The sequence below is a fragment of the Xenopus laevis genome, chromosome 7S, assembly GCF_017654675.1.
Source record: "Xenopus laevis strain J_2021 chromosome 7S, Xenopus_laevis_v10.1, whole genome shotgun sequence".
In the NCBI taxonomy this organism is placed as follows: domain Eukaryota; kingdom Metazoa; phylum Chordata; class Amphibia; order Anura; family Pipidae; genus Xenopus; species Xenopus laevis.
The window spans coordinates 7312863-7457041 of record NC_054384.1 but is presented as its reverse complement, the minus strand read 5'-3'; positions in this window follow the sequence as shown (position 1 = coordinate 7457041).

Below are 144179 nucleotides of genomic sequence, written 5' to 3'. Positions count from 1 at the left end.
CCAGGTGTTAGTCGGCCCTCTTGCTTCTAGACATTTGACCAATTTCATGTTCAATCGCTATTTCTTTATGGGAAAAAATGGAAGAATAGCGTAAGTAGATATAAAAGACTAGGACAATAAAGAGTTGAGTGAGGAGAGGAGCAGTAAAAGTTTGGAAAGTGGACCCACGGTCTAAGGTTTTCTGGTGGGCCCCTGGCATCCCAGTACAACACTGGTCTAGCCTTAATTTGGAATTATGATAGGCTTGCTAATATCAGTTTTGTTTTACTCCCTCTTTTCTTTATTGCACCTCTTTCTGTTCTAGATATGGATCAGAGCCCAGTGCCATCTTCCAGTGGCAGTGAAAATTCCCTATTAGGCTAGTGACACGCTAAGATTCGGGGAGATTTAGTCGCCCAACAACAAATCGCCTCTTCTTCTGGCGACTAATCTCCCCGAAAAGCCTTCCAACTGTCTAGTCGCCCGAAGTTTCCTCTTGAGGCAACTTTGGAAAAACGAAGAGTTTCGAGTGCCATCCCGCCGACGATTTCGATTCTAGCCGGCGGGAAGACTTTTCGGTTAGATTAGTCGCCTGAAGAAGACGCAATTTGTTGCCTGGCGACTAAATCTCCCCGAATCAATAGCCTAAAAGGAGGGAGATACATTTATAGATCACAAGCAAAATTTCTAATCCTTTATGACATGACAGCCAACTCCTTTAATAAGCTCTCAGCGAGTTTGAAATAAATCCGAGAGTGTTAATCTCCACTAAGGCTCAATTTAGCAAATAATTAATTCGGTGTGAATTATAATACGCCGTTCCATTTGATTATTGCAGTAAAAGTGCTGGATTTTAAACGGTTGTACTTTTTGTCCTTTGTGTTACTCGAAAACGATTATTACACAAGCGAAGGGAAAGAAAAGAGTCACTGACAAAGAACTAATACGTTAAATGAAATGGAATGAAACAAAACGAATCTGCTGACATTACAACGAGTAAAAGCGACTTTTCAAAGCTCTGAATAAGCAAGAGACTTGCGATAAAAGGGCTAATATAATATTTCTAGTCACTGGATATGTTATAACAGTATTTATGTTATATTACTCCAAAAAAAGGATTCCGTGGTTAAAATAAGAAGAATCAAAAAAAAAAACGATTTTATTCTTGAGGACTTAATTGAGAATTAAAGATAAAAACTCCCCTAGTTTTAAAAGAGTGCAGCAAAGGTTAATGATAATAATGACATCCACCAAATTGTAAATTAAAAATATTTGATGAGTTATAATATCATGGCTAATAATTAGGGAACCACCCTTTTAAAGAGACAGATAGTCAGTGACATTTTCCTTAAAACCCACAAGAGAAAAACACAGGGAGGACAGTTTGTTCATTTTCAAAGAAACTTCCTTCTAAACTTGATCTCAAAAAAAATAAAAAAAAAAGATTTATTTTTTTCCTTAGTAACTAGCATATTTCTGGATCAGCTTTCTAGAAACCTGTTATCCAGAAAGTTCTGGATTATGTTAAGGCCATCTCCCCTAGACTCCATTTTAATGAAATTTACATTTTTAAAAATGTTTTTTTTTAAATGATGTTTAAATGATTTTTTAGTAGACTTAAGGTATGGAGATCCAAATTACAGGAAGATCCCTTATTCAGAAAACCCCAGGCCCACAGGATTCTGCATAGTAATGTTGAAAATAACTTCACCCAAGTCATCACCTCAATTCGTCAGGAGAACAATTGAACAAGAGAGAAATATGGTGAGTTTTCTCCTGGTGTAAATTCTCTGTAAAAATGTGTTCTTTCCTAGCAGATGAATTAGAGCTCACTCAAATAACTGATTCCAGTATAAACAAAATCTAACAAAATGACTGCCTTTTGCACAAATCCTGCACGTAGAGAGACATGGGGGCCCATTCACTAAGTTCGAGTGAAGGAATAGAAGAAAAAAAACTTCGAGTTTCAAAGTGCTTTTTTGGCTACTTCGACCATCGAATGGGCTACTTCGACCTTCGACTACGACTTCGAATCGAACGATTCGAACTAAAAATCGTTTGACTATTCGACCATTCGATAGTCGAAGTACTGTCTCTTTAAGAAAAAACTTCGACCCCCTAGTTCGCCACCTAAAAGCTACCGAAGTCCATGGTAGCCTATGGGGAAGGTCCCCATAGGCTTTCCAAGTTTTTTCTGATCGAAGGATAATCCTTCGATCGATGGATTAAAATCCTTCGAATCGTTCGATTCAAAGGATTTAATCGTTTTATCGAACGATTATTCCTTCGATCATTCCATCGAACGAATTGCGCAATTTTAATTCGGCGGTCGAATATCGAGGGTTACTTAACCCTCGATATTCGACCCTTAATACATCTGCCCCATGATGTCTGGTGAGTTTAATAGAGTGAGCTCTAATACATCTTCTAGGCAAAAGGAGCCCCCCTATAAGATATATTGGATCTAACTGTCAATGAATATCTGACACCCAACTCTGCAAGAAAAGAGAATGAAGAGAAACAGATGCTGAGAGAGGAATAGTGAAGATAAACTTGATATTTCAGAAAATGTTTAATTGGTTGCATTTAGAAAGTTTCTTATTTCAGTATTAAATTTTTTAATTTTAGCTATAGTTCCCCTTTAACTTTTCAGCATTGGAGGGGATAAAACATTGCTAACGTCAATCGAGCTCTCTGCACTTTAAGAGCTGAAATTCTGATTTAAAAGTCATTATTTTGGCTCTTAACGTTACCATGAGCGGCTTTTTACTGCCCCTAGAAATAATAATATTGTGCATAACTTTTCACATTTAACAATTTGTTAAAAAAAAAAAAAATTGAATTAAAAAGTTTGCAAAAACATGGCAAATGTGATCAGTCAAGGGGTTAAAATGCAGCTATAGTAAGAGATTATATCACTGGTATGATTTAATCCACCATATGATATACTTTTCTTATTGGCCGGACATCAAAAACTGCATTAATGAGCTTTGAAGACCACAATGATCTCTCCATTAAATCAGCGGCAATGACAAGGTAAATGAATGCGCTACATATGCCTAATGGTTAGAGGTGTACTCCCGCTCTTCAGCTGAAATAATTTATAGCACAAATGGAAACTGGTGAACTTTGATAAACAGAGTATTTCATTAACATAAAGTCTATTTATGAAGAATTAAGAAGACATAATGGCCCTAGGAAATGGCATTTGTGCAACAATTAGATGAATCTGGACGCTTTCGACGCGTAAATCATTCCAAGAAATATTGTCATGTCCTGTAGGAACAAAAATGATACTTTATTCCATCTATCTGTATCTAATATCAGACTTTGAGGACTTTGCAGGATCTCTACGGGTCATAACCCCCTTTACTTCTTATGGGGCTCTCCTGGGCTGCTGTAGGGTTGGACACCATTGGCCAGTATTCTAGAGCAGGAATCCACTTGTGGAACCCATCAAAATTCTGCCATGATCATTATACCTGTAAGGCGTCCTGGCCGTCCTCCGCGCGTCCAAGATGGCGGCGCCCAGAAGAGGCCAATGCGGCCGTCAGATGCCAGCGTGGCGCATTAACGATGGCGTCCAAAACGTGCCGACACTGACGCACATTCTGGCGCACCTCCTGTGACGTCACCTAGCACGTTTTGGCGCGAAAACCCACCTATTTAAGGACGCCAGAAGGTTCTCTCAGCGCCCGAGTATAGGTTCTTCTATCTAGAGTTCCTGGGTGTCTTCTAAATATTGATTCTTGATTCCCGACCTTGATACTTCGCTGCTTGGACCGACCTTTGCCTGAAACCTCGACCACGATATTTTGCTGCCTGGACCGATCTTTGCCTGAACTGACGATTCTTCTGCCTAATCCATTGTACCACGAACTGTGTTTGCCTAATTGCTTCCTCCTTGGTCCGCACTCCAAATTGTGCTTTTGGGCCCTGACAACACCCCAATGTCAGGGCAGATGATGGTCATATTGTCTAAGTCTAAGTCTAAAATGCTAATTTCCTGGAGTTGTGAAAAAACATGTAAAAAGCTGTCAAAAATATCCTCAGTTCTAGTCATCAATATTAACCAATTAGCAATTAGAATTTAATAGTATACTCTTTAAAAGCAAATATTCGGTTGCTATGGGTTACTAGATCTGGTGCAAGCATGGATTAATTAATACATCGGCCTACTGGGATAATAGTAGAAGGTGATAGGCAGGGGCGTAACTACAGAGCGAGCACCTTCGTCTGTTGCAAGGGGACCCAGGAGTGTAGAGGGTCCAGGAAGGCCCAAATTTATGAGATATATCAATATATCTTGGGAGAATAGGTCAACCTACCAATGTTTTGGAGCCCTAAATTGAATTTTCTAGTGGGGCCCACAGCAAGTTGGTGGAGACTCACTAATCTACAAGCTTGTTCTCCCTGGGTGTACTACACATTAGGGGTCATCCCAGACATCACCCCAAGCAAGTGCACGACTACTAGTACTTATTTCAAAAACACTTGCGACCAGGATCTTGCTGTGAATTAAATGTGCAAGTTAGGGAATAGGTAGGGAGTGGAGGTGGGGATATCAGCCTTACCCTGTCTGTCCTCATGAATACAAAACTGCTCAATGCATGCAGCTCAGTATTCATGGTGCTCAGGTCTCTTCACCCTACTTTTTGGAGCAGAGAGGCCTGCAGGCAAAATGTAAGAAACCATCGTGGATTGTGCACAAAGGTATAACTAGAATGTGCCGGTCCCTCTGCAAAAAAAATCTTCAGAGGGGCCCGCCGCACTCCAATCCCCATCCTCCCGCCCTCTTCCCGTCCCACCGACTTGCTTCCCCCTTCCTCTCTGGTAAGAGAGAGTGGGGAGGAGGGGTTTTCTTATGAGCTATAGAGGGGGTTACCCCGAAACATTGCATGCTGCAAATTATTTAATAAATCAGCAAGGGTTTACCCTGCTAGCAGTACCTGTGTGCCAGTGAATTTCTTCTGATCTATAGAGGAAGCAGACTCCACAGTCTGGACCTCCCTATTCTCTGGGCCCCCCTGCGACTGCAGTGTCTGCTTCTTTTATAGTTACGCCACTGATTGCACAATTTTTTTGCACTTTGCACCCTGCCTTGCATGTAGTAAATGACCCCTATTGTTTTAACAAATAAATAAGCCCTTTGTTTCTGATTAGCGATGTTCAGGTCAACAAAAAAAAACCTGCATCAGACCCTAACCTGAGCCCTCCCAACCGGAACCCTACCTGACCTGTCACGGCAGCTCTATTTATGGCCCCAAGCCTGACCAACCCATCTCTGACATTATGAAGGTGGGCAGGCGTACGTATGTAAATAGAGACTGTTGGATGCATAAGCCAGCAGTGTAAGGTCATGGTGGGGAGAGAATGGAAGGAAGAACTCAACCTAAGCCCAATGGAGACCCGGAAATCTTTTGTGGAAGTCAGCTCCAACATGCCCAACCCATGCCCAAACATCGCAATTTCTGAGGACATTATAGCTTTGAGTTTTGGGTAACAAATGTCTTTCTGGTGAATTTGTGGTGTACGGAAATAATAAAAGCAAATTATCCTACAATACATCAGTATAAGTGATTCAAGGGTCGCAACAGCCAATAATAACATTCACCGAGAGATTAGGTTCTGTATATTAGTAGAAAGGCGATGCCCATGATTAGAGACAAGGCTCCAGCTCTTTGTAGGTAATTCCTGCATGTTGCCTTCAGAATCAAAAGACTTTACATTGCCAGAATTATTCTGAGGGTGCCCAGCTAGGACTTTGGAAATACAATTTCCAGTTAATTAGAACCAGGGGGAACAGTGTGGCTGCTGGAGAGCTTTTGGAGTACCTCATATTTTACCTTGGAAGCTGGCAGGACTGCAGGGAAATTTGCACTTGTTCAGGTCTGCTGCAATTTGATGGAAAAGGTTAATACCTTGTAAGAAAAATGTGTTTTGCTTCTCACAATGAATCAGTGGCTGGCTTCTGCACTTTTTCTATAGGAAATAATGTTCCTAAGAATGATAAGATAATATACAGTATATTATATATATATATATATATATATATATATATATATAGTGTTCCTGGGTGATTATAGGAACGTTCTGCTTTGCTTTTATGGCAGTAGATGTTAATGTTTTCGATGCCCCACAGGCTGCACAAAATAACAAACTGCTTCAATAATTGTGTTTTGCAATGACTAACTTGACAATGAACCAGACCTTTTAAAGGCAAGTTCTAAGGGATTTTTTTTATTTTTTTTTGGCTCTCCGCTAAGTGATTGTGATCGGCTTTATTATCATAAAATTCTGCCGGGCTGAAGATATGAATTCCAGAAAAGCAATAACAAGGGAGGACTGTTTGTTCCTTAAATGAATGATGCTGTGCTCGTTTCATATCAGAAAAAAAATAATAATCCTGGAACAAAGGTTTAAACTGGGATTGGAAAGGTCAGGCGTTGAGAGACGCTTTGCAGAGCAGAGTTTTGCAGTCCTTCCAATAAATTGGAAAATAAACAGGCAAAGGTGACGGCATTATAGAATACCTGAGCTGCTGTTAATGTTCATGTGTGTGTTTATGTAAAATGTATTCAGTGCTTAAATGTGTCATACTTTGCTACAGAAATACTTTTCCGTATACTATCATCTATCTATCTATCTATCTATCTATCTATCTATCTATCTATCTATCTATCTATCTATCTATCTATCATCTATCTATCTATCTATCTATCTATCTATCTGTCCATCATCTATCTATCTATCTATCTATCTATCTATCTATCTATCTATCTATCATCTCTCTCTCTCTCTCTCTCTCTCTCTCTCTATCTATCTATCTATCTATCTATCTATCTATCTATCTATCTATCTATCTATCTATCTATCATCTCTCTCTCTCTCTCTCTCTCTCTCTATCTATCTATCTATCTATCTATCTATCTATTATCTATCTATCTATCTATCTATCTATCTATCTATCTATCTATCTATCTATCTATCTATTGATCATCTATCTATCTATCTATCTATCTATCTATCTATCTATCTATCTATCTATCTATCTATCTATCTATCTATCTATCTATCTATCTATCTATCTATCTATCTATCTATCTATCTATCTGTCTGTCTGTCTGTCTGTCTGTCTATCTATCTATCTATCTATCTATCTATCTATCTATCTATCTATCATCTCTATCTATCTATCTATCTATCTATCTATCTATCTATCTATCTATCTATCTATCTATCTATCATCTCTATCTATCTATCTATCTATCTATCTATCTATCTATCTATCTATCTATCTATCTATCTATCTATCTATCTATCTATCTATCTATCTATCTATCTATCTATCTATCTATCTATCTATCTATCTATCTATCTATCTATCTATCTATCTATCTATCTATCTCTCTCTCTCTGTCTCTCTCTCTCTCTGTCTCTCTCTCTCTCTCTCTCTCTCTATCTATCTATCGAGGGGGGCACCCTTAATGCTAGCCATCTTCTAATATGTTCACTATCCAACTGGAGGCCCTTCATGGTATGGCTTTGGTCCCCCATCTTCCTATGGATTCCATGACTTTTATGTACCTGTCAATAGTGTATGTTTTTTTTGGCACAAGTTTGTTTTGCCTTATTGACTCAGATCGCTGTGGCAGGGTTTTCTTTTCCATAGGGGAACTTTGGGCAGTGGGTGGTGATGTCAGGGGGAAGAGTTTTAGCGAGAGCATGCTATTAGCTTTAATTTCCGACTTCCTACTTTGGAAATCAGGATTGGCAGTTTTCACCCACACAGTCCTTCCAAAAACAGGGCTATCCCAGTGAAAACCGGACAGGTGGAAACCCTACACTGTGGGAATCCTGCAATTATGAATCTGCCCTAGAATTTTGATATGATTTTTTCCGAATGGGAAAAAACTAATTTTTCCGATGGATTTGTGGCAAGAAAAACAAAAAAACAAAAGAGAAAACACTAATTGAAGACAAAATATCAGTTGATGCTAATGCAAAAATGGCCAAGAATGGGCAAGAATGCTCGGGACCTGGGGGTTTCCACATAATGGATGTTTCTGTAATTTGGATCTTCATACCTTAAATCTACTAGAAAAACCATGTAAACATTAAATAAACCCAATAGGCTGGTTTTGCCTCCAATAAGGATTAATTATATCTTTGTTGGGATCAAGTACAAGCGACTGTTTTATTACTAGAGAAAAAGGAAATCATTTTAAAAAAATTTTGATTATTTGGATAAAATGGAGTCTCTGTATTTTTGGATAATGGATTTCCAGATAACAGATCCCATACCTGTATTAGGAGTTAGAAAAAAATGGTTCGAAACACCAGCTCCAAAGCATTTAATAAAATTTTGCCAAAATGTTATTTTGCCAAATTTTCTGCCAAAGTAACATTTTTCAGGGAAGCAAAATGGGGGCAGTTTCACTCATCGCTATTTTTACATTTTCTTCTCTGTTACAATTTGAAGATAAGAAAATGAAGGCTAGAAAATAAATTCACCCTCCCCCTCCGGGAAAATATGCACAAATTTAACAAATTAAAGGGATACTGTCATGGGAAAAAACATTTTTTTTCAAAATGAATCAGTTAATCGTGCTGCTCCAGCAGAATTCTGCACTGAAATCCATTTCTCAAAAGAGCAAACAGATTTTTTTATATTCAATTTTGAAATCTGACATGGGGCTAGACATTTTGTCAATTTCCCAGCTGCCCCTGGTCATGTGACTTGTGCTCTGATAAACTTCAATCACTCTTTACTGCTGTACTGCAAGTTGGAGTGATATCACCCCCTCCCTTCCCCCCCCCCCAGCAGCCAAACAAAAGAACAATGGGAAGGTAAGCAGATAACAGCTCTCTAACACAAGATAACAGCTGCCTGGTAGGTCTAAGTACAACACTCAATAGTAAAAACACATGTCTCACTGAGACACATTCAGTTACATTGAGAAGGAAAAACAGCAGCCTGCCAGAAAGCATTTCTCTCCTAAAGTGCAATATAGAACACGAACAGCACCTTCTTGATATAATAAAAAGGCCTTTATTCAAACATGGCACAGACCAATCGTAGCAACGTTTCGAGCCGTCTCTGGCTCTTTATCAAGCTAACACACCTGGTCACAAAGACTTCCTTTTAAACAAGTAAAAACAGCGCCATCTATAGACAAAATAGCAACAAAGTAACAGCAATTTGTGTACAATATAAAGCATACTTGTATCCATTTCTAAATGTAGCCACTTGGCAAGGAGCTATTCTGCTTTTCTTCAATAGTATGTGCTGGAGTCAATTACCTGTAAAAACACAACAATAAAAAAACTATAAAAACAACTGAATATCATATTTATAAAATGGTATGTAACTCATACTCTCTATTAAGGCCATTAGGTGTGAGGGTTTCCAGGCGACGAATCCAAAAGGCCTCCTTCTTGAGTAGCCTTTTCGCTCTGTCACCCCCACGACGTAATGGGGGGACATGGTCCACCACTTGGAATCTAAGCTGGTGTATCCCATGTCCCATCTCTACAAAATGGCCCGCAACAGCTTGATCAACTTTTTTTGTTTTTATAGCAGATTTGTGCTCTCTAATTCTATCTTTGACCTGGCGAGTGGTCTGTCCTACATATAATAAACCGCATGGGCATTTTATTACATATACAGCAAACACAGTGAGGCAGGTATAATATCCATTGATATTAATAGGTGTACCTTTACGAGGGTGGTATACATGTGGGCCTTTCAGGCAATTTGTGCAACAGTTGCAACCCAAACAAGGAAAAGTTCCATGTCTTTTAGAATGTAGTAGCAACTGGGTGTCTTTTTTACCACCAATATCGGATTGCACCAAGGATGACCCAATAGTACGACCCTTTTTATATGACATCATCGGGGGAGAATGGAAGCTCGGGATATTTGGAAACCCGTCTCTTAATACCCGCCAGTGTTTACGTAAAATGTTAGTTATCTGTGGGCTAATACTGTTATATGTAGTGACAAACGGTATGCGATCCATTGGTTTACGTGGGCGTCCCTGTAACAAATTCTCTCGGCTAGAGAGTTCAACTTCAGAGCGCTGTTGGACCAATAAAGGGGCAGGATAACCTCTATCAGAAAATTTAGATTGCATCTCATCCAATCTGCGTAGGCAAACCCCCTGATCACTTACAATTCGTTTCACACGTGAAAAGTGTGTCTCCTAAAGTGCAGGCACAAGTCACATGACCAGGGGCAGCTGGGAAATTGACAAAATGTCTAGCCCCATGTCAGATTTCAAAATTGAATATAAAAAAATCAGTTTGCTCTTTTGAGAAATGGATTTCAGTGCAGAATTCTGCTGGAGTAGCACTATTAACTGATTCATGTTATCTAGAAAGCTGTTTAGATTCATATTAAACCTTCTGCCATGTACAGATATCAGTATATATTTCTGCATGAAGGCATTTCATTTTAAAACATAATTACAATACTGAGTTTTTCCTTTTTCCTATTATTTTTCAGAAATGTTCCCATCCACAGGATGTCACCGTTGTACAATATCCTTGAAAAAACAAATACATCCTCAGCCGTCTCTTGGTGTCAAGGATAATACGTCGATGTTAATTCCAATGTTTTATTCCTTACATTTTGAAGATAATAATTATTCTGGCTTTATATGAATTCTCTTGGGGTGCTCAAAATATTTAAAGTTTAAATACAGTTAATGAACCGTTCTCTGGGTTGGCCTCATTTGACTTCACCGAGATTATTCATTTTCCCAAAGATAAGAGACTTCACTGATTTATGTTTATGAAACACAACAGTAATTGTGGCAAAACTTTTCCAAACCATTAATATTCGAGACATGAAAGGTGAAGGTCAGGTTCATTTGGGCTGATTTTTGGATGTTTGCTGGGGGTGTTGTAAAGTAAACACTGCTAATCTGTTCATAGACGTTGATACAATCAAGAGAGGTTTAAATGAATGATAAGTAGAGCGCATTTCTTGATTGGGGGATTGCATAATTAATCTAAATTTCTCTACTATTTGTTTAAGAAACATGTTTATTGAGAAGGTTTTTTTTCTCGTAGTTCTGTAATTAATAAGCTGTTTTCAGTAAATCAGCACTTCAAACTGTTTATGAAACTTTTCAAAGAATTTACCTAAACTATTCATTTCTGTCAACATTTTGTTGATTCTAGCTTTCTGTTTTCCTAAAGTTAACTCCAAAAACTTACTGCAGTTGCTAATAGTTTCTAACAGTGGTTATTGGAGTAACCTGTTCATGTGAGGGAGACATGAAGGAACCAAGATCCTTGAGCCTACCACCCAACTGGAAAGAATTTAGCCTTCTAAAAAAATTGCCACAAAATAAAAAGCTTCCTATGGTTATATAGAAACATGTGTCAGGCTCGGCTTTGAGCCAGGGACCTTTGGGTTTCTGGCTCTGTGCCTTAACCATTGGGCCAGGTGAAAAGGCTGCAGGGATGCTCACTATCTATTACCTGGCCTCCATGCCTGAGCATTTGCCTACCTTAGTACTGTCACATTAGCCCTATGTAGGTTTCCTGCTCTAGCCCCTTTTCCTTGAACCCTGCCTTGTTCTGCCTTGACATTGCCTTGCTTTAACCTTGCCTTGGTTTAAACTTGCCTTGTCCTGCTTTAACCTTGTCTTGACCATGCCCTCCTTGTCTGACCTTGTTCCTGCTATCCAGTCCTCCTGCTCCAGTCCTGTCCTGTCCTGTCTTGTCTTGAGCTATGCCTACTCCGTCCTGTCCTGTCTTGATCTACTCCCGCTCTGCCCTGTCCTGTCTTGATCTACGCCCATTCCATTCTGTCCTGTCTTGATCAATGCCTGCTCTGTCCTCTCTGCAGGTTCAGACTGGGCCGGCGGGTCAACGGAGAAAAACCTGGTGGGCCCCTAGCTCTTGTGGGCCCCATCAGCAAAGATCTGCACCCCGCACGTCTATAGCTTTTCCTGCCGTGCGCGCGATTAAGCATATACTGTAAGCAATACGCCCTGGAGTTTCAACTCGCCTCAGATGGCAGCGCCTGGTACCTTAAAGAGCCGAATTTCTGTATATTTAAACCGGAAATTTGGCTTTACTAGTGCGAGAGAGCGCAATTGTGCTCTCCGCACTAGTTATCCTGCCTTCCCCTCCAGACAGGTAACCGGCGAGGAGGGCGGCATAACACTCCTTCAGAATCAACATTGCATACGCACGGGCGGCGCATCGGCGTGAGGCGGGCCTGCAGGCCAGAGTGGCCCCCAGTCCTATCCTGCCTGTCTTGATCTACGCCCGCTCCATCCTGTCCCAGTCCCACTTTCTTCATACGCACGGACCATTCCAGTCTGACTCATCACCCTCTTCGCCTTGTTCCTGTCCTGCCTTTCAGTTCCTTGAGTGCACTGCCAGTCCCTGCCTGAAGGACTCACCTTTCCACCTCTGCCTCCACAGCTCCCCCTAACGCATTCTTGCACATCTATTTCTACCTGGCCCCTACCTGGTCAAAAATGACCTTCACATGACCTACTTGTATTATTTAACCTGATACAATCCTACAGGGAGCACTAGAGATGGTTATTGTAACAGGATGGGTGAACACCTGGATGCAGTTTATGTTCGTCCCAAGTTTCTGTCAGTATGGTTCGGGGTAGAATCCTGTGTGGAACCAATTTTTGAGACCCGGACCTGACCTGAACCCACAGCCTACATATTTACCCCGATTGGATCTCCTACCTGACCCGTTCCGCAATGTCCTTGTCTTCAACCGGATCCACAACCTGCCATTAAACAGGAAGTGCTGTTGCTGCTTATCAGATGTGACATCATCAGAAGTGGGCGGAGACAGAATACATACATAGTTACATAGTTACATAGTTAAATTGGGTTGAAAAAAGACAAAGTCCATCAAGTTCAACCCCTCCAAATGAAAACCCAGCATCCATACACACACCCCTCCCTACTTTTAATTAAATTCTATATACCCATATCTATACTAACTATAGAGTTTAGTATCACAATAGCCTTTGATATTATGTCTGTCCAAAAAATCATCCAAGTCCCTCTTATAGTCATTAACTGAATCAGCATCACAACATCACCCGGCAGTGCATTCCACAACCTCACTGTCCTGACTGTGATGAACCCCCTACGTTGCTTCAAATGAAAGTTCTTTTCTTCTAGTCTAGTCTTCTAGTCTATACGTTTTATAATATTTTAAAAGAAGTAACATATGGACAATATAACATAAAAATATAGATGAGACCCGCAACCCGACCTGCAACCGGCAGATCCTCAACCCTCAGACTGGAATCTATACACGCACCAGAAAATCCTACCCTCATCCTGCAAGGTGCTTGCTTTTTTTGCGGGCAACCCGCTGGCACCCGACCCGCTGCAGGACTCTACTTCTGGGCCATGTAGCTGGCCCAGGTTTTCTTGCAAGTGGGCTAACTAAAACAGCTTTTCCCAATGTGTGATGCGGAATGTGAGAACTGGGAAGGAGACTGTGTGTATTTTCCAAGCTGAGCTGCAGTTTGATGAAATCATAGCAAGTGACTGGTAAGGGGAACAGGAAAAAATCCTTCCTAACAGACTGTGTGCTGAAGGTCTAACAGAGACTTCTGGGACTTTATACTTCTACTGCTGTAGGTGCTGGATATGTTTTGTTTGTGTTCACCATTGTGGGTGTCAAAGTGGGTCGGCTATTCCTATGTTGAAGCAAGTGCGCTGAATAGTGATGAGCGAATTTATTCGCCAGCCATGGATTCGCAGCAAACTTCCGTTCTTCATCACCTGTGAATTTCTTCATAAAAACTGCTACAAAAACTCAGAGCTGAAAAATTCACCGCGGCATTTGCTTGTAAAAAATGTTTTTGCCGTCCATTGACATTCATGCATTTGGACAAAAAAACTGTGAAGACAAAAAAGTTAGCAAGACAAAATTGTCGCTGAGAAAATATTTTTGATACCCATTGACTAAGTGAGAAAAAATTTTTGCTCGTAAATTTTTTTTTTAATGCCATCGACTTTTCGCAAATTTTTCACAGTCTAGCAAATTTTTTCGGAGTTCTGCAAATTTTATAATTAAAAGCCAGCCGAGTTGCATAAAACAGTTTAAGGTGGACTCCGATTCATGTTTGTGTGCCGTGCTTATGATCCCTGCTAACCCGAATTTCACATTACTTTTTAGCTGTCTTCCTTGGCTGGGGTACTTTCAGTACATTGCTTTATTCGCTGTCTGCTTTTTGCTATCATAAGGGGGCCGATTCATCAAGAGTCGAATATCGAGGGTTAATTAATTAATTTAGGAACTAAAATCCTTCGACTTCGAATATCGAAGTCGAAGGATTTAGCGCAGATAGTACGATCGTACGATCAAAGGATTATTCCTTTGATCGAACGATTAAATCCTTCTAATCGAACGATTCGAAGGATTTAAATCCAACGATCGAAGGAATATCCTTCCATCAAAAAAACTTAGGCAAGCCTATGGGGACCTTCCCCATAGGCTAACATTGACTTCGGTAGCTTTTAGCTGCCGAACTAGGGGGTCGAAGTTTTTTTTAAAGAGACAGTACTTCGACTATCGAATGGTCGAATAGTCGAACGATTTTTACTTCAAATCCTTCGATAGTCGTAGTCGAAGGTCGAAGTAGCCCATTCGATGGTCAAAGTAGCCCAAAAAAACTTCGAAATTCGAAGCTTTTTACCTTCGAATCCTTCACTCGAAGTTAATGAATCGGCCCCTAGATGTCACACTGTCCTTAGTCCAAACTTGCTCGAGATCGAACAATGTCTTTTTTTTCCTTCACTGCCCATTTTGCCCAACCTTGCCCTGGATCTAACCCTGTAATGGGTAATGGTCTCCTATGATCCCAAATCAGGAAGTTATAAACATTCTTGTTTTCAATAAAGTTTAATGCATCCAGTTAATACAATGGATCTTTTGTGTTTTGCGAATTCTTCGTGGGAAATTTGCGAATTTTTCGGCGAAGGGAAATGGCCCAAATTCGCCCATCACTACTTGCGAAGCATAAGCTGTAAATTACTCCAGTTTGCCTAGTGTGCCATTCATTGGGTGCAAGGCAGTTGTGTGTAGGTGCACAAAAAAGGCTGACAGTAATCTTCCAGGCAGTTGTTAAAGGGATACTGTCATGGGAAAACAATTTTTTTTTACAAAATGCATCTGTTAATAATGCTGCTCCAGCAGACTTCTGCAATGAATCCATTTTTCAAAAATATTTTGTATTTAATTTTGAAATCTGACATGGGGCTAGACATATTGTCAGTTTCCCAGGATCACCCAGCCATGTGACTTGTGCTCTGATAAACTTCCGTCACTCTTTACTGCTGTACTGCAAGTTGGAGTGATATCCAGGCCTGGATTTGTGTGGCGACAAAATTATAGGGGCGACATGGCACGCCGCCGCATCCTAAACCTACATTGGGAACTCCAAGTTCCCCTGTGCTATGGTGCATGCATGCAATTACGGTGGGAGGGGGGGGGTGTGTGGGCGCTAAGACTCTGAGGCCATGGGGCACCGAGCAGGGAAATCTGGCCCTGGTGATACCATACCACTCCCTCCTCCCCCAGCAGCCCATCAGCAGAACAATGGGAAGTTAACCAGATACCAGCTCCCTGGTAGATATAAGAACAGCAGTCAATAGTAAAATCCATGTCCCACTGTGACTCCGTCAGTTACATTGAGTAGGAGAAACAAAATATGTCAGAAAGCAGTTCCATGGTGCACTGGCTGCTGGTTGGGTTAGGAATGAGATTTTACATGGTAGAGGGACTTATTTGTAGTGAAACCAGTGTAATTTAGAAATAAAAAAAACTACATGACCGAATCTGTTTAATTCTAATGCTTCCTTGCATCTGTCTGCCTTGCACTTTACACTTTGTACCTATTATAGCAAAGTTGATACAATGTTCCATTTAAGTGCAAGGAACATAAATTGCTGCAAGTAACTTTGATTTGTTCTTTGGACCTTGTTCACCACAGCTCTCACCAAACTCATCCCAAATGTCACCCTAATTGTCTTTCAGCCGTTACCTCCTTAGGCCAGCCCCAATTTTTGGAAAACGTCTGGGATAAAGGAAAGAGGGATGTCAAACAGATGTGATAGTTCTATAGCTTTGAAAAAATACTCAACTCTTCAGATGATATACTGGAACGATTATCCTTTCACTCTTTATTTTATTTCTCGACTGGTATTGTAAAAAAAAAAAAAGTTGTAACCCTGGGTTTACAGTCCACCAACAAAGGTCTTGTTGCAGAAATGTACTGAAATATTTGCTTGTCTTTGCTGTGCTTAGAAATGATGTACTGTCATAAGGATGAACACAGCCGAAGCAATTGATATATTAACAGAGATAAAAACACCCGAGAGGATGTCTAGTTTTATCCAACAGTGGGGCAAATTCACTAAGATGCGAAGTTGCGCCAGGCGCAACTTCGCCGCACTTCACCGCACTTCGCCAGGCGTAGTTTCGCCAGCGCTCCGCAAATTCACTAAAATCAGGGGTAGCGTAAGGTTGCGAAGTTGCGCTAGCGTTGATTCGCTATGTAAAGCGAAGTTACGCTAGCGAATTTCGGCGCGAAATTCAAATTTCAATGGAGGAATACGTATCAGCACTACAAATGCCAAGAAAACCTTCAAATCATCAAATAAAATTTTTATTTTGCCCTACACATGTGCCCACTGTCTAGGTAAGTTGCCATGAGTTAGGAAATGTAGGGGGGAAGGAGGGGAGCCCCAAAAAAATTTTCGATCTTTTTCAGCCTATCACCCATAATGTAGAAAACACGCCAGCGTTTTTTGGGACTTAGAAAAAATTTTGACTTTTTTTGAAACAATCCCTATCTACTCTATTGCGTTTCTCCAGGCCTGAGGTGGCGAAGGAAGTCTAGCGTAAAAGGTAGCGTTCAGTACACTGCGCAAGTTAGTGAATTTGCGTAGTTACGTCGCTAGCGAAAATTCGCCTGGCGTAAGGATGCGAAGTAACACTAGCGAAACTACACCAGCGTTTGTTAGTGAATTTGCGCAGTAACGAAAGTGCCAAACGCTAGCAAATTAACGCTAGCGTTCGGCGCTTCGTGAAATGCCCCAGTGTGTTTTGAGCATCACGTAAAAGAGAAGAAGAGGAATAATAGAAAAAAAAACCACATCCACTACTTTTCACATTTCAGTTTTATGTTTGCTACTAGACTAAGCCAACGACCACATAATTAGACTTTGTAGGTTTAATTTAAACTCACTAAGCGTATCATTGCTGTTAAGCTCTCAATTCCGAAGTCCCAGAGCAGTGTCAATTTAATAACGTTCACAGTGGATACCCTCGCATTAGCACAGACAATGACTTGATGTTTTAGAACCTGCTTCGAGTTTTCTAACTTTTTCCATAAGCAGCGATTTCGTGTAGTCGCGCTTCGTGCTGGTAATAAAATTGTGTACAGAACAGCTGGCCGGTCATGCAGGGATTATTTCTTTTACTGTGTTTGTAACAGCAGGTGTAAAATTATAAGTTAAATAAAGCTCTTGATTTTATTTGTATTGAGCTAGAATGGCTCGCAAAGTTACAAAAGAGCAGCGAGGATCAAATATGACTTTCGTTTTTCGCCATATTGAAATAAAATATACACTCCGGACAAGCAAGGTTTCATTTGTGTAAATAGAAAGAAAAGGGCTATGATAAGAGTGCGCTGAAATGATATCTACATAGTGACATTTATACATGAAAGTTGGAGCAGAATATTCTATAAAGAATTTTTAAAGTTAGATTGAAAGGGCATCTCCCATTAACTTAATAATTGATTTGAACTGGGTCTTGCTCTCTAATGTTGATTTTTTTTTCATTTAAAATGTCTTTGAAGAGCAAGACCCAGTTCAAATCAATTATTAAGTTAATGGGAGATGCCCTTTCAATCTAACTTTAAAAATTCTTTATAGAATATAAATGTCCCACTGATATCCTGATTTGTGCTTGGTTTCGTTCAATTATCCAAAGATTTCGTGGTTTCGAGCATCAAATCTAAAAAAGTTGCAGTTTTCAGCGACAAAACCTTGAAAAACGTTTTCACGATTTTATCGATTCTCTCCCCCCCCCCAAAAGAAATGTTCAGGAAAATGTATTGATAAATAGGGAGTAGGGAATAGTTTTAAGAAAATAGTGAGAACTTTTCAGATTTTGATAAATAACCCCCTTAGGGGCAGATTTATCAAAGGTCGAGGGGAATTTTTGAATGAAAAAAATTCTGATTCAAGCTATTTTTTGTGTACTTCGACTAGGGAATAGTCCAAATTCAATTTGAATTTGAAAACAATTTGAAAACAATTTGAAAATTTGAATATTGAAATTTATCATGAACTGTCTCTTTAAAAATCCAACTTTGACCATTTGCCATCTTAAACCTGCCGAATTGCTGTTTTAGCCTATGGGGGGACCTCCTAGAACCCATTTGGAGTCAATTGCTGGACTTTTTGGGAAAAACTTTGAATAGAATTCGATCAAATGTGCTATTACTTTGATTTGAACTATTCGAATTCGGCCAAACACGGACCTATTCAACCAAAAAAAAACTTTGACTTCATTTCGGTTGGTCTTTTTGAATTCCAATTTTGAAGTTTTTTCAATTCAATATTCGTCCCTTGATAAATATGCTCTGTAGTGTCTCATGCACTAATGGAGAACACATTTATTATTTTATTTATTTGACGGGTCCATTTACTGGAGGAGTCATATCCTAGTAATGGGATGCAAATTTTGGTTATGGACAAGTGCTGCAAAACACACTGGTGTTCTGTTTCCTTATGTCTAAATGAATCTGCCCCTGACTCTGTCTCCTTTAGTTATACTTAATAACTCTCACATTGGAAGCTAGGGGTAACCATCCTATTACTCAGAGGGTTCAACAAAGCCAGTGCTTTCGGTTGTAGATTCAGTTTTGGATAATTTGATTTCAGAAGAATCCCTAGGATTCCCAAGCCACTGGGAGTTCAAAGACAAAGATCCAAGCTCAAGAACAGGCCCGTGTCAGAGATCCAATGAATGAGAGTACCGTGATCCAATGGGAGACAAGAACCATATTGAGTTTAAAAGCTAGAAAATCCTAACATAATTTTTTCCCCCAATTCCAAAGCCAATTGTTCGGAAAAGCCAAAGGGTTGAAGATCCAAAAAAAAACCTATGTGGACCATGTCAAAAGCAGTCTTAATTCATACAGTGTAGGATAAAATTGAGGTTGTTTCTGAACATTGGAGACAACATCTATAATGTTTTCCTCTTATAGGAACAAAAATCATCTGTTACTATTGCAACGTGTAATATATGTAGAGAAGAATTATTTTTAAGAATTACTAGTCCCCTAATATTGTAGACTTGTATTCTCTGGCCTCAGTCAACAGAACAATTCTTTAGGTGCCTTTTCAATATCTTGAATCGTAAACCTTTTATTATTGGTTATTTATCGTATCTTCATCTGTATGAAATTGTTGGTCACCAGAACATGCCAAGGTTAATATAAAACAGTCTAATGTGGAGCCTTCCTGAATAAGTTAGACCTCATAACCATAAAAAGCTGGGAAATAATAATCTGCTCTTTGGCTATTTATTTATGTTCGTCTAAGGAAGGGACCAGGACCTGCTGAGGACCTTTAATCATCACCTGCTGTTTGACATCAATTGGCATCAGTGTTAGCCAGGGACAGGACCATACTTAGATCCTTTTATCCTGATATACCGCTGAGCTTCAATAAATTAGGAGATCATGATCTATTGCTCACAGTCTGTAGAAAGGTTTGCACTAGGCAGAAGAAACGTTTAAGGTCTTTCAAACCTCACATATGGTTGGCACCTCATGCTCTTAAAGCTGAACACATACTGAACGAGTACAGCTTAAAGGGATACTGTCATGGGAAAAAACATTTTTTCCAAAATGAATCAGTTAATAGCGCTGCTCCAGCAGAATTCTGCACTGAAATCCATTTCTCAAAAGAGCAAACAGATTTTTTTATATTCAATTTTGAAATCTGACATGGGGCTAGACATTTTGTCAATTTCCCAGCTGCCCCTGGTCATGTGACTTGTGCCTGCACTTTAGGAGAGAAATGCTTTCTGGCAGGCTGCTGTTTTTCCTTCTCAATGTAACTGAATGTGTCTCAGTGAGACATGGGTTTTTACTATTGAGTGTTGTTCTTAGATCTGCCAGGCAGCTGTTATCTTGTATTAGGGAGCTGATATCTGGTTACCTTCCCATTGTTCTGTTGTTTGGCTGCTGGGGGGGGGGGGGAAAGGGAGGGGGTGATATCACTCCAACTTGCAGTACAGCAGTAAAGAGTGTTTGAAGTTTATCAGAGCACAAGTCACATGACTTGGGGCAGCTGGGAAATTGACAATATGTCTAGCCCCATGTCAGATTTCAAAATTGAATATAAAAAAATCTGTTTGCTCTTTTGAGAAATGGATTTCAGTGCAGAATTCTGCTGGAGCAGCACTATTAACTGATGCGTTTTGAAAAAAAAATTTTCCCATGACAGTATCCCTTTAACTGCCTGTAATTGCTATGCCTCACGCATCTAAACTTAATATATTTCACAAGTGTTTGCTCTTAAAGACGAGTTGGCAAACCTAACTGGCCCTCAGCAAAAGGTTTGAGCGTGTAGATTGTTTTATAGGAAGAAAACATTGTTTAGAAAATGAATGTGAACTTAAACTTGCTCTGAAAAATGTTTCTAATACTCACATTTTGCCAACTGCCTGTCGGCTTGTTCTTTTGTTCCCGAACAAAGCTTTAGTAGCGTTGCTCTACTTTATAAATAAACCTGCTTTGTTTAATGTGTTGGTGCAGTTACTTTGCCTGCAGTCTGCGTATGATGTTTTCAGCAACTGATCACTTTCTCAAACTCTATATCAGCACAATTTTTAATATTGTTATAGACCCCCGGAGCTATACTAGTAATGAATCCCGCTAGATGTAACTATATTTTTGAGCTATCCGCTACATATCTTCCCAAAGGGTGCCTAATCATTTATATCAGATAAAGCAGATGGGGCAAAAGGTAGAGCAAACTTAATTATTTCAGATTTTTAGACCTTTTTTAGATATTAGATTTTTAGATTTAGATTTTAGATTTTTAGTTACCTGTTTCATGTTGACCTTCATGTTGGCCTTCATGTTGGCTTCCTTCTTTAATGGCCAAAGCTCTCCTACTCTATAGAAGGTCTGCCATATCAGGACTGATACTTTAGGCGCTCTTGCCAGAATATTCTGACCCTCTGTTGGGTGATTGGGATCAACAATGTAGTGCCTAATACTTGTAGTAGCAAAACTGTAATAAATGCATTACCCTGCCATTCTACAAGATTGAGCAAACTGCAATATCATTTGATGTTTCATATTCACTCTTTATGGGCGAATAAATTCGCCAGGCGAGAATTCGCGGCAAATTTCCAATTTTACGAATAAATTTGCAAAAATTTGCCTGAGACAAATCTGCCATGTCGAAAATTTTTTGCCACATGTCAGAATAGTAGCGCGTCTAAAAATTGTAGCGCGTGAAAATTATTTGGACACCCATTGACTTTAATGCATTTGGACAAAATAGGCGTGCGTATTAAATTTGTTGCAGGCGTCGAAATTGATGCCAGCCAAAATAATTCTGACACCCATTGACTTCAAAGCGTCTCACGAATTTCACCGGAAAGTAGCGAATTTTTCAGTGAAGCGTAAAATTTGCCCATCACTAATATTGTACAAATGCAGTGTTTTCCATAAAAAATTCATTGCTATGTTTCCACTTTCTGCTTCTGTTGCTGAATGACTTTTAATACCCCTTTTTTAAAACAATTTCTAGATCTGGGGAATATTTATATATATTTATATTTATATTAAAGGTTAAATTTTAGTGGTTTTTGAAACTACAATTAAACGCTATTCCTCTAAAACCATAAATACCATGAAAGTTATTAAAAGATCTAAATATAATGCTGAACGTTGTGCTAAGAAATATGAAAACTTCTTTAAACTTCAAGTTTTTAAGATAATGACTAGTGAAAAAAATCTGAAAACCTCTAACGGTCCCAACTGATTAAAAATGGTCCAATAGGATTTGTGCACCTACCATTGACTTCTATGGGACCTCGACAGCTTTTACTTGGTGCAGGTTTGTATTAGAGATTTTCATGGGTTTGTACACTTAATAAGTTTCAAATTGTTCAAATTTTAGACGAATAAAAAACACAAATTGTTAGAGGAAAGATACATGAAAAAAAAATTGGCCCCTGAGTTTCACACAAAAATAAAACTTGATCAAGTTTTTTTGGCAATTGTGTTATTCAAAATCAAACACAGTTTATTTATGAAAATTTTAGATCAGAAAAACTTGATTACGTTAATTATCAAAAAAAAAATTCTCTTTGAAAATCACATGGTTCCATTTATTTTAACAATTTACAGAGCTTCTGTTTGTTTTACATGTGGTTAGTGACCAAAAACTAAATGAAAGGTTGCTTAGAACTGGCCATTCTATAACATACTAAATGTTTTTTTTTTTATTTTAGCTTTTTTATTGAATTTTTTTCACATGAATTTACAAAATTACAATACAAAAAAAAACCATACTAAATGTTAACGTAGAATAGAAATGTCACAATATAAGGCTGATTAGTAATTAATACAGATAATTACTACATGGCAGCACAGAAACCAGTGCAATTAGCATCAGAATTGAATAATCAGCAAACCTGTAGCATCAGCTTATATTACAGCCAGGGAAGCTCATTTTCTGCTGGATAATTAGTGACGAGCCCTAAGCTTAGCTTCTCAACAGCCAATCAGAGCCCACTGAGCATGTGAGTGTCACAGACACTTTCCAAGATGGTGACCCCCTGTGACAAGTTTGAAGTCCTGGATCATTGCTGCTATTGACAAGCTCAAACTTTAGCCTCGTGCAATAAGTTCACTATATAAAACATGACATTTTTAACCAAATATTTTTTTTAGTTTTTAGTGCTCCTTTAAGTGTAATGATGTTGGGTGCACCATTTATTGTAGATAATATTCCAAATTCAGGGTTGTTTTTATTGAATAAGCCAATAGGACATTCTCAGGCCCTACAATAATATGTGGTCAATGGTTATCCCGCCAGGAATTGTTATGGAACCCATAAAATGTGTGTGTGATGACAAACAAAACATTTATAAAGTAACAATAATGGAAATACAGATTTCTTGGTACTAATTGTGTTTGTGGGTTGTTTTCATTTAGAACGGCTAAAGGCAGCAGAAGACTCGCTGATTGAACGATTTTCTGATTAAAATACTAAAGAACTTTTTGAAAACGTAGCATGAAAGTCAATGTTCCCATAATCCTCCCCTGCGGGGTCATTCTACAGGTAATTTAGAAATTTTCAGCCTGTCAGGCGATGGGCTCCTTTTGCTGATTTGTGTACTTTACGTTGCCTTTTTTGTATATTACATAATTTATGGGCTGTGAAAACTCGGGAGTCTGTTGACTACAGTGATACATAGCGTTATTAAAGGTCACCTTGCAGAGAGACATTAAAAGAATAACTACTAAATAGTGTTGATAGATGCTCACTGTGCATTATTTTGTCAGATCCTGGACTTATATGTTCCTATTAAAGTGTAAGGATTTATGTGATCAACTATCATGAAGGACACTTAAGGAAACAGCATAAATTAAGCCAAATGTATACATCAACAAGGCTCGGAGTTTACTGGCCATGGAACCCAATTCAACTTAGTCACCGAAACCCATTTCTCAATCGTTATTTTCGTCAGAGAAGTCTCGGGTCACTTATGAGCTCAGGTTGCTTATAGTGAAGACGTGCAGAAGATTGGAATGTTTAATATCGAACGATCGAATGAAAATCCTTCGAATCTAATGATCCGAACGATTTTAAGCGATCGATCGAAGGATTTGTATTCAATCAAAAAAAAGTTAGAAAAGTGCGGGGGAAGGTCCCCATAGGCTAACATTACAGCTCGGTAGGTTTAAAGTGGCGAAGTATGAAAGTATGAACTATTCGATTCGATCGAATTTGACCAGTTTGATGGTCGAAGTACCCAAAAAAATACTTTGAAATTTGAATTTTTTTTTCATTTGAAATTCTTCACTCGAGCTTAGTAAATCTGCCCCTCACTGTGTACTGGCGCAAACTATAAAATTCGCAAACCTTCTTCCCCTGTCGGAAGTGGTCGCTAAATAGTTTCCGGGTTCGCAAAGACTATATTGAATTTGCGAAACTCTATATTTTTTCTGTTACCGACTTTTATATTACATTGGTTCGGGGTGTCAGGTATGTGAATACAATTACATGGGGGTGCCACACATTTGGCACCCCCAAGTGGGATACGATTTTCCTTCTCGTTTATGCCTTGCTGCACATTTTGGGTCTAATATCGCACATAACTCTTGTGCCAAAATGTCAAACTTCTGTCAAGTTTGGAAACTTTTAAAAGATGGATTTTTCAAAATGCATTTTTATATTGGATCAACGTGCCTTTCCACTTTAATCCCTTCAAGGAAATACGTGTTGTCGTTCTGGACCTTCGTCCAAAAACTTCAGAGTGTTATTGAAAAATAATGGTTGCTCTGCGGTGCGCTGCGCTGAAAGTTAGGAGATCAGCACATTTATATATATATATAAAAAAGCAGGGATACGCTAAGTAAAGCTTTTATTTAAAACTATGCCTGATTCTTTCATTGCCACAAGTGTATTTTTCAGCTGCATCAATTTTTAATGCTTTGACTGGTAACAGATGCGCCTGGGAAAGTGAGGAAAATGTGATATCAAAACCCAATATGCATCTACAATAATGTTTGAGATTTAGGTATGAATAAAATATTATTGCGGGGAAAAAGAATTCTTTTCTGCTGTGATCTTTGATCGTAATTTGCCTTAAAACATTCAAACGCATCCAGAAACCCAGAGCTGCATATTCAGGGAGTTTATATGTTTATGTGGCTCAGGGCTATAACTAAACAGGGGCCGGTGCTCCCAAAGGTCTGAGATGTCTCATGGCAAGTTCTCCGCCTGCTTTGATGATACGGTTTGTAACACTCTCTTGGCAGTAACCAGCTGCTCTCCAGGGAGAATGCAATTACATTTGTGATCATCTCTTTCAACTATGTCCTTGCAGGGTAGAGGAGCAAATGCTGAGGGAGCTGAGCTGTAACTTTGAAGGCTTTTGTTTTTACTTAAAGGGATACTGTCATGGGAAAACATTTTTTTCCCAAAATGAATCAGTTAATAGTGCTACTCCAGCAGAATTCTGCACTGAAATCCATTTCTCAAAAGAGCAAACAGATTTTTTTATATTCAATTTTGAAATCTGACATGGGGCTAGACATATTGTCAATTTCCCAGCTGCCCCAAGTCATGTGACTTGTGCTCTGATAAACTTCAATCACTCTTTACTGCTGTACTGCAAGTTGGAGTAATATCACCCCTCCCCGTTCCCCCCCAGCAGCCAAACAAAAGAACAATGGGAATGTAACCAGATAACAGCTCCCTAACACAAGATAACAGCTGCCTGGTAGATCTAAGAACAACACTCAATAGTAAAAACCCATGTCTCACTGAGACACATTCAGTTACATTGAGAAGGAAAAACAGCAGCCTGCCAGAAAGCATTTCTCTCCTAAAGTGCAGGCACAAGTCACATGACCAGGGGCAGCTGGGAAACTGACAATATGTCTAGCCCCATGAGAAATGGATTTCAGTGCAGAATTCTGCTGGAGCAGCACTATTAACTGATTCATTTTGAAAAAAAAATGTTTTCCCATGACAGTATCCCTTTAAGTAAAAACAAAAGCCTTCAAAGTTACAGCTCAGCTGCCTCAGCAAATGGATTTCAGTACAGAAGTCTGCTGGAGTAGCACTATTAACTGATGTGTTTTGAAAAAAAACATGCTTTCTGATGACAGGATCCCTTTAAAGGACCAGCAACATCATTTTTTAAAAAAAAAAAAAACCCATTAGTATACCACAAAAAAACCCCACCAAGACTAATTAAACTTTAAAATCGCATAGCCTTTATTAAGAAATAAATTACCAAAACTCAGCTTGCGCTCCTCTTCAGAAAAGACGTTCCGGCAATCTATCATGCGGTGCTCAATTTCTCCTCCCTGCCTTCCTTATAGTAGGAGATGGCCAGGGAGGAGAAATCGAGCGCCGCACGATGGATCGTCGCTGTGTCGCCTTTTCTGAAGAGGAGCGCAATGAGAGTTTCGGTAAGTTATTTCTAAGAGTGGCTTGGATGATTTCTTGGACAAGCAGAATATTCAAGGCTATTGTGATACTAAACTCTATAGTTAGTGTATGAGTATACTGTATATAGTTGATGTGAGTGTATGGAGGAGTCAGTGTGTGTGTATGGATGCTGGGTTTCATTTGGTTGAACTTGATGGACTTTGGTCTTTTTTCAACCCGAAACCAACCAGTAACGTAACCCCCCCACCCCTCTCCGGAAGCAACTCGTAGGGGGTCGGAGGGGGGACCTGGACAGTAGTCCCGGTGGGCCCCGGGCCCTCCAGTCTGACCCTGCACAGAACTGAGGATTTTTAGTCATACTATATTTACACCAGCACCCTAACAACCAATCCAACATTTGCTTTTCCAATAAATGATACTTTGCATCTGCCACATGACCCCTTAAAATGTACCCAGAGCAGGGTCATTAAAGTGGACCTGTCACCCAGACAGAAAAATCTGTATAATAAAAGTCCTTTTCAAATTAAACATGAAATCCAATTTCTGTTTTTTATTAAAGCATTCACAGCTGTTGTAAGCTCATTTAAAAATCTCAGCTGTCAATCAAATATTGTCTGCCCCTCCTCTATCCCCGTGGCATAGAGGCGGGGCAGACAATTACTTTCACTTTCCATTCAGCACTTCCTAGATGTCACTGCTCTCCCCACATTCCCCCGTTCTCTTCACCATTTAATTGTGTAGCCAGGACATGGGAATGGACATCAGGTCCCCCATTCTGGTGCACAAACAAGATTCTGAGATGATACAAGACTTGTCTTAATAACAGTGTCCACAAAATGGCTCCTGCCTGCTTGTTATGATTTTGAAATCCCAGACTGAAGGAAACAAGATTCAAATAATTTATATAGTGTAATTAAAGTTCATTTTCCTTGACTAATGTGATAAAATAGGAATTTGAATAATTTTTTTGGGTGACGGGTCCCCTTTAAAACACATATACACACTTGTATTTTTTCTAAGACAATATCCATCCATGTCAGGCGCTGTCAGGATTCCGACCATTTTTACTTTATCCCAAATAAATACATTGTCACAGTGGCACAGCAGGACACCAATACTGTATTTAAAATAAACTGTCCCTCCCAGATTGCCAATTATTCTATCTGCAGCTCTCAGGGAGAAATCGCTCTCGCAAACACAGCGTATTCTCTCTGGCTAACTGAATGCGGCTGCTTCGCACTTCTGATAAAAGTCTTTTGTCTGCACAAAACATCCACCAAACCTGGAGTGAATAATAACACCATGTCTATAGTCATAGCCGAGTCATTAGACTGATCTGTATCATGCTGCAATATGATAGCAAACTCCGGGCTTACTTCCTATTGCTTTGTAGTATATTAATGCTAATAACATGTATTCTGGTGGATACATTTTCCGTGATTCGTTTATTTTATTAATGAAAGAACAGCAGTTCTTATATAACCATAGTAAAGTAGCACGTACACAAATAGAGTTAGAGAAAATCACAGAGCTACAGTGGATGCAGCCCTTCCACAAACTTGCACATGCAATTATGCCATACTGTACCTGAAGAGCTGACACTTATCCTTTCTTGCAGCCTTTTTATAAACTAATGTGACTTAGGTGCAATGCAGTGTATAGTTTCCCTTTTAATATGGCACTGCTTGCACTCTTTTTGTGCAGGGACCTGTAAACACCCATGTCTGACCCAGGCCTGGATTTGTGGAAAGGCCACCTAGGCACGGGCAAGGATTATAGGGGGGCGGCACGCTACCCAACCACACCCACATTGATTCAAAAACATTGGGAATGTGCTGGAGATACAATCATTTTTTAAATTTCCTATGCACCAATCCCCATTGATGATGGAAATTTGCACCAATAAAGGGGAGGGGACAGGGGCGACGAAAGGCAGTGGGCCTAGGGGCGCCCGCTATGTAAATCCGGCCCTGGTCTCACCCTTGTGATACCCTTAATGAAGTGGGCAGTTCAAAGGCATGTAAACCCTGATGCCCAATGTCTTATGAATATATACAAATAAGTACAACTTTAGATCCAGCATTCTGCAATAGTGAAAACTGCAACATTGCGAGAAAAACATTCCTCTGATTGTACATGTACTAAACGACACAGAGAAAGCTTAAAGAGATACTGTCAAAACACATCAGTTAATATAGTTAATTTTTTTTATAATTCATTTTGAAATCTGACATGGGGCTAGACATATTGTCAGTTTCCCAGGTGCCCCCAGTCATGTGACTTATGCTCTGATAAACTTCAGTCACTCTTTACTGCTGTACTGCAAGTTGGAGTGATATCACCGCCCTCCTTTTCTCTCTGATTAAAAACTGTAACCACCATCTTTTCCTTGATATGAAAGGCTCGGTTCATAAGGAAACGGGGGATTTCATGCCTTTCTTGCCCTGTCTCCTCCTTACAGATCATGTTCTATATTGTGCACTCAACGCTGTTACACTAAACACAACTTTGCCAACAAGCTCTGAGGATGAGTAAATGGCAATTGTGCCTGCAGCCTTGGCACTGATGGAGTCAGTTGTGTTTTTTGATTTTTTCTTTCTTGGAAACACAGGAAAAACATAATAGACCCTTCCCCCCACCCCTGTAAATTAGCAATTAGATATGCCAATACATTCACAACATACTGCTTTAACAATCAAAGTAACAAATCTTTGCTTTATTTAATGCGAGCTAGCCTCCCAATTAGCCTATGATCTTATCCTTGCACGTAAGCATACAACTCTACCAGCCTTCCGTGTCTCCCATTTATTTTCCCAACAGCAGTAGTATTTGCCCATTCAAGAACATTGCAATAATTTAAAGAATCAAGTTGCTTAACATAGAACAAAGGGAAGTCAGATTAAGCCATCGAGATTGCACATTTTATTGCATTGTGGGCAGAGACAATTTTTTTAGTGCTAAATCCTGCCTCTAGATGGTGCTAGAGTACAGTACATTGCTTCTGATGGACTAAGGCCATTGCACTTTAGCACCATCTAGAGGCAGGATTTAGCACTTAAAAATCAATAAGTTTTCCCAGTTTTCATAGGTAAAATTAGGTACCTCGGCTTATACTCGGGTCGGCTTATACTTGAGTATATACGGTAATCAACAAGCATCTTGCTGGCTAATACTGGCTATATCAGTTCCTTTGTATTTTACAATTAACTACAGATAGTTTGGGTTTGATCATAGTTGTACAATGAGACCAGTCAAAGTCTTGGTCCATTACTGATAGCGGCTCATGAAAAGGTTATTTAACAGAAGTTAAGACAAGGGCTGATTCTCAGCAGACCCAAGGGAACATTCTTTACCTGTTCATTTCTTGTTTTTCTCCAAAGGAACAAGAGCGTATGTGCTTTACACTGAAGCAAAAAGTGCAGATGAAATTGCTTCCAGCAAATTGAGGATAAACTGCACTTGCAGTAATAAGTGCCTGAATTTTCTTTTAGAACTATATCTAAACATTTTAGAATGTTCTTTCATTCAAGAGCGACATGTTCTTTAGCATTAGTGCACCCAAGACACTACATCAGTCTGATAATCGGTATTTCTCCAGTGGTTCGAAAGATTTAACTACACTGGTGGTCTTATTAGGTAACAAAGTGGAGAGAAAATTGCATTTCAAAATAGGCCGCCTCTCAGGATAAGATCTTGATATTTTAGGTAATACAATGATTTCCTTTGGGTTGGAGACTTTTACAGTTATACTGTGAGCACATATATCACAATGATACACCCATCATGTCTGACGTTTAATATTATTTACTTATCTGCTGAGTGTGCACTGTCTTGTCCTGTCCCTGCACTATGTTGTCCTGTCTTGCAGGAGTTGCACATTTTTGCACTTTTTGTGTGTTGTCCGGTATATCTATGTTGTGTGTAGCACCATGGTCCTAGAGGAACGTTGTTTTGTTTCACTGTGTACTGTACAAACGTATATGGATGAAATGACAATAAACTCACTCTTGACTCTCTCTTGATATGTAGCACTCAGATTTTAACAATTTGTTGCACATATTTAAATTAGATTTAATCTGTTTAATTTCCGAACCTGTATTTTGTTTTTAAGATTGAATGATCTCCCATGGTTAATCTTATGATGAAGCTAAGGATGGAATTAGTATCTAAATAAGTCTTCACATCTCAGACCTACGTTTAAGCCATAATACAAAATCTTAAGGTGGCCATAGACATACCAACTATGATCTTTTTCACAGGAAAGATTGTTGGTTTTCAATACAGACCTTTAGGGGGTTATTTATCAAAATCCAAATTGTTCTGATTATTTAAATAAAAAGACCAGACCAATCTAGAATCCATAATTTGACCTTATTTATTATTAAAAAAGCTCAATTTAATTGGTTTGGGTAAAGACTCGAGCGGAAACCCGAACCATTTGTTTTTTTTATAAGTTTTTTCCCCGAATTGCTCGATTTTTTGGATTTTTGCCCGAAAAGCCAGAAAAGGTTGGCTTTTTGGGCTAATTCCAGCGCAGAATACAGAAACTTGAAAATAGGATAGGGACTTCTACTATTGACTTATATATAACCTCGGCAAGTCTGAGATGGCAGATTTTTGGATTCTGACTTTTTGCTGCATCGGACTTTAATAAATTCAAGTTAAAAAAAACAAAAAAAAACAGATAAATTTGAATTTTGTACCAAAAAGCCAGACTGTTGTTAGAGCTGAATCAATAGAAGCAATAGAATTCTACCTGTATCTGATTCAGCAGTAACAGTGGCTGATGTCCGGGCACCTTCAAAGGCACCCACTCAAAATTTTCTGACCTGCCCAAACAATGAGCCGATATCCAAGTCTTCTGCTCATCTTTGAGTCTATGGCCACCTTATGTGGACATTAATTTATGGCAAGCATGTGATAGAAGATGAGATGGTGGCTGCTTATGTGCTGTGGATGAACAATGACCCAGTGGATTCTTGATGTCAGTGCTCTCTAATCCACATGGCTCAATGTATGTACTGTAGTATAGAAGGAACATTTTCTTTTGATGTCACTTTAAAAGTTCACTTCCTATGAATGGGATGACCTTGAAGGAAACTAATGGCATCTGGCAGTTATTCATTCATAATATAATTTACAGCATTATCTCAACATTAACATCAGTTTCTTTTTCTAATACATTCATGATGGTTTGTTGAATGGTAGCCGGAGTGTGTGGGGTTTTTGCCATTGGAGATAATGGAAAAAGAACTATTGAATAAGTGGAGAGCCAGAAATTAAGTCAACATTAGTAGCACGACAAGTAAAAGAAAAGTATGAATTCACCCCATTGTAATATGAATCCCAAAGATACTAGAACCTCTAAATACTTCTTGAACTATACTTCATGTGCTGGTTCAGTATAGTATAGGTTTTACCACACAAGAATCCAGAGACTCCAACAGAGGCAAGCATGGGAGTCAAAGTATACTTAGAAAAGGAACAGGTAAGGAAAGAAATGAAGGTATTTACCAGACACCAATACAATAAATACTTCATTCATCCTCTGTACTTACAAAGAAGATGAACATTAAATGAACAAAAATGATATCAAGACCTATTTTCTTCTCCAGCCATTGTGTGGGGAGGATTATATGGATTAACACAAGTCAAATGCTTTAATAGAACAAGCTACTCTACACAATTGCAAGAGGAAGATATAAATAACAAGTTCAAATCCTGGCCATGAGCAGAGCGAAGCCGTGGTACAGTATGTTGAAGCCAGTTAGTATCCAAAGAAAAGGAACGGTGAACCAGCAGGTCCAAGACTGTACATATTAAAACTACAATGTTTTATTTTATGAAGTAAGGACCTTTTTTGATATGTAAGTCATTTTTTTTATTTTGAACCCTGCACAGTTAGTCGATGCCTCAAGGATTTTCTATAACCTCTTGTGTTTTCCGCCATATCACACAGCAAAAGATAAGACTTAATTTCACTGGTTCCTGGGTGTCTGCAAGAAACAGCAGTGTTGGAGCTTTCCAGTTTTTCGGCACAATCATTCATTTTTTTTTAAACCAGTCTGATAGTTCGAATGAGCTCCTATTAAAACTGAAAATGTTGTTCTCAAAGTTGTAAGGCCATATTTATCAAAATCCGAAGATATTTCACTATTTTCTGAAATCTTCTCTGACCAAATCCGCTCAGGTTACTTCCCTTTATTTATCAATACATTTTCTCTCAAATTTCCTGTGCGGGAAAAAACTTGAAAAAACTTGTGAAAAAATTCGAATCATACTAATTTTTCGGATTTTTGACCGAAAACCACAAAATCTTCAGATTATTGCATGAAACCCAGTGCAGATGAGGATATCTTCGGGAATTCTCCCATAGATTTAAAAACAATCTTGGCAGGTCTGAGATTTCCGATTCTGACTTTTTCCATCCTTGGGGTATAATAAATCCCAAGGTTTTTTTTTTTTTAACTAAAAATTCAAATTTTATAGTCAAACTATAGTTTTTGACTTTAATAAATAACCCCCTTAGTGTCAATGTGTGCCTGTGTTTGTTTATAGGGTGGATTACACAAGATATTTTTAATAAGAAAGTTTGCTCATCCCCTTTTTTCAGGCATCAATGGCTCTGTCAACTTTCCTAAACTTGACTTGGTTCGCTGAAGCAGTAAATATGTTTCACCTCCCACACAGGTCTGGCCTTTGATGAACAGCCAAATATTTTTTCCTTTATTTTTTCCTTTATTTCTTTCTTTGAGCCCACACCTAACCTGCAAATATAGTTCTTGAATGAGAAAAAGTCATTTAAAAGGAAAGGAATAGAAGTGTGTGGGAAATTTCCTGGCTTTCAATGAAAGATTTCTGCCTACGTACATGCAGAGAGACCAACACAATGTGATGCAAATATTGCAGCATCTGGAAACGCCAACTTCATTACTCTGTTAAAATAAAGTTGATAATTAGCTTCATGAATGAGAGTGAATTATAGGCTCATTACTACAAGATCATAAATAATATAGAATGTTAACATATTAGATTAGAAGGAGCTGATAAAATTACATCCAATTACAAACATAACGAATGTCGGCGGGGATCCTTGTAGCAAGATAATATATGAAATGGAAAAGAATTATGGGCAAAGCAAAGATTTTAAAATTCTAGCAGAGCTCTAAAATTGGATTCCCCATAAGACAGAGCAGCGCAACTAAGGCAACCTTTTCAAATTAATTAGCAGGTCTGGTAAATCATAGAAGTTTCTGTTGAGAGAGAATGATTTTTATGTAAAAGTCATAAATCCATTCACTGATTCACTAAATATCTATGACCATTGCAATGATGTAATGATGACGTATATGACAGTATAGTTGCTCAATCCCAATATGTCTGAAAACTGTCACCACTCTGTTGATGCTCTGGACAATCTCAATTCTGTCAGGTTGAGCCATAGGTGAATGACTAGCAGGTAGGAGCCTTGATGCTGTATAACACAGATACAGCGGGTATTTAAGGTGCTGATAAACTGGAAACATGTTGTCATGAAGAAGACTGGTTTATTAACATAGATGAAGGCAATATAGAATGTAAAATGTAATATAAATAATAGAAATGCTTTTACAAGGCTAATGGTCAGAGGCAGGCTGCAAACAAGAGAGATCTGGTAAACTGGCAGAAGATCAAGACTGGCAGCAAACTAGGGGAGTCCAGTAAACTGGCCAAGGTCAGGGGCAGGCTGAGAATGGTCAGAGAGACAGGTCGAGGTCATATAACAGGATATCCAATCAAGAATTGGAGCAGGGAACAGGGGCACAGAATCAGGCGGGACTTGGGCAGGAACAGGAATCCGGGCAGGAACAGGGAACCAGGCAGGAATCAGGCACCGGAATCATTGGAGCAAGTAATTACAGTAACAAAGCTTGGAAGCTTAAATGATCAAGCAGTAGTTGGCTTCTAATTGAAGGGATAATGACAATTCCTTTGAAAGTTCGACAGAGACTGGCAGAGGCGATTACAACCATTGTCTCAAGTGGAATAACCACCCATGCCGTTGCCTCCTACCTTTCCTCTGGATTAGAAACGCAGCTGTTTAAGTTAAAATCTCCTACTGTGTTGGCAATTTGCTACCACATTATAACTGGTGCCTCTGCAGAGATACTTGTCTTACATATTGACTAGAATTGATCAAAACCAACTCCTGCTCTCCCATGTAGGCATAATGGCTGGGAAACTCTTCACTCTTCTTTGAGGGTCTTGTCCATGGGACAGATTGTATCATATACTTATGCAAAGTAATTAAGATTTATATTGCTGTGGCTTTCACAGAATATTATTTACATATCTAACCATAATTATTGGAACCGTAGAAATACCCTTCACTCTCTCCCCTGCTCTTTCCAATAGAGGATCCCACTGGCTGTTACTGTGCTCCCCATTAAACATTGCCCTGGCAAGAAAAAGATTATTAAGGGTGTTCAGGGCCCATACAAATGTTCTTTCGCCCATTAAATGTGCATGATTTGATTTAAGAAGGCTAATATTTATTATTACACATTTTAAATTTAAAAATAAAAAATAAAATATGGCACGCTTATTATTTTTGATTTTCTTTTTAAATTGCTTATACACTTATCCATGTTCTTTGAAGAATTAAATGAACATTAGGGGGCCGATTCACTAAGTTCGAGTGAAGGATTCGAATGAAAAATACTTCGAATTTCGAAGTATTTTTTGGGTACTTCGACCATCGAATGGGCTACTTCGACCTTCGACTACGACCTTCGACTTCGATTCGAACGATTCGAAGTAAAAATCGTTCGACTATTCGACCATTCGATAGTCTAAGTACTTTCCCTTTAAAAAAAACTTCGACCCCCTACTTCGGCAGATAAAACCTACCGAAGTCAATGTTAGCCTATGGGGAAGGTCCCCATAGGCTTGCTAACCTTTTTTTGATCGAAGGATTTTCCTTCGATCGTTGGATTAAAATCCTTCGAATCGTTCGATTAGAAGGATTTAATCGATCGAACGAACGAAAAATCCTTCGATCGATCGATCGCAGGATTAGCGCTAAATCCTTCGACTTCGATATTCGAAGTCGAAGGATTTCAATTCGAGGGTCGAATTTCGAAGTATTTTTAACTTCGAAATTCGACCCTTAGTGAATCTGCCCCAAAATATAGATCTGCCCCTGTCAGTGGTTTATGTCCTTGAATTTCTTGAGAAGCTATACATAGGAATGTTTAGGTTTTGTTCTCCTTTATTTCTGATGCATCTTTGTAATAATTTTATTTATTAAAACAGGATTTTATGATTCTTTTCAATACATTATACACCTAAGACTCATGACCGGACCTCATTCAGCACCCAGGATTTTTGTAACCAATGGTCCCCAGAAACAAACTCATATTATAAGCTCTTAAGTATGAAGAGTCAGTGAGAAGTCTATTTTATTATTATAAGGCAAATAAGGATTTTTAAAAATGACCTTTAAGAAAAAAAAAGATTCTGTCAACCATAAAAAAAAGTGAAATGTTTCAGCCATATTGTTGCCATATTTTTATCAAAGTTTAATTGCTTTATGAAATGCCAGCACAAGCTCCGCAGCAATTTGACTCTAATTATCTGGATATGTAAGCCAATATTCTTAATGGATTTGAGTGGCATTCCGGGACATAATAATCAAAATCACCTTTTACAAATCGTTTGTCTTATACAAATAAAATAAAACCAAAGACTACGAGCTAGGACAGTGTAAAAAGGTCGGCGGTATCTCATAATTTGCCACTGAAATGTTTTTCACAATGTTTTTATGTTAAAAATGTATTTTCATCATTTTTTAACCATGAAAAAAAAAATAACAGAAAGGAAAACAACTAGGCATGGATTTGCAGCGAAATTCCGCATTTTGCCATCTGTGAATTTTTCCGTGAAACTAAGGCAAATATTCACAGCAAAATAAAACATTTTTTCCGAAGACAAAAAAGTTGCAGAGACAAAAAAGGCGCAGCATGAAAAAACGTCCATTGACTTTACTGCATTTGGAATGAGAAAAAGCTTGAGAAAAAACATCTTTGACTTTAATGCATTTGGACCAAAATTCGCCTAGATAAAAAAAAGTCACCAAGGCAAAAAAAGTTGCTGCAAGAAAAAATGCCCATTGACTTTAAGGGTCAGGCCACACTGGGCGTTTTGGGGAGATTTGGTCACCTGGCGACTAATCGCCTCGTTTTTTGCGGCGACCAATCTCCCCAAAGCCTTCCCTGACTCTGCGCCGGCTAAAATGAAAAAACACTGGTGCTAATCACATCAGGTCTGGGTTGCGGGTCACAGGTAGTGGGTATGGGTCGGGTTCTGGTATCATAACATAGGACTCTAAAGTAGGATTCCACCAGGATTCCACCATCTTTTATTTAAATTCGATTTCAGCAAACTGGAGAGCTGCTGAATAAAAAGCTAAATAACTAAAACCACAAATAATAAAAAAATGAAAACCAATTGCAAATTGTCTCAGAATATCACTCTCTACATCATACTAACAGTTAACTCACATATGAACAACCCCTTTAATTCCCCCTCTAATATATTTTATATAAATTATATTTCAGTCATTTTTTTCTTTAAGAGGGCTCCCTCTAATCTTTCTCCATCTTTTATATAGAAGAAATGTAGATGAACCTTCCAATTTAAGCTTGCTCCTTGTTTTATACTAATTGAATTTACAGTAGAGATTCTAACTTTCCTCTTCAAGCTTGATCCATTTTTAAATACAGTGGATTACTTTGGATTAAGATGGACATCCCCATTCCAGCCTCCTCCATCTACTGGAGACATTATATTTTCAATGAACTTTCCACCTTGTTCCATATTTCAAACAAATTGTGTTTGGATGAACATTCTATATTAAGCTTGCGCCATCTTTATATATGTTTGTACTTCTCCTTTAAAAGCGAGCCATCACCAAAAAAAATATTCAAAATCCTATTGTATCGCATTAGTCAAGCAAAATAAACTTTAATTACACTAAATAAGTTTTTTGAATCTTGTTTCCTTCAGTCTGGGAATTCATAATTATAACAAACAGGCAGCAGCCATTTTGTGGACACTGTTATTAAGACAAGTCTTGTATCATCTCAGAATCTTGTTTGTGCAGCAGAATGGGGGACCTGATGTCCATCCCCATGTCCTGGCTACACAATTAAATGGTGAAGAGAATGGGGGGAATGTGGGGAGAGCAGTGACATCTAAATAGAAATTGGATTTCATGTTTAATTTGAAAAAGGACTTTTATTATACAGATTTTTGTGTCTGGGTGACAGGTCCACTTTAAAGGAGAACTACAACCTTAAAAAACAGTATGGCTAGATATGCCCTATTTGTAGTGAATCTGTCCCATTTAGCTTTGTAAAAAAATACAGAAACTTCAAAAAATGTGTAAAAAATGTACAAAATGCACTGAAGTTTTTTGCGGCAATTTTAAGGTGACTTTTATTTGTCTCAGTGACTTTTTTATCCAAATGCATTGGGTGTTTTTTCTTATGGGGCCTGAAATTTTTTGCCAGGTTTGGCCATGAAAAAAAGACGCCAATAGACTCCGATGGGTGAAGAAAATTGCAGCGCGTCAATACAGATTTGCTAAGCATCAAAAAAAATTGATGGTCAAAGACTTCAATACGGTTGCCAATTTTTTAAACAATTTTGTGAATTTTTGGTGAAAGGGGTAAGATTCGCCCATTACTAATCAGCGACAATTTTGTCTTGGCCACTTTTTGTCTCTGGGAAATTTTTTGTGGCGGAATTTTGTCACAGTTTCATGCACAAATTTGCAGATGGTAAAGTGCAGAATTTTGTCACAAATCCATGCCTGGAGCCAAAATTCACTCATCACTTCCTATTTTATACAGTGAACTTATTGCACGAGGCTAAAGTTTCAGCTTGTCAATAGCAGCAATGATCCAGGACTTCAAACTTGTCACAGGGGGTCACCATCTTGGAAAGTGTCTGTGACACTCACATGCTCAGTGGGCTCTGATTGGCTGTTGAGAAGCTAAGCTTAGGGCTCGTCACTAATTATCCAGCAGAAAATGAGCTTCCCTGGCTGTAATATAAGCTGATGCTACAGGTTTGCTGATTATTAAATTCTGATGCTAATTGCACTGGTTTCTGTGCTGCCATGTAGTAATTATCTGTATTAATGACTAATCAGCCTTATATTGTGACATTTCTATTCTATGTGTACTGTATATTGTGAGTGGCTCCCTAAGCTCAGTAAGTGACAGCAGCACAGAGCATGTGCAGTGAATCAGCAGAAAAGAAGATGGGGAGCTACTGGGGCATCTTTGGAGACACAGATCTTTACTGCTAAATATACACCATTTCTTTCATTAAGCTTTAGTTTTTTATACATTGCTTTTCCAGTTCCTTTCATCCCCAAAGAAGCAGTGAATAGAGAAGTGTTGCTTTCTTAGGCAATATCACACAAGAATAAAAGCTGCAAGCTGAAGAAGGTCAAAAAACACATCTAATTATAAGAAATCCTCATACCGGCACCTGCAACCTCTTCCAATTGTTTATTTTTGTGATCGGCAGTTTTTTAAGCTATACAAGCAGTTTACACGGTAGAACTGATCATTAGCTGAAAGTCTCTTTCTCTAATAGGAGCAGCAGGTTTATTACAGGGGTTTTGCATGTTCAGCAAAGGAGGTTTTAGGTATTAACTTTTATTGTTTAAATAAATACTTTCCACAGTAGAATAAGAGATTGTCAGGTGTTAGACAGGTGTAATTCTGTATCTCATGAAGTGCCCAAACATTAGCGTTATGAGTACAGATATTCTGTGTTACTGCAAACACATTCGTCATGACTAAAATGCAAATGAAAGCTAAATTACTTTGTCTAAGACAACTTGGTACCAAACTCTGCATATAAACAAAGCAAATATTACTGTGTACAACAGATGTTTTCTGGCACTAAATGGAATTGTTATTCGATGGGGATGGAGAAAGAAATGCTACAGATAAAAACTGATGTCTCTTATCTTACTTACCTTATGTTGATTTTAGTTTAGTTACAGATGACGGCACATATGTTTTTTGATGGTGAACAGCTCTTAGCTGTTTCTTTGATTTGGATTTAATTATCTGAAATGATGTTTAGATGGGACACAGCTATGGGATCAACTGTCTGGAATGTCTGGGACCTGAGATTAATGGAAAATACTTTGCAACATTCTGGATATATTGGAGGACAGTGGGAATATAAACCTTTGGAAATAGACTGTGACTGTGAGATAGCAGGTATAGTAGGGAGAGATGGTGTCTATAGTAACAGTGGATAATAATCTCTGGGAAGGGAGTGTGACTGTGGGATAGCAGGTATAGTAGGGAGAGATGGTGCCTATAGTAACAGTGGATAATAGTCTCTGGGAAGGGAGTATGACTGTGGCATACCAGGTATAGTAGGGAGAGATGGTGTCTATAGTAACAGTGGATAATAATCTCTGGGAAGGGAGTGTGACTGTGGGATAGCAGGTATAGTAGGGAGAGATGGTGCCTATAGTAACAGTGGGATAATAGTCTCTGGGAAGGGAGTGTGACTGTGGGATAGCAGGTATAATAGGGAGAGATGGTGTCTATAGTAACAGTGGATAATAGTCTCTGGGAAGGGAGTGTGACTGTGGGATAGCAGGTATAGTAGGGAGAGATGGTGCCTATAGTAACAGTGGATAATAGTCTCTGGGAAGGGAGTGTGACTGTGGGATAGCAGGTATAGTAGGGAGAGATGGTGCCTATAGTAACAGTGGATAATAGTCTCTGGGAAGGGAGTGTGACTGTGGGATAGCAGGTATAGTAGGGAGAGATGGTGCCTATAGTAACAGTGGATAATAGTCTCTGGGAAGGGAGTGTGACTGTGGGATAGCAGGTATAGTAGGGAGAGATGGTGCCTATAGTAACAGTGGATAATAGTCTCTGGGAAGGGAGTATGACTGTGGCATAGCAGGTATAGTAGGGAGAGATGGTGTCTATAGTAACAGTGGATAATAATCTCTGGGAAGGGAGTGTGACTGTGGGATAGCAGGTATAGTAGGGAGAGATGGTGTCTATAGTAACAGTGGATAATAGTCTCTGGGAAGGGAGTGTGACTGTGGGATAGCAGGTATAGTAGGGAGAGATGGTGCCTATAGTAACAGTGGATAATAGTCTCTGGGAAGGGAGTATGACTGTGGCATAGCAGGTATAGTAGGGAGAGATGGTGTCTATAGTAACAGTGGATAATAATCTCTGGGAAGGGAGTGTGACTGTGGGATAGCAGGTATAGTAGGGAGAGATGGTGCCTATAGTAACAGTGGGATAATAGTCTCTGGGAAGGGAGTGTGACTGTGGGATAGCAGGTATAATAGGGAGAGATGGTGTCTATAGTAACAGTGGATAATAGTCTCTGGGAAGGGAGTGTGACTGTGGGATAGCAGGTATAGTAGGGAGAGATGGTGCCTATAGTAACAGTGGATAATAGTCTCTGGGAAGGGAGTGTGACTGTGGGATAGCAGGTATAGTAGGGAGAGATGGTGTCTATAGTAACAGTGGATAATAGTCTCTGGGAAGGGAGTGTGACTGTGGGATAGCAGGTATAGTAGGGAGAGATGGTGCCTATAGTAACAGTGGATAATAGTCTCTGGGAAGAGACTGTGGCTGTTGAACAATGAGTATGGTAAAGTGAGCTGGTCCTGTACAGAATAGTTGTAGTCTGGAGATGGTATTTAAGATAACATTTCGGCAAATAGCCTATAATACGCTAATTGTTACTGTAAGGGGGCGGCGGTGCTCCCATTTTATGTAAAGAAATGTAATTTAAATATCACTTAGAAATCTTTGGGTTCTGCATTGCCCCATTTTATATATTTTTATATGCGGTTTTGGTAAATCATTTTAAAAGGTAATGGTGACAGAAATTAATTCCTTCAAACACTCCTGATGGACATCAAAGGATCATGAAGGTGCCATCTTTTCTTTTAGTTCAACTTAATGATATTTGAAGACTGAAGTTGTGTTACAAAACTGTGCCTTCTACAATTACACTTTCAATACAGCTGCTTTCACTGTGAAGTTCTTCTGTGATAGACGTATGGCCATGAGAACTTGATTATGTTTACGAACATTGAGTTGGTAGTGGTATCCCTTTAACTTTGCCAATGGCATCTCCTAAATCTTAATTCATACTAACTGCACCTAGAGCCATTATAATCACTTATCTCCGGCTCTAGGCAGCTCATTGACTCCAAGGTCTGGCCCCACAAGCCAACGTCGGATAGATTCAAGTAGAATCAAAGATGGCCGTGCATTCCACAGTGTGTGGCATGATCATATTTGATTTTCTTCCCTGGCATTCCTCTTTGGCCTGATTTACAGTGAAGCAAGTAGTGGAGCTGGAGTGGGGACGGACACAGAGGAGGTGGTGGCTTGACTTGGGTACGCAGTGGGCCCTAGATACCCCAGTGTGGCTCTGAATGCACCCTCAATCCATCTCCAGGTACTCCATCGAAATGCTGCTTTGCTGCTCCAGATACTTTTCAAAGCCTACAACCTCTCCACCTCCAGAGAATGGAGCTCATTTACAATACTGTAGAATCTTAAGGGATTGCATCTTCAAATAGGCTTCACATTTTAATACTATTTACCTAAATGTTTGCTTATTAAAAGAGGGAAGCCAGTCAACTCATAGAATGGGATGATTGTCACCATCAAGCTGCAGTGAAACCCTCTTATTTGGTTCAACCCTCAATAAGTTTGAAGAGCAGAAAACTTACTTTTGCTGATGATAAATGTTCCCTGTGTCTTTTGAGAACTTTTTGTTTCCCAGTAATCCACACGCTTTCCATGTAATCAAACAGAAAAAAAAAAACTTTTCAACCTATAACGGCACTTTGAAAGAGAAGAACAAAAGGGACTCGTTATTGAAGACAAGGAAATTGACATGTAAACTGAAGAATCCTTGGTATAAAGCAATCCAGCATTGTACACAAAGTACATATTTCAACTGTCAGACTTAATTCAGTCTCCTTTGATAGGTACTCCGAAGCCACTCAAACTGTCATAAGAGTGAAGAATCTCCTATAAAGAATACAAATTTATAGACATACCTAAATAACTAGGCCAGATATCACATCCCAGGAGAACAGCGTTAACAGAGACAGACAATGGGAAGCAGAGATCTATCATGTTGGCAATTTCAAGCTTCACTTCAACCAGTCAACCCTTTGCCTTTGTTTGACCAGTACAATCATTACAATTCTGTACTTTTCCTATTTTAATACTTGTCCAAATGTTCTTTTTTTAACCCAGATTATACTGGGAATCCCCAGATCATGTCTCAGAAGCAATGGACTTGATAAGCAATGTTGCTCAAGCCTCATATTTATGATGGATTTCTTATGCTTACTGTACATAGCAGGAGACAAGCCATATATACAGTATATGTAGCACACCCTTGAGTGCACTTTAGCTGTGTGTATTATACAAGGGGTCCCCAACCTTTTATTTAACCATGAGTCACATTCAAACGTAAAAAGAGTTGGGGAGCAACACAAGAATGCAAAAAGTTCTTGGGGTGCCAAATAAGGGCTATTTGGTAGCCCCTATGTGGACTGGCAGCCTACAGGAGGTTCTGTTTGGCAGTGCACCTGGTTTTTATACAACTAAAACTTGCCTCCAAGCCTGGAATTCAAAAATAAGCACCTGCTCTGAAGCCATTGGGAGCAACATCCAAGGGGTTGGGGAGCAACATGTTACTCATGAGCCACTGGTTGGGGACCACTGGTATTTAGTGATGGGTGAATAAATTGGCCTGGTGCAAATTGGCCAGTGAATTCCGGCGTTGCGCTGCCGGTGAGTAAAAAAACTCCTGTGAAAATTTAAAAAAAAAAAAAAAATATCAAAAAATTTTGGACATGCGTCCGAAAAGTCACTCGCATCAAAATCGTCCGCGTTGGATGCCCATTGACTTTTACACTGGCGTCAAAATTAATGCAAGCGACTTTTCGGGCGTGCGTCCAAAATTGGCGCAGGCATCAATTATCATGTTTCACTAATTTTTCACGAATCTTTCGCCGGATAAATTCACCCATCACTACTGGTATTATAGTGTGTGACCAGGACCATGTCTGCTTGTATTGTGCCACTGACCCACGTGTACCTCAGCAACTCCCTGCAACTCCCGGTAGCGTGGATGCTCCTCTTGGCAAAATGGAATCCAGTCATAGATATTTCTTAACAACAATAACTTGTTTATTAATAGTATAACAGTCCAATATATGAAATGGGCAGTCCCTCTTTTAAGGCAAAGAGTACAAAGGCTGATAAATCCCTCCCAGAGAGGAAGCAGCAAAAGGTATTAATTACCAAACTCCTGAGAAAATTCCACCCTGAGGGCAGAACACTGTGCATAGGGATCATCAGCTTAGGTCTTGTATCTTGGCACCTTACATGGTCCTCAATTGACCCACTGATATCCCTACACTAGTGGCCCCCACACCACGGGGTCCTAACTCCACTATTCAATATACTGTGGTACCTTCAGGCTTCCCTAGCATCAATAGCTGAACCTGTGCACAATTCAGCAGAAGAGGTTGGCTGGATGAAGTGGTTCAAGTAACCATAAGTGAAAGTGGTGCATTTAAGGTTGGACTGGGCCAGCAGGACTCTGGGAAAAAACCTGGTAGGCCCTGCCAACCCAGACCCTCTCCCTGCCTGAAACCCTCAGTTCTATCCATGGTGCTTATTGTGGTTGCAAAAACAATACCATATCAAACCTCCCAACATTTTAGAAATAAAAAGAGGGACAAACAATTTGGCGCATGTAGCGCAGCAACATTTTTTCGACCGTGCCCATTTTTCGGCCACACTCCCTAATTACCATGTTTATTTTACTAACTTTGGCAGGTTATGGAAGTTTGAACATATTTCTGTCTTTTTTTTTCAGTTATAGTTTTGCTAATGAAGGTGAATTGCCCTTTAAGCGGTGAGTCTAACTTTTCCCAAGGCACCTCCTTATCTAAATTGTTACAATTACTTATTTGCTTATCTCAAAATTGTTACAAAGTATCTTATCTGCACTTCGAAGCTCTTCTTTATCTTTTTATAACTGTTCAGTGCAGAGAACATCGGGACTTTTCAATACAAACCCGTGACTGCGGATTGGGCTGTCATAAGCGGGACTGTCCCGCTGAAAACGGGACAGTTGGAAGGTGTGCCATATGAGCAGGATGGGCAGAGGAGTGTTGTGGATGGGGCAGGGGGCCCAGTGGTGTGTATGAACCGCTGAAGTTTGTCCCTGGACCCCTAGTCTGTCCATGAATGCATTTGGGTGCATGTACCTTATTAAGCACAACATTTGTGTTCATTTTAGCCTAACCTAACTTGAGACCTCATTCACAAGTCAGTGTAGTTATAGAAAAGTAGAAGGGGTACAAAATATTGGGCTGATTTGACCCAAAACCAATATTCAGGCCTTATGTGGGAGCAGGACCGCCATCAGAAATCGCAGGGCCCTATACGACAAAATTTCCTGGGCCCCATGGGCTGCACCCACCGCAAGCCCCACCTACAGGTCCGCCCTCCCCACCCCACAGGTCCGCCCCCCACCACACAGTAAAAAAACAATAAAAATATTGGTGTCTAGGGTTCCCACATATTAATAAAAAATAAAAAGATGTTGGTGGTCAGGGCCCCCCATAAAAAAACATTTGTGGCCAGGGCCCCCCATTAAAAAATATTGGTGGCTAGGACCCCACATGAGAAAAAAAAAATTTGTGGCCAGGCCCCCTCCCCCCCACATTATGAGAAAATTGGTGGCCAGGGCCCGTTAAACTTCCATGCCTTTCTAAAGTCAGCAGTTCTCAGAAAGTTGGGGGGCATGGCCAGGCCCCCCTTACCTTCGGGCCCCCTACAACTCTCCCCCCTGTCCCCCCCCTGATGGCTGCCCTGTGTGGGAGTCACTGCAGATTGCACCCACAGACCAATGCAGCTCTCAGCACATGGGACCTCATGCCGTGCCCACACATGTACTAATGGAGTCAACCCGAATCTACCTCGGTGTGGCCGCCCCAGAACACCGCAAAGTCAATTATTTTAGCACACCTGCTGACACCTTTAAAAGAAACCTATTTTGGTTGATAATCTATTCGTCCTTTCTTGCAATTCCCTACCCGTAATTTACATGCCTTCCGCCGAAGCCCTCGAAACTGCAAAAAACAGACTTACGATATTAATTACATTTTGGAAGAAATTGCTTGATCTCCGTTAATGTGATTTGACTCGTTTGCGGTCACGGATCCAATAAATAAAACATGAACGCTTTGCTGTACTTTTAATTTTCATTTCGAATTTTTTTTTTCTTCTTCTTATAACTATTTCCCAGCTCTGCGCGATAGCTCATGAAATAAGAGATGCTCCTTGAAGTTGCAACATTACTGTTCTTCCACCTGCATAAGAATATTGCCTTATACATCACCTCTGCCATGGGAGTAGCACTAAATATTGCACAGCCTGCTGTGGATCACAGGTACTTACTTTTTATCAGTTGATTAGATTGGAGCTGGATAATATGAAAATAGAGAATGCGGGAATTCTCATGCTGTGACATAAACCTTGTTTTATGGCCGAACCCCGGAGGATCGGTAGAAAATAAACATCAGGGAAAAAAACGTACATCTGAAATAAAAGAACAGATACAACTATAAAGTTGGACAGGTCAGTTATTTGTCAAGCAAAAGTTATTACTGGCATCTTCAAAACATTTAAGGAGCCCAAAGGGCATCCATTTTTTTTTTGTTCACAGAACAATCGAACGGATCGTAGAAATTCTGTATATCGGTACTGACAGCAGAGCAGACACTGGGACCTTCCCCATTGACTAATACAGGACCCCAAAAGCTTTGAGATGCCGGGTTTTGGATTCAGAGTTTTCATACCATTGGACTTTAAAGGAGAACTAAACCCTTAAAATGAATGTGGCTAAAAGTGGCATATTTTATATAGTGAACTTATTGCAGGAGGCTAAAGTTTGAGCTTGTCAATAGCAGCAATGATCCAGGACTTCAAACTTGTCACAGGGGGTCACCATCTTGGAAAGTGTCTGTGACACTCACATGCTCAGTGGGCTCTGATTGGCTGTTGAGAAGCTAAGCTTAGGGCTCGTCACTAATTATCCAGCAGAAAATGAGCTTCCCTGGCTGTAATATAAGCTGATGCTACAGGTTTGTTGATTATTAAATTCTGATGCTAATTGCACTGGTTTCTGTGTTGCCATGTAGTAATTATGTGTATTAATTACTAATCAGCCTTATATTGTGACATTTCTATTCTATGTGTACTGTATATTGTGAGTGGCTCCCTAAGCTCAGTAAGTGACAGCAGCAGAGAGCATGTGCAGTGAATCAGCAGAAAAGAAGATGGGGAGCTACTGGGGCATCTTTGGAGACACAGATCTTTACTGCTAAAGGGCTGTGGTTGCCTTGGGTTGGTACAGAAGCCCAAAACATAAGGGCACATTTACTAAGGGTCGAAGTGAATTCGAAGGGAATTTTCGAATTTAAAAACTTTGAATTTTGTAGTCATTTTTGGGTACTTCGACCATCGAATAGGCCAAATTCGACATCGACTGTCTCTTTAAAAAACCTAGACTTCGACACTTCGCCACCTAAAACCTGCCGAATTGCTATGTTAGCCTATGGGGGCCTCCTAGAACCTATAGCCAAAGTTTTTAGAAGTCAAAGTTTTTTTTTTTTTTTTTAAATCGTTTGATCGGTCGATTAAATTGTTCAAATCGTTTGATTCGAACGATTTCTACGATCGAACGATTTTAATCCGATCAAAAACGGCTACATTTAAACAAAAAAAAACTTTGACTTTGAATTTTTCAATTCGATGGTTGAATTTTGAAGTTTTAGCACTTCAAAATTCGACCCTTAGTAAATGTGCCCCTACATGTATATCATTTCTAGCTACTTTTTTAGTTAAGCTTTAGTTCTCCTTTAATAAATCCCGAAAAAGTTTGATTTTTTTTTAAGGTCCGAATTTTTTTTTATTCAGAGCTTAATAAATAATCCCCTAAATCTGATGCACAATTGATATGGATCTCCCATCACATACAGACAGAGCTCTATTGAAAGCTGAAACTAGTGTATGCACAAGTATACACAAAATTTTCTGCTCAATTGCCAATTTTTTACCCCCAACGCTTAATTTTTATGCCAAACTTCCAGTGTACTTGTGCCATGGAAGCTGCATCTAATGCAATTGTTGTCAATCTGTTAAAATTAGCACAATTGCGCCTGGACTTCATCTTAAATCAGACACCATTGCACTGAATATTTAATATTTATGTTGATGTGGATTATTTTTATTATAATGGAGTTTATTGGGGATGGCATTTCCATAAATCAGAGCTTTCTGTATAATGGGCTTCCAGATAACGGTTCCCATACCTATACTGGCCCAGATCCGCTCCCTGTGCAAAGCCTCTGGTGCAGCTTTCAACCTCACACCCTGACCCTCTGTGCTCCTGCAAGAAAGAGAAGGTAGGTGCCAGGGTGCCAGAGTGGGTTGTGGCTATGGAAGGGGGGCGGGCTTTGAGGCTGGGGAAGGGTGCCCTGAGGCAATAGCCCCAGTGGGCCCCCCAGTCAGATGCTGCTAACCTCACAGTCTACAGCCTTATTCAGGGCAATATGAATAAATGCCATTTGGGCATGAAACGCGTAGGGCTGTGGGGTAAGTATATTTTTTTATGTTACAAGTAGGTATGCGCCAAATCCCCTATTTGGGAATTCAGCTGAATCCTCAAATCTTTCGTGAAAGATTCGGGCAAATACCAAACCGAACCCGAATCCTGAGTCGCCAATGCAAATTAAGGGCTGTAAAGTAAAAAGTGTGAACATTTTTTTCACTTCCTTGTTTTGTGATGAAAAGTCACATGACTTCCCTCCCGCACCTAATTTGCATATGCAAATTAGGATTCAGAGGAAGGCAAAAAAACCCATCTGAAGCCTCTCCAAATTGCCTCAAAGGGGAAAAAATTCCTTCCTTATTCCAAAATGGCAATGGGACCAGTCCCTGGATCAACTTGTACTATGAGCTCTTCCATAACCCTGTATTATGGGAACACCATCCTAAACACCATCCAACCCCTTCTTAAAGCTATCTAATGTATCAGCCTGTACCACTGATTCAGGGAGAACAAACAGTACCTTGAACCTTATGCTTTAAGTTGGTGCAACTGGCAAACTAGAGCACGCTGCTAGTATAGATAAGGACATTCTTTATAGCATTAATACAAATGGGATACTAGTGCCCTTTCTTTGCAAACAACTCAGTCATGCTGTTTGGCAACCAGCGATTCTAAAAAAAAAAATCAAGAAATATCTAAAAAATAGCAAAGGAATAAGAAAGACACTTTATGAAACAGCCTTATTACACAGTCGCTACGGTTGATTGAAGTTTATATAGGAAAAAGAGATTCCATTTCATAGATTCTGAAATTATAAACAAAATGCTCGTTCTATTCTAATTATCATTTCGCCGGGACTTTTCACGAGGTAAATAACGGCAGAATTGCACGGTTGGATTGTAATTTCAACCATGAAGCCTTCATTTATCATTCAGGCACCATACACTAATTATCAATCTTGCTTTCTTTACACGACAGAAGAAAACCGCTCCATTTTTACTGTTTCTTGGCTCCTCATTAAGCAATTAATCCTGGGATTCATTTACATATTGAATAAAGAAATGAAGGAAGCCTTGATACATTTACGTGCTCAATCGTGCCATGAGGAGAGACAAGAACATGTTTCGCTGATTAACTGATTAAACTCTAAATATTTTGTTTTTTCTTTCAGTGGGAAAGTGTCAAGAGTGGTACAATGAAATGCTTTATGAAACCCCTCTACCTGCCCCACTATAGTCATTCCATTGGCAAAATCCTTGCCCCGCTGGCCCTGACCTGATCCCCGCCGGCACTCCCCTAGGCCAATGATCTCCATAATTTATGCACAATCAGGGGAGGGGGTAGGATGGTGGCCCCTGTAGGGGGGCCCTTTGGGGGGTGTGGAGGTTCCTGGGGTGGCAGCCCTGGTGGGCCCTGCAGCCACCAGTTTGACCCTGCACCCACCAATCCAATCCTGCCTTTGATGCACCTATTGGCTCCTCTGGGCAATTCTGCCAATGGGCACAGGGTTGTTCTTGGCTGGACAGATGCTTTTCTCTTTTAGGGTTGCCCTTTCGTTTATTTATTTTCTGACATCTTCCAGGGGTAGAACTAGCTGCAGCTACACTGTACATTCTACTTGGCCAGCCAAGTAGGGACCCATAGGATTAACACCCCTAATGGATTGGGCAATCTATCAGATTCTGCCTCTACTTACTATTAGGAAGCCCAGGTACTTATATCCTGTATACTTGGGTGGGACTTGGGTGGGAAATGTTCCTAATCGGCCCAGGTAGGGGGTAATTAATTCCTGTGAAGTTTGATACTGTAAGCGGAAGAAGGTTGCGCCTCTTCTTTGGACTTCCACTTCAGTAGGGTGTGGATGCTGCTGGAGAGCCTGGGATCAAAGGCCCAGTAAGGGAAGGCTCTATAGGAGTTAAGCTCCTAATGAGAGTGTAAGGCAGACAGGTTGAACTACAAAGAGCACCTCCAATGTAGGAGGATAGATTGGAGGTATCTTTCCCAGTTGACACTGTTTGGTGCCAGAAGGATCATAGTGTAAAAGGAATAAGGTTATTTTTCTGAAGGTCCCACTGGAGATGGCCAGGCCCGTTACAGGGTATCACAGAAATGAATTGGGATTATGGCGTTAGTTTTGTTTGCCAGAGGAAAAAAAGTTGTGCTGAAACAAATCTTCCCATTGACTCAATTGCATTTTTCAACAATTTTACAAAATTTTCAGCAAAGTAAAATGAGCCTGCCAGCATGTAGAAAACTGTACACCCTTTTAAAGGGATACTGTCATGGGAAAAGAATGTTTTTTCAAAATGAATCAGTTAATAGTGCTGCTCCAGCAGAATTCTGCACTGAAATCCATTTCTCAAAAGTGCAAACAGAGTTTTTTATATTCAATTTTGAAATCTGACATGGGGCTAGACATATTGTCAATTTCCCAGCTGCCCCTGGTCATGTGACTTGTGCCTGCACTTTAGGAGAGAAATGCTTTCTGGCAGGCTGCTGTTTTTCCTTCTCAATGTAACTGAATGTGTCTCAGTGGGACATGGGATTTTACTATTGAGTGTTGTTCTTAGATCTACCAGGCAGCTGTTATCTTGTGTTAGGGAGCTGTTATCTGGTTACCTTCCCATTGTTCTTTTGTTTGGCTGCTGGGGGGGGAAAGGGAGGGGGTGATATAACTTCAACTTGCAGTACAGCAGTAAAGAGTGATTAAAGTTTATCAGAGCACAAGTCACATGACTGGGGGCAGCTGGGAAATTGACAATATGTCTAGCCCCATGTCAGATTTCAAAATTGAATATAAAAAAATCTGTTTGCTCTTTTGAGAAATGGATTTCAGTGCAGAATTCTGCTGGAGCAGCACTATTAACTGATTCATTTTAAAAAATTTTTTTTTCCCCATGACAGTATCCCTTTAAGTTTAAAACCATATTCTGCTTTAGTCAGTGACAGAATGAACCTAATGATGAATTAATCCAGGAACTTTTCCTTGCTCCTGAAACAGAGAATTTCCATTTCCTTTTTTACCAGTCCATCACTTTTACATTTCCTTTTTTTTTTTTTACAAAATGAAAGATCTAGCAGAAAAACACACACACGCAAATGGAACACTTTATTTAAATAAGGATAATGTAAAATAACATTTAGGAAGCAATTTTATGTATGAATAAATGCATCGCTCAAAAACCTGACGGGTCTAACTGCAGAGCAATATACATGGTTGATACAGTAGTTTTTTTTTGCCTTTTTCTAAACTCGTTTTACATCAATCGCTATATTCCTTTCCGGGGAAATCTGAATAATAAGTCAAATGGTACAAATGGTTTAAATTAAAACAGTAAAAGAGAAAACTAGGAGAAATGTTAAGATACAATAAGTGACTGAAATTAGTAGAAATATAGGTGGATAATACCAGCAGAGTGGGGGTTTTAACACTAACATGCTAATGATGCAAATGTCATGTGCCCCTTCCCAGTTATAAATATTTGTCCTATGGTAAACTGACATCTGCGAGGGAATTATTAACATGGTTCCCTAGGTTCCTGCCTTGGGCCACAACATTTATAGGTGGATCCCCAACCTTCTGAACCTATGAGCAACATTCAGAAGTAAAATGAGTTGAGGAGCAACACAAGCATGAAAAATCTTCTTGGGCTGCCAAATAAGGGCTGTGATTGGTCATTTGGTAGCCACTATGTGGATTGTCAACCTAAATTGAGATTCTGTTTGGCAGTACACCTGGTTTTTATGCAACAAAAACTTGTCTCCAGGCCTGGAATTCAAAAATAAGCACCACTGGGAGCAACATCCAAGTGGTTGGAGAGCAACATGTTACTCACAAGTTACTGGTTGGGGATCACTACTAAAGAAGAAGAACCTGTAGTCTCTAAGGGGCCTGGACCATGGGCTCTGCTTCTATAGCTGAAAATAATATCCCCTGCCAAGTTGCCCCTATAAACGCAGGTCGGAAAGGGTGATGCAGGTGGCCGGGAGACTCTGGTGTGGGTCAGGGATTTGGGTATGATTGCCTTGCACCAGGCCTCCTCCAAAGATTTTTTTTGCAGACAGGCCCAATGCACACTAGTTATGCCACTGCAGAGAAATCCACCAACAAACTAAGAACAGGACCATTTTTAGTGGTGGAAGGGTCTTGGGTAAAAAATATTCTATATATTATTCTATATATTATTCTATAATATTCTATATGGTTTACTTAAACATCAAAGAACTGTAATTTGGGCAAAACTGAAATAAAGAATTTAGGTTCCTTGCCCCACTTCCGCCATATTTGTCTGCTATACCCAATTCTTCTTGCTTAAAACTGCTGCTGTCTGGGACCCCACTATCTGTAGGGCTTAGAGCCCACCCTAAAGGATTGTTCACCTTTTAGTATGATGTAGAGAGTGATATTCTGGGACAATTTGCAATTGGTTTTAATTTTATTATTTGTGGTTTTTGAGTTATTTAGCTTTTTATTCAGCAGCTCACCAGTTTGAGGTTTTGCTATCTGGTTACTGGGGTCAGATTGATTTAAATAATTGAATGAAATATGAATAGGGGAAGTGTGAAAATAAAAACTAGGTAAATAGATAGGCTGTGCAAAATATACAATGTTTCTAATATAGTTATTTAGCCAAAAATGTAATGTATAAAGGCTGGAGTGATTGGATGTGTAACATAATAGCCAGAACACTACTTCCTGCTTTTCAGCTCTCTAACTCTGAGTTAGTCAGTGACTATAAGGGGGGCCACATGGGACATAACTCTTCAGTAAGTTTGCAATTGATCCTCAACATTCAGCTCAGATTCAAAAGCAACAGATATGACCCATGTGGCCCCCCCTCATGTCACTGATTGGTTACTGCCTGGTAACCAATCAGTGGAAACCAAGAGAGCTGAAAAGCAGGTAGTGAAATGATCTGCCACTTGGTCTGTACTGCTGCTGAAGGTGTTAGTAATTGATACGTACTGACATGTAATGATGCGCTGCACTCAGACTGAGTAAAGGTGGACTGAAGTCCTGCAAGTACAGGGCCTCCACCTGTTGGCATTCCCTACACTGTCTGTATGACGTGCAATTTGTGGGGGATATTTGCTTCCACCTCTGTTCCGCACAGTGATGCTCCCAAACACAGGCAGCGGTGTGTTTATGGGGCCAGTACAGGATTGTGCAAACCATTTTGGAGTGCAAAGACCTGCAGCAATTTTTCCAATTCCTGGGTGCAAAGTACAAAAACATGTTCCTTGTCCTGCATGGCGGTAATGGCCCATTTTTTGTTCATTTTCTGTCCACTATCTACTCAAATATACCTAAATCATAATCCCATGCAGTGCAGTTGAAGCAAACTTTCCTTAGAAGACATTTAAGCCATGCATAGAATTCTCTTGGTCACACCCAGTGACATTTAGCCATGTCCCCAGTCTGGCCTAAATCATTCCACTCTTTATAAGAATAGAAACACTTTATCTTTGGGGTGTATGCTATTTTATGGTTAGAGCTGTGCACCGGTCCACTACCACGTGTAACATATAAATTTAAGGGGCCGATTTACTTAGTTCGAATGAAGGAATAGAGGAAAAATAGTTTGAATTTCGAATGGTCGAATATGACTACTTCGACCATCGAATGGGCTACTTCGACCTTCGACTACGACCTTCGACTTCGAATCGAACGATTCGAACTAAAAATCATTCGACTATTCGACCATTCGATAGTCGAAGTACTGTCTCTTTAAAAAATTCTTCGACCCACTAGTTCGCCACCTAAAACCTACCAAGGCCAATGTTAGCCTATGGGGAAGGTCCCCAGGTTAATTAACCCTCGATATTCGACCCTAGGTAAATGTGCCCCTAAGTCTGCCTACCTCATGTCAGCCACAGGTCATATGACCAACTTTAGCCACAACTCCTGTGATGAACACCCAATAGCGCGAAACGCATCAGGAGGGAGTGGCTGACATATATATAAAGGTTTTTTGATGAATTAATGTGATTTATATTGTTATCGATGACCTGCACCAATAAATGTTTTAAGTGAGACACATGTCTTAAATTTATGGGGGTTATTTACCAAACTCCGAATGCAAAAATCCCGAAAATCTGGGATTTTTTTTTAATAAAATTGAACTTTTAAAAAAATCACGAATTTTTTGGAATTTATTAATCCTGGAGGATGCAAAAGTCCAAATCAGGTTATTTACCAAGCTCCAAATGCAAAAATCCTGAAAATTTGTTGTTTTTTTTTATAAAATTGGACTTTTAAAAAAATCGCGAATTTTTCGGAATTTAATAATCCCGGAGGATGTAAAAGTCCAAATCAGAAAATCCAGCATCTCAGACCTGTCAAGGTTGTATATAAATCAATGGGAGAAGTCCCAATGATTTTTTGATGTGTGCTGAGCTTCGTGCAATACCCCAACGTTTTCTGAGTTTTTGGGCAAAAAGCATAAGAAACCAGAGTTTTCAGGTGAGAAATCTGAAAAAAACGGAGTTTTCAGGTGAAAAATCTGATTTTTTCCCATTTTTTAGGAAAAAATTTAATAACAAATAAGCATAACAAGTCCGAGCAGACTCGATCAGAGTTTGTAGCAGAAAATGTTGAGATAAAATCAGATTTGATAAATAACCCCCTATATGTTACACTTTTTATAAGAACCCCCCTCTTAAAATGTATACATTTCCCTCATTAATTAGTAACACTTGCAAGGTATATGTAATTGGACGGCTTGCTAGTCTTTGTATCTTCTGCCTTTTAACTCCCAGATGGCATTTTCCATTAGGTGACTGAATTTCTGAGGATGTGACTGTGGAAATTGGCACCAAACCAAAGCAAAATACGCAGTAAATAATAGAAGATTCCAGTACAAATATCGATGTAAGGTGTTTTGTGTTGTTCAGTATATGATTATATTTCATGAAGAATGACTTGCCATCTGCATTAGCCTCATTAGCGGGTAAGAGGGCTGGAGTGCGCACAGGGCTACCCTTTAGGAGCTCATTTTGCCAAGGAAAAGCTTAGGTAGCTTATTCCACAATCCTAATTTATCAAGTCTACGCTGTGTTGTGACACAGTTCCAGTTCATTTTTCATCTTCAAGTGAGGCAAGTGCTGCTTTGTTCTGAATGTTTCATGATCATCAATCTACCATATCTACCATACATATGTAAAAACAAGGCAAATTCCTCCGTAATTACATAAGCTCATTTTTTCATATAAATACATTTTTTTTCTCTCATAAAAAAAAAATATATATGTTCGCAAACTTGTCTTGGCACAACGGTCATGGTTGTTGGATGTTTATTGGATTTACACATGAATAATTGTTTTTCTTGCAATAATAAATCATTTTTAGACATTTGCATGCCAACTGCCAATTTTTGTATTTAAAAGCTTTTTGTATTTCAAAGATAAAATATTTTGTGTACTATATTTTGATTGGGATGATAAATAAAAGGGGAAATGGTTTCTGTTTTGATTTGGATTGATGTCCAAGGGCATAAGATGCTTTGGGTGCAGAACATTGCTGCAACTACAGAAACACGGTTTGCTTAAAAAGAACATTTTATTAATAGCATGATCCTCAAACTGTAACCTCCTTCTATCAAAAACCTAAGCAAAATGATAGACCTGTATCAGTTCTAACCACTTTGGTCTTGTAAAGATTGTCAAAGTTGTTTTGGTTTGCCATCTCTTGTTTCTGAAAGCTCTTATGTTCAAGTGGAAAAATGATCCCCTCCTCCCGTGACTCTATGCCTCTTTTAATACAACTCAAGACCTTATTTGCCCTTGATGCTGCTGACTGGCATTGCTTGCTACAGCCAAGTTTATTATCTACAAGGACTCCAAGGTCCTTTTCCATAATGGATTTGCCTAGTGCAGTCCCATTAAGGGTATAAGTGGATATTGTTACATCCCAGGTGCAGGACTTTACATTTATCAACATTGAATCTCATTTGCCATTTAGTTGCCCAGATTGCCAGTTTGTGAAGATCCTGTTGCAAGTGCCACATCCTGGATGGAATTAATTGGGCTGGATAATTTTGTGTCATCTGCAAACACTGATACATTACTTACAACACCCTCCCCTAAGTCATTAATGAACAAGTTAAATAAAAGTGGACCCAATACCGAGCCCTGAGGGACCCCACTAAGAACCTTACTCCAAGTACAGAATGTACCATTTATAGAAGAAGGCAGAGGAACTCCAGCAGTATTACTGAAAACTACTTTTTATTCCAGGCAGTGGTAAACAGAACATGTTATGGGTTCAATACCCTCTATCAGAATTCACTTGATAAAGGGTATTGAACCCGAAACATGTTGTGTTTACCACTGCCTGGAATAAAAAGTTGTTTGCAGTAATACTGCTGGAGTTCCTCTGCCTTCTTCTATACTTGGATCTTTTGCAGCAGTTGCAGCACAGAGCAACTATTAAGGAATTGGATGCATATCATTTGGAAAAGCTGTGCAAACCACCATCCCCCTCTTCTATTTGAGAATGTACCATTAACAGCCATCCTCTGTAGCCAGTTTCCTAACCACGTGCAAATGATTTCATTAAGCCCAACTGACCTTAGTTTAGAAAGCAGTCATTTGTGGGGCACAGTATCAAATGCTTTGGCAAAATCCAAATAGATCATATCAACTGCCCCCCCCCACTGTCCAGCATCTTACTTACCTCATCATAAAAAGCAATCAAATTTGTCTTACATGACGTATCCTTCATAAAGCCATACTGATTGCTGCTCATAATGACATTCACTAGGACAACATTTTGAATGTGATCCCTTAACAAGCCTTCACTGATGTAACACTTGCTGCCAGGCTGAGATCATAATTAGTGATTCGCTTCACTGAAAAATTTGCTAAACGGCGAAAAATTCACGAAACGGCGCCGGCGTCTTGTTTTTGATGCCGGCGCCCATTTTTTGATGCCGGCGCCCGTTTTTGATGCACAAATTTGATCCACAAATTTTCGCGGGCATTTCGCGAATTTATTCGCTGGCGGCAAATCGCGCAAATTTGCTGCAAATTTGCGCCTGCCGATTGAATTCGCCCATCACTAATCATAATCCCTTAAATATAGGTATTATATCATCTTTCCACCTATCCATGGGTACCATTCCATATGAACGTGAGTCTCTCTGTTTATTTTATTTTATTAAATTTTCAAATCCTACAGTAGCTGCTCGTTGACAATATATTTTTATATGAACTTTTTCTATCTCTTTTCTTTTTGGAACCACAGATCATTTTTTTACCCATACTTTACCATATCTTACATCACCATAAAATAACCTCTAGGAATCACACAACAACACTCTTTGCTAGCCCTGAGGGTTTAGCCCAACCAGGGCCGGATTTACATAGTGGGCACCCCTAGGCCCACTGCCGTTCATCGCCCCTGTACCCTCCAGGGGGACAGGAGCAATGGGAATTGGAGCATGGGAAATTTAAAAAATATTTATATCTCCAGCGCATCCTCAGTGTTTTTGAACTTATGTGGGTGTGGTTGGGCAGCATGCCGTCCCCCTAAAATCCTGCCGCCCTAGGCCCAGGCCTAGGTGGCCTTTCCACAAATCCAGGCCTGAGCCCAACACATTGTATTAAAACCTGTATTCCATATCTACAGTTCTCAGTCTGAAGACAGAAGTAACTGTTATATGTGAAAGGTCCTGCAACTACTAAGGTATACTAAGGTAACCAAAAGAGAAAATTATATAAGGAAGGGCCTCTCCCCTTTTATCCCAACCACTGGGCTGAATGTGTAATATCCCTAAAATATGCTCAAACCAAACCGGATGAACCATGAATATGTAAAGTTTTCATGCAGATCATGTAGAAACGTTGTAGCCAATCACCATTTTAAATATGAAACAAATACTGTATAATATTGCCACAATCTACAATGCCAGTGTACATGATAATTAATGAAATTAGAAGTTCTTATAAATTAAGAATGAAAGTGCCATTTGTACCTTATTCATTTTTTTCCGGAAATTCCTGTTATAACAGATAGGTACAATACGCTATACGCATTCTCTGAACAATGAATGAATGCATGATACAGTTTAACGAATGTACATAACTACTGAAAACTTTTGGACATTAATATAAATCAGATAATTACTGAATTATTGCTATGACATTAGAAGCAGAACACGATTGTTGTGAAAGCCAACTGCCAGTTTCTGAGCACATCAAATATTAACACATAGCAAAAATAGAATTTATTTAGAGCTGGTGCAACGAGACCCGTCAAGCACATCATTTCAGAGATAAAATGTTATGTTTTTAGATTAGAGGGATTTACTATATTTAAACAACAGATTCTCCAGCACACAATAGTAGAAATATATTCTAGAGTCTTTGTTTGATGTTTGAAATGTTTACAGTAAAGAACAAATAAAAGGGGTTGCTAAAAGGGATTAGATGACAATTGGTGGAAAGTGGCTTTTCAAAATGTTTATGCAAGCTTACTCTTTCCTTTTGCTGGCAGTTTGAGAGTTCATTATTCAGTAGGTAGATGATTTCTGTGACACTTCTAGTTAATGGTAGGACATTTTTATTGGATGCTAAGCTTTTCTCTCCTTTTGGCTGCTCTCTGTATCTCTGACGTTTGATGGCCAGACTCTACAATGCATTATGTTTACAATTTCAGCCATTTTTGCTGCAAGCTGCAGGACTATGGCATAGATGACAGCTAGGGCAGTGTATAGAAAACAACCCTAAGGAATGGACATGTCCTTAAGCCAGTGTCTGCTTAGCATAATATCTTGCTTGGTGCTGCATTACTATTCTATTCTTCAAGGCAGGCCAAGAATGACCGAGTCTCAAGCCAATCTGGGTAGGGTAGATTCTAAAGCGCACTGAACAGGAAAGATGAGGGTAAGGCAGAATGACATGATGCATTTGAGAAAATCTTGAGCAAGCCAGGCATTGGAACTGAAATTAATCAGAACTACTGGAATGGACTCCCCAGGGGTAAAGGCAGAAGCTAGTGATGTGTAGGTTGATCGAAAATTTGTGGCAACCTGCAGATTTTGAGCTGGTTTAGTGGATTTGGGTTGATGTTTGGCCAACTATTATGGTTTAGGGTTGGGTGCGGGTTAAACTGGGGAAGTACACTCCTCTGTCCTAAATAGTCCCTGGGGGTCATTTCTAAAGTTTTCTGTTTGCATATTTTTTCGCAAATAGTTGTATGTTTGTTCCTGAGCGCTAAAATATTACGCGTTGCAAAAAAATATTTGCAAATGTCTCACATGAGATGGGTGTTTGCATGAGTACAGGCACTGTGCATGGTCATTGTGCACTAAAATAGCGTGGACAATAATTAAAGTCGCAACTTGGGAAAACTGGTTTGCAAAATTTTTCTCTGCCACCAAAGTCGTGGCATAACTCAAATGTTCGCATACATACAGTATTCACTATTTTGGATTTTTGCCATATTTATAAAGGTCTTATGGGCATTCACCGTGCGAAAAAAAAACAATTGGAATTTTGTTTGCACACTCTTATTCAGCTTTATAAATATAACCATGCACAGGGCAAATATATTCACTGTGCAAACCAATCTGCCCTGCCAATGAGCCCCATTTCTTTTAACCAGAGGCATGCACAAAAGTATTATAGAAAATGAGAAGATGCTGGTACAGGTTAGACACAGGTCCTAGAATTAGCAATGTTTTGGTTAGTGTCAGGTGCAGGGTTAAGACTATGTAAGTTAGGGTTCGAGTGTGGGTTGAGTTTTTCCTGACAGGCACATCACTAGAGGGAGCCCCTTGAATAAGCAGCTTGAATGTATACCAGAAGATAAACAGACGAAGAACAAAGGGTTTGTTGATGACTTGTAGGAACACATATAGCAGCACACATATTCATCTTTAAGACACAATCAAGCAACAACAGGAGAAAACGTACAGGCTTCATGGAAACACAAATACATTTGAAGCCAACCCTTCCCCCAATGAAGCAGTTAAAGCAGCAATTATGGTCACATGATCATCAGGATTTTGACCAATGGTGCATAATACAAGCTAAAAAGGCAGGAATACGCCCACCAGGAATATGACCTGAAGCACATGGGGCATCTAATTGCAGGCTTATGTTTGAATTGAAAGAATGGGATCATGAATTAAAAATGTATAAGAACATTATTTTACTAACCCGAAAAAAGAACTGTCAGGTTACCATAGAAGAGAATGGAAATGCTACACAGAGTGAAATATTGTGCACTGGCTTCAGGACATATCCATTGTTGCTTGAAAAGTTTTCACAGGAATTATGGCAATTTTTTTACATTTTTGTGATATAGAGATCAAACATTATAGTATGAAAGTGACAACAAGCATTGTCTCTGTATCTTCTTGCCCGGAGAAGCAAATGTGATAATACAATGTTCAAGTTGTTCAGTGTTTAGTTTTCACTTTTAGAAAATTGTGCCCAATATGTCAGGCTCTATGGGTGATCCTTAGATGCCATGACTTGTTTCTCTGATAAAAGATGTATATACTTACAATTGAGCAGAAAATGATTGTTCACCAATAAAGTCTGTTAAATCTTAAACGAGTTTCGTTGTGTCCCGACTTTCTCAACGGTGATGGAGTGCTGTATAGAGTAGGCTCTCGGATCTGCTATGATGAAGGGCGGAATCGCCCAAAACGCATCAGGTCCATAATGCCATGTGTCTTTTTTGATGTAGACGAATAAAGACACAATTTTTTATGATCTGGTGTGCAGTCCTCGGTTTCCTCTCATCCCATTGGATATTTGTAACATCAGTCAAGTGGGAACCAGAGGAAATGACATTATGAAAGTAAACATCAGAGGATCGGCTTACTTTACCCTAAGTCCAAAAAACTGGGCCCTATATTCCGATTTACCAAAAGTTTCAGCTAACTCTCAGCGTTATCATCCTCTGCAGATCACTGACATAACCTTGAAACATATTGGGGCAAATTCACTAAGAATCGTAGTTGCGCCAGGCGCAAATTCGCCACACTTCGCCAGGCGTAGTTTCGCCAGTGTTCGGCAAATTCACTAAAATCCGAAGTTGCGCACAGGGGTAGCGTAAGTTTGCGAAGTTGCGCTAGCGTTAATTCGCGAAGCGAAGTTTCGCTAGCAATGGTTAATTTGCATACGGCGCCAAATTCAAATTTCAATGGAGGAATACGTATCAGCACTACAAATGCCTAGAAAACCTTCAAAACATCAAATAAAAATTTTATTTTGCCCTACACATGTGCCCACTGTATAGGTAAGTTGCCATGAGTTAGGAAATGTAGGGGGAAGGAGGGGAGCCCCAAAATTTTTTTCGATCTTTTTCAGCCTATCACCCACAATATAGAAAACACCAGCGTTTTTTGGGACTTAGAAAAAATTTTCACTTTTTTTGAAGCAATCCCTATCTACTCTATTGCGCTTCGCCTGGTCTGAGGTGGCGAAGGAAGTCTAGCGTAAAAGGTGGCGTTCAGAACAATGTGCACGTTAGTGAATTTGCGTAGTTTCGTTCGTTGCGCAAATTCGCCAGGTGTAAGGGTGCAAAGTTACACTAGCGAAATTACGCCAGCGTCCGTTGAATTTGCGAAGTAACGAAAATGCCCGACGCTAGCGAATTGACGCTAGCGTTCGGCGCTTCGGCGCTTAGTGAATTTGCCCCATTGACTCCACAGACTTGAGTTCCAGGCACTATATCACTAGACAGGCATACTACTCCTTTAACGGAGTCCATTATAGCCCATGTTCTACCAGAGCAAAACAAAAATGCCCACTCAAAATTGTATTACGTCTTTTTAGTTGCTAAAAATTGACAAACACAAATATAAAATGAACAATGAAGGAACAGTGGCACTTCAGTTTGATTCTACAGAAGACAGATGAAGTGCATTTGCACAAAAATTCAAGAAGATCAATCCCTTCTCTTTTAAGTTTCTGTTTGGTACATCTTGTTTTCAGGGTCTCGGTTTTTAAAACAATGTCAGTAGTTCGTGGGGCAAATATATCTTCTGAGCAGGTGTTACGTTTACATTTCTCTTTAAAGTTATCAAATATTCATCTAAATTAATTTGAGTTACAACCTTCAAATATTTAGATAGCACATTATCAAGGGCACTTAAGTGTATGCAGTTTATTGGAAGATTCAAGCTCCTGATGTGCCTTGAAGGAAGATGTCCTCTGAGGCTGTCAGACGAAATTTCTTTATTTCTAAATGTGACAAGGGAAAGATATATTCTGTAATTAACATCCCTCTTCTGTCTCCCTAGATCTTCTTTGGAAGTGCATCTTGACAAACTCAAGCAAATGTAGCAGAACAAACAAAGCAACTGAGACTGATTACCTGCTCCACATAATAACATTTGAGCAGAAGGTAGGCAAGGCAATGTTTATAAAAAGTTCAAGCAATAAAGACTTGAAAACAACAACAAAAACAGCAAAAGCAAAAAGTTTGATAAAGTCTTCTTGATTCAGTCTTTAATAGGCAGCTGAAGAGAAAGTGACGAATAAGGGTTATGCAGGATCCTGTACAGAGAACCCTTATTTTGCTTGGTTCGACATTCAATATACAGGTATATAACATGGTTGAAAGGGTGGTGGTGGAATTTCAACTTACATCTTCATGGAGAATCTCTATATAATGTCCTTGGAGAACTCATCCAAAATGAAACATCCAAAATGAAACATTAGCTGCTATCTGTAAGTTATTATGTTTACTATATTGTCAAAGGTATGTTGACACTCATTTTAATTATTATAATTGGTTATTTACAACTAGTGATGGGCGAATTTGGGGCGTTTCGCTTTGCTGAAAAATTCACGGATTTCCCACGAAATTCACAAAACCGAGAACAATTCACCAAACAATGGTGTCCATTTTTTTGGATTTTCGCGAATTTATTCGCCACCGGTGAATCGCTGGAATTCACCACAAATTCGCGCCTTGCGAATAAATTCGCCCACCGCTATTTACAACACCTATTATGGCTAAAACAGGTCCTGTTACATAATACAATGATATTCTTGATAATCCTCTACTTCCTACTTTGTGCCAACAGTTTGGAGAAAGCCCTTTTCCGCTTTAGTAGGATGAAAACCCCGATTATAGAGTAAGGTCTACACTGATTTGCTATGATGAGACAGGACTCCTGGAATGAAGTAAAATGAATTGCTCACAGGACAGAATTACAATGTACCAAACACTGCTGATGAATATTAAAATTAACAGATGCTAATTTTATAAAATTCTAATTTATTTTGCTAAAACTCAGACTCGAATCCGCTACAAAATTGAAAAACCTATTTTTAAAAAACATGGCAGCTGAAAACTGGCAATTTCGTGTTTCGAGATTCAACTTTTTACAATTCAAGTTTTTAACAATGTTTTAAAGTTGCTTTCACTTATTGAAAATGATGAATAGAGTGTTATTACATTGGATTTGAGTTTTTTCACATTTTTAGAACAAAATTGTTTTTGGATTCATAAATAATTGCACATTAAAGTTTGAAAAACTCAAAAAGTGATTTTAAGGTCTACAGTTAGAATCAATATAGTTTTTAGATAGGTCTGCATAAGTCTGTGCATATATTACACTGGGTTCATTTGGGGGTTGAAGTTGATAGGCTTCAACTGAAGGTTTTGAAACTGTCAAGGACCTCTATGGGCAGCACCTCCCCCCCACTTACCTCCAGTGTACGGACCAGGGAAAGCAAATAATTGCAATTGGCTCTTTACATGAAAAGAGTTAATAGTTGGGAATTGTACTTTCAGCACACGGAACTGACTCAGGTTTCCCAGACCAAAATAAAACGCTGCAATTTATAAAATAATAAAGTTCTCCTTTTTAAACAACTCCAGCATAGTAATTGGAGAACATAAATGCATCTCTTGAAAATAGCATGTGGTAACCTTTACTGAAACGCTCCCACACCAAAACAGGATTTTAGCAATGTATTAGCTGTGATTTTATTGAGGAAGGGGGAAGCTATTTGGCTTCTATCACGTAGAGACAAGTGGAGAATTTCAGACGCCCCGCTAAATAACCTTTTTAATGTATATATATATATATATATACTGTATATGTGTGTATATATAGATATTTTTATGTTCTGGAGGAAAATCTTTAATTGTATAACATACATTTGAGGTTATTTATGCATTTTGGAAACTGCTCACATCGCAAAAGTTTATTCCATGAATAGGGATGGGTGAATTTATTCGCCAGGCGCGAATTCGCTGTGAATTTGCGCGATTTGCTGCCGGCAAATAAATTTGTGAAACGGCAGCGAAAATTCGCTGGCAAAAATTCTCGGGCACAAAAAAAAAAATGTCAATGTTTTTGACGTCAGCGTCCGTTTTTTTGGTGAAAATGTGTTGGCGTCCAAAAAAACGGACGTCGGCGTCAAAAACGAACGCCAGCGTAAAAAACGAGACGCCAGCGCCGTTTCGCGGATTTTTCGCAAATTCGCCCATCACTATCCATGAATATTTGCATGTGTAACACTGTGTATTAATGAGCAAGACAAGCCCATATGCAAGACGAGAAAAATCACTTGTGGCTCATTTTGTTCTTCAGCAACAACAACAAGATGGCTCTCAATTTGTTTGTTTGGTTTTTTTTTGGCATTCATTTTGCCATTGTATCAAATATAGTTAACAAGCCTGTTGTTGCTTTCATTATTTTAATATGCTCAGAATTCGATTTGGCCAGGTACGAGGATTCGACCAAATCAGAATTCTGCTGAGAAAGGCCGAATATTAAACCCAATCCTGGATTCAGTTCATCCCTCATAATTAAATATATTTATAAGACATTTTGTACATTTTGCTACTATAAAATGTCCACCTCTTTAAAAAAAAAAAGAAAAAAAAAAGACAACATATTTAAACTAATAGATAATAATAAAGGGCTGGCACATACCGGACCACACTCCAGAAATTAGATGTAGTAAAAAATCTTTTTTACAGTAAAAAGATTTTTTACTACATCTAATTTCTGGAGTGTGGTCAGGTATGTGCCAGCCCTTTATTATTATCTATTTGCTACATTGCCTCCCTGAGCTGAAGGTCTGGGGTCTTGAGCACCTGGACCCCATTTTTTTTCTTGGTAAGTTAACCTGAATTACCATTGTTACTGCACTTGACACTGAACGTCTTCTATATATATTCATATATTTAAACTGGCCAACAAAGTCAAAGTCAGCTCTGATTACAGCATGAAGTCAAGTTAGTCAACTGCCCATAAAGTTGGTTGAACCAGACTTCCACCTTACATTTTCTCTTCCCATTCACAAGATATGACCCATATCTCACCTATGCCAAGTTTTGCTTTACTGGTCTTCTTCTTGTTTTTACCTTGTAATTTATACTCCCCACAGTTCCCTAAAACCTCTCTTTTTCTTTTTCTAAAATCACATTCTTGGCTCCCCTTTCAGTTCCAAATTGATTTTAGAATGTTACTCCTTACCTTCCAAGTTAATACAGTACCTTTGCTTCTCCTCTGAAGTTTTATTAATCTCCTCCCTTGGTTTTCCTCTAATTGCTTCCTACACTACACAATTCCCGACTCAAACCATTTGCTCTTCTTGCTTTATGTCTACGACACACTCTCTAGTAGCATTTGCTTGGCTTTCCCTATGTCATAATGCAAGAACAGTTTTCAATTCTGTCTCTGCCCTGAGGCTCAGTACAAACCTTGATTCTGGGCAACACTTTTCAATCATAGCCATGCACAGACTTATGTTTAAAGATTACTGAGCAGCCTTTCTAGCTGGATTTTCTAAAAAGTGTTGGCTTGTAATAGATGTATCAAAATGAATGTGAGTTTTCTGTAGGTAACTGCGCAGGTGCAATTTAGCACCTATGTTAGTGAATGAGCCCTAGTGGCTCTGACAATTTCTAGCTGCATGAAGCACAGAGCTCCACATAATACTGTTTAGTTTAATTCACTAGTAAGAGCTGCAGAGATCAGCAACATGCTATTTACTTACAAGCATAAATCTAAAACAAATCATCGTTGGGGGAATGTAATAAAAGTCGGTAACAGAAAAAATATTCACAATGCGAAAAGTTATGCCTCTGTGCAAACTAATTTTGCTTTGCGTGAATTTAATATAGCTTTTGCAGAACCCGTAAACTGTTTAGCGACCATTTCCGACAGTGGAAGAAGGTCTGTGAATTTTATAGTTAGCGCCAGTGCACAGTGAATGTAATAAAACTTCTTAATGAAAAAGTCGTTACGACACCTTCAAGCACTTCTTAAAAGTGCGCAATTAAAATTCGCAATGTAATAACAGTTTAAGGAAGAGTATTACATTGCAAAATTAGACTTTTTATTCTTATTTGTGATAATTGTTTTGCTCTTTGCAACTTTTATTACATTCCCCCATATATATACTGTAAACAGTACAGCCAAAAAAATACTACAAGTAAGTGTTCTATAATCTAACATTTACTCTAGGGGGGACAGTGTTTCTCTTGAATCTATCAAAGACATTTAAGTAGTAGTGATGGGCGAATTTGCCAGCGAAATTTCCAGCGAAATGGCGAAAAATTCGCAAAAACGGGGCCGGCGTCTCGTTTTTGAAGCCGGCACCCGTTTTTTGACGCCGGCGCCCGTTTTTTGACGCCGGCGTCCGTTTTGGCGGAAAAATGTTTTTGACGTCAGCGGGTGTTTTGCAAATTTATTCGCTGGCGGCGAATCGCGCAAATTCGCCACGAATTCGCGCCTGGCGAATAAATTCACCCATCACTAGTAAGTAGTACAGAGCCCAAATTTGTTCACCAAGTTTCAATGTGAAAATTATATCCATAGATTCTAATGGGTGAAAAAAATTGACACTCGTCAAAAATTGGTCGCCCACACATTTTTTTGCTAGTTTTCGGTGAAACAGGTCAAATTCACCCATCACTACATGTAATTATTTCTTGAGAGAAGAAGCAATATGCCCTATTATTAGTATCATATTTTGAGTCTGCATGATCTTCCGTAAAAGTGTGTCCTGTCTAAGTGGACAAGTAAATACACGGTCATGCTCAGGTACCACTTTTGATCTCTCACTGCCACACAAAATATTAATCTCTCATCACAATCTTTTATATATAAACTTTATGATGTCTAGGTGAACTACCACAAAAAAAAGTAAAAAAGTTTGTCACTCTATAAATACCAAGATCTTGACCCTAACTAGGAGACCCTCAAAGGACTGGAATTCTCAAGGCTTATTTACCAGGAGGGAACTAGGTGCAAAGCAACATGGTTTTTATATCCCCATTACACCTGAGCCTGGCACTGTCAGTTATAGCTTATTGTTTCTCCATAATGGGGCTCAAAAAGGAACTGAAAGAACTTGACGAAATCAATACTACTTTCTCAGTTATCAGGTATTGATCCAAAAAAAAAGAGGTGAAGTGCTACTTACAGCAAGGGGACCAATTTATTAACATTCAAATACATTTTTTGCACTAAAACTCATTAATTTGAATTAAAGTTTCCAAAACGTGCAAGATTTATAAGCACAAAAATGTAAAAACCTCAAATACAAATTCAAGTTAATTCTTTAATTCAAGTTGTTTTTTAAAGGCTGGCTTAATAACAATGAGTTGAAAGTAATTTATTTGCAGTCAAGTGTTTTCCACATTTTTAAGAGACGTAGTTTTCAAAATTCAAGTTTTTAAATAAACACAGGTTTGAATTTGGTGAGTTTTTTCAAATTAAAAAAACTGAAAAATGTACAAATTCAAATGACTAGAAATAGGCCTCCCTATCTCATAACATGCCTCTTCCCTAGTGCCCTCTGTACCTTCTCGACTGTATCTTCTGCCAGATTAAGGTCATCAGTCCATTTGGCTCTTTCTTTTCTAAAGACCAAAATTCAGGGGCATCTTGTGTTTCCAGACTCAATCTCAGATGCCTCATCCATTTCCTTCAAAATATTTATTGTACAAGACAGTCATGTACAAACCTCCCTATATTTCTACCTGTCTGCTTTTTGGTTCCGCACCCGATATGCACATAACTATGGTCTCTCAATTCTACACTTGTGTAGCTCTTAAATGGTTCTTCTGGGCACATGGTATTTTTTAAGCAATTTCCAGTTTTTAATATGTTTGCATGGAAAAGAGAATCCATATCCTAGGATCCAAGTCGAAGGTTGAGTGTTCTGTAGTTCACTAAACGTATCTAGTGGGAGTGCGCTGGGGACGCCCGTCACACCCTCAGCAGAGACGCCTGCCGCGTCTGTCTCCTTCGGCACAGTTGGTATAATGCGCACCTTCCAAGGTTGCATGTTCGGCTATTTCTGCCTATATCCGGAAAGTGCCAAACGTGACATCAGCAGTTGGTGCGAGATTCAAATATTTAAAGGGCTCTTTGTGTTGAAATCATTCCCCAACGTAAAGGTCTATTTACTTAGTTCCTGTGTCTGTTTTTCTAGTGATTCATGTTCTGTTTTGACACTGCCTGCCCGATTTTGCTTGTCCCTTTGACTATTCTTCCGATTTTGTATTGTGTTTTGGTGTTTGACTGGTCATGTGACCACGATTCCACTTTGCCTATTGATTTTTAACTGCACTGCCCGATTGGTAATGACCCAGCCTGTACCTTGACTACGCTTCTAGTTCTCCACTCCAGTACCACGTTCGGTTCCTATGCCTGCCTAGAGCTATCTCCCTGGTCCTATCATATTAAGACCTGACAGGACCTGAGTAGTGGAGGGCTCCTCCCTAAGCCAAAGGTGGTCGCTAAAGGTGGAAGAGTGAGCCGTGACCAGGACTTTGGGGTTTGCTCTGGGTTTGGGACACCGTTGGTAACAGTCTATCTCTTTATGACTCTTTTATAGCACACATGTCAATTTTGAATAGGGTCATACCTGATAGCAACCATCAGACATTAGTGTTAATTGCCTGCAGAATATCAAATGTGAATGTTTATTGGTGACTACTACAGAGCCCTTTAGACTCCTCCTGTGCTGTCAAGAGGGCAAGAGTCTTACAGAAGAAAAAATATGGCTAGAACTTTTTTTGGTGAACATTTTGTAATACACAAGTTACAATATTAACTGAACATCATTTATTATTTCCACACAACATAAAACTATTTTTATTTTAATGAGAGAGTTTCCTAAGCCTTTTAAATTATTCAGGCAGTCCCCACACTATATATATTGCTGGTTGTTTTACAAGTGATCCTTTTAATCCTACCGAATGTGTTCCCTCCTTCTTGACTTATGGTTATGGCTCCTTAGAGCTGAGTCAGTCAATACCGCGGAGACTGCCAAGTCAACTCATTTACAACAGTGTAGATTGAGCAAGCAAAAGAAATTAGTACAAGGACATCGAATGCCAGTGTTTGGCACAAAATAGCAGGTCACAAATGAACTCCCTGAATTCAAAATAACTTTATATGACTTTTGGCCAAGGTAGCTTACAGGTGAGTTATACGTTATCCTTTGCAGTATCTTCCTTTTATTTTTAAAATCCAGATCCAGTCCAATAATACAATACCGTCTGACTTTAAGGCCCATAGGCACATGCACCATTAATTTGCAGAGCATACATGTATTCATCAAAATGTGGAGGTACGTCTCGGCAGACGAGTGCTGGCAAAGTTTCACCAGTGGAAATTCATCAGCACAAGCATTCCTAAGCGAACTCTCGCTAGCGCTAGTGATGGGCGAATTCATGGCGAATTTGCGCGATTCGCCGTCAGTGGATAAATTCACGAAACGCCTGCGAAAATTTGCCTGAAAAAAATTTTGCCACGTCGAAAAAAACGGACTCCGGCGTAAAAAACGGACGCCGGCGTAAAAAAAATGGGCGCCGGCGTCGAAAACGGGCGCCGGCGCAGTTTTGTGAATTTTTTGCCGTTTCGTGAATTTCGCACGAAATTCGCGACTTTTCCGGTGAAGTGAAATGGCGCAAATTCGCCCATCACTAGCTAGCGCTGCTTTTTTTCTAGCGGGACTTCGTTAACACACTTACACTAAGGTCACTTTAAATAGGCGGTTACATATAGGTATATATATGTTTTTATTAGAAATGCCTGAAATGGCCACTTATTATTAAAAAATGTCCAAGGAAGCAAAATAAAGACGAAAGAGATCCTCCATTGTCCTAGACATGAGTCCATCCTAAAACCAATGTGGCATGACCTTCAAATGGTTAAAAAAATTAATTAAAAAAATGTGAAAGTTACAACTTTTAAACATAATCCCACTTTAAAATATGAAAAAAAAAACCCGCCATCTTTTTGCCTTTTTTTATGACTTTACGGCATACAGGATATGATGTCACTGACATAAGATTGTTGAGGATGTACAGTAGCTTCATCTTCTCAGTTCACCAGGTATAACCTGAAGAAGCAGACTCTGGCGAAAAGGGTAAAGTAGTAGAATATTTGCACTTTGATGAATTTGTGGAGTAACGATCGTTCGCCTGAGCGAAAATTTGCCACAAAACTTTGTTGGTGCTGACCTCTTTCACTAGTGAATTGTCCTCTACGCCTTTTAGTAAATTAGCAATATCCCTGCGGATTGTCTTTTTGGCGAATTTTCGCTAACGAAGGCCACTTTGCCCTTTAGTAAATTTGCCCCCAAGAGTAAAAAAAGTAAAAAGATTTTCTTCAAATAACATGTCCACAAAAAAGCCTAACGCATTTTATGCCTACATAGCTTTTAATCATATGCCTATCGACTTGGGGTTCTCAATTGTGTGCATAAATGATGCATGGTATTCCTTCACCTGATCATTCAGTGCACAGTTTAGGACCCGAAGTCTATAGGCATATGATTGAAGGCATGAAACGAGTGAGGCTTTTTTTTGCATATGCATATCAAGCCAATCTGCATACATTATAGAAGCTTCAAGAAGTAGGACCATTAAATTGCACCATTGCAGAGGGTTTTCATGCTAGTTTGGATTACTCTTGGCAGATTATAACACAATATGAGGTATATGGAGGAAAGTGATAAAACAAGTTATGGCCACCATTGGAGGCAATAGAAATAATGTTTGTAAATGCCTGTGTATATGTGTATATAACTATTTCAGTATTGGAGGAGTAATGTATCAATTATAAATAGATGTGCCACGTGCATTCCCACAAACAATGGCCATTTTTCCAGAGTTTGCTACAGTGTATTACTAAAAGCATTCTATTTTGATCCATGTCCAGTAGTGATGGGCGTATCATTTCGGCAGGCGTAAATAAATTTGCGAAACTGCCGCGAAATTTTATTAGAAGCGTATCGGAAAAGTCGGTCACATCAAAACCATTGCGCATCAACATTATTCGGACGCCCGTTGACTTTAATGCTAGAGTCAAAATTGACGTGAGCGTCAGAATTGACATGGGCAGCAAAATCTGTGTTTTGCTAATTTTTCGCTGTTTCGCTAATTTTGCTGGAAATTCGCTCATTTTCTGGTGAAGAGAAATTTGCTCATCACTAATGTCCAGATAAAGAATGTATAGACATAACTAAGCGCCGAAGCGCCGAACGCTAGCGTTACTTCGCTAGCGTTTGGCATTTTCGGTACTGTGCAAATTCACTAACGAACGCTGGCGTAGTTTCGCTAGTGTTACTTCGCACCCTTACGCCTGGCGAAGTTTCGCTAGCGACGTAACTACGCAAATTCACTAACGCGCGCAGTGTACTGAACGCTACCTTTTACGCCAGACTTCCTTCGCCACCTCAGACCAGGCGAAGCGCAATAGAGTAGATAGGGATTGCTCCAAAAAAAGTCAAAATTTTTTCTAAGTCCCAAAAAACGCTGGCGTGTTTTCTACATTATGGGTGATAGGCTGAAAAAGATCGAAAAATGTTTTGGGGCTCCCCTCCTTCCCCCTACATTTCCTGACTCATGGCAACTTACCTATACAGTGGGCACATGTGTAGGGCAAAATAAAATTTTTATTTGATGTTTTGAAGCTTTTCTAGCCATTTGTAGTGCTGATACGTATTCCTCCATTGAAATTTGAATTTGCGCCGTATGCAAATTATATGCTATATGTACCAATAATAAATACAGACCAGGTATCCCCCCTGCTATATGTACCAATAATAAATACAGACCCCAGACCAGGCGGCCCCCCTGCTATATGTAGCAATAATAAATCCAGACCCCAGACCAGGTATCCCCCTGCTATATGTACCAATAATAAAATCAGACCCCAGACCAGACGCCCCCCCCTTTCTGTGGAACCAAAATAACAGACCTCAGATCAGGACCAAAATAACAGACCTCAGATCAGATGACCCAAAAGTGAAGCAAGTCCTGCGTAAAGATTCAGCAGCGTGTTCCACCTGTCAGCAGCGTGTTCCTGTCAGCAGTGAAGAGAGAGCAGCCAAAAGACGTCCGTTCCCTTGGAGATGCAGCTGGGAAATGAAGCCGCACTACCGACGCCATCTGAAGACTCCTCGGTTGCTAAGTGACGTCACTTCCGGAAGTGACGTCACGAAACCGGAAGTCGGTCCCGGAAGAGAGCCACAGCAGCGCGCACGTACAGCAGATGAAGAAGAACAAGGAAGAAGATGGCGGAGACCCCTTGGACGCCGTGGGACAGTGCCGGTTTGCTATTTCTCCAACCTCTTACCCTAACAGCAGGAAAGATCAGCATATTGTAGGTAAGTTATGTATATACTTTCGTTTTTTCAAATTATAAAAAATTGTGTTACTGGTCCTTTAACTAGACAGTGGGCACATGTGTAGGGCAAAATAAAAATTTTATTTGAGGTTTTGAAGGTTTTCTAGCCATTTGTAGTGCTGATCCGTATTCCTCCATTGAAATTTGAATTTGGCGTCGTATGCAAATTAGCCTTCGCTAGCGTAACTTCGCTTCACTTAGCGAATCAACGCTAGCGCAACTTCGCAACCTTACGCTACCCCTGAGCGCAACTTCGGATTTTAGTGAATTTGCGAAGCGCTGGCGAAACTACACCTGGCGAAGTGTGGCGAAGTTACGCCTGGCGCAACTACGAATCTTAGTGAATTTGCCCCATAGACTGTTCTATTTACCACTGTGATATTTTGATTATATTTTATCTGAATGGTGGCAGCTCAATGACTCAAAGACTAATGGATCTCGTGGACTGAAACTCTTTAACATGAGTCTCTCTCCTAACAGTTTCCACGGCCTATGACCTAGTTTAACCATTTCAAATCAACATTTTAAAGTCAATTTGGGTTGTATGCTATTCCTGTAGCACTGTACAGCTATATCCTGGTAAACTTGTGAATGTGATTTAGAATTTCAGCTTCAGTCAGTAGTAGTGATGGGCAAATTTGCGCCGTTTCGCTTCGCCGAAAAATTTGCGAATTTCGCGAAACGGCGCCGGCGTCTCGTTTTTGACGCTGGCGCCCGTTTTTTACGCCGGCGCCCGTTTTTCGATAATTTTTTTTTGACGCCAGCGAATTTTGTGCCGCGAATTTTCGCGGGCGTTTCGCGAATTTATTCGCCAGCGGCGAAACGCGCAAATTCGCTGCGAATTTAGCGCCTGGCGAATAAATTCGCCCATCACTAGTCAGTAGAGCCGCAGAGCTGCACTGAAATCAGTTCTAGTAAATAATGGTCGGAGCTTGGCAACTTGTCTTACAGTTTTAAATGATTCTGCCCTTAGTTTGGAAAACAAAGTTAGCCTACGAGTGATAACAGAATGACTGATTAAATCAAATAAATTTATATTGGTAAAGAGTTTGAAAGTCATTGGATTTAAAGATATACATTTGTCTCATCCTTGGCATTCCTCATAGTCGTACAATAATCACCCTATAACAATATCTATCACTGCTAGATGTGCCGTTCTAATGATTTGTTCCTACACAATGAGAGCTGTATATTAATTTAATATGATTGGGGTTTTTTTTTTCTGCCGATTCTGAAGTATCTAAGTAAGTCAGGCATCTTTACCACCCAAACATTTCACGCTCATTGGGTTTAAATTTCCCAATTTAGTTTAAAGGGATCCTGTCATCGGAAAATATGTTTTTTTCAAAATGAATCAGTTAATAGTGCTGCTCCAGCAGAATTCTGCACTGAAATCCATTTCTCAAAAGAGCAAACAGATTTTTTTATATTCAATTTTGAAATCTGACATGGAGCTAGACATTTTGTCAATTTCCCAGCTGCCCCAAGTCATGTGACTTGTGCCTGCACTTTAGGAGAGAAATGCTTTCTGGCAGGCTGCTGTTTTTCCTTCTCAATGTAACTGAATGTGTCTCAGTGGGACATGGGTTTTTACTATTGAGTGTTGTTCTTAGATCTACCAGGCAGCTGTTATCTTGTGTTAGGGAGCTGCTATCTGGTTACCTTCCCATTGTTCTGTTGTTTGGCTGCTGGGGGGGAAAGGGGAGGGGGTGATATCACTCCAACTTGCAGTACAACAGTAAAGAGTGATTGAAGTTTATCAGAGCACAAGTCACATGACTTGGGGCGTTTTGATATCAATGAATCAGGATCCCTCTTTAAGAGCCATTGCTTTTATATGCAGTATATTTAGAAAAAGTAAACAGAGGCGTAGTTTTACATAAATACAAATAATTATAAATGAAAACAGTTTTCTATTTTACAACTAAAAGTAATACAAATAGAAATAATAAAACCCTAAAGCAACTGCTTATAGTAAACCTTTACTGTGTCATCCATTCAGATATCATGATTTGATGAAGATGAGAAAACTATAGAATTGAAAAATCAAATTGCATTTTAATGTATTATTATTATAATCAACATGCATTAAGATTAAAGTATATCCCCTTGTTCAACATGAGTTCAGTGAATAGGACTCGTGCCAACTAGAATACTACAATGCTAAGCCATCAGAGGGCTGGTCATTAGGGATAGGAAAATGTTTTCGCCTTGTTTTGCCAAGGAAATAATGGCCATAGACGTGTATCAAAAAAAAAATTGGCATAAACTTTATAGGCATCAGCGACATTTAGCCAGCGGCAAATTTTTGGTCCTTTAATACCTAATGTATGGGAAAAGTACGTTTATGTTTATCTAGATGATGCATTTTCTCAAAGCCTTTTGGTGGAAAGTTATTAGGTACAGCTAACCTTGAAAAGTCCATTATCCAAGCATGAATGGACTCTATGGCAATGTTCTCACTAAGCAGCGAGCACACAAATTGTGATCTCAGTGCCCACAGCATTGTATGGTCTAAACATAAACATCTTCATGAAACTATCTGTTAAATAATATACACTTTGAAAAGGCATTCATCCAATTTTGAATAAGAACACCCCAATGAAAGATAAGTGGAATGCTGTGGATTAAAGGAATCTACAGATAAATAACAAAACGAGAGACAAAATGTCATGGTTAAAAGCATGATCTGCATTTCATTTAGAACAAGTCTGAACCTCTAATAATAATAATAATAATAATAATTAGGAAATTCAAAATTACATTGCTATAGAGAGCAGGAGACCTCTCTACATGAGGACTGAAAGATCAACTATTATTAAAAGTTTTTGCAAAGTTTTTTTTTTGTCAAATGTATTACAGGTATATAACAATAAAGATCTTTACTTTCATTTTCAGTGCAGAGGTGTTTATATAAAAAATGTATCTAATATAGTTAGTTAGCCAAAAATATAATGTATAAAGGCGGGAGTGACTGGATGTCTAACATAATAGCCAGAACACTACTTCCTGCTTTTCAGCTCTCTTGCTTTCCACTGATTGGTTACCAGGCAGTAACCAATCAGTGACTTGAGGGAGGACCACATGGGTCATAATTGATGCTTTTGAATCTGAGCTGAATGCTGAGGATCAATTACAAACTCAATGAACAGTTATGTCCCATGTGACCCCCCTTATAGTCACTGACTAACTCAGAGTTAGAGAGCTGAAAAGCAGTAGTAGTGTTGTGGCTATTATGTTAGACATCCAGTCACTCCAGCCTTTATACATTACATTTTTGCCTAACTAACTATATTAGAAACATTTTTTATTTTGCACAGCCTATCTATCTATCTAAGTTACTCTTGGCCATATTTCTCCCCTTGGCCAGGTCATTTAGGTATCAGTGAAGTGGTTGCACCATAAGCACATAAGCGTAGTGGCAAGACAAAACAATACTAGGGTCCACATTAAAATTCATTTAGGGCCCCCAAACTTACAGAAAGTAGAATTTTTGCTAACAGTGAAATTCTAGATGATTTCAGCTTCATTGGGTCCTCTACATTCCAGGGTCCCCTAGTAGTTGCTAAAACTCTATCCTCACATTGTATTTTAGTTATTTATAGTTTGGATAGTGCCAGAATGCTGTACCATGTGCAGATCTAAGCATGACCCCACCTTGAGATATAATATCCTTTATGTTTTTCATACAGCACAGATTTAAAATGATGATAATCCTCGCAGAATTAAATCTTGAAATCCCCAGTATCAATAATGCAATCAGTTTGCTTCTTAGAGTATAAAGTTTTCATCCCACTCCATCTTTTCCTCTGGATTTTCTGCAGCAGTGAAATATAGTCTTGCAAGTATGAGCTGCTTGCTAATTTAAAAAGGTGATTTAAGAAAACAAGTAAGGGATTTATATTGTCCCATGGGTTATCATTCTAAAAAAAAAAATCATGCAGCAAAATAAAGGAAGTAAAAACATAATTTTACATAATATGTGGGGTTGGCCTTACCTAGGAAAACACTTATTGATTTTCAGCCTCTACAGAAGAACACTTAAGTTAAAGGGACACTAAACTCCTTGTTCAACATGAGTTCAATTAAAGGAGAAGGAAAGGCTAAAACTAAGTAAGCTTTATCAGAAAGGTCTATATAAATACACCAGTAAACCCTCAAAGTAATGCTGCTCTGAGTCCTCTGTCAAAAGAAACACCACATTTCTTTCCTTCTATTGTGTACTCATGGGCTTCTGTATCAGACTTACTGTTTTCAACTTAAACCTCCAGGGCTAGGGCTTGAGCATGCTCAGTTTACTCTGTCCCTCTCCCCATCCCTTTTCCCCCTCCCTCCTCCCATCCCTGCTGTAATATGAGCCCAGAGCTATGAGTGAGCAGGGAGGGACTCAGGCAGGAAGTGATGTCACACCAAGCTAATATGGCAGCTGCTATCCTAAACAAACAGAGAGCTTCTAGAGCTGTTTACTCAGACATGGTAAAGCATTCTGCAGAATAAATATAGTCTTATAGCTTTTACTATTGTGGATAATCTATTGGCAATAAACTGTTTCACTAGCTTTCCATCTCCTTTAACAGGGCTTGCTCTAAACATACTTTCTGCCTATTGTTTTACTTATGCTTTTGTTATTTTTGTTTTAGTTAAACAGGGCAAACAGGTAAATTGAAGCCACTCTATGTTGGTCCTTGCGAAGCAGATAATTCGATTCACAAGAGATTTTTGAGTTAAAATCCCATCCATACATTAGGGATGCAGTTACAAGGGTAGGTGATTGGTAAAGGGTTCTCTGCAATGCCATGTATAAACCAATTAACATCTTGTAAGTTTTACATTCTAACTGGTTATAACCTCTGGTGATAACCTTAAATGCAAGTTATTTTTGTTGTAGTCCAGATCAACAGCCTAAAAATAGGCAACATGAGTGGAAAATTTCCCCACACTCATTTGCTCATAAAAAAACATTAATTAAAGGTATTTGTTCAATGTGCTTCTTGAACCTCTGTATAGTTGCGCTTTCCTTCCTTATGTTCTGAATCGAGCACTGCTGTGTCTATTGACAAAGAGGACACCTGGAGCAACCACACACTCCTGGCCAGGTGGTAGCTCCCTTCACATGCGGCGTCATTAGACTTAATACGAGTTGACTGCAGAGATCCCTACCACCAGAAATGACACCAGTTGGACTTCCATGCAAATGTGTCCGATTTATGACAAAATGTGCATTCAATTGCATTAATTCTGGTGAATCAGAAACAATTGCACTGTGCCTGTCACAACTGTGTCCGATTTGCCGAAATGAACACAAGCCTAAACATCCACAATGATGCTGTAATTCTGGAAAAAAGCATACTGCATTGTTCAAAAACAATGGGACAACACAGGACTCTACTTGTGCATGGAGATAGCAGATTTACCCTTAAAATATTCTGGATCTGTTTTGCATACACTCAGTGACAGTACTTATTAAAATGTAAGATTTATGTTATTTCTGCAAAATTAATATTTCATCAAACAAATGCGTTTTAGAAAGTTTTTTTCAACTGAAATTTCCAAGAAGTCGAAAAAAAAAATCTCAAACTTGCAATCAAGTTGCATTCAAGTTATTTTGACAACATTTAGGGGGTTATTTATCAAAGTCTGAATTTATCTCAATATTTTCTGAAAAAAACTCTGACCAAATCCACACAGGTTTTTTCGGCTTATTTTTTATACAAAAAAAATCCAAAAAAATCGTGAAAAATAAGAATTTCCACCTGAAAACTCTGATTTTTTTGGATTTTTGCCTGAAACCCCCTGAAAAGTTTGGATTATTGCACGACACCCAGCACAGATCAAAAAATCTTTGGGATATCTCCCATTGACTTATAAGTCAATTTGGTAGGTCTGAGATGCTGGATTTCCAGACTTTTTCCATCCTCAGGGTAAAATAAATTCCAAAAAATGTGTGTTTTTTTTTAAATTCAGTTTTAAGTGATCAAGACTAAGGGGCCGATTCACTAACTTCGAGTGAAGGATTCGAAGTAAAAAAAACGTCGAATTTCGAGTAGTTTTTTGTGCTCCTCGACTATCGAATTGGCGTAAATAGAATGATTCGAATAGATCGAGCGCAAAAACGCTGCGACTATTCACCATTCGATAGTCGAAGTACTGGATCGAGTGCAAAAACGCTGCGACTATTCGCCCATTCGATAGTCGAAGTACTGTCTCTTTTAAAAATACTTCGACTGCCTACTTCGCCACCTAAAACCTACCGAATTGCTTTAAAAGCCTATGGGAAAGTCCCATAGGCTTGTTTTCCAAGTTTTTGATAGAATAAAAAGGCATTCGATCGAATGAAAATCCTTAGAGCGAATATTCGATCAAGCGCCTGGCGAATATTCGCCAATTCGACTATTCGCCAGCGCGTAAATTCCCCCGAATTGCCTATTCAATTCTATTCGATTCTATTCCCCAGTCGAATTTCGAGGGATTTAACCCCTCGAAATTCAACCCTTGCTGAATTTGCCCCTAAGAGTTCAATCACTTCTTTTTTTGCAATCTGATTTTAAGAAAACTCACATCTGAAAAGGAATCCACCACACCATATGGGGCCGACTTATGAAAGTTTGGAGAACGTTCATTTCTTTAAATCGTAGCGCCAAAGAACACATTTTTATATAGTTAATTAATCCATAATTTTTAAAATGATTTATCAAGTGTAAAAACCATAAAATCTACAGATACAAAAGTACGGCAAGAAAAAGCTGTCAAGGTCATGTAGAAGTCAATGGAAGTTCCCTTTTTTTTCTTGCAAAGATCAGCCTTTCGTTCATGGTTTTATAGGTTTTCGGATATCAAAATATTAATTCGTATCATGTTTACATTCATTTAGGAAAAATTTGTGGTTCTCAGATTCTTTTGGCAGCTATTTTCACCCATACTTTTTTTATTTACATCTTTTAATAACTTCCATGCAATTCATGGTTTGGAGAAATAGTGTTTAATTGTGGTAAATCTCTAAAAAAAGGTCATAAACAATGCACTCATAACCAACCAACCAACCAACCAACCAACTCTGCAGCATATGATATTATTTAAAGGTTCCTGTATCAATCCTTCCTAGGATTGATATTATTGAGTGAGTGAGGCCATAAATTGTATGTTGTAGTTTCATTAATTCAAATATTTTGACCCTGTTGATCTCTAGCCTATTTGTTAAGACTCTCAAGGTCTCTTAGTGACTTGAACTTTGACTTTCCCCATGGCGCTTCCATTTCAGTTGTTAATTTTGTAGCATGTCTTGTATATGAAAGTACTTGATGCATTTTATAGATACTGTCAGATACAGATTACTGCATATTGTCTATTAGCTAGCAATTGATGGATCGGCCAATAGAACACGCGTTACTTTATAAATAACATTCATAAGAGTCAAGGAACATCTAACATTTAGCTGCCATCCATTGTAAGTATATTGTATTATTTGCAACCACAGAAACAGCTGTTTCTTCATTTCCAACTAACATTTTTACTGGTATCAGTTTTTAATGAGCCCAAACTCTCCTGCTTTGTCTTAATAAATATAAATCCACTTCTGATAGAACTGATTCCCGGGATGTTCACCTGACAGATGGTGCTGTATTTTCTGCCGTGCATATCTTATATTCATGTTATTTTCATCCTCTATGCTGATTATTTTATTTAGTGATAAAGGTTTTGATTGGTTTTGTCATCTTTGTTGCCTGGGGGAATATGATGAGCTGTATGTAATGAGATGTATATGATGAGTAGTATAATATTGTGGGATTTAGAAATGTGATAATCAATACAGCCTACTTTAGCTTATGGATGTATTGAAACAATGTATGATGAAACAGAAGCATGACAAAAACTTATAGTGCCACAATAACCACATATTTTTCAGAATTGTACTTAGTACAGAAGAATACAAATACAGGTCTGGGATCAATTATCTGGAAACCCGTTATCCAGAAAACTCTGAATTAAGGAGAGACTGTCTCCAACAGACCCAATTTTATCCAAATTATCCAAATTTTTAAAAATGTATTTCCTTTTTCTCTGTAATAATAAAACAATACGTTGTACTTATTCCAAACTAATATATACTTAATCCTCAATGGAAGCAGAAACAACCGATTTGGTTTATTTCATGTTTACATGATTTTATAGTAGACAAGGTATCAAGATCCAAATTACAGAAAGATCCATTATCCAGAAAACCCCAGGTCCCAAGCATTCAGGATAACTGGTCCCATTCCTGTAAATCCATAGTTATATGGTATCTCTCTGTACAAGTGTTGGTCAAATTTAGAAATCCTTTCATGGAGGCCACCTTTTCCAAACTTATTTAATGGCTGGTAAGGGGTGATGATGAGCGAGGTGCAATATAATGGGGCAGAGTATATAATGGGGGAGCAGGAAGGTGACACAAAGAGAAATGACAAAATGGGGCTGGGCAATGTCCCAATGGATAGGTAGAGGGTGGATTATAGAGAGAAGGAGTACAATTGGAGTGGATTGCGAGATAAAATGGGCAGGCATGGGGCTCAGTTTAAGGGTATAAAAATTTTAAGGCTATGCCATTAAAATGCTTTCTTGGTGGCAACCCTAGTGCCTGCAACAGTTTTTAACAGGAACCAATAAACCTGCCAATATGTGTTGAGTATAAGAGAAAAGAAGAAGAAATTAGGAACTCATACCAACTCCTTGCAGATAGTGCCTTGGCTAAAATTGAACCTTGGAACAAATTTAGGATTTGGTCTAGAAATGGATTGCATAGTTACTGCCCATTACACTGTCAGTTTATTAAATGGGCAAAAGGGAAGTTTGCCCAGGGTACACCTAAATAGGAAGACTGCCAGCATCTTTTGTTGCCTGAGGAAACTTCAAGGGTAAGACCAATAAAGGATATTTGAACTATTTTAATGTTTGGATGAAAACAAAATAAATTGTACTTATCTCTATCCCAAGTGCTTTGGAATCTTGTGTAACTTGAATTTCCCCTCTAAGGGCTTCAGTTGTATAAACTGGCACTAGATCAAAACAAATGCTTCTCAGTTTGCTACTAGTGGAAAGTTCCTTGACTTTAGGGGATCAGATTTATCAAGAGTCGAATTTCAAGGTGATGGGAGTTGTTTTAAACTCCCATCATTTTGAAATTCGAATAAAAAAAGACCAACTGAGATGTATTTAAAAAAAAAATCACATTTTTTAACTGCGGGTGAATAGGCTGTATTCAATTGTTTGGTTCGAATTTGGATCGTATTTGATCGAATTCGAATCAAAGTATTTTCCAAAAAAACCTTAGATTTTTCAAAGTCCACCAAATGACTCCTGTAGGACCCCATAGGCTAAAACAGCAATTCAGCTGGTTTTAGATGTTGAATAGTCGAAGTTGAATCCATGCCCTCTATCCAGATGAGGGTAATTACTTGTTTAAGGGCTATTTAAGACTGCATGCCTGACTCCTCTGTGCTGGATTATTGGCCTTACCGCTGACTCCAAGCCGCTAGTCATGTTGCTCCTGACCTTGTTCCTGATCTGGTAATCATGTCCTGATCCCGTTTCTGCTCCTGTTCCTGATCCCGACCCGTTTTGGCAATCTTGTCCTGTTCCTGTATTGTTCCTGTTCTGTTACTATCTGGTCCCTGTTCCCTCTGATTTTTGATCTCCTGGTATTGACTAGTGATGGGCGAATTTGTGCTGTTTCGCGAAACAGCTAAAAATTCGCGAAACGGCGCTGGCGTCTCGTTTTTGACGCCGGCGCCCGTTTTTGACGCCGGTGCCCGTTTTTTGACACCGGCGCCCGTTTTTGGCGAATTTTTGCCGCAAATTTTCGCGGGCGTTCTGCGAATTTATTCGCTGGCAGCGAATCGCGCGAATTCGCCCATCACTAGTATTGACCTCAGCTTGTTTATCGACTCTGTATGTACTCTGCCTGTCCCGACCTTTGGGCTGTCCCTAATACATTTCTCTGCCGCCTGTCCTTGACCTTTGGTCTGAACTCGGACTTGTTTTTGCTGCCTTGGTATATCCCTCTGCAGAGGTTTGTGCATTTTTTTTACTCATTAAAATTAAAAGTTACACAGCACATTGGCTCCTGTTGGTCAATCCTTACACTTTTATGTACTGGCAGATCTCTAGGCTGGTGTTAGTAACAGGGTTTCCTTGTGTTAGAGCACCTATTGTCTCATGGACCAAAGAAGGTTCAACCTGCAAGTTGAGTATAAGAAGGCACAAGTGTGGTGTTTTACTGGGTGTAATTCTTGCCCATCCTACCCTCATAATGAAAGTTAGTCTATAATTGTATTCCTATAATGTGGACTGATGAAAATGACATTTTAAAATGGTTATTATCTCTCGAGCCAATAATGACTCATGCTAATATTTTTGGCTCACCTTATAATTTCACATAGGACCTCCTGCCTATAGCTCTCTGCATATGCAAAGTCAGAACATTGTTGAGTTATACTTGCAGACAAATTACAGCGAATATTTCTCATAGGTAGATATTTTAATGAATTTTTAGAATAGATTGTAGGGCATATGAAAGTCTTTCCGGAGTTTGAAATGAATGTGCATACAGATAAGCTGCATTATTGCCATCGTTCTATTTGTCAGGAATGTGATTGTTTTTATTTCCTCTGCTATTTGTTTTCCATTTTATTAATTTCTCCCGTAATGGAAAAATCAAATCCCTTTACTCCTTTTCTTTTTTCATTATTCCATGAAACTCTTTGAGAACACAATGATCAGCTCATATCACTAAATACTGACATTGATTTTTTTTCTACAGCTGCAAAGAAAATTACATTAAAATTGTAACTTAGATTTTTAATACACTTTATTCTGTCTTTAGGGTATGTTTTCTGGAAACATTATTTAACAAGTTTTGCTTTTTCAGAAAAAATGTGTTGTAGGATTCTACCTGATTATTACAGTAAAACCTCAATTATACTGTACGTGCCCTGTTTTTAGGTTTTCCCTCATTTTACACCATTTTTTTGGTCCAACATAACACATTTCTGTGACTTTACATTCTACTGCAATATCAGGAATATTTCCTCTAAAAGTTATTATATTTCATGATTTTGTGATTTATGACTAAAATAACTTTGAAACAACACCAATGGCATAACTTATATTAACAAACTCTCTATGGTTAAAATAAAAATAGTTAAAAAAAACAGTGAGACAAATAAATATATAAATATATATATATATATATTTTTTTTTATTGTGGACAATCGCTGACGTTTCGGCTGATACAACAGCCTTTCTCAAAGTGAAAAATGTGTCAAACAAACGGAAATAAATACTCCATTCTATTTCAGCCTCCAGATCTTTAGATCTTTACCAGGTCCACTTTATTTAGTCCCTTTCTAGTACCCCTTGAGGTTCCCAGCTGTCTCTTACTGAAGAACTCACCACCCTACTATTGGGGAATTTCCCCATAACAAATCCCTTACAACATTACCTTAAACTATTAATTTTAGATCATGATATACCCAAAAACTTTTTTTTTACCTGTGAGCCACATTCAAATGAAAAAAGAATTGGGTAACAGCACAAACATGAAAAGGTTCCCTGGGTTGCCAAATAAGGGCTATGGTTGTCTATTTTGGTATATGGACTGGCAGCCTACAGGAGACTCAGTTTGGCAGTACACCTGTTTTTTATGCAACCAAATCTTGCCTCCAAGCCAATAATTTAAAAAGAAGCACCTGCTTTGAGGTCATTAGGAGCAAGTTCCGAGGGTTTGGTGTGCAACATGTTGCTCATGAGCCACAGGCAGTGGGGATCACTGCCTGAAAATATGAAATTTGGTTTAAAAAGTTTGAAATCTCTGTTTGACTCATATGAGGATGTACCTGTCAAAAAAGATCACAATGGCTACAACAATAGAAGTCCTGCCCAACAGACTGGAGAAAATGGAAAACACTAAACTCAAACTGTATGGTGTCATTGGCACAAACGGAAATATATGTATGCTGCTCTTATCATAGGGGCATTTCATCCAATGCCCCAGTGTCACTAACACTAAGGGGCCGATTCATCAAGGGTCGAATATCGAGGGTTAATTAACCCTCGATATTCGACTAGGAATTGAAATCCTTCGACTTCGAATATCGAAGTCCAAGGATTTAGCGCAGAAAATTCGATCGTACGATCGAAGGATTATTCCTTCGATCGAACGATTAAATCCTTCGAATCGAACGATTCGAAGGATTTTAATCCAACGATCGAAGGAATATCCTTCGATCAAAAAAACTTAGGAAAGCCTATGGGGACCTTCCCCATAGGCTAACATTGACTTCGGTAGCTTTTAGCTGCCGAACTAGGGGGTCGAAGTTTTTTTTAAAGAGACAGTACTTCGACTATCGAATGGTCGAATAGTCGAACGATTTATACTTCGAATCCTTCGATTCGAAGTCGTAGTCGTAGTCGAAGGTCGAAGTAGCCCATTCGAAGGTCGAAGTAGCCCAAAAAAAACTTCGAAATTCGAAGTTTTTTACTTCGAATCCTTCACTCGAGCTTGATGAATTGGCCCCACATTTAAGTGGGGTTATCAGACAATGCCTAACCTATCATTATTGTTTTCTCCCAATATTGGAATTTTCTTATTTTGTACAGTTTCCTCATCCTAATTTTCTTATTAAATTTAAAATTTCTTCTCTATACTTGATACTTCACTAAATCCCTTGATATACATTACACCTTCCCCCCATCTCGATGAGTCCTAAATGGATGATAAATTGAGTAAACAAATGGAGAGAAACTGAACAGTGATTGCTCCTAAAAGTAATATTTTATGGTTAGCAATTTAGAGCTCAGGATCAATATTTGGGAAACCAGCAAACGCCATTATTCTCTTCCTTAGCATAGAGTCGAATAAAAAGTCAGTTAAATGACTTCTAATATTATTTTTAATGCTTTCCATTACAGACTTTAAATGGAATAGATAGATCTTCCATCAGAAAAATAAATCACTGTTTCTTTCTAAATGTTATTAGACAGGGAAATTATGCATGAGACCTTCTTATAATGAGAGTTGCCAGTTATTTTCACGTGTTAATAACTTGGTCGCTCAGGAGGGGTTCAGGTATAACAAATATTAATGGAATGTATAATTTCAGTTTAAAAAAAACTTATTGCCCTATATCTGAGCATTGTTCAACCCTATGGGATTGCAATGAGGGGCATGTTGATAAAATGTCTAATGTTAAAACTAGATATATATCTACAAGTCTACATTAACATTAAATAAATACAGATGCTGAATGATGCACCTAAACGATGACTAATTATACGGCAACTGTGGCAAACAAATCCACTGAAATTGTCATGAGGGAAAAAAAAAGTTGCCAAGACAAAAAAAATCACAGAGACAAAAGAAAAAGAATGCCCATTGACTTTAATGCATTTGGGGTAAGGAGAAAATTGTCGTGTGCATAAAAAAACTATAAAAAATGTTGACGTCTATTGACTTCAATTCGTTTCACAAATTTTTTGCCGTCACACAAATATTACTCAGTTTCACGAAACAGGACAGATTTGCTTATCAACAATAGAAAACCATTTCTGCATTTGTCCTGGTGGAGTCTTGATCTGTAGAGTGGGTACAAGTTGTGGAAATTGTGCACAAGGGCAGTGACTGATGACTTGAACAATCTGGGGGGACATCATTTTGAAGGATCTCCAGTCTTGCCAATAGGCAATGTAGGACTCTTGTAACTTGTAAATTTTCTACTATGTGTCCTGTGCTTGAATGGCTGCCCCCATGGCTACACAGCAGCTTCTTTATATAAACTATAGTAGTACTTATCTGTTATCTACTGTGTATCCTGTGCTTGAATGGCTGCCCCCATGGCTACACAGCAGCTTGTTTATATAAACTATAGTAGTACTTATCTGTTATCTACTGTGTATCCTGTGCTTGAATGGCTGCCCCCATGGCTACACAGCAGCTTGTTTATATAAACTATAGTAGTACTTATCTGTTATCTACTGTGTATCCTGTGCTTGAATGGCTGCCCCCATGGCTACACAGCAGCTTGTTTATATAAACTATAGTAGTTCTTATCTGTTATCTACTGTGTATCCTGTGCTTGAATGGCTGCCCCCATGGCTACACAGCAGCTTGTTTATATAAACTATAGTAGTACTTATCTGTTATCTACTGTGTATCCTGTGCTTGAATGGCTGCCCCCATGGCTACACAGCAGCTTGTTTATATAAACTATAGTAGTAATTATCTGTTATCTACTGTGTATCCTGTGCTTGAATGGCTGCCCCCATGGCTACACAGCAGTTTGTTTATATAAACTATAGTAGTACTTATCTGTTATCTACTGTGTATCCTGTGCTTGAATGGCTGCCCCCATGGCTACACAGCAGCTTGTTTATATAAACTATAGTAGTACTTATCTGTTATCTACTGTGTATCCTGTGCTTGAATGGCTGCCCCCATGGCTACACAGCAGCTTATTTATATAAACTATAGTAGTACTTATCTGTTATCTACTGTGTATCCTGTGCTTGAATGGCTGCCCCCATGGCTACACAGCAGCTTATTTATATAAACTATAGTAGTAATTATCTATTATCAGAAGAAAAAAGGGAAAACAGTTCTGCAAGATGTATTACAAGAGCGTTAACAAGGTGTTTAATTATATAAAATGTTAATGTAGTACTTACAATGAATAATTAGACTTTGAGTTCAGCTTGGAGATTCTTTATTAACTGCTTTGAGAGGTCAGAATTATCTATGCTCTCTATTGTTTTCTCAGTTTCTCCTGGAATAAATTTATTGTGTGTAGCGAAGAAAATCTTAATGCATCACAATCCAATTGCACAGTAAAAATGTAAAGTGGCATTTCTTTTATGATTAATACATCTAACGATGGTATTTATGTGAGTTTCGATTTTGCTTAAGCATATGCTTATAATTAAGCAACAAAGGTATATGTGAATATTGTAGCTCATTTATATCTGTTGCAGTATAGCACCATTTATTTGTAATATAGTTTTATTTTGCTTCAGCCAAAATCAAACATATGTCGATGTATTTATAATAGGGAACAATTCTCAGCTATCTGCAAACAAGTGTGGGCATCATCTTGAAGCTTGGCAACACAATCCATTACAGAGACTCTTAGGGGGTTATTTATCAAACTCCGAATTTATCTCAATATTTTCTGCTCCAAACTCCAATCAAATCCGTTCGAGTTTTTTTCCTCTTATTTATTATTACATTTTCCTGAAAATCAAAATCAAAAATCAGATTTTCGCGTTTTTTTCATCCGATTTTCACGAATTTCACGTTTTTTTCTGAATTTTCACCCGAAAACTCCAAAAACTTCAGGGTATTGCACGAAACCCAGCGCACATCAAAAAATCATTGTGACTTCTCCCATTGACTTACATGCAACCTCGATAGGTCTGAGATGCCTGATTTTCAGATTTGGACTTTCCATCTTCTGGGTATAATAAATTCTGAAAAATTCGTGATTTTTTAAAAGTCCGATTTTCTCGGCTCCACTCGTTAAGATATCTGTACTGGGTTTATCAAATCTGGTTTCCTGCAGAGAGTATGGTGGATGAAGCACATTTCACACAATTGAACAATTGATCAAAAACATGACAGTAAAAAAACTCAATTGAGTTTAGTCTTGATACTTTTCAGTATTCATCAAGTTAATCAAGATAATGCAAATTAAAAAAAAATAAAAACAAAAATCCCTTTGGTGACCATTTGACCTGCATTGATCATTTAAGTAAAGGACCTTAAGGGGGTTATTTATCAAAGTCCGATTTTATCTCAACATATTCTGCTACAAACTCCGATCAAATCTGCTCGGGATTTTTATGCTTATTTATTATTACATTTTGCCAAAAATTTGCTTTGAGGGAAAAAAATCTGATTTTTTTTTTCGGATTTCCCCTCGAAAACCTCTGATTTCTTATGATTTTTTGCCCAAAAACTTCAGGGTATTGCACAAACCCAGCACACATCAAAAAATCATTGGGACTTCTCCCATTGACTTATATGCAACCCCGACAGGTCTAAAATGCCGGATTTTCAGATTCAGACTTTTCCATCCTCAGGGTTTAATAAATTCCAAAAAATTTGTGATTTCGATTTTATAAAAAAAACACACACATTTTCTTTTTTGCTCCTAGTTTTGCCTTTGCAGATTCCAAAGTAATTGCACTTTGCACTTGTTTGATTGAAATTCTCAGACTCACTACAGATTATAATTTGTTTAACTGTTTTTAATTTATATGGTTTTATTTAACTCTTGCATAGCAGCTCTCCATTTTGGTATTTCAGCAGCTTTCTAGTTGACAGAATCCTGTTTTTTTGGCTGAAGTCCTCAGTGGCACCTATTTTGAAAGCTCGAAAGAGGCAGAAGAGCAATGCAAATGAGTCAAAATCTATAAAAAATAAATACTGCAGACTAAAATGCAAAGTTTTTTGGAATTGGTCTCTCTATAAAATACTAAAAGTAACCTTAAAGCTGAACCAACCCTTTAAATAAAGGAGGTGTGTGAAATTGCAGGTGTGGCTCTACCCAAGGGACCTGGAAATGAAGGACAGTGTTGGCTGCACTACAAAGCCCAGAGTTCCTTCCTTCAGCAGATCAGTTATCATTTGCAGATTCCTACTTATCAGTCATGTCCTTTTTATTTAAGTGAATTGATCATTTTACTTCTTTTTTTATTTGATCGTTTTAATTTTGGTGATGTTACTCATTCTGCAAAGCCAAAGTAAAATGAAAGCAGGTTTCAGCATAAGCACAATAATGCAAGTTCTTAATACAAATAAGAAGTACTATACGTTTGGAGCTCCCCTTCAGCATTTCAAAAAGCCTATTTCTGTGCTGAAATGCAGAAATGCCTCTTTTACTTTCTGTTCCTAAAATTCTCTTTCACAGTAAATAAAACACATTTCCAGAGAACAGATAAATACATATTTACACACATGGCACAAATGTTACCAGATGCTTTTTGTTTCTATTTATGTATAAATAACAGCAGTGAATACAATAAATGGTCAAATATTTAAACATCGCTTTAAAGTAACAATGAATAAATGCCCTGCTTTGTAGAAAGATGTTAATTTTTTTACCCTATGGGGCACATTTAGAAAGCTCGAGTGAAGGATTCGAATTAAAAAAACTTCGAATTTCGAAGTGTTTTTTTGGCTACTTCGACCATCGAATGGGCTAGTTCGACCTTCGACTACGACTTCGACTATGAATCGAACGATTCGAACTAAAAATCGTTCGACTATTCGACCATTCGATAATCGAAGTACTGTCTCTTTAAGGAAAACTTCGACCCCCTAGTTCGGCAGCTAAAAGCTACCGAACTCAATGTTAGCCTATGGGGAAGGTCCCCATAGGCTTGCCTGCGTTTTTTTGATCGAAGGATATTCCTTCGATCGTTGGATTAAAATCCTTCGAATCGTTCGATTCGAAGGATTTAATCGTTCGATCGAACGAATAATCCTTCGATCGTTTGATCGCAGGATTTGCGCTAAATCGTTCGACTTCGATATTCGAAGTCGAACGATTTTAGTTCCTGGTCGAATATCGAGGGTTAATTAACCCTCAATATTCGACCCTTAGTAAATCTGCCCCTATGACTTGAGTTTTGAGTGTGGCTCAGTGCAGTTTTCTTCTAGGCAACACTCTTTATTACCTCTATCTCACAGATGATCTTGAAAGGTTGTGGTAGTGTTACATGTGTTTTATGAAGGGGATGTGATTTGCAATGAAATTCTGCATTTCGCCATCTGCAAAACTGAGGTGAAAATTCGCCGCAAAAAAATGACGCAGAGACACAAATGTTGCCATAAGAAAAAACACCCATTGGCTTTAATGCATTTGGAGTGAGAAAAAAGTAACGTGCGTAAAAAAATTTTTGTGTGTAAAAAATGTTATCAACCAATTTTTTGCTTGTTTGCTAATTTTTCTAGCAGTTTTTATGAAAAGCGAAATGTGACAGATTCACTCATCACTAGTTATGGGCAGTGTCGGACTGGCCCGGTGGGACACTGGGAAAAAACCCGGTGGGGCCCGACCCACATGGGCCCCCGCCGGGCCAGACCCCTCTCCTGTTGCTCATTTTTTATTTTTTAAAAAGGATCTTTGTGGCGCGCTTGTGTCTTGTGCGCATATGCGCCGGGGGTGCCATGTGCGCATGAACGTCAAGGGGATGGCGCACAGCGCCACACGGTGCGCACAGCAGGGGGACGGGGGGCCTGTAGGGGGCCCTGGACTGCAGTCCCAGTCCGACCCTGGTTATGGGTAATCCTTTAAAAATGAAGGTGCAGCCAAGTTATTCCTTTTTGGATACCACTTTATGGAGGTAGTGTATGGTGCTGGGGAGCCTGAGACTGGTAGCTTCAGTAGAGCCTGAGAAAGGTGGTCTCAGTAGGAGCCTGAGGATGCTGCATCAGTAGAAGACTGAGGAAGATGGCCACAGTAGAAGCCTGAGGAAGGTGGCCTCAGTAGAAGGTTGAGGCAGGAGTCCTTAATGAAGGAGAACCTTAGACCCTAAGGTATGAAAGACATGTAAGATAGACAGGGGAGTTAGAATGAGATGACATATTCTCCAATGAGGAGAACATATTTAAATATAAATATATTAATAGCCCTATCTGGCATGTGTGTGATGATATATAATTTTCAGTAGAATACAACATGATAATTCATTAAATTACCAGGAAAACACAAAGCTGCAATTTAGTTTCTGAAGATATTTTCTTAATAGGACATCACTAAAAAGTACATCTGATTCCTTCTGTTGGCATCAACATCTTCATTATCATCCTTTATATAGCGCCAACATATTCCTTAATGCTTTACACAAACAATACATCAAACACATCATTCCCTGCCCCAGTGGCACTTTCAGTGTACGGTCCCTTTCACATTCACAATAAAATTATTAATATAGGGAACGACGTTGTATGAGCACAAGGTTTATCTGTATGTCAACATCAGCGTGAAGATTTAGCTTATCAGAGGTTTAGAATATGTTATGGTACAGCTTACAAATATGATTCTAGGTAAGTATTCCCCTTGATTGTATCCATAACTAGTGATGGATGAATAAATTCAGCCGGCGCAAATTCACGGTGAATTTCCGCGTTTCCCTGTCGAAAAATCTTTTCTACGCATGTCTAAAAAGTCACACATCAGAATTGCCGCTCGTCAACACTATTCATACGCCCATTGACTTTAACATCTGTGTCAAAATTTACGTGAATGAGTCTCACAAATTTTTCTCTAGTTTTTCGCCCGTTTTACGGGAGAATTCTGCCCATCACTATCCATCTCTGCTGTTATTTGCTGCCAACTGAGACCTTTATTGTAAAAAATAAATTACAGCAAAGCAAACACATGTGACATTCATTAGCTCTGCTCAGGATTAGTGATATTTAGTAATCTCTTTTATTTTATAATCCTTGGTCTGCATTGATATTACCATGCCAAATGACATCTTATTCCAGGTCTACAATTTTATTGGTTGCCAGTTTATTATAGGCACAGAAAAATCAAATGTTTTGTGTCAGGCCTGACTTTATAGATAATGAATGCATAAAAAAACTCATCAGCCCCTTGAACTACTTGTAGAACATACTGTACTCAGGGATTAATTTCCTTTGAGTGATATAGTAGTTTAATATAAACAATCTAGAAACAATAGTGGAAGTTTACAAAGCAAAGAATTAAGCAGTAATTTAAATATTATAGTTACAGTTTTAAAGACGCATAGATATGTTATTCCAACAAGCAAATACTCCTAGAGACTGACGGTCGACACCATTCCACTCATTGAGAGTTCCCCTACACTGAAAGATTGTATTTACTCGCACTATGGTGCAATTTGCCAGTGGTTCTTTACCAAATAGTAACACAGAAGAATTGAAGTGACTGTATTACTACAGAGCCATAGTAAACATCAGCAGCAACATGCTTCTCACAAAAGACTTGGTTGAGGAACTCAGAGAGAGGCCCACCTTGAATGGATAATGGGTTCAGTCTCAAACTCAAACTCAAACTGCTGGAAATCAAACTTTGGTATTTAGGCTCTTATATATCACTGGTGGAGTTACAAATAGATACACCTGATCAAGGGGCAGTCCCCCAAAATGCTTCTGTATTTGCCGTGGCATAACTCTTTGTACCCCCAATATTTTATGGGGTGAAATCACAGGTCACACAAAAAATCATGTGCAAAAATAATGGGTCACCCACAACATGCCAATTATCACAAGTGACCCGTGATTTCACTTGTGTGATGGGTCTCCCAATACTCCCCCCATGGAACCCCTAAACAGACGAAGCAGACTTAAGCCCCTCAGGGGTCACAGGTTCTGTTTTCTCTGTAGTTACTACAATGTATATTTGCTTGGCACAATAAACCGCAGGAGTTGCCCCATGTTTCAGAAGGCACATTTATCCTAAAGTTCTCAAAAACTGAGGGTAAACAAGCAAAGGATGTTCTTCACTGGAGCTTATGGATAATTGTGTCCCAAGCAATTCACCTATAACAATGGCAACTCAAGTTGAGACACAACTGAATGATGTGAGGGAGAAGCAGAAGGGCAGTCGATCTGGATGATTGGCCCAGGTTGGGGCAGATGGAGTTCCAGCAAAGTCAATGAAAGGCATAGATCACCGCAGGGAGCATGCAAGATGAAATCCATAAGGCAGGTCAATGGTCAGCACCAGAAGATTAAAATCAAAACTACAGTGAGCCTATAACCAAGCACAGGCTCTAGTTTCCATTGTTCTTTTTATACATTAAGGATGCATTGATGAAATCCTAAGCAATGGCAAACTGGGATAGAACCAGTGAATGAGCACAGCACTGATTATTTTGGCCCATGCATTGCTATGAATTCCTGGAGAAAAGCCCAACTTTGTATTTAAGGCTAACTCTGGGGAAGAGGTATTGCAGGAATATTTTTGGATAACAGGTTTTCATACCTGTTCTAAAAAAAATGGGGGGAATGTAATTAAAGTCGCAAAGAGAAAAACAATTTGCACTAATAACAATATAGGGGCCGATTCACTAAATTCGAGTGAAGGATTCGAAGTAAAAAAACTTCGAATTTCAAAGTATTTTTTGGGCTACTTCGACCATCGAATGGGCTACTTCGACATTCGACTACGACTAGGACTTCGAATCGAAGGATTCAAACTAAAAATAGTTCGACTATTCGACCATTCGATAGTCGAAGTACTGTCTCTTTAAAAAAAACTTCGACCCCCTACTTTGGCAGCTAAAAGCTACCAAAGTCAATGTTAGCCTATGGGGAAGGTCCCCATAGGCTTTCCTAAGTTTTTTTGATCGAAAGATATTCCTTCGATCGTTGGATTAAAATCCTTCGAATCGTTCGGTTCGAAGGATTTAATCGTTCGATCGAAGGAATGATCCTTCGATCATACAATCACAGGATTTGCGCTAAATCCTTCGACTTCGATATTCGAAGTCGAAGGATTTCAATTCCTAGTCGAATATCGAGGGTTAATTAACCCTCGATATTCGACCCTTAATGAATCAGCCCCTAAAAATATCGCAATGTAATATTGTTCCAGAAACTGTTGCATGTCTTGAGAAGTGCTTGAAGGTGTCGTAATTTTTTGAAGCAAACATAACAACTTTTTCATTAAGACGTTTTTTTATATTCACTGCGCATTGGAGCAAACTATAAAATTCGCAAACAGTCTTCCACTGTCGGAAATGGTCGCTAAACAGTTTCCGGGTTTGCAAAAGCTATATTAAATTCGCGCAAAATTCGTTCGCACAGAGGCATAACTTTTTGCATTGCAAATAGTTTTTCTGTTACCGACTTTTATCGCATTCCCCCCATATTGTTTTATTTAAACTACAACTAAACTGCATGTCAGCATAGAAAAGAGAAGGCCCCATAATTCAACAAATGATTACACAGGACACAGTGACCTTCATGCAGTATTTAAATTCCCACTTCATTCTTATGTGATCTTCACGGGTAGAAGATAAAATTTTATTCAGTATACAGCCTAAATAATTTTCTTCCCTATAAAACATTTTATGAGACTCATCACCTAAAGCATTAAATGCCTGACTGTTAAAGCCATTTAATGCAAACCCATGACCAGCTTGATCCAAGGTCCAATGTAATATGCTATTACCAATGATTATTTGTTAGCATTAATGTTCTTGAAATAGTGTTATCCTTAATTATCATCACTGTATTATTTGGTGAAGCTTAAAGGGATTCTGTCATGATTTTTATGGTGTCGTTTTTTATTTCTAAATGACACTGTTTACACTGCAAATAATTCACTCTATGTAAATTTAATTTAAAGTGTATTGTTGTTGTAATATTGGTGTGTAAGCTTGAAAAAGAGCCATGCTAGGCTCGAAACGTTGCAAATGCTGCCCTGCTGATTGTGAATAAAGGCATTTTTAACTTTATTCTGGAGTGCTGCCCATTTTGATTCGTGATACCTGTGTTCCAGTGGGGAAGGACACTGTGGGGGTGGTGCAAATCGAAGTGGAGAGGCCAGGTAAGGAAGACAGCCCAGACACGCACCGGCTTAAAAGAAAAAAGGCAAAAAAAACTAAAAAAAAGAAAAAAGGCAAAAAAAAACTAAAAAAAAAAAAAAATTAAATTTTTTTTATTTAAAAAATGGTTTCAAACTGGAGGAGGAAAATTCTGGGGGGCCTTGGCCCCTGTGGCCCCCCCGGTTCTGAAACCTATGATTATCACTGTATTATTTGGTGAAGCTTAAAGGGATTCTGTCATGATTTTTATGGTGTCGTTTTTTAATTCTAAATGACACTGTTTACACTGCAAATAATTTACTCTATGTAAATTTAATTTAAAGTGTATTGTTGTTGTAATATTGGTGTGTAAGCTTGAAAAAGAGCCATGCTAGGCTCGAAACGTTGCAAATGCTGCCCTGCTGATTGTGAATAAAGGCATTTTTAACTTTATTCTGGAGTGCTGCCCATTTTGATTTGTGATACCTGGGTTCCAGTGGGGAAGGACACTGTGGGAGGTGCACCCAAACAAATAAGAAAATTGAACCAGGTGTGTGCCCCTCAAATTCTCTTTGATATTAGTGTGTAGTCCCCATCTCAGGTCATTTTGCCTGGTCATGTGCTTTCAGAAAGAGCCAGCACTTTAGGATGGAACTGCTTTCTGGCAGGCTGTGGGACCTGGATTATACTATTGAGGGGGATTGTGGGAGCACTCCAAGGCTACAGCTGGCCATAGACGCAAAGATCCGATTGTATGAATCAATGTACAATCGGACTTTCCCATCTCCTGACCTTCCACTAACCATTCAGATCAAAGTCTTACCATTGTATAAATGTAATGTATAAAGGCTGGAGTGACTGGATGTGTAACATAATAGCCAGAACACTACTTCCTGCTTTTCAGCTCTCTTGGTTTACACTGACTGGTTACCCTAGTAACTAGGCAGTAACCAATCAGAGGCTTGAGGGGGGGCGACATGGGTTATATCTGTTGCTTTTGAATCTGAGCTGAATGCTGAGGATCAATTGCAAAGTCACTGAACAGATATGTCCCATGTGGCCCCCCTTATAGTCACCAACTAACTCAGAGAGCTGAAAAGCAGGAAGTAGTGTTCTGGCTATTATGTTACACATCCAGTCACTCCAGCCTTTATACATTACATTTTTGGTTAACTAACTATATTAGATACATTTTTTATTTTGCATATCTATTTACCCAGTTTTTATATTCACACTGAACTGTTCCTTTAACCTGGTTTTTCTACTCTTCAAGGCTTTCCCTTGCTTGTTAATTCTTCCCTCCATCACTTACACTGTAGCATGCTGGCTTTTTCCCTAAACTGTCTGAATTTGTCATGTCAACCCTATTAATTAACCGTATTTATATATTTATATTTGAGAACCTTAAAATAAAAGTTGAAGAAAAAAAAACAAGGAAGAAAAGGCTGATATTTTGTGGAGGACTGCAGTGAAATAATTCTTAGTGGGCCTCATTTGCAAAGCACCATTTTTTTTTACCCACAATACAGTATTTTTTCGAGAGTGCCAGTGTAAGTGTGAGTGCCACAAGCTGCGCATAATGTTCCTTTACGGATGCAAAAAAAAGCTGCTGTTGAGTTCAATTCAAATTCTATTTCTCGTGTATTTGTGTTGGAATGGAGTCAGCTTTGGCACTCTGTGTTTATAAAAGCATTAGTATCCAATTCAATTGTAAAAATCACATGTGGCTAATGATATTACCCACTAAGGCAAACTCTATAGTGATGGGCGAATTTGCGCGATGCTCGTTTTTGACGCTGGCGCCCGTTTTTGACGGCAGCGCCCGTTTTTTGACACCGGCGCCCGTTTTTGATGCAAATTTTCGCGGGCGTTTTGCGAATTTATTCGCTGGCGGCGAATCGCGCAAATTCGTCCCAAATTTGCGCCTGGCGAATAAATTCGCCCATCACTAAAACTCTACAGTACATGGCTAAAACCCTATTTGAGGTATATAGATTGAGCTACAAACTCATCTGAGGCCACCCAGAAACGAGCTACTGCTGTGTATTCCATATAAGAACAGTGAACAGGCCAGCAGTGAATTATGATGGGATTTTAATGGTAAACAACATACTACAAGAAAATACATCAGTATTACTGATAGACAATGCAGTCTACACCCTTTGGGCACCTTTTCCACTAATGGTCTCATTTGTAAAGCTCAACGCAATCTCAGCTGCTGAACAAATATTTGGCTCTTGATTGTGTTTTTCTTTCTCATACACATTTTAATTGGATCTTCACAATTGGTGGGGAGTCTGGGGACATCCATTCTACAGGGCAGTCCCATTATAAATGAAAAATGGGCAAGGACTGTGGTAACCTGTCGATATAACCGTAGCAACAATCCGCCAGGAGATCAATAAGACTTGTTAGCGTGCGTAGCCAATTATTTCTGGCTATAGTCAATGGCTCCTCTCAATTAAATGATTTCTTCCTACTATAATATGATTTTCAGGTTGGAAGAAAACATTGCTTTAAATTGTAATAGTTAGTGTAGTGCATATGACTACCCAACTGCAAATAACGATGTATCGTTGGAAAAACAAATGAATTCAAGTATGGTCCCTACAAGAAGTACAAGTTGACTAGGGTTTGACTCTACTTAGAGTTTGATTCTTCCAGAGCCAGTTAATTAGCCAGCAGGTTATTGGTTGAATGGAACATTTACATTTTCTAACAAATACACGTAAATTAGAGAGCAAGAAAAAGGTGCACTCACTCACCGAGGTACAATATGCTGCTTCTTCTTTTATTGTCCCTCAACCTTCTTCTACCTCTGGGTTCATCACATGGCTGCATTCCCTAATATATTATTTGAAATACCACACTGGGGGGCAGATAAGACCAAGGCCAGCTATGAGAGTGGTGCTGGCAGCCAGTCAGTGCACTATTTTAGGGTTCAGGGCTGGACGTACCAGTCAGTAGGTGATTGTATTTTGGGGCAATAAAAAGGAAATTTTCCCAGCTCAGGACTGAACTGCTTGGCCTAAACAGGTCCTCAGGCTTTGGTTGTTTTGTGGCTTATCAGGTCGGTAGCTTTAAAAAAAAGTAAATTTAAAATATTCAGATGTAGAATATGGTCTAAGTTGAACATCCCCTTTAAATTGATTAATACTATATCCCATTACATTTTAATTCAAAGAGGAGACAAAGAGGGGGGGGGGGGGTGACAGATCATAAGAATGGCTATAGAAAGAAGCGGGTTGGGTAAGGTTCTTAGATACCACGACCCTGAATGGTTTGAATAGAGAGTATTATATAAGCCCTACTTTAGATAGTGTGGCCTTAATTGATTTTATATTTGTATCTTTTTGCAGAATATTATAATAACCAATTTCAGAATCAAACATTTGCCAAACTATTGTTCATTACAGAACTGGGCCAAGTTTGCTTGGCAACCTAGGCAACTCAGCCAACCCCCTCTCCTGCTCCCCGTGATAAGTGACTGCATGTGCGATGATATCACAGCGGGGGGGGGTATTAGTGTACAGAAACGTCATACTCAGAGTTCCCTGTATAAGTCAGCCTGCAGCCTTGTGCCTTTATATGGTTACAGAACAACCCCTCAGTGACTTCTAATATCCTTATCATTTACAGTAGGGGGTACATTATCCCTTATAATACATGAGTGATACTCAGAGTTCCCTGTATAACTCAGCCTGCAGCCTTGTGCCTTTATATGGTCACAGAACAACCCCTCAGTGACTTCTAATATCCTTATCATTTCCAGTAGGGGGTACATTATCCCTTATAATACATGAGTGATACTCAGAGTTCCCTGTATAACTCAGCCTGCAGCCTTGTGCCTTTATATGGTCACATAACCCCTCAGTGACTCGTAATATCCTTATCATTTACAGTAGGGGGTACATTGTCCGTTATAATACAAGTGTGATAATTGAGTACCCTGTATAACCCAGACTGCATCCTTAATACAGTACATTTAAATAACTTCTCGGTGACTTCTATTATCCTTCAGTGACCGGAATAGTTGCAGCTCTGGAGTTTTAAAATAAATAACAACGGCATTTCAATTTATTCCCGAGTATGTCGAGTTGCTGTTCTGTACATTAAGTTATACAGTATCTTTGATGATATTATTTCTTCCCCAAGCAAATAATAAAATGCAAAGATATCTGGAAAAATGCTGTGCTTGGCTGAAATGGAGAACAATATTAGAGCTGACAAGGATAGGGTACTTAACCAGTTACAAAAAGACGCAGGTTCTGAAAAAACTGCTGTTTATGGAGAATACGGTCTGTTATCTTATTTTTTGACCACAGTTTATTTTAGAAATATTCCAGCATAAATAAATTCCAGCAAACTCCATTGATAGATTTTTTTTTAATTTTTTTTTTCGAGGGGTCAGAGCATGTAATTAAACTGACATCTCCTTAATATTTTAAGCTGAGACAGATAAATATACATGTAGTTGTAGTTAGAGTCATCAAATGCTTGTGTTCTGTTAATTTGATGGTAAAGTGAAAACGCACTCAACTTATGGACTGTAATTTATTGTCACCCAAGGAATCAGCTGAGCCCAAGGGCTCTAAATGACACAGTTGTGTCGCTCTCTTTAGACGTTCTATTATATCCAGTAGTTAGTTTTCCACTGTAACACTACTTGGGGAAAAGTAATCTTTCTGGTGTGAAGCACAGACTGGTGAACTAACTAGTAGTGTCAGTATCAACAAGGTTGGAAGATGAATGAGCTCTACTCCTGTTAGTGTCTCTCTTTTTTGGATCTCAACAAACAACTACGACAAAATGATTGAAGGCTGATTTAGACAGCTACAAAATTATATCTTTTAATCTACTTTCACAATTCTTTGTTCCATGGTTTTCCTTTATTTGCACAAAGATAGAGGCAGATTTATCAAAGGACGAAGTGAAAATTTTAATTAAAAAAATTAGTATTTTGAGCTCATTTTTGTGTACTTTGACTAGGGAAAAATCCAAATTCGATAAGAATTTTAAAAAAATTAAAAAATTCGAATTTCGAAATTTATCATGTACGGTTTCTTCAATAATTCAACTTCGATCGTTCGTCATCTAAAACCTGCTGAATTGCTGTTTTAGCCTATGGGGGACCTCCTAGAATCTATTTGGAGTCAGTTGGTGGACTATGAAATATTTAAGTTTTTTTAGGAAAAACTTCGATTTGAATTTGATCAAAAATGGACCTATTCACACAAAAAAAACCCTTCGATTTAATTTCGGTTGGTCTTTTTGAATTTGAATTTCGTTGTTTTTCAAATTTGAAATTTAACCCTTGATAAATCTGCTCCATAATAAATCTGAGTACACTTGAACCAAAATGACACTAAAACTTGACATACCTGACCACCTGTATGTAGGAAAACTGGAGTCCACTTGCCATAGACTAACATAGACTTTGACAAATGTAATATAATAGCAGAATAAAAAACAGGCCAAAGTCAGGGCAGACAGCAGGCAAGCAGAGTTTAATAAACAAGCCAAAGAAGCAAGGAAGCAGGGCAGGCAGCAGGCAAGCAAAGTCAACAGACCAAGGTCAGGGGATGCAGCAGACAAGCAGAGTCTGAGAAGTTGCAAGATGCCATAAAACACATAGTGATAGACTTAGTATTGGGTGAATCTGACCCATTTTGCTTTGCCAAAAATTTGTGAAATGGTGAAAAATTTGCCAAAATACACTGAAGAATATGGGCGCCAATTTTTTTGTGCCGCGCAATGCAGTGGGTCAAATTGTTTTTGTGGCACGTCCATTTTTTTCACTCATTGGAGTCTAGGAACGTTATTTTTGCAGCATAACTTGGCGAAACATTTTGCTCATCACTAGCGCTAGTCCTTGTGTGGATCTATGCGCTGGTTTGTTTTTAATCTGTTATAATAAAAGTGAATATTTTTAACTATTCAGCTTGAACTCTGGTGCTCTGTTAATTGACTGTTTGCTAATTCAACAGTCAAGTTGTGAGGTGGTGAGCTAATGAGAAACGAGGGTTTTGGCTATTTGCATACAGAGTCTGATAAACAGACCAACGTCAGGGCAGGCAGCAATCAAGCAAATTCTGATAAAAAGAGGAGGCAAGCAGAGCCTTTTAAACAGAGTATGGTCAGGACAGGCAGCAGGCATGTAGCATTTGATTAACAGGCCAAGGTCAGGACAGGCAGCAGACAAGCAGATTCTGATAAACAGACCAAGGTCAGAATAGGGAGCAGGGAAGCAAAGTCCAGGAAACAGGCCAGAGGTCAAAACAAACAGAAACCACAGCAGCCAGGAGATTGGTAGGTCCAGGACCAGGTAGGGAGTTCAGAAACCAGTCAAGGACAAGTGCAACTACACCTGCAGCTGTTTTTGTAAATGACAGTTGATAATAAATAAATAGTAAATAAATGGGGAATTGCAATTTAAAATTCTTGAATCTGTGTTACTTTTATCTTCTTTCCATGCTGGTGCTGTCTCTAACTTTGTACACCCCAGTGTTGGGTTCTTAGGCGCCGGCGACTATTCTTAGACACCGACGACTATTCTTAGATGCTGGCGACCGTTTTTGCGCTTGACCCGAGTATAAGCCGAGGTAGAGTTTTTCAGCATATTTTGGGGGTTGAAAAACTCGGCTTATACTCGAGTATATACGGTATGTTTTTTTTTCCTTCTTTGAGAAAGACAGGTTTCTACTTGCCCACTTTGCAGAAATGAACTCCATGCTGCAGGAATAAATGGAAAGTTTGCTACTGAGGGATCTCATTTTATGATATTATTGTTAATGTTCTTATAACATGTAGTATATAGTTTCCATTTTCAAGGGTCACTTTCAGTCTTATTTTGAAGAGAAAGAAGTGAAAGAAAAGGTGGCACAATGACAGAAAATATAAAATGCACGAACTCAATCAGCAACACGGATGTGGCAACAATTTCCAAGGAAAATAAATGTAGAATGAGAGGTTGCTCTTTAGAGGGGAAGGGTGAAACTACCCAGAGGAACATTAAGGGAAATTACTCTACAGATTGGATAGTGGAGGTATCGTATCATCTCCATGACACAAGGACAACAGCAGCCCATGTTACTGTAGCCTCAGTGAGAGATACTATCAAGGCAGGATCATTTTATTTTCAGTTTCAAGAAATTTGATATAATGCTGGGCAGTTTACATAAATTACAATACAGACAATTTGCATAAAATGATATATATCCTATATATATCCTCTGTATGTAAGTGAACCATAGCTGATACAAGATTTTACACAATGGGAGTGCGCCCCATCTTTTATATTTATTTGTAGACTGTGCCTGCTTGGGACTAGCAGATTAAGGAGGCAGCACCCCAAGTGAAACACTTGTTGGAGCCAGCAGACCATTTGTAGTATCCAACCATTTGTAATAAATCTTTGAAATACCTGGACTTTCCCCCCCCCCCTTTCTCTCTCTCCCCCCCAGGACTTTGTTATGTATGTGCTTTATTTCTTTTGAATTAGTGAATTTTCAAGCATAAGGCAAATGTAGTAAAATCACTTACCCAAGTAGAGACGTGGCCCAGGTGCTCCAGCCCCAGACCCTCAGCTCAGGGGAGAGGACAATACATATACAAAACGCATAAGTGTTGGTGCCACTGGCAAACTCACATATTGATCAGACCAGAAAAATAGTAAATTAAAAATTGAAGCTTTATTATATAGTCATCTCTCGCCTGACGCGTTTCGTGTCACTAGGACACTTAATCATAGGCTTGAGTGTACACAGATATGGATCAGTATTTAAAGGCTGAACCACCAATGAAAAAGGGAGGGGGAGGAGAAAGAAAAAAAAAATATTTGTTTTGACTAGTGATGGGCGAATTTGTGGCGAAAAATTCGCGAAACGGCGCCGGCGTCTCATTTTCGAAGGCGAATTTATTCGCGGCGAATTCGCGCCTGGCAAATAAATTCGCCCATCACTAGTTTTGACACACAACTGCTCTAAACCAGTTAACGATCCTTTTTTCTTTAATAGCTTAACTAAAGATCACACCTTGTCACAGCCATATATCATATATTTACTAAATACGAGTGTTGATGTGCAATAACATGGCATTGATATGACATTCTATAATATGAAACTTGCCCCAATGTTATTTTATTTTATAAGTTCTCGGTATGGTTCCTTTTCTAAAACTTGCTGTTTCCCAGGAAACAACTTTCACATTCTGTCCCTGCCCCCTGTGTGAGTGAAAGCAACGACTTTTGGCATGTTTTCTGCTTGTCCTGTTATTAAATAGGTATTCGAGTCTATGGAAAAAAGAAAAAAAGCCCCAGAGGAGATAGAACATCATTATTCCTTGTTAGTAAGGTTCTGGCCGATTACAGCATGTGTAACTCGTCAGTCTGTGCAATGGCACTAATTCTGCTTTTCCCCAACTGCAGAGCTAAAATGTCATATATATATTAAATCAAATCTTCACTTCATCTGCTTGGCAAGAGAAGGAAAGAAGAAGAAGAAGAATGGGATAAACTTAAAGAATAAATACTGTAGTTTTCTTGGCACAAACTCACAGTAGTCGACCAAGTTTATCACAAAGAGGCAGTGAAATGTGATGTGGATAAGTAATTAAATAAGTTAAAGTGCAACTATCATCAAAAAGTTTTTTTCCCAGTGCCCAGCTTTCTCATTATGTCACCCAATGTTGTTGTCCGCACTGGGAGTTTCGTCCTGGTGTGAGTCTCTTAACTTTGCAGGGGTCCTTTAAAACAAACAAAAAAAAACTGTTCTATATTAGCCCACACATTATTTAGATTATGGCGCCACGTTATTTTATTTTTTACTAAAAAGTAAAAAACTTGGGAATAGTGTCCAGGCATGGCTTGGCGTCAAAATTCCGCACATTGCCAACTGCACTTTTTCTTCGCAAAGCTACAGCAAAAAAACCATCGCCAAGACAAAATTGTGGCAGAGACAAAAAAGTTGCCATAAGAAACACAAGCCATTGACTTTAATGCATTTGGACAAAAAAGTCGCTGAGACAAAAAAGTTGGCACTAGAAAAACCCCAATTGACTTGTGACATTTTTTGGATGCCTATTGACTTCAATGTGTTTCACGAATTTTTCTCTGTTCCAATCATTTTTTTGCACTTTCATGAATTCTTCGGCTAGGCGAAATGGTACAGATTCGCTCGTCACTAGTTGAGAGCACACACAGGCATATCAATTTAGGCAATTTTTTCTCCTGGCACAGCTTTAGGGTAAAATTAGCATTTTACAAAACATTTTTGTGAATTTGCACAAGAATTTCACTAAGCACTTGGTTTTGCAAAAAAAAAGTAAAAAAAAAAAAAAAAAAAAAGAACACCATTGTTTTTTTGGGGGGTAAAAATACGTTTTTTTGCATTGGTGAAAAAAAACGCAGAAAGAAATGGCATATCTTATTAAAATTACTCCATGAGTTTATTTGGCTAAAACACATTGCTAACCACATTTAGAAGTGCTGTGTTCTTGAGGAATGGGTGGATAAAGAAGTGGGGAGTAGCAGCTCCAGTTCTAGTAACCCATAGCAACCAGTCAACAGGTAACACTTAGGGGGTTATTTATCAAAGTCCGAATTTATCTCAATATTTTCTGCTACAAACTTCGATCAAATCCGCTCAGGTTTTTTACACTTATATACTATTACATTTCCCAAAAATTCGCTTTGCAGGATCACGATTTTTTCAGATTTTTCACCTGAAAACTTTTTTGACAGAAAACGCTGAAAACTTCAGGGTATTGCACGAAACCCAGCGCACATCAAAAAATCATTGGGAATTCTCCCATTGACTTATATGGAACCTCGACAGGTCTGAGATGCCGGGTTTTCAGATTCCATTCTCGTGGTTTAATAAATTCCGAAAAATTCTGATTTTATAAAAAAAAAAAAAATCAAGATTTTTTTTCGGGACTTTTGCATTGGGAGTTTAGTAAATAACTTCCTTAATGAATTAGAGCCAATATCTAATAAAGGATCATACTTTAAAGTTTTTGCATTAAAGTTTATAGAGTGGCCACTTCTGTTTCTCCTGAGATGATGCTTTTCTATAAAAACACTGAACGATTGACGGAAATGAATCAGGAAATCTTGTTTATAGGTAAAGTGTTTTTTTGGATCCATCTTCCATGTTCAATAAAACCCAAGGCAGTTTTTCACCTAAGAAATGCTGAATTCAGCATTCGAGACAAACTCCCAAAGCAGATGGAGATGTTGAGTTATAAATCTCCAACATTAGATTCCATAAAATTGTGTTTTTTGTGTTAAGGTGCAATAAGAGTTTAATAAATTTTGGAAAGTGTAGGATAAAAATCAGTTTGTGAACTAGATTATATACACTGTTGCACCAGAGAGACAACATAAAGACTTTGCATGTTAAGAGATTCTCCCAAATAAGACTATTTCTGTCTGCTTGGAATTAATTTCTCACTCTCTTTGCTGCTTCAGAATTCACAGTTCATAATAGAATAAGACACACACAGCTGATTCTATACATAGTGTGACAAGCTGGCTGCCTGTACATGTCATTTTTAGGTGAAGTTACTGTAGCTATGGTAGGCAGGTAAGCAGAGGATCACGTTTTCAGGCAAAAACACATGCTCATTCACAAGACTTTTCCCAACATAAAGTCACTGTCATACAGTTCATTAGCTTTTCATACATTTAAACTTTTCCCCACTCTAGGGGCAGATTTACCAAAGGGCAAAGTGGCTTATGCTAGCGTCAATTCACTAGTATTACTTCCAGCCGGGACATCGCCAATTTAACGTGCGCAGGAAAGAGACAGGCGCCAGCGGTCATTTGCACTCTATCACCAGGCAACATTTTGCTCTGGCGAATGGACGTTACTCTGCAAATCCACCAAAATGCGGATTTTACTGAACATTACCTCTTTCGCCTGACTTGCCTTCCCCAGCTCAGACAAGCGTAGTGCAATGGAGTTTATACATCTTCCTCAATCCTCTGTCACTTACTTTATATTATGTGGGTGGAAAATGCATCAAAGTTCAAAAAAACGCTGGTGACTTTTCCTTATATCAGAGTGAAAGGCTGCAAAAGTCCTTAAATTTTTTTTTATATAATATAAATATATAATATAATATGGAATATTAACTATACACTGGGCTCATATGTAGGGCATTACAATGACTTTATTAAGGTTCCCTGGACATGTGTAACATGTCCCTCTGCTCCTTGCAATGGCAGACAGCACCCCAGCCCCTCTGGGAGTTTCTAACACAGACAGGTAGTGATGTGCGAGTTTGGGGCGTTTTGCCGAAAAATTAGCAAATTGCGCACGAAATTCGCGAAACGGCACCTAGTTTTTGACGCCGGTGTCCATTTCTTTTTACGCCGCCATCCGCTGGCAAATTTTCGTGGCAGTTTCGCAAATTTATTATTTATTTATTTATTCGCCGCAAATTCACGCCGGCCGAATAAATTCGCCCATCACTACAGACAGGTAACCTTCCTATTCCGTTCCCTGCTCTGAGAGACCTTCCTTACATTTTCACTAGAATTAAATACCTTTCAAAAGGACAGCCTTCCTGTGGAAAGTGAGCTCCAATATGTGAACTTTTTACACATTTCCTTGGGCACTCTACCACAATAGACACAATGAATAAGGAATACGCCCAGCAGTTCCATCCTCATTATACATGAAACGCACACATTATATAATTTACATTTTCTATACATACACTTTAAATATTCCAACAAGTCTCATCCATGTGATCCACAGTCCAAGCTATAATACCAATGACAGTTCAATGAAAATCTACTTGGAGTAGCCTTCATACAACGACATTTTATTTCCTCTTAACAAGAGACATGCTGTCAACATATGAACACATTGATTTAACATTAAGAAGGATCAATAGAGTTAGGGTTGGATGTGGGGTTAATTTTATAGGATGATATTTACAGTTAATTTTTCATGAAAATCCTCAAGTGACTTGACATTCCTTTCTAGAAGGAATAAATATGTAAGGACGTGATTAATAACAGTGTCACAAATGTTTTGCCTGCAGGCTTCATTTCTGTTTTCTTTTGCTACAGAGCCTCATGTTGCTGGTACCGATGCACAGATGGTCCTACAAAAAAGGACATAAAGCATTTTTACCAGCATCCCATTAACAATGTGCTGCTGTTGTTATTATACCAGTAATAGGGAGTCTCAACTCTCAGTTTGCTCATTGAATGATGTCCAACCTCAATAATGATGCTCTGGAAACAAAGAAAATTAAAGAAAAAAGCCTGAAAAGTCATAGTTGGTGACTTCTGATCTGAAAGATAAGAATAATTTTGGGTTTGTTCCAATAGACATGGGGTCAATAGACATGGGGTCAAAAAAATGTGGCCACGAGTCAGATTAGTCGCACGCATAAAAATTGTCGTGCGTCAAAATAATTGGGATGACCATCAACTTTATTGCATTTGGACAAAATGGGACGCAGGTATAAGGGCGTCGATATTGACGCACGTCAAAATAATTTTTCTGCCCATTGACTTCAAATCGAAAGTTGGGAAGCAAAACAAGCATGAAAAGTGTCCCGGCAGGGGCAAAATATGTGCTGGAGGATCTGTTAGGCAATAGACATGGTTTTTATGTAACAGAAGTTGATTCTAAAGGTGGCCATAGACACACAGATCCTATCGTACGAATCGAGGATTCGTACGATTTTCGGATCGTGTGTGGCGTGTGCCGACATCTTTCATCCGGAGGAGATCGGTCGTTTGGTCGATCGGTCAGGTTTGATTTCGTCCCGACCGATCCCGTCTGAGCCCATGGCACATCATAATCGGACCACCTTTACAATCAGATTACCCCTGATATAGCGATGCTCGTTATTGGCATATCAGGGAAAGATCCGCTCGTTTGGCGATGTTGCCAAACGAGCGGATCTTTGCGTCTATGGCCACTGTAAGCCTCAAATTTCAAAAATAAGCACCTGCTTTTAGGCCACTGGGAGAAACATGCTCCTACTTCTGGTGGTTGCGCTCTGGGTCCCGCAGACTTCTGTGTGCTCGTCAGCATCAATGAGGTGGAGTCGTGCCAAATTTATATAAGAGCAAAGAAAAATACATGAAATAAAAGCATCAAAGTGCAGGCCCGGATTTGCGGCAAGGCCGCATAGGCCCGGGCCTAGAGGCAAAAAATAGGGGCGGCATGCCGCCCAGCAGCATTATGGGGACGTTCGCGTCCCCATTCAACTACATCAGCTGCGCCGGCGTTTTTTCGCCGGCGCGCTGGGAAGGCGGGCGCTAGGGTAAAGCATGTTTTATCTGCTCTTACAGATGATTGAAAGCATTCTTGGACGCCGGCGAATATTCTTGGAGACTATTCTCTATTGGCTATTGGTATTGGTCGGACCGCGCGGCCTAGGGGCGGCCGGAGAGGAAATCCGGCGCTGTCAAAGTGCTTAGAACATAAAATGGGAAATAATTTCCATGAAATATTTTGACCCTGAATCTCCTTGCTCAGATGACCTTACGAATTGGAATGCTTTCAATCATCTGTAAGAGCAGATAAAACATGCTTTACCCTTTTAAAGCTCAGCAGCGCAGCACATTTTATTGTTTGTACGTGGGCTTTTATTAAAGCAAATCAAGGGGAGGGATAATTTCTCTTGGCTAAAGTAGAGCAAGACCCTGGAAGCCATTTACTACTAGGGATGGGCGAATTTTGCTAAAAATTCACCGCAGGCGAAATGTCGTCGACACCCATTAAAGTTTAATGGCGTCAACATTTTTTTTTCGCGCGGCAAAATTTTTTTTTGAAACGCACGACGCCATACAAGTCTATGGCCGTCATTTTTGCAGTGAAACAAGGCAAAAAAATGTGTCCATCCATATTTACTACTAGTTTTGCTTATAATACATTTTTTATTAAGTACAGACTTTGTTTCTTTGGTAAAATAGCAAAAATTCAGGCTTTTCTGGAAAAAGTCCGAAAAAATCGAGCGAACAATTGGGATTTTCGCTAAAAAGTTCCATAATTCGGATAACGGATGCCATGCCTGTAGTTTTCAGAAACACAACCTTAGCTCCAAACTCCAGACACAGCAAATACATCTCAGTAATAAGTAGAAACGACAGACGGCTCCATATTTTGTGCAAAATAATAAAGATATGTCTCTTTACAATTCAAAATGAATATGACTATCACTGTAGGAATGAACTTGCACACTGAACATGTCTTTACAACATTTCCATTCACCTGAACATTTTTCCTCTTATTGGAAGTTGATTAAGATTTTTATATATTTAAATCCAGCCATTATAAATAAAATGTCTTTAACGTTTAATCTTCCAGCAGCATATTGGCCGTACATATAATAGCCCTGCCATTAATCTGCCTGTTACCTGCCTGCTAGATGCCTGATAATGTTATCAGCTCTGCTAAGCACATGTTAAACGCTTGATAAATATTAGGATTAATTTATTTTCTTTACAGATCATCTGACTTTGTGGAAAGGAAAGCTTTTATAAATAACATTCTTATAGCTCCGTCTCTTTTGTGTGCAGACACTTAACCTTGGCCTTGTTATTGTTTTGGATCAAACAGATCAAATGTTCCTGAATGACACGGCTAAACTAGATATTTTTTTCGGAATGTCTGTTACTGACAGAAAAGAAAACATTATTTAATTTTTTTTACTAATATCATTTTTTTTAAATAATATATTATATTAATAATCCTAGAGAAAAAAAGAGGAAGAGAAAAATATGACTTGTAAAAATATTTTTACATTTGGTGGAAATGTAGACGAACACAAATAACAGGCATCATGTCCAGTTCTGCAGACACTTATCCAGTTTCTTTTTCCTGGCTGACAGACAGGTTTGCGGCACATAACAGACTTTTGCGAGTGGCAAATATTTATTGACCCCACCGGCCCAGGCCTGCTCCCCACCCAATCCCAAGCTTGCTCCCTGCCCAGACCCCACACTTGCTACCCCTCCTGAAGCTCCAGACACCAACTCAGTTCACACCCAGAGCCCCGGACCCCAAGCTTGCTCCTTGCCTAAACCCCACTCTCACGTCCAGATCCTTGGACCCCAAAGTCATACCCTGTTGAGACTGTCAGATGTAAAGTTAAGGAGGAGGACCTCATGGGCCCCCGCAGCACAGACCTGCTCCCCTGGCTGCTCCATAAAGACCTGCACCACGTCTTTTGTGCATGCACGTTGGCTCAGATAGTTTAAGGTTGGGAGGGTGCCCCCACGGACTACAAGGAGGGCACTTGTTTTGCAGCCCTGGTGGGCCCCAAGGCTCCAGTCCAACCCTGGAGGGGTATGGGGGTACCAGGAGGAGGCAGGGCTTGATTTCATGGCCGGGCGATCCTAGGCCGTCCAGTCTTAGCGCCCGGCCCTAGTGCCTGTCCGACAAATAAGCCAAATAAGTAATCAACAAAGTTGTTCACACTCCCCAAAAACTTGCTGTCTCTTATGTCCGGATTGTATTTAAATTTACCATATATACTCTACCTCGGCTTATACTCGGGTCAAGCGCAAAAACGGTCGCCAGCGTCTAAGAATAGTCGCCGGCGCCTAAGAATAGTCTCCAAGAATATTCGCCGGCGTCCAAGAATGGTCGCCGGCATCCAAAAACGAGACGCCGGCACCTCCAATGGGAGCAGAAACCCTCAATTTTTTGATTGAAACTTACCAGAAGCTGCTGCATTTCTCACCCTAGGCTTATACTCGAGTCAATAAGCTTTCCCAGTTTTTGGAGGTAAAATTAGGTACCTCGGCTTATACTCGGGACGGCTTATACTTGAGTATATATGGTATGTCATACTGCCATTAACCTGGCCACCTCGATGTTCACTCTCGCTTACTGCCGGCAGCACATCCGAAACTCCTCAAAGAAACAAGATACAGGAGCAGTTGCACTATGGTGATACTTTAAAGCACCCCTGCTTGATTTATACTTACAGGATTCTCACACAGACACACACAGTTCTACTTCCTGGAACCCTTGCTCTGTCTTTGGGTCCTCTGCTGGGCCAAACCAAGAAGCTTCTATGCTTTGGGCAACAGAGTACATAGCCTCACCTCACGCGAGTGCGCTGGAGCACTGGGGAGCTGTGCGTCCCCAGTGCTCCCCAAAAAGCGACTGGGTGGCATGCCTCCCCCAATACTTTGCTCGCCTAGGCCCTGGCCTTTGTGGCCGCGCCACAAATCCAGGCCTGGAAGGAGGGCTCTTGAGTTCAGCCCCGGTGGACCTAAGATGCATAAGTCTGACCCTCCTCACAAGTCTTTGCTAGATTTTAGCAAAGTTATTGTTTTCGCTGGTGAAAAAAATTGTGTTTTTTGACACCAGAAAAAAAAATTGCCCATTGACTTCAGTATATTTGGCCTGAGAATGTCAAAAATTACCAAAATTTCGCCATTTTCTGTTCTGGGTATTTTTCCCGAAATGGGGCAGTTTTGTTCATAACTAGTGCACACCACACCTTATTAGGGAAGCTTCCCATATTTAATAATTCTGTACCAATGCTTGGAGTATTATATTACCCCAAAACATTCACACACATCTTGCTACTAACTTAATGAATAGGGTAAGCTCCCCTAGCAAGCTCCTTAGTTATTTTCTATCAACTCTACATACTGTAACATTGACACTCTCATGAAAAAAAATCAGTATGAGGTCAACTAAAATATTTCAATTACTAGGATGAAAGCTAAATCGTACAAGAACATTGAAAGTGTGCGATTGAATATCCTATCCGCTGTTAATTATGGACTCGGGATGATTGAGTAATTAAAGAATGAGTTTTAATCATTACAAAATCATTACACAGCAATAATGATATCATTATCAATGATAATAGATAAAGATAATCTTTAAACAATGCCTAGCAATCAATATTCCATGCTGTGGAGTATAAATGGTACCGTCTTAATCATTTTCTATTAACAGAGGATAGGATAATATTGTTTCATGGACTTGTTGCTTTATAATAACCCCATAAAATGGATATTTTATCTTCAGGTTTTTTTGAGACTGCTTTCAAATATTTTTTGCTTTCACATGTTTGCTTCACAAAGACTAATATAGTTTATATGAACAATCTGCTGTGTATCCATGGGGGCAGCCATTCAAGCACAGGATACACAGTAGATAACAGATAAGTACTACTATAGTTTATATAAACAAGCTGCTGTGTAGCCATGGGGGCAGTCATTCAAGCACAGGATACACAGTAGATAACAGATAAGTACTACTATAGTTTATATAAACAATCTGCTGTGTATCCATGGGGGAGCCATTCAAGCTGGAAAAAAGGCACAGGTTACATAGCAGATAACAGATAAAACACCATTGTATTAGACAGTGCATATCTATCATGTGTTGTGTAATCTGTGCCTTTTCTCCTTTTTTCCAGATTGAATAGCTGCCCTCATGGCTACACAGCAGCTTGTTTATATAAACTATAGTAGTACTTATCTGTTATCTACTGTGTATCCTGTGCTTGAATGGCTGCCCCCATGGCTACACAGCAGCTTGTTTATATAAACTATAGTAGTACTTATCTGTTATCTACTGTGTATCCTGTGCTTGAATGGCTGCCCCCATGGCTACACAGCAGATAAACTACTATAAACTATAGTAGTACTTATCTGTTATCTACTGTGTATCCTGTGCTTGAATGGCTGCCCCCATGGCTACACAGCAGCTTGTTTATATAAACTATAGTAGTACTTATCTGTTATCTACTGTGTATCCTGTGCTTGAATGGCTGCCCCCATGGCTACACAGCAGATAAACTACTATAAACTATAGTAGTACTTATCTGTTATCTACTGTGTATCCTGTGCTTGAATGGCTGCTCCCATGGCTACACAGCAGCTTGTTTATATAAACTATAGTAGTACTTATCTGTTATCTACTGTGTATCCTGTGCTTGAATGGCTGCCCCCATGGCTACACAGCAGATAAACTACTATAAACTATAGTAGTCCTTCTGAAGCAAACACACAGCTTTTACCAGTGCATGTTATTTGTATATTACATGTTAATTACTTTAAAATGCTTTGATTTTTTAGTGTTACTGTTCCTTTAATTAAGAAGGATTTAGGGTTTTTGTGGATAACAGACTTTGCAACTGTAGGCAGTGTCTATTAAAGTGAATAAAACACTATATTAACTCAATGGATTGAGACATAATCTTGCAGCTGAGTTTTGGGCTCCAGTCCATATGAAGGATAATGGGAAGCTGGAAAGAATACAACTTAAATGGTATAGTAGGGAATGGAACAATTAAACTATATGGGAAGACTCAGAAAGTTATGGTTACTTTTTTGGGAAACTGGAGAAAGGTCTCTCGTGAGGGGTCAAATTTGATATAGAGGGGGAGGGTTCCTATTTAACATAAAAGAGAAGAAAAAATGCTCGTCCGAAATCAGATAAGTCAAATTTTCGCCCTAATTCAAACGCAGACCACAGAAACTTCCAAATAGGGTAGGGACCTCTCCCATTGACTTATACAACCACGGCAGGTCTGAGATGCCGGATTTTCAGATTCTGACTTATTCTATCCTCAGGGTATAATAAATCTGAAAAAAATCGAGTTTTTGGCATTCAGACTTGAATAAATAACTCCCTAACTGTTGCCCCAGGCCCAGATATACCCCTAAACCAAGCACATTTCAGCCCAAATATGTAAGTCTATAAAGTTGTAAATCTAATAACAAATTGTAATAAATAACAACATTTCTGTTACTTGCATTACCAGAAATAGTAGGTAATCCATAAAATGGAATATGGAAAAGCCTGTACTGAAGTGCTGAACTTTATAGAACTGCTCAACACTGCGTGAAACAAATCCCATCCTTTAAACACGTCTCATACTGATTTTTTTACAGACATTTTGGATTTTGGAATAATCCTTCTAAATTGTTCTAGCATTTACTTCCGCTTTAGATTACCTGACTTTTAGTAGCAATAAAAAGCCTTGAAGTGATTAGGAATGTGAATAGAACAATGCCCTGTCTTCTGGCTATGGGTCCTTACCTTAAATACCATAATCATCAGCTGTATCTTTTAGTAAAGCAATTTGTATTATTCCGAATCATGTTTTTTGCTGATCCAGGGGAATCAAATGCATTTCTGTCTCTGTTGCTTGGCAAGTTCCTAACCTAAAAGGTCACTTTAATGAACAACATCGAGTAGAAGTTAGATAAGCTTGTGATGCATGCTGTTCTATTCCATTTGTTATTTGGAAAGTCATTTGTGCTGAATCTGTAAAATATGTATTGTACCGTCCTGCTTTTCAGCGGGTTTTGAGCAATACCGCAAGGTACAGTAACAAAAGACAAATGAACAGACAAAGAAAGGAAGTCACCGCAAGAATTCAATTGTGTCCCGACTGAAATATGTACGACTGGAAGGTAAGTGGTGTTCTGTGTCAGCAGGGTCAAGGTCTTCTTCACAAAGGGAGGCAGCACAAATGTTTTCTTTTGTTAAGATTCAAATAGAACTTCCATAGAAAATGTAAAAATGTGCATAACAAGACATAAAAACACTTTTTGTAATGTTAAACAAGTAGAGTACATGGAAGCTGTCTTTGAGAAGTTTTTGTCACCTCCCACCATGCAATATAAGGCACAAGGTCCGGTATTTTAAGGGATAATGTACCCCCTACTGTAAATGATAAGGATATTAAAAGTCACTGAAGGGGTTGTTCTGTGACCATATAAAGGCACAAGGCTGCAGGCTGAGTTATACAGGGAACTCTGAGTATCACTCATGTATTATAAGGGATAATGTACCCCCTACTGTAAAGGATAAGGATATTAGAAGTCACTGAGGGGTTGTTCTGTGACCATATAAAGACACAAGGCTGCAGGCTGAGTTATACAGGGAACTCTGAGTATCACTCATGTATTATAAGTGATAATGTACCCTCTACTGTAAATGATAAGGATATTAGAAGTCACTGAGGGGTTGTTCTGTGACCATATAAAGGCACAAGGCTGCAGGCTGAGTTATACAGAGAACTCTGAGTATCATTCATGTATTATAAGGGATAATGTACCCCCTACTGTAAATGATAAAGATATTAGAAGTCACTGAGGGGTTGTTCTGTGACCATATAAAGGCACAAGGCTGCAGGCTGAGTTATACAGGGAACTCTGAGTATCACTCATGTATTATAAGGGATAATGTACCCCCTACTGTAAATGATAAGGATATTAGAAGTCACTGAGGGGTTCCGTGACCATATAAAGGTACAAGGCTGCAGGCTGAGTTATACAGGGAACTCTGAGTATCATTCATGTATTATAAGGGATAATGTACCCCCTACTGTAAATGATAAGGATATTAGAAGTCACTGAGGGGTTGTTCTGTGACCATATAAAGACACAGGCTGCAGGCTGAGTTATACAGAGAACTCTGAGTATCACTCATGTATTATAAGGGATAATGTACCCCCTACTGTAAATGATAAGGATATTAGAAGTCACTGAGGGGTTGTTCTGTGACCATATAAAGGCACAAGGCTGCAGGCTGAGTTATACAGGGAACTCTGAGTATCATTCATGTATTATAAGGGATAATGTACCCCCTACTGTAAATGATAAGGATATTAGAAGTCACTGAGGGGTTCCGTGACCATATAAAGGTACAAGGCTGCAGGCTGAGTTATACAGGGAACTCTGAGTATCATTCATGTATTATAAGGGATAATGTACCCCCTACTGTAAATGATAAGGATATTAGAAGTCACTGAGGGGTTGTTCTGTGACCATATAAAGGCACAAGGCTGCAGGCTGAGTTATACAGGGAACTCTGAGTATCACTCGTGTATTATAAGGGATAATGTACCCCCTACTGTAAATGGTAAGGATATTAGAAGTCACTGAGGGGTTGTTCTGTGACCATATAAAGACACAAGGCTGCAGGCTGAGTTATACAGGGAACTCTGAGTATCATTCATGTATTATAAGGGATAATGTACCCCCTACTGTAAATGATAAGGATATTAGAAGTCACTGAGGGGTTGTTCTGTGACCATATAAAGGCACAAGGCTGCAGGCTGAGTTATACAGGGAACTCTGAGTATCACTCATGTATTATAAGGGATAATGTACCCCCTACTGTAAATGATAAGGATATTAGAAGTCACTGAGGGGTTGTTCTGTGACCATATAAAGGCACAAGGCTGCAGGCTGAGTTATACAGGGAACTCTGAGTATCACTTATGTATTATAAGGGATAATGTACCCCCTACTCTAAAATATAAGGATATTGTTATGTCATTAAGACACAATATCTATAGATGAGACTTCTAATATCTACTATCTATCTCTCTATCTATCTATCTATCTATCTATCTATCTGTCTGTCTGTCTGTCTGTCTGTCTGTCTGTCTGTCTGTCTGTCTGTCTATCTATCTATCTATCTATCTATCTATCTATCTATCTATCTATCTACATGTTACAACACACAAGCTTCAGTGAATTCTGAAACTAATTACATCATTAAGCCTTAATTATAACAACTGTTTCTATAACTATATTTTACAGGTTTTCAGGAGTTTGTGTTACATAATATTACATTATCTTTGTATTAAATATTAATATATTTTTGAAAAAGTGTCTAGATTTGGACCAAAACCAAAATTCCAGGAACAAGTAGATATAAAGGACTTTCAATTAAGCCTGCTGCCAAAATAATCCCATGTGGTGTGAATGCCAAGATTTATAATATATTTTGTATGGAAATGTTACTGTGGTAACATAATTTTAAAACAGTGTCCCTTGTTATGCAGCAAAAGAAATCATTTTAATCGACTTTCCTGTTTAAAAAGTGCGTCGTATTACAGATGGAACGATACAACGCTGATGACTTGACTGCTGAAAGTGAAGCCTTGGGGAGTCTTAATAATTATGAGGGAAATAAATGAAGACAGTAGATGATGTATAGGATTATGGAATATTGTAACTTGTGCTACTGTTCAGATGGTTTTGAATGACTGACGGCTGAAAGTTTGCTGCTGATTATGAAAGAACACAATCCACCTATAAACTTCATCACATGTGGGGGGTATAAATGCTAAATAGGGTTACTACCTAGTCAATATTTTAGTGATAATAAAATAATACTTAATGGCAATGTTATTAGAGAGGAGGACCAGTATAAAGGTGATCTTAGGACAAAAACAAATCAAATTAGGTGGAAATCAACTGGAAATCTTGCATTTTTTAAATTCACCTCTGCTTCAAGTTTTCACTGGTGTTGCTTTCAGACATTGGAACCAGTTAATATTTTATTAATGAGCCAAATGAGGTTGAAGTAGATGGTGCAAATATTCTTTAACTTTTTCTAATGAGGACACAGAAGGTTAATTGCTAAGTTGCCTTTGATCTGTAAAACAGAACATAGATGTGTGTTACAGTTGCCATATTGTGATGGGGAGGTGCCACCATGTGATCAGTTGGTTTCCAAGATGTTCTGAACAAAGAAGCTAGTGCAGCCATTACTATTTTGGATTTTATTATTAGCATTGCCAGTCACTAGTTTGTATTCCAGTCTGCTTGCTGACTAGAGTAGTTGTTTTTGGGATATTTCATTATTCAGTTCTGTCTTCTCTCACCATTCTTCTCCTGGTCCTTAATATTGCTACTGGAATTTGGTAGTAAATGTCTAGTTTGTTGTTGTTTGAAACTCCTTAGTCTAGAACCAGGGACCCTGTGTTTACTGGCGGCTGCTCCTATGGGTCGAGCCAGAGGTTCAGTGTGGGCTTGGGCTGGCAGTTATATTCAACCCTGTCTAACAATGGGATTCTCCAATTAAAGGGCTATTTTATCCTGCCTCTCCATTTACCGAATGCTCAATCATTAAGCTCTTCTGCTGCAATCAAGCTCCTGTTCCCTGTCTTCTGGAATTCTATGAGTCTATTTCTGACCTGTTTCCCCATTTTCTAATTCCCCAGTTTTGACCATTGGCCTAATTATTGCACTTTGTTGGCCGACTGCCCTGACCCTGTGCCTTTTCCTGGACTTGCTGATTGCCACCGTATTCAGAATGGTTTCTGCCTGTTCCTTTATACATTTTCAGTCCTTGTTGTTTTGTGACACATCAGCTAGTTTGGCTAGAGCCCCTCACAGTTATAGATGTCCCTAAAAACCTTTTCAACTGTTCTTCATTTTTTCTTTTATATGTTTTTTTGAATTATTCATATTCTGCCTATTTCCAAACTACAACTTACAATGTTATCTTGGAATCGGCATCATTTTTAGTATGCCTAATTGTTATGCAGGTAATGACAGTTGTCAGGCACCTGAGGGGTCATAGTAATAAAGATTTAGAAGGACATTATACAGGGTTAAATTACCTTGTTGATTAGTGATGGGCAAATTTGCGGCGAAAAATTCGGCAATTTCGCGCGAAATTCGCAAAACTGCGTTTTTTGATGCCGGCACCCGGTTTTTGACGCCAGCGCCTGTTTTTGACGCCGGCGCCCGTTTTTGACGTTGGCGTCCGTTTTTTTTGCCATGAATTTTCGCGGGCGTTTCGCGAATTTATTCGCTGGTGGCGAATCGCGCAAATTCGCTGCGAATTCGCCCATCACTACTGTTGATACCCTTTTTCTATCTACAGAGAGCGACTTCTTAATCCTGAGTGGGGTCAGGACAATCTCCCCACCTGCCTTTACAGTGGTTGCCTATTGGTAACCCTGGTTTGTGAGTATATGTTATCTACTCTTATTTCATTATCCCTTACCAATACATATTACACTATTGGGGCTCTTGGTGTGCTTTTTATTATACAGGGTTGAAAAGGGTTTTAAGGAACAGTTCAGTGTAAAAATAAAAACTGGGTAAATATATAGTATGTGCAAAATATAAAATGTATCTAATATAGTTAGACAAAAATATAATGTATGAAGGCTGGAGTGAGTGGATGTGTAACATAATAGCCAGAACACTACTTCCTGCTTTTCAGCTCTCTAACTCTGAGTTAGTCAGCGACTTGAAGGGGGGTCACATAGAAAATAACTGTTCAGTGAGTTTGAAATTGATCCTCAGCATTCAGCTCAGATTCAAAAGCAACAGTTATGTCCCATGTGCCCCCCCTCAAGTCACTGATTGGTTACTGCATGGTAACCAATCAGTGGAAACCAAGAGAGCTGCAAAGCAGGAAGTAGTGTTCTGGCTATTATGTTGGACATCCAGACACTCCAGCCTTTATACATTACATTTTTGTTTAACTAACTGTATTGGAAACATTTTTTTTATTTTGCACAGCCTATTTATTTACCCAGTTTTTATTTTTACTCTGAACAATTCCTTTAAATACCAGGTTATGTAGGGGGTACTAGAAATATTGCTCCTAAGCCCCACTAGGGTAGATTTATAGCTAGTTGATTATCTGCCTCTTGATAATGAGAGCACCTAAGCTCATGGCAATTTTGGAGAAATCTTTCAGGGAGCACTTGACAGTATTATCACGGTTTCCTTGATGTCTCTTAATATTGAATAACTGAGAAGGATATCTATGTCATTTCAGCCTCCTACTTCCTGGACGTCTCAAAGCTAAAATGAGCAAGTCATTGATGTATCCCACATATACAGATGAAGCCGTTGGGATTTCAAATTTTTGTTGCACCGTGTCCGGACACCATCTTTCAGTACTTCAGTCCTGCCTCTAGATCAGGGGTCCCCAACCTTTATTTACTCAAGCCACATGTTGGGGAGCAACTCAAGGGTGAAAAGTGGAATTTTTTTTCACCCCTATGAGACTCCTACAGGAGGGTCTGTTTGGTAGTACACCTGGTTTTTATGAATCCAAAACTTTCCTCCAAGCCAAGAATTCAAAAATAAGAACCTGCTTTGAGGCCACTGGGAGCAACATCAAAAGGGGTTGGGGAACAACATGTTGCCCATTAGCCACTGGTTGGGATCCACTGCTTAAGATGTAAAAACTTGATGGCTTCATCTGTATACTGACTGATGAGATGCACACCAATGATTTCCCATCATGTGAAAGCACATAGGGGACACACCTAATTGTTCCAAACCATTCTTACAGTCCTTCATGTACTAGACCTTATCCAACACCATGATATAGGAATCTTTAGCAACCAGTCAGCAGGTAGGATTTACTGGTCAGCTATTACAGACAAACATCTGATTGGTTGATATGGGCTTCTAGATATTGGGTAAATATAAGACTTTTTATTACATAACCCTTTTTTGCAAATACATGGGTGAGTCTTAGCTAAGTACTGTTTGCACCAGATAAGGGTAATGGCACACACCACCACAAAGAAGACACCTATCTGCTCAGACACACCTGTCAGGGGTATATCACAATAAATGATGTTTCCCCAGCTTAGATCCATTACCTTTACCCTTCCTTAGTGAGAGGGGAGAGGGTATTCAACAGTTAACATTCATTCACAAGTAGAGCTTTTCTGTCATTGCTTACAGGCTATTCGGCCTCAAATTTAAAACATTTGATTATAGAATTGAATTGTAAAACTTCCTGTTTTACATTTTCGTTGGGATCAAAAAGAGGTAATTTTAATTCTTGCCAAAGCTGTAGAAATATGATTTTGAGTGTTTTATTTTTCCCATACCGTGGAACACAATGTACCAAAATGGAAACACAATACACAGAACTCTTATTATGCTAAGATGGAGTGGATAATTTTTACATTAACGGACAAGCTTTGATATAGGGTTTGTACTCGATCATGACTGGACAGACTCCATTTTGTGACCCTATCAGAGCAATTATCATGTTTTCCAACAACATCTTGTGCTAAATCTGTCTTCTGAAACTCTATTTCGAGTCAGGAAGGAATATATATCAAAATATAAAATATATTCATAAATATTTTGTTACATTTGTATGAATTTTAAGATAACTGGCGATGTGTTTTGTGGCAACTTATTTAACACCATCCCATGCAAGCAATTTTGAAATATAAGGAAACCAAAGCATACAAGAGTTTTTTTTTTCTTTTCATGTTATGGATCAATTAAGCAGTGAAATGACAAAACATTCAGTAACAAAGAGTAGAGTCTATGGGGCAGGTTCACTCAAGGGCAATTTGTCGCCAGCGACCTCTTCTCACACATCACACCACTTCGCCAGGTGCAAATTCGCTACCACTACGCTAATTCACTAATATACGAAGTTGAGTTCTGGGCACCGAATGCTGGCGACTTTTCACTAGCGTTACTTCGGCAGTGCGAGCATTTCATAGTGAAGATGCGCTAGCGTTCATTTGTGCCTAGTGAAAATTCGGTAGTGATCTTGCACTTAGGTAAATTTGCATACGGAGGGTAATTTAACATTGTATGGACGTCTTTATTATAAAAGTTGGTGCAAATGCTTGAAGTTACCATTTTTTATTACAAATGTCCAGGGAACCTTAATAAAGACAAGAGAGTTAATATAATGCCCTACACAAGCATTTTTAGGCTCATAGGATATGGTGTAAGTGACAGAAGATTGAGGAAGATCTAGGTTCTTTTTAGCACTTCAGTTGGTCTGAGGTGGTGAAGTCAAATCTGGCAAAAGAGGTGAGGTTCAGTAAAATCAGTACTTTACTGAATTTGCGGAGTACTGACCATTCACCAGAGCGAAAAGTTGTCTGGCAATAGAGTGCGAACTAGGGATGCACCGAATCCATTATTTGGGATTCGGCCGAATCACTGAATCCTTGGTGAAAGATTCGGCTGAATACCGAACCGAATCTGAATCCTAATTTGCATATGCAAATTTGGGGCATGAAAGGAAAAAATGGAAAAAAATATTCTTTTGTGATGAAAAGTCACGTGATTTCCCTACCCACTCCTAATTTACATATGCAAATTAGGATTTAGATTCGGTTCAGCCAGGCACAAGGATTCAGCCGAATCCGAATCCTGCTGAAAAAGACCGAATCCCGAACCGAATCCTGGATTCAGTGCATCCCTAGTGTGAACGAACACTAGCGATGGTCTCTTTCGCTAGCGAATTGACGCCTGCGTCTGTCAGTAAATTGCCAATGTCCCTGCGGATGTGATTTCTGGTGAAAAGTCGCTAGTGTTAGCCACTTCGCCCTTTAGTAAATCTGCCCCTATGGCACTTCTGGGCCATGGATCCTACTTTTCCAGTTCATTCAATATGTAACCCAAGTTTCCTGGCAAGGATCATGTAAGCCGGCAATCCCAAATCCCGGGGGAGTACCTGGATTCTGGAAGTGATCTTCTGGCTAGGAAAGCCAACTTTTGCTTTGGGCATGGCAATCAGCTGCTCGGGAGTCAATATACAAAAACACAAAGTTACCTAGGTTAAGGCCCACACAACCTAGGGAAGGAACCAGTAAAGGAAGAAACAAAGCATAGTTAGACAGATTAGGTCAGAACCAGATAAACAACCAAAGAGAGACAAAGTCAAGAACAGGGAAATGGCTGAACTCAAAACCATTAGATCAGGCCTAGGAACCGGATATGGCATGCGTCAGGAATCAAAATCAGGAGTCAGAATTCAGGAAACAGGAATTAGAGCACCCAAGTTCAAGCAGTCTTGTCCTTCAATGGGCAGTGAATTAAGCTTTTGAGATGCTATTTCCAATCAACTGCATAACCAGGAAGTTGTTCTGTATTAAATATTAATTATATTAGCAGCTTCAAACTTCTAATCTCTTGAAAACTAGAAAATAAATGAATGTACTTTGCAAAAGATTTAGAGAATCCCTCTCTGCAGTTTTACGTTCATTTGTTTGAGCGTTTGCATTTCTGTGGCCATCAACCTTAAAAAGCTTACAGTTTCTATTCCTTGAATATTTTTTTGTAATTTAGACGAGTAGAATTAAAACTGTTTTTTATTTGAACTGTTATTGTAGGTCCCCACCCAGAAGTAGAGAATCCATGTACTACTGTCTTGGTCAACGATTTCTATGCCAGTTCTGTTATGCTTTGTTTGCCATTATCTACTGGACATCATCATTTGCATTAATGCCTCTGGATATCAGTAGAAAGCTAACTCTAGATTTGTCATATATCTTCTAAAATATGTTCTAAAACTTCTACCTTTTTGGCTGTATGACATTTCATCCTCACACTGACACCAGCTGCACAACATCTGCCATATCCTAAAGCAATATTTTGGCTTTGGATCAAAGGTGATTGAGGTTTAATCCCCAACAAGTCTAACTAACGAAAAGAGCTAATATTAGAATATCCCCTTCTTAACCGCTTATCAGCATAGCACAGCTGTTATAGCAGCCACTGATTCCTGCAATACAGATAGCGAGAATTCGATTATTGAGATTAAGAATTCATGCAGAGAAGGTTTAGCAAACGGCAAATAAGATCTCCAGTGAACTGCATCATTATCCCAGATCACCAAGCCCAATTCCTAATGGCTCTCATGTGTCATACAACATTCAGTAGGAAATATCACTATTGCGTCTTCTACCATTGCCAGAAGCAATAAAATATTCTTTCATTACTAAAATATCTTCCCACTGCCCAGTGGGCAAACTAGTAGTCATGAACTGCAATAATAATACTCTTGGATAGACCTTTCCTTTTCAAGCTTGATGGTAAATTATTTTGGTATTTTTAGGTAAGGATTTACAGGATTATTTACTATATTTACTTTTACCTAATACTTTGACTGAACAGCAAGACCAACAAGGAGGCCTTATACCTAATGTCCTATCAGAACACAGTATTGGGTCAGTTATGAACACAAGTGCAGTATGCAAAGGGAAATTATGGATGCAATCCAGTATGTTCTTAGTAGCAAATTGACACTTGGGGTCTAGAATTTTCAGAGTGGGTGCTGTGTCACTACTGGAGCACACAATCGAAATGATACTGCTTAATTGGGCACAGGTCTGGTGCATCAATTGATGGAACCTGCTGTTGAAACCCTGGTCCATGGTGGCAGTAGCTCCAGGGTTCTCCAACGTCAATAGGCCCAGCTGCACACCATTCACCAGAAAAGGCATGAAGGACAAACTGGCAACCACATGGGAGGTGAGGAATGTGTATATGCACAAGTATGAGTTGGGTCAATAAGTTCCCTCTACATTGAGTGCATTCCAAAGCACCTGAACTTTTGTATGACTTTTTACATGACCCTAAATAAGTCAATGAAGACTGGAAATCTTGTCCATTGACAAGATATTAAATCATCCAGTGTAAATATTAGGGAAGATATTAAGGGGCAGATTTACCTAGGGTCGAATATCGAGGGTTAATTATATTCAAGTGCCGAATTGAAATCCTTCGACTTCGAATATCGAAGTCGAAGGATTTAGCGATATTCCTACGATCAGAAAATTGTTAGGAAGCCTGTGGGGACCTTCCCCATATGCTAACATTGGCCTTGGTAGGTTTTAGGTGGCGAACTAGGGGGTCGAAGAATTTTTTAAAGAGACAGTACTTCGACTATCGCATGATCGAATAGTTGAACGATTTTTAGTTCGAATCGTTCGAATCGAAGTCGAAGTAGCCCATTCGATGGTCGAAGTAGCCAAAAAAAACATTCGAAATTCGAATTCTTTTTTCTCTGTTCCTTCACTCGAGCTAAGTAAATGGGCCCCTAAATATGTATACGTTTAGGGAAAGTTGGTGGGGGCACAACATGGATGATGCACAAAATGTATGACAATTTAGATGCATAATGAATTAACCCACCTAACAATGAATAATCTTTTGAATTAGTATAAAAAATAAAAGTTTTGGATATGTGTAATTAAGTATGCCCACTATGTCCACTTTACTATATTCAACTATATTCAACTATATACATATGTCAATAGTAAGGTTGAAAAAGTTGGGTTATTCACATGAGGAGTAGTGGAGGGCTATCATGCTCCCCAAAATTTGAGTGGTATGAGAGCGTTTTGAAACCGTGGTTATTATTATTATTATTAACATGTATTTATATAGCGCCAACATATTGCATAGCACTAACTCATTTTCCCTAAAATCACAAATGCCCTGAGATTTATTAAACGATCTGAATTAAAAAAAAGTAAGAACGGAAAAAACAACCTGCTAAAAAATGTGAGTTTTTTGCACAATTACTAGCGAAAAACGATTACAAAATTACGAAGTTTTCAGTGGTTTTTGCGCTTAATGAAATGTGAATTTTTTTTTAGAGTTTTAGAGAATAGAAATGCATGAATTTTTAGAGGAAAAATACGATTCATGAACAAAATACGAATCCAAATGTTAGTAAATTGACCCCATCGTGAAGATTTTGGTTTATCTGATCTCCAAAGCTCTGGGACCAGGATGGTCCCCTGTATATATTCGGTTAGATCATGCTATATCATTGTATCTTCGACTGCGTATAAGTTAAAACATGTAACAAATACTGTTAATGATAAATTATGAGGTTATGGAACTCCATCCATAATCATTTGTTTGTTAGTCATGGTTCCTGCAGCAGTAACACAAATAAAGCATGAATGCACCTGACTGCAATTTCCTAGGCAGCCTATAGCCATTTCATAATAATTTCAATGAGCATTGTCCAAACAGGCCCCCAGCAGCGAAGCAGGTGCATTCAACTTGGCTGAATCGGGACAATTATTAAAAACATTTAAATAACTGCTGGGCACAGACATAACTGTTAAATATTTGGAAACCACAGTCGGGAAGGCTAAGTGTTCATGAAGACTGTAGAACATTTTTGGCCTGCTTACATGGAAAGCTCTCTAATGCCATGTAGAGGTTCCCAGCAAGAGCTTAGATTATTAAGTGTTGTTACAGTAATTAGGGCTTGTTTAGTACATTATTGTTTCTGACACATTACAACATGGTTTGAGAGCGCTCAGTGCAGACAAAATAGACAAAAACAAATTGGGGCCATAATATTGTTTAATAACAATAATGTGCTGTCAATATTTAGTATTTTAAGGTACAAATTCTATAAATAGTGATGGGCGAATTTATTCGGCAGGCATGAATTCGCAGCGTATTCCTGTGTTTTGCCCGGGCGAAAAATTCGCGAAACTACTGGGAAAATTCGCCTACGTTTTTTCGTCCAAAACGAGACACCGGTGGCGTTTTGTGAATGGACAAATTTGCCCATCACTGTACATAAATAATTTGAGTGCAATAATTATTATTAAGTATGATACAATATGAACACCAGTAACCCAATTGGGACACTAATGAAGCCATATTTAATTCAGGTCATACGTGTCCCATCTTCCTTAGTATAGTTATAGTTTAGGGGCTTTATTCTATAAAGAAAGAGCCTGCTGTCTAAGGGGAGAGGGTACTCTGAACTGCACTAGGAGGAATTTGTTCAATTTTGTTGTTTTGTGGGTTAAAATGAAAGCTTGATGTGAGTCTTTTTGAATGTGTGTCTTTGTGAGTGTGACTATGGGGCAGATTTATTAAACCACAACTTTTTGGGTTGGGCTTTTGATGCCAAAAATACAAAAAAGTAGTGGGGTAAAAAAGTGCAATTTTTGGAGGGATTTATTATGCGACAAAACGGAGATAATTCAGAATATGAAAATACTCCAGCTAAATCTGTCAAAATCATGTGGAAGTCTATCTATCTATCATCTATATATCTATCTATCTATCTATCTATCTATCTATCTATCTATCTATCTATCTATCTATCTATCTTCTATCTATCATCTATCTATCTATCTATCTATCTATCTATCTATCTTCTATCTATCATCTACATTTATATCCATCTCTATCTATCTTTCTATCTATCTATCTATCTATCTATCTATCTATCTATCTATCTATCTATCTATCTATCCATCATCATCTATTTATCTATCATCAGTGTTGTGTGGGTTAGGAAAAATTCAGCCTGCACCCTACCCTAACCTGCAAAACATTAACCCTCAAAATGTTGCTATTGTAGGCCTGTACCCAACCCCTAATCTTTTTTCTCTTTGGGAGCAGAGGAGAAGTGTCTGAATCGCATGATCATCTATCTATTGATCTTCCTATTTATCATCTATCTTATCATTTCCAAAGTACCTCTCTTCTAGGTACTATGGAAACTGTGCTAATGTCTTGGTTCTCCTCCCTCCCTCTCACTAGCCATTATCATTAAATTCTCATTGAATTGTTTTAGCTGTTTTCATTAATCTTTTTGTATTCCAGCAATCACATATTTAAATCTGCTTCCCATTATGATGGATTTAATTTGCATATGCATGGAGGTTTCTTCTTTTAAAAAAGGGCTAAGAAATATTTTTAAATGACAAAACAACTTTGACATTGCATCGTTAATTTCATTGTTTAATGTGCATTTAGAATGCCTGGGAGCATTTTCCCAAAGGGCAGTGCCAAACAATAAGGCTTGGTAGTGTAACAAATTTTATGTGTTTTTGGATGCTTTTTTATTTTAATAGTTTCTGGAATTTTCATAGTGCTGACACATTTTACACATCACATTACAAAGATTAAACATCATCCACATTAGTGTCCGCCCCAGTAAAGCTTACAATTTATCTGTATTAAGAGTTCAGCATCTATGAACAATGAGAGTATTGTAAGAAAAGTACAGCATTACAGTTTTTATTCTAAAGACAGGATATTGAGGAAAGAGTTTCCAGTTACAGCTCTATAGCTGCTGGTAAAGGTTTAGGAAGACATCACTGACCGCTAGTATAGGACAGTTTCTAAATGGTCACCTATCCCACAAACAGTATGGCCAAGTAGCTACGGCAGTCCAAGAAATTAGTTACCTGGGAGCACCACGATGTGTGACTTCTCCTCTGTGTGCATCACGTTTTGAAAAAGTACCCCGGACAAAACTCCATAGTCGAACTTGTATGGAGAAACACGGAGCACCACAGGAATGGAGTCAAAAGTATTAATAAAAATCCAAAAATGTATTGATCCATTAAAATCGGCACATCATGATAGGAACAATTTGAGAACCATAGGCTTAACGCGTTTCGTGGCTATCCAGCCACTTTCTCAAAATGACTCCATTCCTGTGGTGCTCCGTGTTTCTACATACAAGTTGCTACGGCATTCTGACTTTCCACTCATACTGTATATTTCTGCCGGTGAGCCAGTATCTTCATTCCAGATTAACAAAGGCAAATTCTAATGGATGCTAGGCCTCCCCAACACCAATACATGTCCTACAACATGCAGGATGAAGGTATTGGCACTGCATTTATTCTCTCATGTGGTCTGAAGTTATTATAGTTGAAATTGACCTGGCACTCTCATGAACCTTTGACAAACCTTAAGTTCTAAGGAGCTCAGTGATCTCAGGGAGAAAGATCAGCAACACCAGGATTTTTGTGCAAAAAAATATTCATGTGAACTTATACAGCCAACATGTGGTTTCGGTCCACTCTGGGACCTTTCTCAGAGTGGACCAAAAACGTCACATTGGCTGTATAATCTCACATAAATATAATGTTTTTGTCTTGCTGGTCTTTTTGAATGCTGTATGAAATTTTACCATGCACCTGGGTAGACAGTTGAAGCGGTTTGCTACCCTCTTAAAAAAAAAAATATATATATCTTTATATATATTATATATTAAACACAGTCCAGCTCCTGTAATGCACTCTCATATGTATCTATTGAGCTGTATATTGGGTGCGTAACTCTTTAGTGTTGAGTCATTCCACAATATAATATATAGTCCAGCAGTGTCGCACACAAGAGTGTAGAATTTTTTTTCTTTAAAATATAACATTTATTATCAGTACAGAATTACAGGTATTGACTGTAGACCTATGTTGAGAGAACCTATCTCTAACCTTTTGCACGGTCTCATCTATATATATATATATATATAAGATTACACTGACACACCAGCGTGTATACCTCAAAGTTGGTGTCACAACTAAAGTTTCCCCTAATACTGAAAGTTCTATTTGTGACAGGACTGCAAAAAGTATCTCCCATTAGTACAAATCGACATTGTGTACAGCCTCTACAACGAAACATACCATCTTTGGGAGGACCAAAGAAAGTATGTTGCTTAGGAGGTGGACGCACAAAAAGTGATTAAGAAGTGCCAATGCTTGTGTTAGCCATTTCACATTTAACTCTAGGGGAGGCAGCAGGATACCAAGGCTTTAGTACCATGCTGAGAACCATACAGAATACATCCCATGTGCCATAGTCCTAAAGCACGACTGATGAATTGTTCCATCTGGTCTACAAAGGAAAGTGTTGTCCTTAGCACATAAAGGACATCAAGGGATTCATACATTGCTGTATTGCTTTTGAGATCAAACCAGTAATGATAATTAAAACACATCTCAAAATAATGGTCAGAAATCCTCAACCTTTTCAATAGAATCCTGTTTGAAGTAAGAAAACATCAGGCATTATGGAGTGTTACTTTTTCATCTTATTGAAGTCTCGGCTGTATTCTGGAGACAGTTGTTGTAGACTGAAAGCTCTTTTTTGTTATTGGTGTCTCAGATGTTGACATTCAGTCTTATTGCTCTACAGATACGTCTAGTAATGAAAAAAATCATAAAAAAAAAACACAAGATCAAAGTCTAGACACAACATTTTGCATTTAAATAAAATTAAATGAGGCATGTTTTTATATTCAGAAGTTGACTACACAAATGGGGAACATTTGTAAATGTCATTTTTAAAATAATTAAAATAAAGGAATGTGACGGGGGTAACTATCTCCTATGCCATACCTGTATTAACCCTCAATGTACCACCGACTTTAGTGTGGGGGAGTCTCCAGTTAAGACACTAAAATCAGAGAGTTGAAGTCAAACATGTCCTCTTTATTTGTCACAGCCTTCAACTAAGCAGCAGCACATTCACAGGGCTCAATCTCCCAGCTTTACACATATGACTCTTCCTTTAACTGCACACTGCCAGGGGGAGACAGAGGCACCCCTCTTGGGTTCTGGTTGTCTCCAGACCTAGCCCTTCCTCTTAAGCCCTGGCTGGTGTGATTCCCATTGGGAGCACTATGCCCACTAACTCCTAGTTGGGGCCATATCTGCCCATGCTAGTTACCTTTCTAAATTCCAGCTACTACATGAGTGAGGTTTTTTTCTTTGTTGTACTTTCGCTTTAGGAATAAGCAAGCCAGACCATAGATAATTATAATAATAATCATTGATACAGATACAAGGAGTGTCCACAAAATGACCAAGTTGAATAAACAAAATTAGAAGAGAGGACTTAACCTCCAGGACTGTATCAATGAATCAAGAATGTCATATCCAAACAATTTAAAAAGGCAATATTTATTCACAACCATGCCCCAAATGTTAATTAAAAACAAATGTAAAAACAAGGTGCAGCATATGGGAGGAGGGATCCCTCTGTTTTAAATCATTTGACCCCACCACCCGCTTTATGTAAAGCGGGTTAGAAGAACCAATGATATGTATAGTGATAATAGCTGTGGAACAGACTCCTGGGTTTGTGAAGACGGTTACTTGTAAATAATTGGGCACACCTCTATGCCACTGGTGGTTAAGTCCTCTCTTCTAATTTAGTTTTTTATTTGTTGACCACAATTTTACGTTAGTATATCATCCAAATGAAAAATGGCTAATGAGAAAAATCCTTTTCTCAAAATTTTTTTGATTTTTCATGCCAGCTGAAAAAAATATTCTGGTACAGGTATGGGACCTGCAATTCAGAATGGGATTTCTCTGCGTTTTTGATTAAGTCTACTACAAAAATCATGTAAACATTAAGGGGCAGATTTACATAGGGTCGAATATCGAGGGTTAATTAACCCTCGATATTCGACTGCCGAATGTAAATCCTTCGAATATCGAAGTCGAAGGATTTACCGCAAATAGTTCGAACGAACGAAAAATCGTTTGATTCTAAGGATTTTAATCCATCGATCAAACGATTTTTCTTTGACCTAAAAATTGTTAGAAAGCCTATGGGGACCTTCCCCATAGGCTAACATGGCACCTTGGCAGGTTTTAGGTGGCGAAGTAGGGGGTCGAAGTTTTTTTTAAAGAGACAGTACTTTGACTATCGAATGGTCGCATAGTCAAACGATTTTTAGTTTGAATCGTTTGATTTGAAGTCGAAGTCGTACTCGAAGGTCGAAGTAGCCAATTCGATGGTCGAAGAAGCCAAAAAAATATTTCGAAATTCAAAGTATTTTTTATTCTAATCCTTCACTCGAGCTAAGTAAATGTGCCCCTAAGCGTTCATCTGGGATGTTTAATGATTCTGGTCAGTGTACTCAGTATGGCTTTTGGTTCATTTTTGTATAGCATTGCTTGATAAGTACTTTTTTATAATGTATTTAAATGCACATTAAAACCCAGCCAGTTACAGTATGCATTTGAGACTTTACTATAGCCCCTTTTAAGTTTATTTTTCCCCACTACTTACTATAATTAATTCATTGGCAAAATGATTTTAATGTTGTCAGTTCTCCTGGTCTAATGCACTGGAACAATATCTGCCTATTCGGATCCTTGTATTCTAAAAATTCTTGGAAAAAATTGTAATTATTTTGTTCAGATGTTGCCTTGAAATATAGCATCTAAATAACAGCCAATGAGTGTTTATATATATATATATATATATATATATATATATATATATATATATATATATATATAATTAGCAGTTTTTTGTAATACATGGAAACCACAAGATTCAACTAGATCTTTCACTCTTTTTTTGTATCAAAAAGTTGGTGAAAATAAACAGCTGAAAGTTTGGCTATTCTGGCTGCCTCCATCCTGAACTTTACATTGATCTCTGGTTGTTTAGGATTACCCACCTCACTAGACAACTGAATCAATCCTAAATCAGAATCCCTTTAGTGTATTAACCAAAGGCAAACTCTCTTTTGCTAGACTGCAATTTGATGATTTTGGAGTTTTATAGCTATACTAGGGGGCAGATTTATTAAGGTTCAAATGGTAAATTCAAATCGAATTTTGACATTTTTTTCTGGTCAAAACTCACAATTTGGAATTTAAAAGCACCAACTTGAATTTGAATGTGACATTTATCGTTATCGCACCTCGACCCCAGAAACATTTCTAATAGAATATTCGCCACCTAAAATCTTGAACTATTTGAAAATGTTAACAGTAGCGCTGAGCCAAATTTTTGCCAGGTTTCACTGTGAAAATTACACCCCATAGACTCCAATGTTGCGCATTACTCTAAAATTCAACCTTTGACAAATCACCCCCTCAGTTTCAATTTAGCAAAGACCCTACTACCCTGGATGTGTACAACTTTCAGCCTGGATTACTGCTCTCTTCGTATTTAGAGAGCTCTGCCTGGTTAAATTCAAGCCTGACTTTTCAAGTGTTCACTCAACCTGTTTTAAAAAAGTAATTTAAAAAAATAAGCAAAATTGTTTGGTTAAAAGTCTTCATTAAAGACTTCATAAGAGTGATCTATTTGATATGAAAAGACACAAAATAATATCTTTTCGATCCCTGTTGGTTTCTCTAACTCTCTTCCTAAAATTTTATTATCGTGTTTCTAGCAGATACAAATGCGTCAGAGATAAAACCACTGCATGATGCTTCCTGGCCACTGTAAAGCAAGTATTGTAGGTTACAAAAAAAAATCCTTTTGTACTTTGTTACAATGTTCTTTGGCAATCTTCTTCATTTGGAAAAAGGTAAAACTGTTCTTAACCTCCTCTACTGACCCAGTCCTACATTATACAATGCTTAAGCTTTATGTATCACACCAAATCCCCTATTAAAATCAAAGTGAATGGTTGGCTTTGTTAGAGATTGCAAACAGGCTTCAGCTGTGCTCCATAGCTTCAAATATATCATAGTTTGTGTCAAAGTTAAAGGCAAAAAGGATTTGGCAAAAAAATAGTTTATGAATGTTAAAAACAAGACTGGCAGACACAATACATCTCATCTAGGGGCACATTTCACAAATGTTTTATTGCGTTGTAAATATTTAACAACACTTGGGTCGGGTGTATCTTAAGCAAATCCTGGATTCGGTGCATCCCTAGTCAAAACTTAAATAAAATAAAATGTTGCGGGTCCAAAAAAAGTTAATGCCTTTAAGAATGGCTTGGATGATTTTTTGGACAGACATAATATCAAAGGTTATTGTGATTCTAAGCTCTATAGTTAGTATAGGTATGGGTATATAGAATTTAATTAAAAGTAGGGAGGGGTGTGTGTATGGATGCTGGGTTTTCATTTGGAGGGGTTGAACTTGATGGATGTCTTTTTTTCAACCCAATTTAACTATGTAACTATGTAACTATGTAACCCAAAATAGGAATATCTACTTATCTTAGAACATAAGGAAGTTATGGGTGTTATGTAAGTAAGAAAATATCTACCTTTTCATACGTCCCTCTAATCTTGTTCATTTTCTTGACTTTTGACTTTGCCCATGGGGGCGGCCGTTTAAAGCTGAAAAATAAAAAGGCACAGGATACACAGCAGATTACAGATAAGCTCTGTAGTATACAATGTTTTTATACAGTAGTATACAATTTTATATATATTAATACATAAATAAAATAAATCAATAAAAACATTTTATTTGTTATCTCTTTTAGTTGTCTCCTTGTAGGGAGCCAAAGCCTCAATACAGACATTTTTGGACCTCATTGGAACAGGTCTAGAAGGCTATATATTATACAGCCCTGGAGATGTCAATATGAGGGTGTTAGGATGCCGGATAACATAGAAAATGGGCCAGGCACAGACAAAGTTAAATGTTAGGTCTTCCATCCTACTGACCAAAATTTATCACATTGATATGTTCTACAGTAGTTACCTAGTAGAGTTAAGTCTAAGCAACTGGACTTTCTGAGATTTCAGTTAAACTGAAGAAGCCGCTCAGATGAAACGTTGTCATGAAAACTCAGAAAGTCCAGTTTCTTTAGCTTTAACATCACTCGATAACTGTATTTCATGACCTGGATAATGACCTAGCTGTTGATTTATATTTTAGTTCTACAATTCCACCATGAATTGGCTCCCAGTACCTAGTTACAGTATCTCTGTCTTTACAGACCAAAAAGAAATCCTTAATGAGATGGATTGGGACACGGGCTGCTTTGCATTGGATGGAATAACACACATATAAAATATTCCAATATTATTTAGGTGGATGGTTCTTTGGGTCAACCTGCCCTGTCATTTGGCAGTAGCTATCTTCAAGTGTTTTAAAAAATAAAGTTAGGTTAAAACCAGCTTAACCAGACTCTCAGACAGAGTGTTACTTAGCAGGGCTATTTTAAGCTTCATTCTGACAGCAAGTAAAATGAATACATTTAATTGTTTTGTTTCTAACACTCTGGGTTGGAGAAGCGAGGCAGAAATAGAAAAGAGAAGCTTCCCTGGAGATATTAGCTATCAATCAGAGGACCAGTCAGTACTGTTTTTAGAGAAATTTGGCAGGAAGTTTTAGGTCAGGTCACACAGTGAGATTTGAACACGATAATGATGCATTAATGTTGAATCTCACTGGATAAGAATAATAAAAGCACTCTATAGTGGATACTATTATATAGCCTCAATACTGGGATTTCTAGCACACAAATCACAATTTTAAAGAGAGGAATCCTTCATCTAATATCTTGATGGAAATCTTTATTAAAGTGCAGTGGTTTCATCAATAGTCGCCCATTCAATCACTGACTTTGATAGTCTTTTAATTAAAGGCATACAGAATTCTCTGTGTATGTGAATGCAAAGGCGCAAGAAGCATTTGAAAATCATGAAGTTCTATTAGGATAACCACTGGTGAATCAGAGATCCCTCCCAAAGAGTAGTTGCATCTCATTCTGTCCACTGACAACTCTAGCGGCATTTAGAAAGTATCATTTAGAAATGTTGGGTTCTATACACAGAAAGGTGCATTTCCCATCCAGTTAAAGGGGAAGTTGCTGCCAGCATGGAACAGTATTGTCTGCACGTAAGAGAGCCACAGAGATTAAAGCACCTAGGGGCCCATTAACTTAGTTTGAGTGAAAGAATAGAGGAAAATTCCGATTATCACGATTTTTTCATTAAAACATTCGAATTGCTCTATTTTTTCATGAAAAGGTTAGAATTGCTCGATTTTATAGTGAAAACGTTTGAATTTGCAGTTGCTGTATAGTGATGGGCAAATTTCTCCCATTTCGCTTTGCCGAAAAATTTGTGAATTTCCCGCAAAATTCGCGAAAAATCGTGAAATCGGAAAGTTCACGATTTTTTGCGAATTTTGCGGGAAATTCACAAATTTTTCGGCAAAGCGAAATGGGAGAAATTTGCCCATCACTATACAGCAACTGCAAAACAAATCTGTTGACCTTGAATAGCTTTCCGCCATATATATATGGGATCTTTTAGGCATATATATATATATATATATATATATATATATATGGTATCTCTTAGGGGATATACAGTATGGGATCTCTTAGGTTCTGTTTCAGCATTATCAGCAAGGAGTTTAATGTTATATGTATTTCATGATATTTCCATGATAAGATTTTCATCAGGAAGAGAAGCTTCCTGTGAGAATTTCCATTCTGCCAATCAGTCTTCCAGACTGAACAGTGGGGGCTGTTTTTATTATTTACGCTGCATGTCCCCTTTAAACTAAAATACCCACTAAATAAGAATTACTATTTGCAAATGAATCTTTGAATATTTTCAAATGATAATTTAGAAACCATTTTGGAATTGCAAGTAGTTAACAGGTTCAAGGAATAGATGATAAAAACTTGTAGGCTGTGACCAGAGAACCAACACAACTTATTGATAGACACAGCAGTTTAATTGCTTTAACCAAAGGTGATTTAATTACATAATAATTGCAGAGATTCACCTCATTAACTGGTATTTGGGGCACTAATAATGTAATTAAAGGAAATCAGGAAATTAAGCGCACCGAAACAATTTATAGCACCAGAGAATTTTATTAGCGGCCAGCTATTTTTCTATGCATTATTATTTCAAAATGAGTTATATTATAATAGTTGTTTAATGTGGGGAAGTAATTATAATACTTTTACATTAGCAAAAATGATACATTATTTGGATCTGGTCCCATTGCCCTTTAGAGTCGAGAAGCATTTGTTTCCCCTCTTGAAGGCAAATTGGAGACAGATTCAGAACCCCCATCTTCCTCTTGATCAAATAGAAGTAAGGTAGGATTTACTTGGGCAACAGGTTGACCTTGGTGGACTTGTGCTTCAGCCTCACATAAGATATAGATGCTCAAAACCACACAGACAATAACACATGAGTGTTACTGATATAGACTGAGCAGACTTTACTGATGCATCTAGCCAAGATGACCCACATGGCACATTATTTATTTGATTGAGAGGTTGACATGCCTAAATAAAAGAGGGGGGATTTTCATTAGGGGTTCAGTTGGGTGCGGGTCAGACTGGGGAAGCATGGTCCTTTTCTGCCACCAAAGATTCCCTGTCTTTGAACCAAAGATAAATGCCAAAGTAGCATATAAAGTGGGGAAATGCAGGTCTAGGTTGGATGAAGGTCCTACAATGACAAAATTTTGCGGGTTATGGTTGGGTGCCGGTCAAGGTTTTGTAGGTTAGGGTTGGGTGAAAGTTGAGTTTCATCACTAGTGTGTACAATCACTGACTAGCCAACCCAGACACACAGATCTTGGTGTTGATGTGAGACAATGATGGAAGTCACAGTGTTGCTAATTTGGCCCCTCATTCTCCTCCATAAGCTCCATTATTATCATGCTGATTGAATGTCTTTTATTACTTTCATAAAGCAATCTATTTCCTGGAATGCACTAACCTATCGATTGTCTTCTAGTTGTTATAACCTTTTACCTGTACAAACAATAGCAACCTATCATTCAGAAAAGGAAGCCTTGACCTTTCATGGTGTTTCACTATGTAGATGGCTAAAATCCTATGCTATATCACTAAATAGGATCATCATTAGCAGGAAATGGGATTTTCTATGCAAACTGTAAGAGTTCTCCAGAGTGATTAACAATATTAAATATTATAAAAGTCCTATGGGTTTGTCGATCTTGGTTTTTAGTAACCTTTCTAAGATCCCCCGGTGCTCTGCTAGGGATGTCAGTTCATGTTAATGTATAATGCAGTAAATCAGAATGACAGTTGGAGTGAGTATCCACGTACAATGCTCTGAGGGACTTTGCCATGCTCTAGAAAATTTGAAGTTCAGCACCTTAATTGGAAAGTTGACTCCTTTATGATCCTGGTTAATGGGAAGTTTAACTGGGTTACTGGGCTGTGTAGTTATTTTAGAGCAGGGAGAATGTGTTTAGGTTTGGATAAGATTCTCCAGTAGATGTATCTGCCTGGAAGAGAACACGTGAAGCATCAGATGAGTCCATGGACTGAGAAATGAATAGCGTCACATTTTTCTGATAAAGAACATATCTTTAGCCCATTTACAATCTTTTACATTTGCAATCAAAAGCTAACATGTCACTCAATATAGTTATCACTAGTCATGAAAAAGCTTTGGATGTGTGTTTTATGAATACATTATTAGAACTTGAATCGGTTGACCTTGAATAGCTTTCGCCAAGTTTAACATTTAGAACATACTTTATTTTAACACAGCTAAATAATCTATTCGCAATCCCCAGAAAAAGAGATTTAAAGAAACCAAAAAAAATTCAAGTAAATCATTATAAGCTGGGTAATTCCAAACGCATCTGAGCAGAGTCTGGAAAGAAAATGAATTCATAATTCATCAGCCGAAACCCATTGTTTTCCTTCCTGTTGTAATTTCATAATAGAAGCGCCGGCAGAAAGAATACTTTAAATAATAGAAAAATGAAAATATGTAATCAAAGGTCATTGCAGAAATATCCTGTTATCCTAAATGACTTTTAATAACTGAAGCTATTAGTTATTCATAGTTAATATCCTGGGACAGGCTTAAAAGAAAGGACGGAACATTCTTGTAGAATCTAAAGTGGGTGACATTGCTTTTAATGTCTGCAAAAATGAAGGGCGTGGATGATGTTTTTGATTGAGGTGGGTTTATTTTATTATGGAAAAGAAAAGGCAATATTGAAGAATGATCTATTAAGGGGCAGATTTATCAAGGGTCGAAGTGAATTCGAGGGAGTTTTCGAAGTAAAAAAATTCAAAATTCGAGGTAATTTTTTGGATACTTCGACCATCGAATAGGATACTAGGGGGCAAATTTACTTAAGGTCGAATATCGAGGGTTAATTAACCCTCGATATTCGACTGCCAAATTGAAATCCTTCGACTTCGAATATCGAAGTTAAAGGATTTACCGCAATTCGTTCAATCGTTCGATCGAATGAAAAAACGTTTGATCCAATGAAAAATCGTTAGATCCAACTAAAAATCGTTTGATCCAACGAAAAATCGTTCGATCCAATGATTAAATCCTTCGAATCGTTTGATTCGAAGGATTTTAATCCATCGATCGAACGATTTATCTTCAACCAAAAAAAGATAGCAAAGCCTATGGGGACCTTCCCCATAGGCTAACATTGACTTCGGTATGTTTTAGGTGGCGAACTAGGGGGTCGAAGTTTTTTTTTAAAGAGACAGTACTTCGACTATCGAATGGTCGAATAGTCGAACAATTTTTAGTTTGAATCGTTCGATTCGAAGTCGAAGTCGTAGTCGAAGGTCGAAGTAGCCCATTCGATGGTCGAAGTAGCCAAAAAAACATTCGAAATTCGAAGTTTTTTCCCTCTATTCCTTTACTCGAGCTAAGTAAATGGGCCCCTATGACTTCGAAATTTACTTCACTTCGATTCAAAGTAAAAATCGTTCGAATATTTGACCATTCGATAATCAAAGTACTTTCTCTTTAAAAAAACTTCAACTTCAATACTTTGCCAAATTAAACCTGCCGAAGTGCTATGTTAGCCTATGGGGATCTTCTACAACCATTCTCTAAGTCTTTAGTGGTCGAAGGAAAATCCTTCTATCGATCGCTAAAATCGTTGGAATTGTTCGATCGAACGATTTTTATTTTTTTTAGTTTTATTCATATTATTTTTTATCAATATTCGAATTCGACTTTTTTTAATTCGATGTTCAAATTTCTAAGTTTTTTGTACTTCGAAATTCGACCCTTGATAAATCTGCCCCTAAATCTTACAAATGTGTCACTCGAGGTTGGCAGCTGGGGTCTTGCAATTGGCCTGCAATAATGGAAGATTTCTGACACCCATGTATTGTTTTCCCTGCAGAAAGTGAAGGGTCACATTTGTAAAAAGAAAAAAAACATTTTCAGGTTTAAACATTTACAGTATGTGACAAATGTGATCATGCCTTTTTTTTCAGATGACATGAAATAATTTTCATGCTTATAATAAATCACTAAAAGGTCAGTTTAATTGCAAAATTGCGGTAAAAAAACAAAATTTGATCAACACAGGGCTAGTTTATGAATGCACAGGTAATGTGCAAAATGCCATTTTAGATGCAATCCAACATAATTGCAAAGTTGCACTCTGCAGTTACACTTTATTGTGTATCTTTACATCTAAAGATACACAATAAGGGGGTTATTTACTTTAATCCAAATTTTTCTCATTATTTTATTAAAACAACTTTGACCAAATTCCCGTCCACAATTTTACCTTATTTATCAATTAAATAATTTGAAAAAATTCAGTGCAAGAAAAGACTCTATAAACTCCATATAAAATCTTGAAAAAAATAAGAAAAATATGATTTTTTTTTAGATTTGACTGAAAATGTATTGGCTGAAAATCATAAATTTTTCGGATTATGGTAAGAAACCCAATACTTGTTTGCTTGAGTCAGCTGCAGTTCCCCATCAGAATGCAATACTGGGTGCACATACCATCAGTGGTCCATCCTCCACCATTAATCCAGAAAGAAGTTTTTCGTACTGCACCGGTAGATTAAAATGCCTTTATTGATACATTACATGGCAAACAGCCTGGTCCGCGACATTTCAGGCTTTCAGGCCTTTTATCAAGCTCTTTATTGTAAGAAACCCAACACAGATCATGATATCTTCCATATCATGATATCTAACAGGGACATCTGCCACTGACTTCTACATGACCCTGGTAGGTTTGAGATGCAGTATTTTTGGATGTGGACTTTTAGCAGCCTCGGGTTATAATAAATCTCTACCAATTCAAGTTTTTTTTTCCAAGAAAAAATTGTGTTTTCCCTTTTAAAATCCAATCAGAATAATTCAGTGTTTAGTAAATAACCCCCTTAATATTGTCTTTTCTCCTGAATTTAATGATGTCTGTCAATTATTCTGTAGGCACAAGTGTTCACGTCTTGACACAGCATGCTGTGGGAAACCTGGAGCTACCACCATCTTCAAGTTACCACCACCTTGGAACAAGATCCTTTAATACTGTCAAAAGTTGCAATGACTGGGTCACATTTTGGGGTTGCAGTTCTAAACGAACCCTCTTTTTTTTTGAAAGTTAAAAGTCATTGACTTGTATGGGATCTTGACATGTTTGGGATCTTGTATTTGGTTAATTTTTTTAAAAAAAAAAATTTAAAAAAATTTAAAAAAAAAATCAAAAAAAATCTTGACAATGAAATCTTGTGATTTTTTGCCACAATACTTGTGGATCATTGCAAAATCCTAAGCTCAAGCTTGAATACATTTCTTCCTAAGTCAATGGCATTTTGCAAAAATAATTAGGTAAGGTAAGAACTAGGCTAGAGGTTTTCCTTGTCCTTTTAAACAAACAAAGCAGATTGGGATTCCGGAGACTATTGGATATTTATGGATGTGTATAAGATAATTAAAAACCTGGTACCACTGGGCATTCCACTTAAAAGTACTTGGCTTTAGATAATGTGATTTAACTTAGCGAAAGGCAATCGTTAAATGGTCTCTCAGGTAGAAACTGAAATAAATGAGTTATTTTAGATTGTAATATAGATTAACATCCAAAGTGTGTTTGTGATTTCATAGCTACCACGCTCGGCCTACAAAGTACTGCCTAATGTTTCATTTTCATTCTAATGTAACATTTCTAACAACATTTTAATAGTTGTGTTTATATGGCTGCTGTATCTTGTCTCAATAATAACAATAATATCAGACATGCTGAAGTAGCGGTTTCTGCTGGGTGAATTGTGTAGATAATTGTTAAGAATGCCTACCTGAATGACCTGTATTACTTATACAATTTAAGATGTCCATTCTTTAAGTCCCAGTATCTGCAGTGGTTGTTCAACCTCTATACATTGATGTGAGCTGTAGAGCTCAACAGTAGATGCAGTGCCCACTCTGTTCACACCACTGCATAGGACAGTTTGCACTCCTTAACTTGTGCATCTAAATGACATACATTAGGTGGGATGGTAGGAAGTTGGAGAGGGGAAACTCTATGCTTAAGGTGCAAAGTGTAAAAATATACAGAGGTTTGTGTCCATTAGTGATGGGCGAATTTATTCGCCAGGCGCGAATTTGCACGATTCGCTGCCGGCGAACAAACTTGCAAAACGGCCAGCATCCATTTTTTTGACGCCTGCGCATTTTCACCATAAAAACGGACGCCGGTATTAAAAAACGGACGCTGGAGTAAAAAAAACGGACACCGGCATAAAAAAAAAACGAACGCCGGCACCAAATAATTTTTGCACTTTATATTGCACCATATTGCAGTTAGAGGATCCTTACTCTACAGAACAGACAAATCCACATAGTAACGAGGCAATTTGTCTATTCTAGTTAACCACAGCAACCAACCAACAGTTAGCTTTTACTGGTCTACAGCCATTAGAATTGTATCAGTACAAACCGTTTTAAATAGTGATATGTAAAAGTTTTCAACAGGTATTGCCAAATATTTTCATAGCATCACTGTCAACCTTAGCTGCGAAAAAATGCGGCAACCCCAATGTATTTTGCACAAATGTATCTAATGTATTACTTGAGACTATTGCAACAGTTCCATTAAAATTGTTTATACAATAATCATAAACTACTTAATGCCACAAATTTTGAGTCCCCAAAAGTTTGTTTGGTTAACAAGTTCTAGCTATTTTTTTGGCATTAATTTTAGCATTAGCACAAACAATTATATAACATTTGCAATCTGTAACTGACAGATTGTGTACCGAAGATATATATATATATATATATATATATACATACAGTATCAGCATAATTAGTCACCTATTTTTGCTATTTATTACTTTGTTGCTGAAGCTGTGTCTTTTTTTATAAACTTTGCCATCCTGTAAACATGTTTTGAACAGTAAATATATTTTCAGTAATTGGTCCTTTAAACTTACATTTCTCTTGAAAGCTTTATGCCTCTAGACTGTCTACAGTTTCTGAAAATATTGTCTGAGTACTTTTACTAGAAGAAATTAAGAATTATACAACGAAACACAGGAAATGTTCTGCAGAATTCGAAACTGTAAATCATATCTTATGTAGTTTTCTTAATGGCTCCAGATGATTAACCTTTTGTATTATTCTCTAATGATTGCCCAGCAGGCACAATTCTTCACAGTGTATTTTATAGTATCTAAAACTGACACCTTTATAAGACCTAAAGAAGAGGAAAGTACAGTACAGAGGTAAATTATATTAAGATTTACAATGAATGCAAAGAATCCACCCATACTATCTCTCCTTCCGCAGATGAAGTTCATATTTAGTGTTCTGTAAAATTATATTTATAATGGCTCATTTTTTATCACAACTGCAGTGGTTATAAGGAAATAGTCATTGCCTACACTGGTGTTATTCAAGTGTATGCATCCATACACAAGGCAAACTTGTGCCCAGCAAATAACCTGCAAACATAATATTAAAGGGATACTGTCTTGGGAATTTTTTTTTTTTCAAAATAAACCAGTTTATAGTGCTGCTCCAGCAGAATTCTGCACTGAAATCCATTTCTCAAAAGAGCAAACAGATTTTTATATATTCAATTTTGAAATCTGACCTGGGGCTAGACATTTTGTCAATTTCCCAGCTGCCCCCAGTCATGTGACTTGTGCCTGCACTTTAGGAGAGAAATGCTTTCTGGCAGGCTACTGTTTTTCCTTCTCAATGTAACTTAATGTGTCTCAGTGGGACATGGGGTTTTACTATTGAGTGTTGTTCTTAGATCTACCAGGCAGCTGTTATCTTGTGTTAGGGAGCTGTTATCTGGTTACCTTCCCATTGTTCTTTTGTTTGGCTGCTGGGGGGGGGGAGGGGTGGTGATATCACTCCAACTTGCAGTACAGCAGTAAAGAGTGATTGAAGTTTATCAGAGCACAAGTCACATGACTTGGGGCAGCTGGGAAATTGACAATATGTCTAGCCCCATTTCAGATTTCAAAATTTAATATAAAAAAAATCTGTTTGCTCTTTTGAGAAATGGATTTCAGTGCAGAATTCTGCTGGAGCAGCACTATTAACTGATTTATTTTGAAAAACATTTTTTTCACCATGACAGTATCCCTTTAATGCAAAACATTATTCAATTCAAATGCTAGATGCAATTGCCAAGCATTGCTGTCCCAGAAATAAGGAGTGATCACCCCTTACCTCCCTTTAGCCTTCCCTCCTCTTATGTAATTGAAATTGGCTTACCTATGAGTGAGGAAGCACCTTTGTTTTCCTTTGTAGGAAACTAATTTGTAATTTACAATGCCTGTGTGGTTTTTCTTCTTCCTTTTTCATCCCACATTCCAAAAACCCACTGGTGCGTTAACTGCCTCCTGATGAATCTAATCCCTTCAGTGTATATACATATATATATATATATATATATATATATATATATATATATATATATATATATATATATATATATAACATATGTCATAGAGACCTTAGATTGTAAGCTCCACTAAGGCAGGCACTACATAATTTGTAAATTATGGACATTTTAGTGCCATATATAAGTAGGGCTGAACTAGGTCCTTATGGGTTATTTAAAAACATAGCCTCTTGTCTGGTCCCTCAACAATGGAAAGAAATTGTGTGTGTTGACATAAATCATTAAAAATATTGGCACCCAACTATGGTCCTTGCAGTTCCGTATGGTTGAGCTACAGTGAGTGCTGTTTCATTCTCTCTGCCTCTTCTGCTAAATGTTGCACAAATGCACCTATTGACATTGGGGAACCCAAGGGCTACCCCCTTCAA